The sequence below is a fragment of the Erpetoichthys calabaricus genome, chromosome 5, assembly GCF_900747795.2.
Source record: "Erpetoichthys calabaricus chromosome 5, fErpCal1.3, whole genome shotgun sequence".
NCBI lineage: Eukaryota > Metazoa > Chordata > Cladistia > Polypteriformes > Polypteridae > Erpetoichthys > Erpetoichthys calabaricus.
In genome coordinates this window covers 85663321-85786672 of record NC_041398.2, presented here as the reverse complement: position 1 = coordinate 85786672, position 123352 = coordinate 85663321, and the positions used below count along the sequence as shown (strand labels likewise).

Genomic DNA, 123352 nt, shown 5'->3' with positions numbered 1-123352 from the left:
TTATACAAACTTGATAGCATCACTCGTTTCCCGCAGATATGTCAGCCACATATTGCATTAACATTAAAAGCCTCCTGTTCTGTTAAGTTTTTTGATTGAGATCTGTATCATGCAGGCCATGTGTTTTTTGTTGTTATTGTATTATTGTCAAGTGTTCATGAGAAGACATGCAAGTAAGAATTTCATTATATTGAGTACATATGCTTTGTCACAAATGTGCGAGTAGGAGGCAGCTAAAGGGCCTGAGTAGTTGTAATACCACCACCAACCAGAGGGTGGCAGAGTGTACTGACTGTCTTTCTCAGTTAATTGCAGACCATTCCCACCAGGTTCTGACACCCTCAATGACATCACTTCCGGTCCCGATGACACCACTTCTGGGTCCGGCCCCAGAGATGACGTCACTTCTGGTTCTGGCCCTAAGGATGACGTCACTTCCTGAACAGGCCTTTAAATCTGCCATCTTTACTATATGTGATCAGTTCTGTTTTGGACTCAGTCTTTATACATTTGTAGCCAGGATACATTATACGGGTGGCTGCCCCAAACCTTCGTGATGTCTGGCGTGTTTATTTGTGACAGCCTATAAACTTGAACTTGTTTTTTACTGGTAGTCCTTTTTGTCCTTCTGCTTCAAGGTCTAATATGATTGACCGCCTGGAGGATTTTAATAAGCAAGTGTTCCTAATAAAGTGACCATGGTGATGCTTTTAATACATGAGATATGGATGACTATCTTCTTTCTTCTAAAGTCTCTCACATAACTTTCACTCTTCTTCCTTGTTTTTACTGCCTGTCTTTCTTCTTAGCACTGATTTATTCTTTCTTTTTTCTTATATAAGATACTAAATAATTGAAGAATCCAATCAGTAAAACACCAAGATCTACTCTATGTACTATTTTACACTCCTTTCTTTGAAATGGCTGGAACAAATTATTTTAGCTGGTTGATTTAACCTCCTATCTCTCCTTTCTTTTTACAAAGCCAACACTGTCACACTAGAAACACACACACACATACACACACACACACACACACACACACACACACAGAGTTCCAGGGTCACTGAGGACATGTTCAGGTTTACTTATCTGAGATCAACCGAGTTCTAATGCATGATGATGGAGCCCCATGAAGTGAACTGTTAAGTGTGTGCATATGTGAAAAGATTGCCTTCATAACAATACTGAAGCTTGTCAACAGAGACTGACATGAACAGAAACACTGAAGCAAATCAAGACTTGCAATCAGACAACCCAAAGGTTAACTAGCTCTGAATGAGATCTGCACCTTGAAAGACAGGCACACTTACCTGTCAGGGAATATTGGAAGTGACCCTTTAATAACACCTAAAATAAGCAAAGAAGCACAATGGAAAAAATGGCCTGCATGCCTCTGAGCTCTTTTTGTCTCATTCTTGCATTCTTTCTTTGGCTCCTTTGGGGGTCTGGCAGTATTGCAACAGGAAGCGTTCTTGAATTTCATTGACAGCATGCCATCCCTTCAGCATCCCAAAATGTAATCTAACTTGATCAAAAAATATCTGAATGTTTTAAAAGCTGGGTTATAAAGGACATAACAGCCACCTATAACATGTTTCAGAATCCGCAATAGTTTGCAATTAAATGTCATCAGTGGAATCAAACAGCAGTTCCTGAACTGAGAATGACTCCAAGGACTCAAAAGCAGGCCCAAACAAACATGTTTTATTAAATAATGGTAAATAAAATAGGGGACAAGACAAAGCATCAAAAAAAGAGGACAATAAGCCTACTTGCCTTCTTTGCCCTTTCTAGATAGATCTCTTTGCTTTCCTGTCAGATAGGATAACTGTTGCACTTACCCATCTCAAACACCTTAAAGCAGTGGTCCCCAACCTTTTTGACAGCAAGGACCACTTTATTAGATGCAAATTTTTCCACGGACCGGTCGGGGGGGGCAGTTTTATACACAATTTACATAACATTTCTATTATTATTAAAGTTATTAAGCAGTTCGCATACGTTTGCAATCTGAGATTTTTCTTCTTTTTTTGCATATAACAAAGACATATGCTTTACATTTGCCAATCCAACAGATTGCACATCACAAACATTAACACTGCAATCTTTTTTTCATGTCTGCCGTTTCTGTAGGAGGGTGACAATGAGTTAAATTCCAATGGATGTTTTTCAAATGTGGACAAGCAATAAGCAAAAGGAATCAATGAAAACCACAGACAACAAAAACAGCAAAAAAAAAAAAAAAAACAGTACGAGGAAAGTTCGAAGAAAGAGATTTTTTTACAATGTTTCTGTTTGGGGATCGTTGTGCAAACATGCACAACTGAGCTGCGACCGCAGATCTAACTGCTCTGTGGATGATTCGTTCAAGCATTTCAAGGTCACTTCGTTGTAGGCTAATGAAAGCATCTGTTGAATGTACTTCGTAGTAACGTGATTTCTATAGACTCATGTCATATGGGGAAACTGTCGGGACCATAAAAATACTTTGTTGTAATACTCTCTCACCTCGGTCTCTCTCCTTTCTCTGCACCGCTGCAAAGCCCCGCCTGCCAAGCGTTCTGAAAAGTCTGAGTGAGTCGCCGTTGCCGGCAGTTCTCTCGCGGCCCGGCTGTCAGACGGCTGCGGACCGGTAGTGGGCCGCGGACCGGGGGTTGGGGACCCCTGCCTTAAAGCACATTCCCTTTTCCCCTCCAACACCTTCTTTCCACTCTCTTTAGCCTCTCTTTCTCCTGACAATTGAACACTTGATGGTCTTTCATCTTAACTCCAAAGTTACCTGACTGAGGAGTTGGTGGATCCTTTAAGGGACCACTTCCATTGCCAGCCTAGCTTCTCCAAGGCATTTTTGGGTCAATTCGACAATTACAGTGATTCCTTTAAACTTTACATTTCCCAGGATTCTCTGCAGGAGACTTAACTCATGAGCAGAAAGTTAATGCCGGCATGTGGGTTGAGGAGACAAAGCAATCATCTCCGCCGTCACTTTGGTAAAGGTAGCAATCTATTTTATCATCACAAAATAATAATATAAAAAATAAGAGTTTAGTATGAACCCAAAGAATTAAGTACACACCCAGTGCTTTATTTATATATTACATTTAAAAATGCTGAGAGATACTTTCAATTTTAACGCATCAAATTTTGCATAATGCAGTTTGCAATTTGTTGTCCCACCACAAGCTTCAGAGAAGCAAAATGGTGCATGTACATTTTGAAGCAACATGTCAGTGCATCATATTGGTGTTCATTTTCCTACTTTGCCTATATCATATGGAGTATGACTTGATTATGTCATTTTGTAAAATTCTGTTAGATCCTGGAACATTACTAAGATATCAGTCACAGTTACAATGTCTATTAGGTGTTTCTTAAAGTTTGCACTCTATGTGTTTAGTTTAAAAGGGCAAGTATTTGAAGTTTTAAAATTAACAATATATTTGGAGAAGAAAGCAAGATGAGAGGAACAGCTGAGATTTGCTTCAATTTCAGATTGGCAAAACTCAAAAAAATATCTTTTGTGAAGTGTGGGGGTCAAAAAGAAACGGTGAAGAATTTACATATTATTAACACTAATATTTTTGTATTTATTGTTCTAAACCTGATGTTTTAATTTTTTTCCAAAAATAATGTATATTAATCATTTTCAATAATTTAGTTATTTTGTCCTGATGATTTACTGCATTGCAGCAGTACTGTATCATGAAGTCTGTACTGTAACATACTGTATATGGTTTGTGAATTAAGTGTACCATCTCATGTCTAGTAAGGATATATGATGGGGGAGAGTGCTCCTACCTTGTTTAGAACAGGAACAATGCAGAATGTTTTCCACAGCAGCTGTACCTTCTGGAGCCTTAGGGACAGACTGAACAGATGACAAAGGACACCACAAAGTTGATCAGCAAAGGTCTTAAGAACTTGAGGACTGACTCCATCTGGTCCCACATTTGTCCCTGTGTGTAACTTCCTCAGTTGTCTCCTAATTTGGTCTTCAGTTATGGATGGCTCATGCCGATGGTCAGAGTGGATTCATCACTGGCCATTCCAGTTGAAGTGATAGGAGCTGTTAATGTAATAGAAATGGTGTGGGGGCAGTGATCATTGGAAGAAGGTACTAGTGGAAGGGAAAAGTTGTTGAAAAAATGGTTCAAGGTGTTAGCTTTGTTCACATCCCTTCTAGAACCCTGGATTGCTTGAGATCAGTAATTATGCCCAATCTGTTCCTGACATCTTTTATGTTATGCTGAGTGAATTTGTCTTCTATTTTACCTTTGTAAGCACCCTTTCCTTCACTTAGTTTTTTCTTAGCACACACTGTGCATCCTTCAGAGTAACTTTGTCACCAGTTTTGAATGCTCTCTTTTTCCCATTCAGGAAATGTTTTAGCTCCTTAGTAATCTATAGCTTGTCTTTGAGGGCGGCACAGTGTCAATGCAAAGGTAAATATAGTCTATGATGCTGTGCCTGAGTCCCTCGATATTATCTCTATGTGACTTGCATATCATTTTCCAGTCTGTAATTTGAAAGCAGTCATTTAGAGCCATTTCAGCCTTCAGGCTCCACTTCCTTACTATCCTAGTGGTAACAGATGGCCAACTAATAATAGACTTGTAGCTGGGAATCAGATTAATCAGGTTTTGGTCAGATCTGCCCAAAGGTGGCAGTAGTTTACACTTAAAGGCATTGACTTTAAAATACTACTAATGGTTTACAAAGCCTTAAATAATTTTGTCCCATCCTGTATTTTGGAATGTCTGTCGCCTTACACTCCAAGTCATAACCTCAGATCTTCAAATGATTATAATTCCAAAAGCCAACCTGAAAAGAAGTGGTTGAGGCAGCCTTTTGCTGTTGTACACCTAAAATTTTGAATACTTTACCAACTGAAATTCGCCAGACCAATACTGTAGAATAATTTTAAAAACTGTGTCACACATGCGTGCATGGGAGGCGGCCAATGGGCTTGACTAAAAGTGATACGGCGCACTAAGGGTTGACTGGGTGCACTAACACCTCTTCTCTCTCTCACCAGGTCCTCTCAACAGAAGCCTACCTAAATTCAGTCTCTACTTACAGTTCCAGACCCCGTCCTATTCCAGACTTCACTTCCGGTTCCACTCCATGGACACATCCTTTCCTGTTGAGTGACTATAAAGCCGAGCCACCTCACCTTTGCAAGTTGGTTTCATTTTGGACACAGTCCTTAGTAACTACTCTGTTTTTCCAGCGTGCTAACCGTATTTAACTTATTTTCCCAGGAAATTTAATATACAGGGTGGAACCCCAAAACTTGTTTTTTGTCTCTTGTGTCCTTGTTACAGTGGCATAGTCAGCAGGATCAGCTCCTAAGATGTCTGAAGAGCAGGATCTGAATACTATCCTGACCAATCTAGCAACAGACTCCAGTGCCCGAAGGTGGAAGCAGTAGAGTCAGAAACACAGAGCATGACTCGTTTCACTGTTCAACAGGATCAAATGCAGGCTCCCTCCCAGGTACTAATGCCGCTTTTAGAAAATAATGAAAAGGTGACTTATTTTCTCATTTTTAAGTGAACAGCACCTAGTCAACCCATAGTCCACTGCATCACTTTTAGTCAAGTCCATTGACTTCCTCCCATGTGCTTGTGTGTGACAACTACTAAACACCCATTATTTTAAAATGGCTTTTTTTTGTAGCTGCATTTTCATTGTATCCTCTGGATTCTGCAATTCCACACTGATCTGTACAATTCCCTGCTGTCTTTTCTGGTTCTTCTTTGGTGAAATTCTTCCATGTGAACCCTGTAAACCAAGTGGACTGATTTAGACCAATTATGTTAGGTAGAATGCCCAGTCATGTGGTTTAAGTCACCACATACTGTATTATAACTGCAGGACTGGAATGAGTCATCATTAAAGTTTTGGTGATGACGTGAATGATTTCCTTTGCTTAGTTCCAATTTGTGGAGGGATGAAATAAATATTAATAAGGATGATGTTACTTTTCCTTCTTACATTTCCAGGTGTTGTAGACATAAGGTAGCCTCCTGGTCCTCTTTGTGACCACTCCCAGGTTTGTAGACTGAAGTGCAATTGAGATGAACCAACACCTGGTTTTACATTTAGTGCAGATCATTGTTAAATTTAAAATCCATCCAAAATCCATTTATCCGATTTCTAGTGACTATTATCAGTAACCTGCCACCAGGCCCGGTCTTAGGTATTATGGGGCCCTAGGCGAAAGGGGGGTCCAGGGGCAACCTGAGGGGGGTGGAGCCCCCCTGGAAGCACTGTGAAATGCGTGAAAATTAGACCAAGGAGTCGATCCGGGGCCCTAGGCGGTCGCCTACTTCGCCTATGCCTAAGGCCGGGCCTGTTTGGGACAAATAATGCTGTAGTATATTTAAGTATATATGACAATTGCTCACTCGAACAATTTGTTTTGGGGGCCCCCAAGAAGGCGGGGGCCCTAAGCTATAGCTTGTGTAGCTTATACGTAAATCCTGCACTGCCTGCCACCTGCCACTTTCACCCCGTTCCTCTTAAAAAGGTTCTGCCTGGCTCAAGAGAGACCTCTGTGATACGATCACATGTACACCCAAACTTGATATTCTTTGCAAACTGTGGTGTCTTAGTGCACTTACCCAATTCATTCTCCACTGAATAGGATTTTTCCGATTTGACAATTCAAGCCTTTTTGATTGTCATGTAATTTTCTAACCTGTTTAGTCCTGAACAGGGTTGTGAGGGGTGCTGGAGTCTATCCCAGCTAGCAGAGAGCACAAGGCAGGAACAAAACCTGGACAGGGTGCCAGTCCATTGCAGGGCAAACATGCACACACCCAACATATACCAACCACACACTAAGGCCAGTTCAGTATTGTTAATACACCTTACTTGCATGTCTTGGACTGTGGAAGGAAACTGGAGTACCTGGAGAAAACCAACACTAACACGGGGAGAACATTCAAACTCCAAGCTGGAAGGACCTGGGATGCGAACCCTAGTCTCCTTACTGTGAGGCAACTGCGCTACCACTGCACCATCATGCCACCACAAATCCTTTTGGAGTTTTTCTGTTTTTTCTTTTCTTTTTTTCTGTAAATACACAAACTTAAAATCCTTTGGTCCTCTTAATGATATACTCTTCTAACATATTGTAAGAACAGATTTACTAAAAACAAAATAAGATAGCTTTGGAAATGTTCTCTTCATTTATATAATTATATCATCTTTCTTGCGAGACTATTAAAGTTATAGTTAACAGCACTTGCTGGAAGAGTTACACAAATGCAAAAAAATAAAATTCCCTCTATCTCACTTTCTGCCACAAGATGGAGACGCAGACCTGCAAAGTCTTGCTTAATTTCTTGCTATTGGTCATATATTAGAATTTTTATCATTTGCCCACAAGCTTATGTTTTTTTGTACAAAAAATATAAACTGTTACTGATCCTTGTCTACTATGTTATTCTTATTGGTATCCCACTGCTAGATTGCCAAGTTGTTATCATACCCATGTGAAAAACATCAGAAATATTTGACAGCCTTAGAATCTAAGGACAAATGGTTTATCTCTTCTTACTAGACATCCTCTCACAAATTTATGTAATGCTATAGAATGGCCAACTGAGGATGGACAGCCAAGGCCTTCAGAGCTTAGAATGTGGCCAACTACGTATTTGACCTTGTCTGTTTTAACTGTCTGTGTTTATTTTCTGCACCGTTGCTGCAACTGGAGTTTTTGACTTCCTATTTTAATTATAATATGAATGGACATATACTGCTAGGATCCACTTATGTTAACCAGTTTGAAATTTCATTTTCTTACTATGTGTTTAACCAAATCTATATTTCTATTGTATACATCTCTCATTTTGTTAAATTTGCATTTTACCTTTAAACTCAACCTATTTCACCACTCAGTACTGTACTTAATGAAGAGCGCTACATAAAAATACCAAACTGAATTCAGGATTAGCTTTCTTTTTTTGTTTGTTTATAGCCAACAGATGAACAGTTTTTTCAGAGTTTGTCAACTTTTCATTAGTCAATGCTTACTTCTTTTCAGGTGCTGCCTTGAAAAACAATCAAATGATAATTTTCAAATGTATGACGTGTTTGGACATATTCAAATATAGAGGAAGAAGTCTTCAAATTAACAATCTAGATTTCTGATGCTTAGTATATATGCAAAAATTTTAAATAACGTAGTAAATCATGAAGTCTTTTGAATCGCTTCAGTCATGCAAATCAATGCTCTTCAGCCAGATGGTGTTTTCTCACTTTTTAAATACAAATACAGTATATATATATATATATATATATATATATATATATATATATATATATATATATATATATATATATTGTCACAAACTCAACTCAGAGACATAGAAAATTTTGGGGCAGCCACCCGTGTAACTGGTATCCTGGCTGCAAAGTCGCAAAATGTATACAGCACTGATGTACACAAAACCGAGTCCAAAACAGAACTGAGGGAATAGGGAAAAGGTGGAGGCTTTTAAAGGGGAAGACAGGAAGTGAGGTCAAAGGGGTCGGGATCTTGAAGGTCTTCAGCCATAGGTTCGAGCCCGGACGTGACATCACAGGGGCCAGAGACGGCAAGGACTCCTTCTATAGGCTCAGCCCCGGAAGTGACGTCAAGAGGGCCAGGTGGAATCTCCTGTGAATGGTCTGTAGGAAAGGGAGAAAAAGAGTCAGTGCACTCTGCCACATCCCGGTATGTCTCGGAACTGCCCTTGCTCAAGCCCTTTAGCTGCCTCCCATGCGCACGTGTGTGACTATATATATATATATATCGTTCGGATAATCAAAATAATTGTGGTGGTCGGAGACCTGTACATTGTCTAATTCGTGTTGCCATCAGGGAAAGTAGTGTTTCTTCCCAATGAAGAGGCGTATCCGTGAGAATTAAAAGATTTGTTGTTTGGTGAAAGTGAAATCCACATACACGAGCAGCGTAGCGCAGGCCATATATATGACAGACATGGCCAGGCGTCTCGACTGGGAGAGGACATGATTTATTTACCTGGCCAGGAGGCCAATGTAATTAAGGAACGGGGGAGATGTTTTCAGAGCAGTGGCTTCCCTGATGTGCTAGATGGCAGAAAACCCAGAATAGGATTCCTACACAAATACCTGCAGGACATAATGGGAGTTGTAGTCTCATGGGGCAGCCTGGTTGTGTTCCATGGGGGTCATCGGGGGAGCTGTTGGGATTAGTAATCCTTACTTTGTTAGACTTACGACTGACCTGGAAGTACTTCCATCAGGCTATGTCCTAGCACTGTACTCCCGGGTCCAAGATAAAAAGAACCGCCCTGACACATGCAGGCGAGTCCAGGCTGAAAGTGGAGTCAAGCAAAACTAGTCTGGGAGTTGTGGAGGAAAATGAAAGAAATTGAAGAGAGTGAGAATTACAGTTATGGTGGTGGGAAACCTTTCATTGTGCAAGAGTTTTCCACAATAAAACGATTTCTTCTGGGGAAAAATTGTGCCTGTGTGGTTGTGTCTGGAGTTTATATATTTGTGGCTAGAAATCCACAAGGGGAGAAAATGAATCATGTATCTTAAAATAGTTTTTTGTTCCTAAGCTTTAGACTCCTACCAGAAATCATTATCAGAATCCAGCCTGGCACACACTTCCTTATCATCAAGGGGTATCAAAAAATACAGCACGTCTCCTGTCCAGATCAGGCATTAAAATAGCACACAAGCCTACAAGGAATGTTAAAAGCAAGAAATCAGCAGCACAGGCACAGTCATTTCGATTGTCTGTGTTTTATATACTATGCCAATTTGAAAATTAACACAAGATTTGTTTGTTATTACTTTTATAGGTGCTTATAGTACTTTGGCCTTGCTTTCTTGTTGCCTTCTTTTCAACTTACCTTTTAAGAAGGCATTCAAATTCAAATTGTACTTGCTCAAGTAGTATTTTGTTAAAGGAACAGGGTTGAAGTAATTTTTAAATTTAAGCTATGCCATTAAATTTTTTTAAATCCCTTTGTGCTGATTCTTCATTATTTTTGGGATTCAGTGTGTATTTACGTCATGTGTGTAATTATTGGTGGCCTACTGGACAATAGCATGTCAGGAAGGAAAAGATGGCACAGGAAAACAAGACCCTAGGACAAATGTAGAAACATGCAGTAGCAGTAATGGAGCATGGCATCATGGCAGTAAAGTGCAGCAAATGACTTGTGAAGGGCTACAGACAGGAACACCTCAGGAAAAAGACAGGCTTATGTTCTGTTAGGAAGTATCTAATTGTCCTCCAAGATGTTAGAGTGTAAACAACAAAAGTAAGGTGTTGCTATTGGTGACTACATACTGTAGTTCAGAGTGCAGTACTAAGGAAACTGCAATATAAGGAAAAACACCACACTGACAGCGACAGTGCACCTTTACAGAACAGAATGGAAAGACAGTGTATCTCCATGACATGTGCCCCAGGAGTAAACTTTTAGGTGTCACTAAATAGAATATGAACAAAAAAGGCTAATAGGAAGCCAGACAGCACAACTATACACTGTGTTGGGGACCACTAAACTGCTGTACCAGTAGCATTCCCCAGCCCTGGGGTGTGTGAGATATGGCCGGCCATTCATCCCGGCCAACACCCCCAGGCCGCCAGATGGAGCCCACCTTGCAGCATGGGGATGCCCCGAATGCCAGCAGGGAATTATGGACAGTGGACTTTTAATGCACAGCCATGCTGGATACCATGGGGGCTGCCAGGAGTCGCTGCAGGGAGGCCCAGGGACTATTATGTGCCCTATAACCCGGAAGTGCGTCTTAGTCACAGCGACAGAGGGAATGACGTACTTTCAGGATGAAAAAGAAGAGTTTTGATCTGACCCGGAAGTGCTAGGAAGTCACATGGACTGAGGGTTCAGAAGCACTTCCGGGTCAAGGACTATAAAAGTACTGTGGGAGATCCCAGACGTTGAGCTGAGCTGGGTGGAAGGGTGGCAACGCGTCTGGGAAAGTGGAGGATTGTTTGATTATTGGTTTATTGTATTGTATGAGTATTGTGGATAGGAGGGTGCTTTGTGCATGTTATTGTTCGAATAAAGTCAATATTTGGACTTTTACCTGGTGTCTGGTGTTTGATCTGAGGGTTCAAGGGAGCGAGAGAGCCCCCTATCTGTCACAGGTGTTAAAAGTCTCAGGCCAGACAAATGTTAAGTCTATGGTTGGAAAAGATTTTGGGATGAAGGCTGTTGTGTGGAATAAATACAGGCTAGGGATGTGAGAGATATGGAGACAGAAGGAAAGAGAGGGAGGACATTATTATATAACAATATTTTAGAAAAATAGATATACCTGGGACATTGTGAGCATACGACTAGATACTTGACATTTATTCTAGTACAGCTAGGATTGTTGCCCTGGCTACATTTTTTTTCTTTGTCGTTTCAGTGTTTTTGTCCATCCATCCATCCATCCTCTTCCGCTTATCCGAGGTTGGGTTATGCCCAGACTTCTCTCTCCCCAGCCACTTCTTCTAGCTCTTCCGGGAGAATCCCAAGGCGTTCCCAGGCCAGCCGAGAGACATAGTCCCTCCAGCGTGTCCTGGGTCTTCCCCGGGGCCTCCTCCCGGTTAGACGTGCCTGGAACACCTCACCAGGGAGGCGTCCAGGAGGCATCCTGATCAGATGCCCAAGCCACCTCATCTGACTCCTCTCGATGCGGAGGAGCACCGGCTCTACTCTGAGCCCCTCCCGGATGACTGAGCTTCTCACCCTATCTTTAAGGGAGAGCCCAGACACCCTGCGGAGGAAACTCATTTCAGCCACTTGTATTCGCGATCTCGTTCTTTCGGTCACTACCCATAGCTCATGACCATAGGTGAGGGTAGGAACATAGATCGACTGGTAAATTGAGAGCTTCGCCTTGCGGCTCAGCTCCTTTTTCACCACGACAGACCGATGCAGAGTCCGCATTACTGCGGATGCCGCACCGATCCGCCTGTCGATCTCACGCTCCATTCTTCCCTCACTCGTGAACAAGACCCCGAGATACTTGAACTCCTCCACTTGGGGCAGGATCTCACTACCAACACTGAGAGGGCACTCCACCCTTTTCCGGCTGAGGACCATGGTCTCGGATTTGGAGGTGCTGATTCCCATCCCCGCCACTTCACACTCGGCTGCGAACCGATCCAGAGAGAGCTGAAGATCACGGTCTGATGAAGCAAACAGGACAACATCATCTGCAAAAAGCAGTGACCCAATCCTGAGTCCACCAAACCGGACCCCTTCAACACCCTGGCTGCGCCTAGAAATTCTGTCCATAAAAGTTATGAACAGAATCGGTGACAAAGGGCAGCCCTGGCGGAGTCCAACTCTCACTGGAAACGGGTTCGACTTACTGCCAGCAATGCGGACCAAGCTCTGGCACCAATCGTACAGGGACAGAACAGCCCTTATCAGGGGGTCCGGTACCCCATACTCTCGGAGTACCCCCCAAAGGATTCCCCAAGGGACACGGTCGAATGCTTTTTCCAAGTCCACAAAACACATGTAGACTGGTTGGGCAAACTCCCATGCACCCTCCAGGACCCTGCTAAGGGTGTAGAGCTGGTCCACTGTTCCGCGACCAGGACGAAAATCACAATGTTCCTCCTGAATCCGAGGCTCGACTATCCGACGGACCCTCCTCTCCAGGACCCCCGAACAGACTTTTCCAGGGAGGCTGAGGAGTGTGATCCCTCTGTAGTTGGAACACACCCTCCGGTCCCCTTTCTTAAAGAGGGGGACCACCACCCCGGTCTGCCAATACAGAGGCACTGTCCCTGATGTCCATTCAATGTTGCAGAGGCGTGTCAACCAAGACAGTCCTACAACATCCAGAGCCTTGAGGAACTCCGGGCGTATCTCATCCACCCCCGGGGCCCTGCCACCAAGGAGTTCTTTGACAACCTCGGTGACCTCAGTCCCAGAGATGCGGGAGCCCACCTCTGAGTCCCCAGGCTCTGCTTCCTCATTGGAAGGCATGTTAGTGGGATTGAAGAGGTCTTCGAAGTACTCCCCCCACCGACCCAGAACGTCCCGAGTCGAGGTCAGCAGCGCACCATCACCACCATATACAGTGTTGACACTGCACTGCTTCCCCCTCCTGAGACGCCGGACCAGAATCTCCTCGAAGCCGTCTGAAAGTCGTTCTCCATGGCCTCCCCAAACTCCTCCCACGCCCGAGTTTTTGCCTCAGCAACCACCAAAGCCGTATTCCGCTTGGCCTGCCGGTACCTATCAGCTGCCTCCAGAGTCCCACAGGACAAAAGGGTCCTGTAGGACTCCTTCTTCAGCTTGACGGCATCCCTCCCCGCCGGTGTCCACCAACGGGTTCGGGGATTGCCGCCACGACAGGCACTGACCACCTTACGGCCACAGCTCCGGTCAGCTGCCTCAACAATAGAGGCACGGAACATGACCCATTCAGACTCAATGTCCCCCACCTCCCTCGGGATGTGGTCGAAGATCTGCCGGAGGTGGGAGCTGAAGCTACTTCTGACAGGGGGCCAGAAGTTCCCAGTAGACTCTCACAATACGTTTGGGCCTACCAGTCCTGACTGGCATCCTCCCCCACCATCGAAGCCAACTCACCACCAAGTGGTGATCAGTTGAAAGCTCCGCCCCTCTCTTCACCCGAGTGTCCAAGACATGTGGCCGCAAGTCCGATGACACGACCACAAAGTCGATCATCGAACTGAGGCCCAGGGTGTCCTGGTGCCAAATGCACATATGAACACCCCTATGCTTGAACATGGTGTTCGTTATGGACAATCTGTGACGAGCACAGAAGTCCAATAACAAAACACCACTCGGGTTCAGATCGGGGGGGCCATTCCTCCCAATCACGCCCTTCCAGGTCTCACTGTCATTGCCCACGTGAGCACTGAAGTCTCCCGGCAGAACGAGTATTTTTGTTATTTATTTAAATATAAAATTTTCTTATTCTGTTATTAATTCTGTTTTTGGTTTTGTTTTTTGCTTGGTTTATCTCATATTATGACTTTTAATTATATGATACCTGTATTTGTTTCAGTTTTGTTTTGTTTTAAGAATACATGTATTAAAGTTATTTGTTTTCTTCCCTGTCCCCTTAAGATTAAGTTTCAAGGGATGGGGACCACCTGATGGGGATCTACTTCCAGAAGTATTTAAAAATAAGCAGCCATTACAATTGCAGCTTTGGTATTGTGTTTTTCTTCTGTGAATTTCCACATTTGTGTTTGGATTTCCTGTTTTTTAACTTTTATCTTTGCTTTAGATACTGTTTTTTGGGTTTTGGGTAGATTATGTTTACTGTCAGGTTTACCTTTTTAGGCAAACCTTTTGTTTCCACATTTTGGTTTGTTGTGTTTTTGCTTTCTTTTTTCTATTTTTTTGAAACCTCAATACATCTTATACAATTATTGTTATACAATTATGCTGCTGCTGGAGTATGTGAATTTCCCCTTGGGATTAATAAAGTATCTACCTACCTACCTACCTATCTTTAAATACCGTAAAAGAATTTTTGCTGTGTTTTGTGAGTTACAGGTTTTTATAGTTCTGTCTTTTCTCATTTTTGGTATTGTAATCTTTTAAATTTGAAATCGTTTGCCCAATTTTGGACCTGTGTAGTATGGAAGCCTGCAACTAGAGTTTGGGAATAAACTGCCTGAGGAGGCAAGGCCTGCTATTTTGGTCCAGACCTATGTGGCAGTGCAGGCCTGGGTTTTGCTATTTGAGGCCTGATGCCTTTTTAGAGTCATGGAATTGGCAGAAATATAACAAAAATTGGATTATGCAAAACAAGTAATTTGAGATTTTGTTTCATAGACATTTTGAAATTTGTTAATTCTTTTTCTAGCTGGATATCCATCCAAGCCCAATGTATTAGACATTTTCTCATCTCCATGCTCCATGACAACATGCAAATAAAACATTTCTCATCCATCACTACAATCAACATAGGATGACTAACAGATTTTTAAAAAATGATTATTTCTGAGATAAGTATTCCTTTACTACTTAAAGTCACAGAATTACACTATCCTGAATTTATCAACTTCTGCTAGCTGTGTGTGTGGTCGAACCATCAAAAAAACATGATGGTGGCATTGCCATAATACATGAAATAAACATACAACAAACACATTACTCAAGACTTATCTGTTTCCTCCTATTGGTCTTTGGTATCAATTTCCTCTGAGAATGCATTAGAACCTAGACTACATTAAAAGATGACATTAACAAGAGACTCAGTGCTCAAATCAATAAAAGAAACAAAAATTCCTTCAATATTAGAATCCTGAGTTTGAATATTGCTTTATCTTGGCCTTGACTTTGAACTATCCTTGCAACATGCTGATACTTTGTATAAATTGTCACTCACTATGAACAGCATTTGCCTTTAAAAGAAAGCAGTTTGAAATCGCTGCTTATTACAACATGTTTTTTTTCTCTAATGTACATCATCTCAGTCCATGGCTGTGATAGAGTTTTCAGATGCTTACATTCAATTTCCAAGATGGCTCAGAAGCCTTTATAAAGACCTGTTGGGTGAAGAAAGGTTAAGGTCACTGGATTTCATCTGGATTAGACTGCGGAGAAACAGACATGACATACTTTAAGTACCATCCCCATCCTTCTTATGCACCTTGTTCAAATCTATCTATTGTCAAGCATGTGTGCTTTGGGGTCATCTTCAGGGATTTAACCAGGTAAGCAATACCACTCTGAACCAAGAGGGGGTGCTGCTGCTAATCGGATCACATTTACCATCTACAGTTCAGAGGGACATCAGCCAGAAGATAAGTGCTCTCACTTACACAAAGGTCACCGGGAGTAGGCATTCAGTTCAATCCTTCATCATACTCAGAAGTGCTAATTCTTTTGGCACCTTTTTTCCTTTACGGCGGACACTGTCAGCTTGCACCCCTTGTTGTACTCAATACTTTCATTTTCCTACTGTCCACCATTATATAGGGTTTACCAAGTTGGTATCTCCATCTCTTCAGGATGACTTATTGTCAGTATGCCGACATCATATAAACTCAGAGGAAAGGCCACATTCATGACATGCTGCAATTTTATTTGTACTGTTTCTTATAGACTTCATATTATTCCAACCATACTGATTTTATTAACTTCACTAACAACTAGCAACACTGTTAGGGACTTTCAAAACTCGACTTGATGTTTTTTTGGAAGAAATAAGTGGATAGGACTGGTGAGCTTTGTTGGGCTGAATGGCCTGTTCTCGTCTTAGAGTGTTTAAATGTTCTAACTTTTTGATGATAATAAATTGCTGTAATTTTACCCAAAATATGATTTTTTATTGTGCAATTATGGATTCACTCTGGATTTTATCAGTTACACTGCCTCTAGTTTTTAGAACATTAGAACACTCTAGACGAGAACAGGCCATTTAACCCAACAAAGCTCACCAGTCTTATCCACTTGTTTCTTCCAAAAAAACATCAAGTTGAGTTTTGAAAGTCCCTAAAGTCTTACTGTCTACCACACTACTTGGTAGCTTATTCCAAGTGTCTATCGTTCTTTGTGTAAAGAAAAACTTCCTAATGTTTGTGCGAAATTTACTCTTAACAAGTTTCCAACTGTGTCCACGTGTTCTTGATGAACTCATTTTAAAATAACAGTCTCAATGCACTGTAATAATTCCTTTCATAATTTTAAACACTTCAATCATGTCACCTCTTAATCTTCTTTTGCTTAAACTGAAAAGGCTCAGCTGTTTTAATTGTTCGTCATAATTTGTCCCCTGTAGCCCTGGAATTAACCTAGTCGCTCTTCTCCGGACCCATTTCTAGCACTGCCATGTCCTTCTTGCTGCCTGGAGACCAAAACTGCACACAGTACTCCAGATGAGGCCTCACCAGTGCGTTATAAAGCTTGAGCAGAACCTCCTCGGACTTGTACACCACACATCGTACTATATAACCTAACCTTCTGTTTGCCTTCTTAACGGCTTCTGAACACTGTCTGGAAGTTGATAACTTAGAGTCCACTGACTCCTAAATCCTTCTCATAAGGTGTACTCTTGATTTTCAGACTGCCCATTGTGTATTCAAACCTAATATTTTTACTTCCTATATGTAATACTTTACTTTTAATGATATTACATTTCATCTGTCACAAATCTGCCCAAGCCTGTATGCTGTCCAAGTCCTTCTGTAATGATATAACGGATTCCAAATTATCTGCAGATCCACTTGTCTTAGTATCATCTGCAAACATAATAAGCATTTTAAATAGGCCTGACCATTTTATTATAATCTTAAATGTTTTCAGTTTCACTACTTATCTAGCCATCCATCTATCAAAGCATCCATTCATCTACTTTCTGAACATAAACTAGGGGGCTCCGCCCCCTGCTCGCTTCGCTCGCCAACCCCTGGTGTTGGGAATGACAAAGAGCGTGATGTATGAATGAGATATAGAATAGTGTGACGGTGTAGATGATGCAAATAGAAAGCAAACAATAAAGTGTGTGGCACAGTGTAAAGGTTTATTTGAAAATTTCTTTGTACACGCCGTTTAAGTGTAAAAGGTAATTCCAGCTCAGAACTTGTAAGGTCATTTAAGATGGTTATTGTTGTGATCAGAGTCAAGTTTGTCAGAGCTTAGAAAGAGTTGTGTCTCTCCAGGAAGTAATGGAATGACTTGGGTATTAATGTTTTCCATATTAATATTTTTTGGACATAATATAGTGCGTTGTGTTAAAAGGGGCATTTGGTCTAATGAGATTGCTGTTCGAAATGTCTCTGTAACTAAGTTGTCGCAGATAAAGGCTTGAGGAATTGTAATAATATGTGCCTGAAGTCCAGCTGTATTGGTGAGTGTACCATCTCTCAGTTGTAATAATCAATTGTTATGATCTGGTTCTGGACATCGTATCTTTTTTACTAACTGTATCTTTTGAAAGCAATGCCAATTGTCTGCGTATTTTAAGGTGCACTGAACAATAGCTGAGTGCATGGCATCTGGAAGAATAGCTAATCACTGTCTAAAATCTCCTCCTCATAAAAGTACCTTTCCTTCAAATCGAATATTATAATTCATAAACGTTTGTAGAAGTTTATGAATGGTGTTGAGTAAGTGACTTCATGCCATTGAACATTCATCAATAAACAACATTTTTTCAAGACGCATGTCACATGCAGTGCCACCGTTAATGTTCATAGTGGATACCGATTTGTAGGATCTAATGTAGTTGATAAAGATTTCACTTTCAGGTACATCGTCAGTTATAAGCCTCTGTAGATATTCAGTATATGAATGTAAAGAAGGCAGTTTAATTTGACCCTTTTGACAACAACGTGTAAATGTATAACTTGTATTTCCAGTTGTTTCTTCAGGGAAGTGAACTGAATGACAATGATTGCAAATGACATTCATTAATCCGAATGAATTTTACTGGTGTATGTTTTTCTTGTGCCGTTTGAGAGGCGCGTTGTTGCATGTGTAGTATTTGGGACGTGTTGTTTTGGAGCTGTAATCGATTTGCCTGTGCTGTGTGAGAAGCCCGTTGTAGCCTTCGCTGCCATTAACGTATGTCTGAGACGGGAGGTGTTTTGTTTTGAATCCGTGCCTGTTGCGATGCAGCACTTTGATAGTTTGCGTCATGTGGATCTAGGATGTAGATTTGTGCATATTTGCGTTGTTGATTTGTTTCAGGGTGCACTGTTCCAATGCGATGCAGTATTTGTGCACATATGCGAAAGTAGTATGGGCCATTGCCTTTTGGTGGCCTGATATTTACTCCGGTATATGCAAAAGCAAATGAACCATTGTAGGATCTAATGCAGTTCATAAAGTTTTTACTTTTAGGTACATCGTTAGTTAGAAGCTTTAGTTGAGCTTTGCGTTTTTGGAGTCGAGACATTTTTTCTTTTAGAAATATGGATAAGTAATAAGGAGAATTGCACTCACTGTTAATATGGAGCCTTTTCTGCGGTTGAACGGTTAATAGTGCTTTATTGTAATGAGGTCCACCTATGCTGCATAGCCGTCTATTTTGTTGTTTCTTTCATTTTCGTGTGTTTGTTCCTGTTATCCTTTCCTTTTCGTTTTGTACCCGTGACCGTGTATTCATGACTTGTTTCTTTCTCAGCATGCGAAATATGGATAAGTAATAAGAAGGATCGCAGTCACTGTTAATATGTTTCTTTTTCTGCAGTTGAACGGTTAATAGTGCTTTATTGTAAGGAGATCCACCAATGCTGACACCTATGCTGTCTAGTGTGAAGGTGTTGATGTTCACTTTAGAATATGTGGCTTTGGGTGTCACTTCTTATGGATGTGTGTGTGTGTGGGGGGGGGGTTGAGGATTGTTGTCGCGGCGAGCGTCTTCTTTCTTTTTGTGTTCCTGTGTCTTGTTGAATCCCCCTCTTTGTGTGTGTCCCGTCCCTTGCTTGTAGGGTCTGTGGGGTGGTTTTGTGTTCTTTTTTTTGTGTTCCATGGGCTTGTTGAATCCCCCTCTTGGTGTGTGTCCCGTCCGGTGCCTGTAGGGGGGGGGTGCCTTGCTGTTGTGCGCGAGCCTCTTTTTTTTTTTTTTTTTTTTTGGGTCTAGTTTCGTGTGCAATGTGTTTCGTGCTTTGCTTGCGTTTGAATACTTTTTTATGTGCCGTTTCCTTTTTTCGGTGCTCTTTGCGCCTCATTTCTCAATTTTTCCTGTGCTCACTCCTTTTTTCTGTGGTCTTGTCCGCCTCTCGCGGCCCCTCATCCGCCTCTCTCGCCCTCTTCTATCCGCCTTTCTCGGCTCCTCAGCCGACCCTCGCGGACTCTTTTTGCGCCTGCGCAGTACGTCTTTTTGCAGCTACGGCCCATTGCCGGATGTGCCTGCGTCCATCATCCGGTTTAGCATTCTCGGTTAGTAATATGGATAATTCAGGTTCTAAAGGATCAGTGCCTTTCCTCAAGTCTTTAGTTGAAAATCAGAGACTGTCATGGAAAGAATAACTAGTCAGAAAGCAAACTCACTCACACATACAAACATAGCTTACTGGGTCCAACCACACCGTACCCTAAACAAAACTACATCACTTTCTGAACCTTAACAGTCATAAAGTTTACCAGTAGAGTTTTGGCTTGCCTCCAATATCTTTCTTCTGAATTTCAGGTCTTGGGATGAGACTTGTGTTGCCAGAACCTTTAGACACCAAATCTGTGCCCTTTGGAGCAAAAAGTTAAGAGCAGCTGTCAACTACTACACCTTCAAAGAGCTAATAAAAGCTCTTTTGTCAACATAGAATTTAACATTTACATTGATGAATATACATTCTAATAAATTTATTAATTACTCATTTAGTTTTTATACTTTTTCTTTTTACCTCTTTTGTTTTCTTTGTAATTTGTCTCTGAATATCTTAAATACCACTTAAAAAAACAAATATAGTTTTTTAGTCTTATTGTAGATGTGAAAAACACATTCTGCACAGTTAAAAAGGTTGGGAAGAGGATATGAGATCAGAAAAATATCAAGCAAAAATTATTTTCTATAAGTAAAAATAGTGTGAGACACAGCAGAAGGCTAAAAGACAACCAGAGAGGAAGAAACACTGTAATTAGAGAAAGTGAGATCAACTGGCAGGATATTACTGACTGAGAATCCAAATTTAGAGGCTAGGCAAGATGGAAGTTTAACTCTTACCAGATGAGAAGGTTGTATTTACCTTGTGCAAAGGAAGATTAAAAGTTCAGGGAACTCCAAAATGAAAGACAAACCACACTGAGGTGTAGGTGGCTGCAGAATGTAATGACAGAAGAAAAAATCCTCAAGTATGGAATTTGGAAAGTAAAAGAGGATTTGAAGTAAAGAACATGAAGAACAGCAAAAGGCAAATAAAAGCTGCAAATAAAAACAAAGCCCGCAGCAGACATGTTTGCTATTAATGTTGTTGAAGAAGAGGGTATAATGGTCCATGTTACTGTTCAAGACAACTTTATGCTAAAATTATGAAAGCCATTAAAGTGAAATGGTTAATGCTGCCTCAGATATCATGAGTTTTGGAGTCAAATCCTAGCCTTGTTACTGATTCTAAACAGTTGCTTTTCACAAAAATGTATTTTCTCTAAAAAATATATATATATAGAATATTGGGAAAATGTAGATCCTCATTTGTCAAATTTCAGATCTACTTCTTAGTACCTGAGAGACATAAGTCTGTTTCTACAGATGTGCATTATTAGAAGAATCTGAGTAATCAGTTGTCAGAAAATCAGTCCAAGGAATCAGTCATCATTTGCAGGGGATGCCATGCCCTAAGGTGTGTGTGGAGCTAAAGGCCATCATGTCATTTAATTGGAAGATGACACATACAACCTACCCAGTAGCATCCAAGCTGTAAAAATGTGGCCTCAGCCTAAATTTAAAACATCTTCTCATACCCTAGCAGCCATCATTATGTAAACATGTCACTTTTTTTCCTCTTGGGACTGTGCATTGGGCTGATGGAAGAGCTCCAAGGGTTTTGCTAGAAAATTGAATATATAGTAATGGAAATAGAAATAAAATTTTATAATGGCACAAGTCAATGATGAATTCTTAGCACCCAAACCACCCCAACAATGTCACCTGTAAAAAAATAAGCACCAATGGAAATGGCCACACCTAAAAGACAGAAAGCATTTGGTTACTGGGAGGGGCTGGACTGATGGTGTGTTTGAGCTTTTGCAGTGAGATAACGTCATTTATGAGCTAAACTGGGTGGAGCATTTGAAGAAGCAGTGTTACTGAACTTTTTATTTTACGTTTTATTGAATTTTTAGATTACATTGCGATGAGTATGATACACATCAGTTTGGCATGAAATAATACATGTTTTATTCCAATCATATATTCTGTTCCTACATATATAGAAGTATTGATTATATGAAGTAATCAATATGTGATACCGAGGCAACAGGAAGGTTAGCAGTGGTTAAGTTGACTTAATTAAATAAAAACAGGCAACATTAGTAAAATTCTGTGAAACTCTCAAGAAGCTTTGGATAATTCCTCTTCAAGTGAATTCTTTCACTTGATGCAAGGGTTAGGATACTTCAGGATAAGGTGATGTTCTAGTGGTGTATCGTAAATTACTACAATAGGTTGGTTATTAAGTGGTAGTCTCAACAGGATATACTCAAATAATGCAATTAGGTGATTAGAAGTTAGTTTAAATCCAAGAGTGTCTTAAAATTAAATGAAAATGTAATTCCAATAAAATTTAACTAAAGAAACTTAATTCAGTATTTCTGTGACTCCTGGTGTAAAGAAAAACTGCAAAATATACACTTAATAAGTTTCCACCTATGTTCTTGAGTTCTTAATGAAGAATTCATCGAGTGCACTAATTACTTTCATATCTGTGACTGCTTCAATCATATTACCTCTAAGGCTGGGTTTATACTTCACATGACGTGTGCGCCTGTGGACGGTACAGCTACACAAGCGGTGTACTTGTTTATACTTGCGCTCATACTTCACGTAAATCTGGAAGATTCCACCAGGTGGTAGTGCGAGATATCATCATGGTGAGAAAACATTCAGCTTCACTGTGTTATGAAATTGCCTGAATTGTCTGAGGACACCTTGCCACAATATCTCTGAAAAGGATGGATGTTTAATGATTATATTCATCAATTCAGGGATGAGCACTTTCCAGCTAACACCGGGCACAAGGCAGAAACAATCCTTGGACGGGACAACAGCTCATGAAGTGAATACAAGCACACACATACACGAGCATCATTTTAGCATCACCAAATCCCTAAACCTGCATGTCTTTGGAAAGAAACCGGAGCACACTGTGGAAACCCATCAGGAAAACATGCAAACTCCAGGCAGGGAACATCAGGTACCGCTCTGCCACCGTGCCACCCCCACACATGTAACTATTAATGGTATTCATTATTTAAATGGAGTTAACAATTTACCTGTAAAATGTAATATACATACTAAAATGCATTTCATTATGAAAGTGATATCAAGTATAAATTTAAGGATTCTAAATGTGCAGAGAGGTGAAATATCATAAATGTAATGTTTTCTGTGTGGCGATTGCTGCTTGCCACTGCTTTCAGTTCAGGAGGAAACTCCAGAAGCACACAGCAATTAACAACTAGGTCGGTTTTAAGATGACATTTATGACAGTCTACTGTAATTATAAAATAAACTATGAGATTAAAGTGGAAATTTCAGGATTAAGAACAAAATTTTCATTTTAATCAAAAAATAGACCTATTCACTGTGTCCCTAATTTTTTTCCTCTGTGGCTCAAATACACTGCTGTACATTCTGATGCTGTTGTGAAGTTGCGAAAAAAAAAAGAGGGCACAGAATATGTATATGAGACTTTTAAAATGTATCATGTCATTACGTTGGGGAATATGCGACGCTTGAATATAAAAGCACCACGAATGCATTTTTATGTTGCATTATGCTTCACCACATCGAACCTTTCATCAAACATCAAAGCACGCATATTGAAGTCGCAAAGCGGCTTTCTGTCACATTTTGATGGTAAACAGAGACTTTAACGTCACGTTCTGATTTGATCACACTGTGCCCCCCAATATTTTGCTGGTACTGCAACTTGCACATGTGTTGTGTTAATTTCTGAGGATGTACTCAGAGGATGCACCCAACGAATGCTGGGAACACATGGCGGCTATGATGTGTGTATGTATGCATTCTCAGCATGAATTATAAACCAGCTCTAAAAGGTTTAGTTCCTTCGTTCAGTCTTTCCCCAAAGCTCATACTTGTCATTTCTGGAATCAGCTCTCATCTTGACTTTCACTAGTACATTTTTTGTAATATGGAAGTCAAGAATACGGTACACAGTACTCCAGGTGAGGTCTCACTAATGTGTTATATAATGTTAGCATAACCTCCCCCGTATTCTACAAATTATGATATATATAACCTAACATTTTATAAGCATTGGATTGTCAGATCTAAGTCAAATTAGACCATTCTTTACATAAGGTGTGTATTTTATAGGTAGATGATTTACATTATCATAAAGTTGAATGGTTGCGCAAACAATGCTGTTTCCAATTATTTAAATATTAGATAGTATTGTTTCTACATTGACGGTTAGGTTTGGAGAGAATAAGAGATCATGCACAACAAATATACAATATGGATTATTAGAGAGGGTCAGTGAAATATAAGATAGATAGATAGATAGATAGATAGATAGATAGATAGATAGATAGATAGATAGATAGATAGATAGATAGATAGATAGATAGATAGATAGATAGATAGATAGATAGATGCAGTGGATTCTCCATAATTGATAGGAGCCTGCTTAGCGCCCGTCGCTCTGCCACAGATGTCAAACTGTCCAGCTCCATGCCAACAATAGAGCCTGCCTTCCTCACCAGTTTGTCCAGGCGTGAGGCGTCCTTTTTCTTAATGCTGCCTCTCCAGCACACCACCGTGTAGAAGAGGGTGCTCGCCACAACCGTCTGATAGAACATCTGCAGCATCTTATTGCAGATGTTGAAGGACGCCAGCCTTCTAAGGAAGTATAACCGGCTCTGTCCTTTGTTACACAGAGCATCAGTATTGGCAGTCCAGTCTAATTTATCATCCAGCTGCACACCCAGGTATTTATAGGTCTGCACCATCTGCACACAGTCACCTCTGATGATCACGGGATCCATGAGGGGTCTGGGCCTCCTAAAATCCACCACCAGCTCCTTGGTTTTGCTGGTGTTCAGGTGTAGGTGGTTTTAGTCGCACCATTTAACAAAGTCATTGATTAAGTCCCTATACTCCTCCTCCTACCCACTCCTGATGCAGCCCACGATAGCAGTGTCGTCAGCGAACTTTTGCACGTGGCAGGACTCCTAGTTGTATTGGAAGTCCGATGTATATAGGCTGAACAGGACCGGAGAAAGTACAGTCCCCTGTGGCGCTCCTGTGTTGCTGACCACAATGTCAGATGTGCAGTTCCCAAGACGCACATACTGAGGTCTGTCTTTAAGATAGTCCACGATCCATGCCACCAGGTATGAATTTACTCCCATCTCTGTCAGCTTGTCCCTAAGGAGCAGAGGTTGGATTGTGTTGAAGGCGCTAGCGAAGTCTAGAAACATAATTCTTACAGCACCACTACCACTGTCCAAGTGTGAGGGGGATCGGTGTAGCATATAGATGATGGCATCCTCCGCTCCCACCTTTTCCTGATATGCAAACTGCAGAGGGTCGAGGGCGTGTTGAACCTGTGGCCTCAGGTGGTGAAGAAGCAGCCTCTCCATGATCTTCATCACATGTGATGACAGAGCAACAGGCCGGAAGTCATTCAGCTCAATAGGACGTGATACCTTTGGGACTGGGGTGATGCAAGATGTTTTCCAAAGCCTTGGGATTCTCCCCTGTTCCAGGCTCAGGTTGAAGATGCACTGTAGAGGACCCCCCAGCTCCGATGCACAGACCTTCAGCAGTCATGGCAATACTCCATCTGGACCCGCTGCCTTGCTGGCACGAAGTCTCCTCAGCTCTCTGCTCACCTGCGCTGTTGTAATTGTGGGTGGGGATGTCTCTCCTATGCTGGTATCAGCAGAAGGATGTGTGGAGAGTGCAGTACTCCGAGGTGAGAGTGAGAGTGGGTTAGGGTGGTCAAACCTGTTAAAGAAGTTGTTCATTTGGTTTGCTCTCTTCACGTCTCTCTCGATGGTGGCACCCCACTTCGAGCTGCAGCCAGTGATGATCTTCATCCCATCCCACACTTCCTTCATGCTGTTATTCTGCAACTTCTGCTCCAGCTTTCTCCTGTACTGCTCCTTCGCTGCCCTGAGCTGGACTCGGAGTTCCTTCTGCACGCGCTTGAGCTCATGCTGATCGCCGCCTTTAAAAGCCCTTTTCTTCTGGTTCAAAAGGCCCTTGATGTCACTTGTAATCCATGGCTTGTTGTTAGCATAGCAGCATACAGTTCTTACTGGAACTACAATGCCCATACAGAAGTTGATGTAGTCAGTAGTGCAGTCAACAACCTCCTCAATGTTCTCACTATGTGATCTCTGCAGGATATCTCAGTCTGTAGTTCCAAAGCATTCTCTCAGAGCCTTCTCTGCCTCCGGGGACCACTTCCTGAATGAGCGTGTGGTTGTAGGTAGGACCCTCACTCTTGGTTTGTAGTGAGGCTGAAGCAGAACCAGGTTATGATCTGCTTTCCCAATCGCAGGCAGCGGGGTGGCGCTGTATGCGTCTTTAACGTTTGCATACAGTAAATCAATAGTCTTATTTCCCCGGGTGTTACAGTCCACATACTGGGAGAAGGCAGGTAATGTTTTGTCCAGCGTCACATGATTAAAGTCTCCAGCGATTAACACAAGTGCCTCAGGGTGCTGCATTTGTAACTTAGCAACAGCAGAATCGATGATGTCACTCGCTATCTCCATGTCCGCCCGAGGAGGGATGTATACAATAACAACAATGACGTGTCCAAACTCTCTGGGCAAGTAATAGGGACGCAAACTTATGGCCAACATTTCGATGTCCCTGCAGCAAGTGGAGACTTTGATGTTAACATGTCCAGAGTTACACTACCGTGTATTAACATAGAGAGCGAGTCCTCCTCCTTTGTGCTTCCCGCAGGTACTTGCATCTCTGTCCACTCTAACTGTGCTAAACCCGGGTAGCTCCACGTTAGCATCTGGGATGGTGGTAGTTAGCCACGTTTCGCAAAAGCACAACAAACTGCATTGTCTGTAGGTTCTGACATTTTTCACCTGCGCAGCCAGTTCGTCGATCTTATTTGAGATTGAGTTCACATTTCCCAGAATCACAGAAGGCACCGAAGGCTTAAAACGCCACTTTCTCACAAGCCGCTTCATTTTTAGCTTAGTGCCGGCTCTGCTGCCACGATACCGCCTTCTTACCTCGTCGGGTAAATAGGGAACCACACCGGCACTGGCATTTGTTCTCAGCTCTCGAAGTTGAGTACTTGAATAGACGAGTCTCGGCGTGTAAAAATCCATGCCCATGTTGTAAAAGTAAGTGTGTCCAGGGAACGAATCCATATAAAATAAAGTGATAGGAGTGATCAATAAAAAAGAGAAAAATAAAAGTAGAAAAATAAAGTCGTACACTGAGCTGCTGAAAAGGCTGCCACTCTCGGCAGCGCCTGAGTCAACTATAACGCTGAGTACTTTCAATTAATGCATAATTCAGCTGAAGTGTGTCAAGAAACGCCACTGGGGCATCTTTATACCGAAGACAAAAGACCTCTATAAAGCCTCACTGTGACTGGGACTGCCAAGACAGACATTTCCTTTATTTTTACATGTTTCTACCATTTTAGTCATTCTGGTGTGTGTTCGGACCATAGTATCAGTATATACATTATATATATGTATATGTATATATTGTCACAAGAATGATGAAAACACATTATAAAGGTTTGGGGCAGCAACCCGTATAATATATCCTGTCAGCAAAAAGGTATTTTTCAAGAGATATTTACAAGACAGAGTCCAAAACAGAACTGATTATATGAAGTCAAGATGGAGGTTTAAAGGGAAGTAACGTTGTCAGATTCGGGACCGAAAGTGACGTCATCAGATGCGCCAGAACTCTGTGGGATTTCCAGAGAATGGTCTGCAAGAGATTGAAAGGGACAGTTAGTGCACCCCACCGCCCCCTGGCCAAATGTGGAATTGTCATTATTCAGGCCCTTTAGTTGACTCCTACTCGCACGTATGTGACAATATATATCAGGGGTCTCCAACTCCAGTCTGGAGAGCTACTGTGGCTGCAGGTCTTCATTCTAACCCTTTTCTTAATTAGTGACCATATTTTGCTGCTAATTAACTCTTTGCCTTAATTTTAATTGATGCACAACTTAAGACTCAGGCCCCTTATTTCTTTTTTCCTTAATTAGCAACCAAACAATATTAAGACACAAAATGTACCAACACATAAACAACAACCTGCATCCATCACACAATAATTGAAAATAAAGAAAGGTGAAGTCTCAGTAATGTTGATCTGCTCAGGTCCACAAAACATTTTGACAGGGCTCTTAAAAAAGAAAATCAACAGTTTTGGAAATGTCTGCCATAGCAGAATCAGCACCATGGAATTAAATAACTGGTTTAATTAACAATGAGAATTGGCTTCAAATTAAGAAACTGAATGAAGTTGGTTGGAGTTTGAGGCCCCAACTCAGTTGCTCATCTGTTGGCTCACTTCACATCAAATTTATGTTTAGGTGCCGTTTAAGGAAAAAGAATCAATTCAGCTGACAGAGTCTCAAGAAAAGTCAATTAAAATAAAGGGAAACAGTTAATTAGCAGAAAAATATGGTCACTAATTAAGAAAAGAGAAAGAAAACTTGCAGCCACAGTAGTTCTCCAGGGGTCTCATGTATAAACGGTGCATACGCACAAAAAATGTTGTGTAAGCCCATTTCCACGCTCAAATCGCGATGTATAAAACCTAAACTTGGTGTAAAGCCACGCACATTTTCACGGTAGCTCCAACCCTGGCCTATGCAAGTTCTCTGCTTGGTTTTACAAACTGGCGGCACCCAGCGTCAAAGCAGTGCTACTGCTCCAGTGTGGTTTCCCTTTCTTTTTTAGATCCACATCCCTGGCATGGCTTTATAAATACACTGAAATTAACCGCATATTGTTCATTAGTTTAAGACATCTGATTATAATTAACCTGTAACAATATAATGGTCCACAGAATGGCCAAACTATTCCAAATACCATAGCTGCTTTAGCGTTGTTACTTTCACTGCACCTTCTTCTTCTACTTTCAGCTGCTCCTGTTAGGGGTTGCCACAGCAGATCATCTTTTTCCATATTACTCTCACTGCACCACTCAGAGCAGCTGATCGGAAAGAGAATTATCGGTATACAGAATCATGCACATGCTTCCTCAGCCATTCGCTATTTGTACTGCTCTCATCCAACAAACACTTCAGAGCCTTTCCTGTACGGACCTCGCAGTTCAGAAACAGTTTCATCCCAAGAACTATAAACGCACTCAATCAATCCATCAAGTGCTCCTTATAGAACTGTTTGTACTTACAAGTACAATAAACTAACTGTAAACTTGCGATACAGTTATAATATTGCACAACCTGCACCACTTTATAAAGCGCATATTTACATATGATAACAATATCATTTTTAAGATGAAATGCAGCAAAATATGTTTATTACATTATACAGATAAAATGTTAATGCCATTTAAATAATCTATATTAATAATAATACATTTTATATATTTGTAGGCGCCTTTCTAAACACTCAAGGACACCAAACAATAGATAAAACACAGATTACAAACAAAACTAAAATACAAAAATTAAAATCAGACAGAGCAATTGTAATCAAAGAGAAAAAGCAGTCTTAAACAAATGAGTTTTAAGTTTAGATTTGAAAAGTGAATATGATTCAATATTTCTAAGCTCAGACGGTAGAGAGTTCCAGAGCTGGGGAGCAGAGCATTCAGTTGTAGTGATAAGACGGATAAAGGGGACAGTCAAGTGGATGGAGGAAGAGGATCTAAGGTAAATGTGAGGACACAAAGTCGCAGCGCTAGAGACGAGCTGGCACCCCGATTATTCCTGCCTCACACTGTATTTTTGCTGGGGCTGGTGCGACACTGGAAAGATAGATGGATAGAATAAGTAAACATGTACTACAGAGATATTTCAATGTTCCTTAAAAGTTTTGAAGAATCTGCATTCTAAGTTTACAGATGGCTTAACATCTATTACAGAGCTGATTGTGTGGAGATTGGCTACTTGGAGAAAGAAAAGGAAGGACAGGAATTGGGGGCTAGTACATTTGAAAGAGACAGTACTGCAAGCATCTTGCATGAGGCAGTCTCTGGACAGGGCACCAGCTCGTCACTATCACTGTGCCACCGTGTTCCCATGTTTAATAACATGCTTTAATTCCTATCATCTTGAAAATAATATCAAGTATACATCTCAGTATTTTAATTATTCAGAGAGCTGTAATATCATGAATGTAATGGATTCTGTGTCCTGTCAGAGGAAGAGAAAGCCCGTTTAAGAAGCATGTAGTGATTCACACATAGCATTTAACGTGCTACTTTAGTTACAATAGTATTTGAGAAACTAGTAAATTAAACGATTTAAAGATGAAGTTTATGATGTGCTACTTTAATGACAAAATAAACTACGTGATTGAAGTGGAAATTTCGAGATTAAAGTTTGCATTTCGAGCTTTTTTCTCACTGTGTCCCTATTTTTTTTTCTTTCCTCTGTACCCTAATAAGCTTTCATATGACACTCAGTCGGTGGGCTACGACTCGCCTTTTCATGGCGACTTTGATATCTGACCGCTTCTTTTTTATTTCAGGCACTGTGTGACTTTGTGAACTTGAACTTTCGAGTTTCTCCAACACTCTGTCACTCGATCAACTTCCTTTTGTTGATTGTATCACTGTTTAAACCAACAAATAGTAAGTTTTTCCTTGACTCCATTTGGTAATCGCTGAAATTCTTCTATTTTCCCCTGTGCTTTTGCCATTGTCTTAAGCTTAAGGACTATTTATATTGATTTGCATATTCAAAGAGGCATAATTCTGGGAGGAGTTGGGGTGGGACAGCAGGCTTGTGCATGTGCGTTACTTTTCACATGGACCGAGATTTATGTAGCGGAAGAACGTGGAAGTTGGTGTACGCACAGATTTATGCATCTGGATTTTTTTTACGTATGAACATTTCTACTTTTGTCCATATGCCATGTTATAGTGTGAATTCTACGTATGGTGTTATCCATGAGGCCCCAGGACTTGAGTTGGGAGACACCTGATATATATAATATAAATATCTATGAATGTGTGTGTGTGTATGTATATATATATATATATATATATATATATATATATATATATATATATATATATATATATATATATGTATATATATATGTATATATATATGTATGTATATGTATATATATATATGTATGTATATATATGTGTATGCATAAATATAAATATATATGTATATGTGTATATATACATTTATTTAAATAGCCTCTGTAAAAAGCCAAATTTCCATCTGGGAAAAAATAAACTTCTATCTATCTATCTATCTATCTATCTATCTATCTATCTATCTATCTATCTATCTATCTATCTATCTATCTATCTATCTATCTATCTATCTATCTATCTATCTATCTATCTATCTATCTATCTATCTATCTATCTATCTATCTAGACTTAAGACTACAGCTCCACATCACTAGTAATTGTTAATTGGAGACTAAACACTTAATATAATTTTGCATAGTGACAAAAAAGTCTGATACATGTCTGCTCATAAAGCGATTTTTTGCCAGCCATTCCAGTAAAGACAAGACATGATAAAATGCCTCCTTCATTAAACTCTTTACAATTCTTATTTAGATAAATACTGCATATAAACAGTACTTTATTTGTTCCAAAACAGAAATTTAGCTTTTTTGCAGAAGCTCAAGAATATTATAACAAACAAACAAACAAACAAACAACAACCTTCTCAAATGCACACAATGATTTACAAAAAAGAAGAAAACCTCGGTTGGAAAATCACTGACTGACTGAAGAAATCCGCTGACTTGGCTAATGTTGATAGGGCACTCACAGTGTGGGATTATAAAGGTATATTGCCGTACTTATAAAGAAGCCCAACTAGTGTTTCTTGACGCAATTCTGTTGAATAATTTGTTGGTTAAAATTGTTTTTAAATTTCTGTAAAATCTGCGTTAGTGTGTCAGATAGAGGATGTGCAGCATTGTTCATAATGGTTCTCAGTTTTGTTTTAATTCTCTCTTTCGCAAATACCTCCAGGGGTCCAGAGTTCTTCCAATAACTCAGCCTTCTCATTGATTTAGTGTCCTCTCTTAGAGTGATGTTATCAGCCCAGCACATCCCAGCACATACAAGCACACTGGCCATCATAGAGTTGTAAAAGATGTGACTCACATGGCAGGAACACAGTATCACAAGTAAACAGTATCCTGTCTTTTCTAATGAAGCTCCTCTGTGTTATGAGATCAGTGAAAATTATGAGATCCAGAGAACTGCATTTAAGTTGATTCCATGGCTGCAGGGGATGGGGAAAGAGTAAAAGAGCTGAGCCTTTTCAGTGTAAGCAAAAGACGATTAAGAGGAGACATGATTAAAGTGTTTAAAAGTATGAAGAGAACTAGTCCAGTTTATCCAGACTGTTATTTTAAAGTAAGTCCTTCAAGAATATGGGGACACAGTTAGAAACTTGTTAAGGGTAAATTTTGCAAAAACAATTGGACATTTTTCTTTACACAGACAACCATAGACACATGCAATAAGTTACCAAGTAGTGTGGTAGACAGTAAGACTTTAGGGCCCTTCAGAACTCGACTTGATATAATTTTGAAAACATTCAGTGGATAGGACTGGTGAGCTTTGTTGGGTTGAATGGCCTGTTCTAGTCTAGAGTGTTCTAATGTTATAATCAGTCAAGTCTACCATTGATGGGGACCCACAAGTACTTGTAGCAGCATGTATGTTGTTATGTTGGTTGTCTTAAGATTGTGATTAATGATGACCCTTATTAGGTTCAGTAAATGTGAGTTATTGCTTATGAAGCAATTTACCTTATGAATTACTCCAAGGATTGATGACCATTTCAAATGTTCTATATCGCCCTGTGACCTCAGGATGAAAACACTAAGAAATACTTAACGTAAAGTAATTGAGAAAGCAGGGAGTAATAACATCTACTCCAACAATAATCTGTATATGTTACTAAAGGTGATATTTTTGAAAATACAATCCTTTTAAAATAATACGCATTTTACACATATTAGTAAATATTTAATTTTCAGTCTCATGTAAACTACAAGGATACACCCTACTGAGTCCCATAGGATGACTGACGTTATCTGAGAGATAAGTGCCCTCAATATTTTGTCTGTCTTTTGAAAATCATAGAAGACCTTTAAGTCAAAGAAGATAGATAAACTTTGCAAAAAATAATGTCACCTGTGAAGAGAAATGCAGAATAGCCTGTTGTTCACAGTTGACAGGACACTTCTAGTTAACCATGCCAAAGATGAAATGATCTTAACAACAAGATTATGCAGAAACCTACATTAATGAATTAAAAAACAGCAACAAAAAACAGCTGTGTGTCATATAGTGTTTGTTGCACAAGGTGTGGTTCATACTGTTTGCTGGTGCACCTCTGGCAAAGGTTTTCTCCTGTCTGACCCCAAAGTATGAGCATTATCCCATCCATCCATCCATTGTCCAACCCGCTGAATCCGAACACAGGGTCACGGGGGTCTGCTGGAGCCAATCCCAGCCAACACAGGGCACAAGGCAGGAACCAATCCCGGGCAGGGTGCCAATCCACCGCAGGCATTATCCTATTCCTTAAATATTTAGAGAAACAAGATGCAAAGATTGATTCAGCAAATGTTCCTTCCATATTCACATTCTGGAGAAAATGTGTAGATGTTCCTTTGGATACCCTGGTTTTCTTTACACATTACAAAGACATGAATGGTAAGTTAAATGGTTACTCTAAGCTCCTCTTGACTAAACAATATTAGGTGCATTCATGAATGTGCCTTATGACAGAATTGGGTCCATATCCATGGCCAATTGCTGCTTTGCACCTAATGTTGGAGGGATGAGCTCCAGATCCCCACAACCCCATTACCGGATTAAACATGTTAGAAAATGCATGGATGGATGAACAGTTTCAGAACCAGTAAGAGGCAATGTTCTATGATAGCATGACTGAGTGTGAAATCACTTATACAAGTTTTAAACTTTTGTCTAATTGAATGCCACTGAATGTTTAAGGTTAAAATCCTCAGTAACTGGTGAATCCAAATTATTTTAATCATTCATTAAAATTCTGGCTTAGTAAAAATGGTATCATACTCTAAAGACCCCAACCTGTCTGTTTGTGTATGGTGTTTTATCCCTACTGTTGTTGGCAAATTAAGATGCATCCCACTAATTGAGGGTCCATACATTTCTACACATACTAAAAAGAAAACCAAGCCGTGTAAAAGTTGTGTTTTTACAGCTGCACTAGTGTTTCTGCAGTTTCCCTTAGGCACATTTCACATTTGTTCACCCTGCTGCACTCTGTAGGATTTCAGTTGTGTTTTATAGTGTAGTTAAAATGTGCCAAGTCTAGCTGTGTTCCTGTAAAGTAATTTAAATAAACAAACTGGCTCAGTAAAGTAACTGACCAAAGAGTCAGTGCCCCACCCTCTAGTGATCACTAATGTTTGGCCTTTGAATAGCCTAATAACCTTGCAGAGGTCAAAGTGAAAAATCATCACTGGATAAATAAGTAAAGTTACACACTTGCATTGACCCGTGTCCAAGACCTATTCTCTCTTTCAGGCATGAAACATTTTTTAAAATGTACTTAGTGGGAAAATAAGTGCGTGTAAAACAAAAAAATTTGCTCAGAGTTTGTTTCCAGTCTGTTTGCAGTTTCTGGCCAGGGCAAAAGAAGATTCACCATTGCTGGCAGTGACTGTCCAGGCCGCACTGCAGTTATCAGCATTAATAAACAAATATCCAGTTTCTGCAGCCATTGACTATATCAATACATTATATTTTTATGTTTCTTAAAATAAATGTGGTGCAATTACCTCGATATACTACAAGTCTAATGGCTTTATCTAAACAGGCAAGAAAATAAGTACAGCTACTGTATTATACACTTTACACCCACATTTGCAAGGCAATCATATGCTATGTAATGTGTTCTTTAATCAAAAAGTCATTAGCAAAACAATGTTGTGTAATCCTAACACACAAAGCACAACAAGAGGAGCAGGCCTCCAATAACTCCAAGCCAGGCTTGCCTTTAATAAAGGTCTTGGACCCACTAGATTGGCCTCATCCCATGCAGCCTGGCCCCAAGATCAAAAGGCCAGCTTTCCAGCCTGTACAACCTCAAAATGGGGCTAAGACTCTTAAATAATAAAAATCTCACAAAAAGGGAGAAAAGATAAACTGTGACATATCTAGTCTAACAAAAAACAAAGGAAGTTTTTATTTATATTAAAGTAGTTTATATTTAAAGATGTATTAAGGAGATTCTACCACATCACAAAAAACAGTAGGCAATCCAAGAAGGAGTAGAAATTCAATAAATGTAATAAAGACCGACCAGAAACAGCACCTTAAAGCAAATGAACCAATTGAACAAAAAGAAAGTGAAACAAAAACAAACCACAATAACCATTACTATGACGAAGGTACTGCTGGGGCCAGAGGCCGGGCTCCTATAGACTCTACATATAAGAGGTAGAGCAGAAAACAAACAACACTACACAGAAACAACAGAAAAAGAAAATCACCAAATTACAAAAATAGAAAGACAAAACAAAACCAAAAACAGAAGTAATAACATTATGTACAAAATCATGTGAACACAACAACAGAAAGACAACATAAACATAAAATAAATTTAAACCATAGCCACAAACCTCACTAAAACTTTAAAAACAATAACTGACAAGACAGCAGTTTCGAGGAAAAGTAAAATAAAGTAAGGTAAGGTACTTTAGTTATACACTTTATTAATATGTTGTATATTGATTAGCATTTGAAAGTAAGAATTTCAATTTCCTTGGCAATAATGACTTTATAAACATATAAATGAACCACCCAGCATCCCACTCAGGTGTACTACCTTAGATGAGAAAGGCAGCAATAGCTTTAAAAAAAAAGACCAGGAGATCAGACTGGATCGAGGGGCAGGAACGATTTGTAGCAAGGAAGTCAGTAACACAATCGTCAAAGCCAAAGACTGAACCCTAAAGTGAAGTCAAAAGTTGTTGCATTAGAAATGTTAACCAAGGAAACTTTAACAAAATACTCACTCACTAATTATGTTTTTGTTTTTTTCCATTTACTTGGATGAATAGGAAATGTTTGTCATGACTTTTATACTCACAACACCGTGATGTGATAGCCTGTCATTTTAGGTTATTTACCTGCCAACTGCTATACGAATCCTAGAATTGAGAGTAAACTAATAAAACTTTTTAACAGCACTTTTTGGATGGAAACTAATCAAATTCAAAATCCTTAGGTTAAAAAACCCTAACTACTTGCGTAATTTTTCAGAAAACACCACAGGAAAGGCACAAGAAATTAAAGAAAAGCACCATAATCATAACCTCAGGTAGTAGGAGATAATGTAACAGTTCACTTTTTACCTCTCATGCTGCATCTCTGCATAGCCTTTGACTTAGTAGTATGTCTCAGAGTCAAGGAGGACATGGTGGTGATGAACATTTAGCATTTCGACATTAAAAAGGATTGGCTCCATTGGTTATTGTCACATATTATTTATTTATTTATGCTGTACATTTATATCATTGTTTTTATTATTTTTTATTGTTTAACTTGTTTTGAACTGATATTTTATTTTGCACATTGGTGCCCATCTAAAATGCCAACTGCCTACACTGCCTCATCAGGCCTAGGCCAGCCCAATATTAGCGGTTTTGTATTGGTTGAAAGTGCAAAGCTAGCATTAAGTTTTTTAAAAAAAAGTTTTTAATGCTTTGATTTATTTCTGCATTTAGAGATTTGCATTACGTGATCCAGTCATTTGCAATTTCAAAAAACAAAGAGTTGCCTGGATTTGTGTTTAGATTCCTTTATCTCTTTAAGTACTGCAGAACACTAGACTAGACAATTAGTTAGTTTCATTCGGTCACACAATATTCACACATTGAGATCTTCTTCTATAGACTATAGCTTTGTCTTCAAGGTTAATGTACGGTATCTGAAACAACTTGTGTCCTGCTATGAATTGAACGCTAAAGGGAATTATAGCAGGGTGAATTGGCTAGCCATTGTTTGATATCTACAACATTGTGTGTGACTTCTATACTCTGTTTACTTTAGTGAGATTTTTTGCAGAATTAATAATACCATTGAAGGCTGTAGTAGACTTGGGTTTTCCACAGGATTCATCTCACATCAAAAACACGTTCTCAGTCACTTATAGTTTATCTTAATGTAATTTCAGATTGATGACACAAACGATTCATTGCAGTCACCTCACTCACAGCCTCTACACTGACTGTAATAATTTGAAAAATTCACCCATGCAATAACCGTATGTGAATGTGGCCCCGAATGTGCTAAATAAACACTGACTTAGCCAACAAAAATCAGAAATAGCTCAGAATGAAGTGTTGGTTCTCAGTGGCGCTACTGTTAATCTCCACTGGCACTGAAAGAGCTGGTGCTTTTGCAAACAATACTTTATTTGTTGCCTTTCCATAAATGATGTGCAAAGTCATTTATTTATGTTACACAAATTCAGAAGCGTGAAAAAAAGCTTAAGCTCATATAAGGGTCCTACTAAAATACTCTTATTGACAATACAATCTGATGCATTCAGTGATTGCTGTTATAAATGGAAAAATACATAAACCTTCACTTTTTAAATATTCTATATTTGTGAAAATAATCTTTGCAGAGCTAAATGAAAAGTTAACATTTTAATGATTAGACACCACTGAATATAATTAAATTATTTCATAAGGAAATAATGCTGTTAATCTATTAATTTGGATTTATTTTAAATGGCACCTTTCATACCAGTCTTTATTTAAAATATTTCTGTTTAAAAGCAAACAACTAACATTCTGAAACATATCCTCTGAAAAAAAATTAGTGTTAAAAGCACAATAACAGCATAGTGGCCAAGTATGTGTGGCTAAAATGTATAAAGGTAGAATATGATTTTTAAATGTAATACAGCAAATAAACATTGCATACAAACAAGGGAACAAAAGCATTCAGCGAGAGACAGAGAAAGAGAGAGGGAGAGAGAGTGAGAGAGAGAGAATCACAAAGGCTCAGGAGCAGGGGAATGAACAAAGCTTTTGAAAGAATCAGCAGTACAGGCTTGAAAGTGATTCTGAAATGGTGATGAGGTCAGTTTAGTAAAGCCTGGATTATGAATGTATTACACTCAGGCTTTTAGCAATAACATTGTGCAGAATATTTTTATTTGTGAAAAATATAACCTACTATCTAGAATAAATCACAGAAGTAAATCTTAGTCTTTATTGAACTATGAAATGTAATTCTAATACCATATTACTTTAAATGCAAATTTAGTCTATAGGTTAGGGCCACATCATTGTTATGTCTCTTTTAATGCTCAAATTCCATTTAGTGGCTTCAGATTATAAACTAAATAAACCTGTGCACATAATAAAATCATAATGTTTAACAGTACATGTGTGTAGATAATCATTACTGTAAGGTTTTCATTTATTTTTATTGCTCATAAAATTGTTTATGTGAATTCCAGATAGTCTCTGTTATAGAGATTATTGTGGCTTTATCAGTAACATGTTTAAAGTTATAACATAATAATATAAATAGGGACCATAATATAAGTAAAATATGTTTTCTTTTAAAGAAGATGAAATCTATAGAATTGTGAATTGTTTTCATACTTTTACTGTGATGCACAGCACACATTCCTTTAATACGTAAAGCATGAAGACAAAGCATACAAGTAGACTGAAATGATTTTAGGAAGATAAGTCAGTGAAAGGAAGTTTGCATCACAAGCATTAAAACCCAAGTAAGGACTGTTTACAGCTATTGTAATTCCACCTGATAAAAGAAAATGGAGAGAAGTATTTTATCGTTACCCTTTTGGAAACAGATTGAAAATATTTATTAATTTTGTTGACAACCATTTATTAATTTTATAATTCTATAGCTCTTTTTATTATTTTTTTGAAGTCAGAAAGATCTGTGATGAGCAACTGAACTTTCTCAGTTATAGCAGTTAGCAGTATTGTACGTGGTCCTGATACTACATGCTTTATTAAACACTCATATTCTCTCAACAGGTATAGACATGATCATTATGCACTGCTTTGAACAGCTGCCTGCTTCACAAACCCATCAAAAGATAGCACAATTTACACACTCATAGCATACTAGCCAGCTAGCAAGGAATACTTGTGTGAGAATGCTGTTCAAGACTTTAGTTTGGACTTCAACTCCATCAACAAGCTAGTCATGGGCCCTTGGCTTAAATACATGAAGCCTCCAAGCACAAACAGAAAATGAATACAAATAGAGCCTACCAAACGACTCTTTTTTTCTGCCAACTTTCATCAATTAATGTTTATGCATTTATTGGTGTTAAGAATTAAATATGATGGACGAATAAAAGCAAAAATAATTAATGAAACAACCCTGTAAAACTAAAAGGAGACCACAAATTTCTGTGTGTCAATCCCTAATAAAAAGGTTTACAGAAATGAGGTGAGTATGCAAAACATCTGGCTTGATTCACTAGCTAAGCTATCCCGAAATCTCGTCAAGTCATATTTTCAAAGACAGCAGGCTGTCTGCTTGGACAACATGAGTGGATTTATTGTTCCAGTCTCCCACTTCCCTCTATGTAAACTTACCGCTTGCCTTCTTGAGCACATTTCAATTTTCAACATCTGACTTTGGGTGTCTTTCTTACTTTTTAGATGAAGAATACATGAAAGTTTTAGAGAAAAAACTCTTAGCTTCTCCTGGCAAAAAATAACATTTTTTGTACTTTAAACAGAGCATTATGTTGTTAAGCTAAAAAATACCTGATTTTCTTAGATTTGTTGCCAAATTCGGACTTTGATCATTTGTGATTCTTACTATGTCTGTGGTATTGTTCAGTCTGTTGCATTTTTCTGAGATTACTCTGTACCTTTAATCTAGTCAATTAACATAGGACAGAGTAATACAGTAGATCAAAATAAAAAAGATGTTTTTATATCATATAATTAAGTTACAGATATAGTTTACAGTTTCAGCATTACAGGAAAAATGGTGGTAATGATAAAGAAATATTAAAAATACATTAAGGATCAAACAGAAAATTATACAGTGATTTTCTGTACCAGTATTATTAATATAATTACTATAACTGTCCAATTCAGCAAAGTTAATAATGGTTTCTTCTTTGACTTTTTTTTATTATTTAATTTTTCACTACTTCTTTAATTGTTTGTTGCATCATCCCATGCCGCCCTTTTGTAGGATGCTGTGATGAGACCTGATGTTAAGAAGCATAGTCCAAATGTGTGCCTGCATGTAATTTCACTGGGGGCATGTTAGTCTGGTCACAGTACCCATCTTGAAAATAGTAAGTTGGATGCTTAGATACATAGTATTCATACCATTTTTTTGTACAGTGAGGAAAATTACATTCTAGAGCGATTTGTTTTCAGGGTGTTGCTTCTGCCTTTTGACTCTTACTTTGTCTTTAACTACAAGTTAATTTTGCCTGTAACATTCTCAGAACACAAACCTTTCAACTCTAGACTACTCTGACTTTACCCTTTAAAAGTAATCCCTGCTACAATCACAGAACGAATAATTGACTTTTTTGATTTTGGAGCTAGATAGATAGATAGATAGATAGATAGATAGATAGATAGATAGATAGATAGATAGATAGATAGATAGATAGATAGATAGATAGATAGATAGATAGATAGATAGATAGATAGATAGATAGATAGATACTTTATTAATCCCAAGGGGAAATTCACTTACTCCAGCAGCAGCATACTTATACAAAAAAACAATATTAAATTAAAGAGTAATAAAAATGTTGGTAAAAACAGACAATAACTTTGAATAATGTTAACGTTTACCCCCCCCGGGTGGCATTGAAGAGTCGCATAGTTTGGGGGAGGAACGATCTTCTCAGATGGATGGATCCATGGCAACTGAGCAAGAAGACCTCACATGATGGAGAGACAATGCATTTCATAATGTATTAAGCTATCAGCACCTGTGGAAATAAATGTCAGCTAAATAATGTTGTAAACAATAAAAGAAAATGAAGATCTATGAGCATATTATTTTGTCATACAGTACAACTACCAAAGGATAGCATTAAAAGATATTTCAATTATGATAGATTCCCCTCCAAAATGAAGACACAAAAAGCAACGGTAAGCCAGGTTTTCCTCTTGAACCACTCCTCATTAAATGATCTTTTTAATTTCATTCTTAAATAATTACTAATTCTTCAGACCAATGTGGTCGTAAACATTAAATTTTTAGTCTTGTTTAATCAGCAAAGTGCTAAATCATATTGTATTTAAATAATCAAAGTGATGCATGATAATGCTGATAAATTATTTTAATGTGGCATAAAATTCTAAACAATGGCTGTTAGAAAGGGCTCTATAGTTCATTCCCCAAGGTGGAACTAAAAAGTCCAGACTGCATATGTATAAAAACACTGTCGGGTTGAAGGGCTTTCCCAAGCACAAGGCACAAAGAATATTTCAGAGAACTGAAACAGAAATATTTTCCGACAAAGGAAATCACATCGACCATATCAAGGAAATTGGAAAAAATTATTAAGATGACTAAGCTAAGTTTGCTAATAAACATTTTAACAATACATTAAATTACTGAAATGTGTTTACTACTTATTTAATTTTTACAAAACTGTGCCATATACTGGGAATGGGTGGCACTTGCCCCAAATGTAGAGAAGCCACTGTAAATTTCTCATTTTTTAGAAGGTCATGTCAATGGAAGGAATCAGAAAGTTACACACCTATATCTGTTTGGCTAACCATGGAAACTAAATTCTATTCAAACTCTTCACTATGTGCCTTTCTGTGCGTTCCTCCACTTACTACCTACTGCTGATTTACCAGTAATGCAGTGGTGCAACATTTTCTTTAAATATGCTACCAATGTGAGAATTATTTTAAAGCCAAGCTGCTATTGAAAATGGCTCTGGTGCATGATAATCTCTGTTCTAACCATCCTTAATGTATACAGTATTTAACTCATTGGCATTACTTGTGTTATAATCTGCTTGCATCATTTAAACAATTTTGCCTCAAATACAATCTTCCAGAAGCACACTACTTTTATTATGCACATGTTAAAAACGGATAAATGAAACTCACCCAACCTGTTGAATCATTCATGAATATCCATGTTGGAAACTATACTGTCTAACACTGATAAAGATATAGGAAGCACTTCCATACTCTACCAACTTGTCTTAAAGAGTTCATCCCTAGAAGACACTTACGAAATGATGGGAATGGGTGCTTTTAATTAGAAAATCAGATGATAAATGTAAATCAGCAATCAACAAGACACACACATCATCTGTTTTTACCAAGCATAGTGCAATTTGGTTAAAAATCATACATTGAAAATATCTAACTAGTCACAGATTATCCAAAATATTATCAAGCGTCTGCCTTGCTAGGACATATATTTTGAGAATGCCCAACATCCAGATGATACTGGGATGAAATGTTTTGTTATTTGACAGATAAGTTTTGATTTTCATTTATTACAAATCATTCAACAACATTATTTGGAGTAATACCAGATAAGACAACACTCTGTCAAGAAAAAAATGTATTAATACAGTATATATTACAATACACTGTTCACTAGCCATCTTATCTTACTCAGTGGAAAGAATCCTAATCTAACCTCCATTATTCAGTGGGAAAATCATGTCTTTTTAATTTAAAAGTAGAAAAGATTACATTTTCTTAGTGAGAAAGCATTCAAAGACTTTTCAGAATTTGGCAAGAATTCCTTAATGCTCTCTAAGATATATGAAGTAGGCCTTTGTTAAGCTTTTATGTCTAAGTACAATAATAATAATAATAACAATAATAATAATAATAATTATTATAATAACCGCCACCTTACCGTGGTGGAGGGGTTTGCGTGTCCCAATGATCCTAGGGGCTCTGTTGTCTGGGGCTTTATGCCCCTGGTAGGGCCACCCAAGGCAAACTGGTCCTAGGTGAGGGATGAGACAAAGAGCGGTTATACAAACCTCCTATGACGAATAAAAAATTTGGACGCCGTTTTCCCTCACCCGGACGCGGGTCACCGGGGCCCCCCTCTGGAGCCAGGCCTGGAGGTGGGGCTCGATGGCGAGCGCCTGGTGGCCGGGATTGCACCCATGGGTCTCGGCCGGGCACAGCCCGAAGAGGCAACATGGGTCCCCCTTCCCATGGGCTCACCACCTATGGGAGGGGCCAAGGAGGTCGGGTGCAGTGTGAGTTGGGTAGTGGCCGAAGGCGGGGACCTTGGCGGTCCGATCCTCGGCTACAGAAGCTGGCTCTTGGGACGTGGAATGTCACCTCTCTGAAGGGGAAGGAGCCTGAGCTTGTGCGTGAGGTTGAGAGGTTCCGGCTAGATATAGTCGGGCTCACCTCAACGCACAGCTTGGACTCTGGAACCAATCTCCTTGAGAGGGGCTGGACTCTCTACCACTCTGGAGTTGCCCCCGGTGAGAGGCGCTGAGCGGGTGTGGGTATACTTATTGCCCCCCGACTTGGAGCCTGTACATTGGGGTTTACCCCAGTAGACGAGAGGGTAGCCTCCCTCCGCCTTCGGGTGGGGGGACGGGTCCTAACTGTTGTTTGTGCGTATGCACCGAACAGCAGTTCGGAGTACCCACCCTTTTTGGAGTCCCTGGATGGGGTGCTAGAGGGCATACCTTCTGGGGACTCCCTTGTACTGCTGGGAGACTTCAATGCTCATGTGGGCAATGACAGTGAGACCTGGAAGGGCGTGATTGGGAGGAATGGCCCCCCCGATCTGAACCCAAGTGGTGTTTTGTTATTGGACTTCTGTGCTCGTCACGGATTGTCCATAACGAACACCATGTTCAAGCATAGGGGTGTTCATATGTGCACGTGGCACCAGGACACCCTAGGCCTCAGTTCGATGATCGACTTTGTGGTCGTGTCGTCGGACTTGCGGCCACATGTCTTGGACACTCGGGTGAAGAGAGGGGCGGAGCTATCAACTGATCACCACCTGGTGGTGAGTTGGCTTCGATGGTGGGGGAGGATGCCGGTCAGGCCTGGTAGGCCCAAACGTGTTGTAAGGGTCTGCTGGGAACGTCTGGCAGAGCCCCCTGTCAGAAGTAGCTTCAACTCCCACCTCCGGCAGAACTTTGACCATGTCCCGAGGGAGGTGGGGGACATTGAGTCCGAATGGGCCATGTTCCGTGCCTCTATTGTTGAGGCGGCTGACCAGAGCTGTGGCCGTAAGGTGGTCGGTGCCTGTCGTGGCGGCAATCCCCGAACCCGTTGGTGGACACCGGCGGTGAGGGATGCCGTCAAGCTGAAGAAGGAGTCCTACCAGTCCCTTTTGTCCTGTGGGACTCTGGAGGCAGCTAATAGGTACTGGCAGGCCAAGCGAAATGCGGCTTCGTTGGTTGCTGAGGCAAAAACTCGGGCATGGGAGGAGTTTGGGGAGGCCATGGAGAACGACTTTGGGACGGCTTCGAGGAGATTCTGGTCCACCGTCCGGCGTCTCAGGAGGGGGAAGCAGTGCAGTGTCAACACTGCATATGGTGGGGATGGTGTGCTGCTGACCTCGACTCGGGACGTTGTGGGTCGGTGGGGGGAGTACTTCGAAGACCTCCTCAATCCCAATAACATGCCTTCCAATGAGGAAGCGGAGCCTGGGGACTTGGAGGTGGGCTCCCCAATCTCTGGGACTGAGATCACCGAGGTGGTCAAAAAACTCCTTGGTGGCAGGGCCCCGGGGGTGGATGAGATACGCCCGGAGTTCCTAAAGGCTCTGGATGTTGTAGGGCTGTCTTGGTTGATACGTCTCTACAACATCGCATGGACATCAGGGACAGTGCCTCTGGATTGGCAGACCGGGGTGGTGGTCCCCCTATTTAAGAAGGGGGACTGGAGGGTGTGTTCCAACTACAGAGGGATCACACTCCTCAGCCTCCCTCGAAAAGTCTATTCGGGGGTTCTGGAGAAGAGGGTCCGTCGGATAGTCGAACCTCGGATTCAGGAGGAACAGTGTGGTTTTCATCCTGGTCGCGGAACAGTGGACCAGCTCTACACCCTTAGCAGGGTCCTGGAGGGTGCATGGGAGTTCGCCCAACCAGTCTACATGTGTTTTGTGGACTTGGAAAAGGCGTTCGACCGTGTCCCTCGGGGAATCCTGTGGGGGGTGCTCTGGGAGTATGGAGTACCGGACCCCCTGATAAGGGCGGTTCGGTCCCTGTACAACCGGTGTCAGAGCTTGGTCCGCATTGCCGGCAGTAAGTCGAACCCGTTTCCAGTGAGAGTTGGACTCCGCCAAGGCTGCCCATTGTCACCGATTCTGTTCATAACTTTTATGGACAGAATTTCTAGGCGCAGCCAGGGTGTTGAGGGGGTCCAGTTTGGTGGACTCAGGATTGGGTCACTGCTTTTTGCAGATGATGTTGTCCTGTTTGCTTCATCAGGCCGTGATCTTCAGCTCTCTCTGGATCAGTTCGCAGCTGAGTGTGAAGCGGCTGGGATGGGAATCAGCACCTCCAAATCCGAGACCATGGTCCTCAGCCGGAAAAGGGTGGAGTGCCCTCTCAGGGTTGGGAGCGAGATCCTGCCTCAAGTGGAGGAGTTCAAGTATGTTGGGGTCTTGTTCACGAGTGAGGGAAGAATGGAGCGTGAGATCGACAGGCGGATCGGTGCGGCGTCCGCAGTGATGCGGGCTCTGCATCGGTCTGTCGTGGTGAAAAAGGAGCTAAGCCATAAGGCAAAGCTCTCAATTTACCGGTCGATCTATGTTCCTACCCTCACCTATGGTCATGAGCTATGGGTAGTGACCGAAAGAACGAGATCGCGAATACAAGCGGCTGAAATGAGTTTCCTCCGCAGGGTGTCTGGGCTCTCCCTTAAAGATAGGGTGAGAAGCTCAGTCATCCAGGAGGGGCTCAGAGTAGAGCCGCTGCTCCTCCGCATCGAGAGGAGTCAGATGAGGTGGCTCGGGCATCTGATCAGGATGCCTCCTGGACGCCTCCCTGGTGAGGTGTTCCGGGCACGTCCAACCGGGAGGAGACCCCGGGGAAGACCCAGGACACGCTGGAGGGACTATGTCTCCCGGCTGGCCTGGGAACGCCTCGGGATTCTCCCGGAAGAGCTAGAAGAAGTGGCCGGGGAGAGGGAAGTCTGGGCATCTCTGCTCAAGCTGCTGTCCCCGCGACCCAACCTCGGATAAGCGGAAGAGGATGGATGGATGGATGGATAATAATGTTAAATATATGAAAGGAAAGTATGTTTTTTGGTAATTACTATAAAAAAAAAATCCCACACCCTACTCACCCTGCTGTTTTTGTCTCTAATTTAAATTGTTTTTTAAACAAAACTAAAAATAAAAAGTTTTGAAATATTAGTTTGGGCAGACGAAGTTCTACTCTTAAAAGAAAAAAGGATGTCCTTAGAGAAAGATCAAATGTATTTATTTACGTATCAATGCCAAGTCAATGACACAGCCTTACTTTGACTTTAATAAACACATTAGGTAACTGCTTCCAGATCTTTCTGTTAAGTTAAATAAAGCTAGAAATAACTTAAAACAAATTTTCAAATGTATGCACATGGCTCTGACAAAGTAAATAAACTACTTCTTTTTTTTACATCTTTACACAACTTTTAACACAACTCACTCCCTTACCAGAGAACATGAATTAAGCATGTATTTAAGAGAAAGTTTTCCTTGGTTATTTATTTAAGCACTGTATGTTTTATAAATAATCAATACAAAGTATGTGTTATAAACATACTTTAAAACACCAAATCAATAAAATTCCCTGCACACCTTTCAGTGTTCTTCACAAATTACTGTATGTAATATTTTTTACACTGATTACTACTATAAATAAATATCCAAAATATGTGAATCAAGTGTTTTTCTAAATATTACAAAAATAAATTCTAAGGCTCTGTGTAAGTATACTGCATATGTGAGTAGGCTTGTGATGGACTGGTACCTTGCCCAAGCTTGATTACTATCTTGAACCCAGTAACTGCAGGGCAAGTTAGAAAATGATTGGATGGATAAACATGGTTCAATAAATTTACTATTCGTTCAGAATAGGATACACCCCCTAAATTTGGGTTAAAAGGACTATGTAGATAAAACAATAGAGAATAACATACTCTAGATTGTTTTTTTTTTATTCTATTACCAATAGCCTCAAAGTAGTTAGACTATTTTAAGTAAAAATAAAAGTGCAGAGTTCTGCATTTTCTGTTCAGCTTAATATAATTTTAAATAATAAATGGAAAGTTTCATAAGAATAGAACTGCCATCTTGAATATCGCTCTGGCATTAAAAAAATGACCAAAAGTGAACTTCCATAATGAACTGTTTTGTAGTAATAAGCCAAGAATTAACACACAATGACTGCTTTCCTTTCATTGCCCTCTATACTGTGTTTCCCAGTTCAGAATGTACTGCCTTGTCGCCATAATCTGCTTTTCATGATAACTAAAACAAAAACAGTTAATGAGCTTGTCAAACACTTGCTTTGTACATATAGAACAGATAAAACACTCCAATGTTACGAATCTTAGTCTATGACTTATGACGAAAATCCATCCAACAATTCATTCTCTCTATATATTTTACAGTATTTTATTTTTCTACCAGTCAATAAATTAAATTATACTATGACCAGGGCCATGGTGGCACAGCATTGCTGACTTGCAGTAAGTTGGCCTGGGTTTGTGTCCTGGGTCCTACCTGACTGGAGTTTGCATGTTCTCCACATGTCTATGTGGGTTTCCTCTGGGTGCTGTGGTTTCATCCCACTGTCCAAAGACATGCAAAATAGTGAATAGTGATGCTAAATTGGCTTTGGTGTGAGTGTGTTTGTATTCGCCCTGTAATGGACTGACACCCTGTCCAGGAATTGTTCCTGCCTGGTGCCCTGTGCTACCTGGGATATGCTCCAAACCCCCAATACCAAGGTCTGAATTAACCAGGTAAGAAAATGACATGACATATTATGATCAACAACAAACCCCTCTCAGATACACACCAGAATTATTAAAAGGAACTTCTTGTCAGTCAGAGTTAAGACACTATACAGATGAATTAATGTTGGTATAGTACCTTCCCTCCCTGCTGTATGAATGAATATGCATTCAGATCTTGGTTTACACCTTGCTTCATCAGTTGTTGTTTCGACAGAGAATATTATACTTTAAAATTATTAGTGAATGATGTGCCTAATATTTTATCGTCATGCTAAGTGTCTGATTGAGTCAATTGCAAAGTTAGTGTTTATGTTTTGCTCTCTAATGATTCCTTATGCAATGGCTAATTTGGCACATACAGTGCCTAAGGCTTTGTCTGATGCTGGGTATGAATGAAACTGTGTTCTACTCTATGTGTAAGTGAACCAGTACATTTTACACATTGTGCACAACTACATATATATATATATACATATATTTATATATATTGCGGACACCAGGGGGTGTACAACTGTCCAAACCTGGACACAATAGACACAGAACCCAAAGTCCAGCACACAACACACCTTTATTAAGCATGGGAAACATTTTTCCCCTGCGGTGGGTTGGCACCCTGCCCGGGATTGGTTCCTGCCTTGTGCCCTGTGTTGGCTGGGAATGGCTCCAGCAGACCCCCGTGACCCTGTGTTCGGATTCAGCGGGTTGGAAAATGGATGGATGGATGAACATTTTTCCCTCATTTCCCACCTTATACAGCACAGTACAATAAGCACCAACACAAAGCCTCTTTCTTCTTCTTTTCTCTCTCTTCTGTCTCTTGTCCACCTCCACTCCTCCTCCCGCAAGCTTTGTCCACCACCTCCCAACTCTGGCTCCCTGAATGGAGTGAGGCGGCCCCCTTTATAGCGCACCATATATATGTATATGTATATATACAGTGCATCCGGAAAGTATTCACAGTGCATCACTTTTTCCACATTTTGTTATGTTACAGCCTTATTCCAAAATGGATTAAATTCATTTTTTTCCTCAGAATTCTACACACAACACCCCATAATGACAACGTGAAAAAAGTTTACTTGAGGTTTTTGCAAATTTATTAAAAATAAAAAAATTGAGAAAGCACATGTACATAAGTATTCACTGCCTTTGCCGTGAAGCTCGGAAGTGAGCTCAGGTGCATCCTGTTTCCCCTGATCATCCATGAGATGTTTCTGCAGCTTAATTGGAGTCCACCTATGGTAAATTCAGTTGACTGGACATGATTTGGAAAGGCACACACTTGTCTATATAAGGTCCCACAGTTGACAGTTCATGTCAGAGCACAAACCAAGCATGAAGTCAAAGGAATTGTCTGTAGACCTCCGAGACAGGAATGTCTCGAGGCACATATCTGGGGAAGGTTACAGAAAAATTTCTGCTGCTTTGAAGATCCCAATGAGCACAGTGGCCTCCATCATCCATAAGTGGAAGAAGTTTGAAACCACCAGGACTCTTCCTAGAGCTGGCCGGCCATCTAAACTGTGCGATCGGGGGAGAAGGGCCTTAGTCAGGGAGGTGACCAAGAACCCGATGGTCACTCTGTCAGAGCTCCAGAGGTCCTCTGTGGAGAGAGGAGAACCTTCCAGAAGGACAACCATTTCTGCAGCAATCCACCAATCAGGCCTGTATGGTAGAGTGGCCAGACAGAAGCCACTCCTTAGTAAAAGGCACATGGCAGCCCGCCTGGAGTTTGCCAAAAGGCACCTGAAGGACTCTCAGATCATGAGAAAGAAAATTCTCTGGTCTGATGAGACAAAGATTGAACTCTTTGGTGTGAATGCCAGGCGTCACGTTTGGAGGAAACCTGGCACCATCCCTACAGTGAATGAAGCATGGTGGTGGCAGCATCATGCTGTGGGGATGTTTTTCAGTGGCAAGAACTGGGAGACTAGTCAGGATAAAGGGAAAGATGACTGCAGCAATGTACAGAGACATCCTTGATGAAAACCTGCTGCAGAGCGCTCTTGACCTCAGACTGGGGCGACTGTTCATCTTTCAGCAGGAAAACGACCCTAAGCACACAGCCAAGATATCAAAGGAGTGGCTTCAGGACAACTCTGTGAATGTCCTTGAGTGGCCCAGCCAGAGCCCAGACTTCAATCCGATTGAACATCTCTGGAGAGATCTTAAAATGGCTGTGCACCGACGCTTCTCATCCAACCAGATGGAGCTTGAGAGGTGCTGCAAAGAGAAATGGGCGAAACTGACCAAGGATAGGTGTGCCAAGCTTGTGGCATCATATTCAACAAGACTTGAGGCTGTAATTGCTGCCAAAGGTGCATCGACAAAGTATTGAGCAAAGGCTGTGAATACTTATGTACATGTGATTTCTCAGTTTTTTTATTTTTAATAAATTTGCAAAAACCTCAAGTAAACTTTTTTCACATTGTCATTATGGGGTGTTGTGTGCAGAATTCTGAGGAAAAAAATGAATTTAATCCATTTTGGAATAAGGCTGTAACATAACAAAAGGTGGAAAAAGAGATGCGTTGTGAATACTTTCTGGATGCACTGTACAGTATATGTATATATCTCATTACTGAACCTGCTCAACTCAATTCAGGGTCATGGAGGGGCTAGAGCCTTAACCTGGCTGCATCTGGTGCAAGGCAGCAAACAACCATGAATGAACTTCCAGGATGAAAACCAAAATACACTGAGGGGAAAAAAATGCCTCATTGAAAACATACAAATATCATAAAAAGAGCAAATGAGATTGGATTTGAATTCAGTTTCATGGAGCTTTTGAGAAAGAACTGCTAATCATTACAACACCCATTGGGTACACAGATATAACCCACAACATTTTATTTTAAAGCTTACTAAGTAAATCCTTGAATTGCTTTATACAACTGAGGCATGAAGCTTTTAGAAGTTTGCACGTTCTCTAGATGCCTTTGTGTTGTTTTCTGGACTCTCGGGCTTTCTCCTACATCCTCAAAGACATGCTGTGAAAGTGAACTGAGATTCCATAGTGATCCCTGTGGTCTGTGCCTGAATCGGTCCTTCCATGGACCGGAACCCGCGACTCTAAACTAGATTAATTGGGTTTGAGAATGTTATATTATTACAAGGAGTAACACTGAAGTCAAATAACTGAATTCTACGGCTCACTTGGACTGTTGGCGGCTCCACGGGGAACCAAAAATCCACTTACGTCACCGGTATCGTGTTCGTCTCTGGCTCTTTTCTCCTCCTTCTTTCCACACGCGACTCTTCCTCATTACAAGGGGGAGAGAGAAACATGTAAAGCCGCATCTTCTTGTTGACCTCGAGAAGATGCTGCGAATTCTACAACAGAGGAATAAAGCTGTACAAATACCGTTATTCCCATAAATTTACGGAAGTTCTCATTTTGTGCCCGAAGCGTTCGTTTTCTTAACTTCCAAGTAAATGTTTATCTTTATTTCGAGGAAGTTCACTACCTCATGTGCCCACACAGACGTGTCTCAGCCTGGAATGAGCTTGTTTGCGTAAAGCCAGCTGAAGCGCAAAGCGGTATCCGCGGCCGACCGTTCTTTCCCAAATTCTGCTAACGGCTTACTGTGCACGTTAAGCTTTTTTAAAGCATAACGTACTACTTAAAGCGACGAATTTAAGTGGCTTTATCTGAAAAGCATACTTAAAGTGGTAACTTCTGCTCGGCGTCGAAATGCAGGTTTTAATCGTCGGGGCACTTCTGCTCTCCTTCCGTCAGTTAAGCCGAGCTGAACCGGCGCCCAAGTGTCCCGAGCGGTGCGACGTGAGCCGTTGCCCAAGTCCCAGCTGTCCCAGTGGCTACGTGCCCGACCGCTGCAACTGCTGTCTGGTATGTGCCCAGGGCGAAGGCGAACCCTGCGGGCGCAAAGACGATTTACCGTGCGGAGACGGCTTGGAGTGCAAACACCCCGGCGGCAAGCGCTTTGGAAAGGGCGTCTGCCAGTGCAAACACAGCCACAAAGTGTGTGGGAACGACGGCAAGACCTACGGGAACATCTGCCAGCTGAAAGCGGTGAGCAGGAAAGCTTTGCAGCAGGGACTGCCGGCGGTTATCCAGGTCCAGAAAGGAGCTTGCGAATCAGGTATGAGCAAAAATGGGGGCGTTCGTCCAGGGCCGGCATACAGTTCAAGGTTAATAAAAGTAGGGGGGATGTCGGGTACAACAAAGCGCTTGTTTGTACCTTGCTATTACCATTATTGGCTTTGGATCGGTTAATTTATTTTTGGGTATTTAAATGAATGCTTTGATACTCCTTTATATTAACAAGATAGACATAGATGTAGACACTATAAAAGGCACAATATGGCAGATGCACTGCCTCGCAGTAAGGAGCCCTGGGTTCGCTTCACGGGTCCTCCCTGCGTGGAGTTTGCATGCTCTCCCCGTGTCAGGGTGGGTTTCCTCCCACAGTCCAAAGACATGCAGGTTAGGTGGATTGGCGATTCTAAATTGGCCCAAGTGTGTGCTGGGTGTGTGTGTGTGTGTGTGTGTGTGTGTGCGTGCGCGTCCTGCGGTGGGTTGGCGACCTGACCGGGATTGGTTTCCTGCCTTGCGCCCAGTGTTGGCTGAGATTGGCACCAGCAGACCCCCGTAACCCTGCGTTCGGATTCAGGAGGTTGGAAAATAGATGGATGGATGGATGACAGATGTAAAAGGCGGTATATGCTAGAGATAGTTACATGTAGAGGGCATTATAGGATGAGTGGTACTATATGACAAAATATATAGGTGATGTAAAATGATCAATATGGCTGAAAGATGGATAGATGTAAAGGAACATGTTATAAGATACTGTAGATAGATAGTCACAACATGTATTCACTAAAAGTATCTATTATACAATACATAATTGTAAGTTTGTCACTAGTTCGTAAAAATATATTAGGTCCTTCCTTGGATCCTGGCAAAGATTGATTATGAAACTACTTTTGATGTCTACGTAAAACAACCACATCTACTTATTGCTAATAAAAATGCAGATTGAAATTGAGACTATTTGTGAAGTCTACGTAAAACAACCACATCTACTTATTGCTAATAAAAGTGCTTTCAGCCTTTAACAATGAGTGAAAATGTCCTTTGGCATTTGCAGTGAAACAAAAAGTCATAGGTTTGAAATATGAATTTTGAGTGAAAATGCTGGAACAGAAATAAGTTGGTGATGATTGAAGTGACTCCCCTCTATCAATGTAAAGTGCTTTGATTAACTAGAGAAGCTCTATATAAATGTAATTATTATTATTATTATTATCATCATTGTTTTCCACAATGAAGCAAAATAAGGAAGGTCTAATGAATGCTGACTGAGCTGATGTAGTCCTAGGCCAAAGTAGGATCAATAATATAAAGTGTGTTGTTGATTTATTAATAGGGTTTGTTAATATGTGAAGAGCATGTCATGTGTTTGGTATTACTTTGTTAGCAAAATCTAGACAAAGGAATCTGTGGTACATGGTTCACTGTTAACTAAACATTGCTCACCAAGCACATTCTGAAAACTAGCCTAACATTTATACTAAAAACAGTTGTTAATCCTCCACCCTCCGTATAGTCATTTTTGCATCTGTTCACAATGTTATAAATGCAAAGAAAAAGTGTTCTACTCGATAAAATAAATAACTTAACCAAGTCAAGTGCCAATCATAACTTGCCATCTCTCATGGCCCTGTGATTGAAAATGTTAAATAAATGAACTGTTAGATGTGTAATAGACATCATATACTTTGAACATACCATTACTTTTTCCTTGTACAGGGATCACCGTAATGTTATTTCCAAAATGATGTGTAAAACAGTGTTCTTTGAAACAAATGTACTGTTCCTTAGATGATATACTAAACTCTGAAAGGATGTGGATAAAAGGTCAAAGTAAACTATCACAGATTAAAGAATCCTGCAGCAACTAAAACATTAGGTCTAAAGGAGATTCACAGGTGTATCAGAAAGAGCATATTCAGTAATAAATTATGGTGGCAGTTTTGCAATATTATCAATAAAATAAATTTAAAAAAATAAAATGCAGTACATTCAGTTAATTACAGAAAGCTAATGTAACCCAGAAATACTACTGCCTCACAAGTCTACAGTCTCAGGCTAAGTTCCAGGCCTGTCTGGTGTTTCCACATTCTTCCTGTTTCTGAATTAGATTTTTCCTGCATACTCCTGTTTTCTTCCAACATCTCATAGCAGCTTTGAGCTGGCTGGTGTAAATGAGAGTGGAGTGTGTGTGTAGGCTGAACTTTATTGATTGATTTATTGATTGCCTGTATTATTTGTCCTGAGAATATGAACTGTATCCTTGTTTTTTATGTTTCTGCTGCTGTATGCATCTGAAGTTCACCTGAAATTAATGAAGTTTAATCTAAATGAACTGATGCTCTGGCTAATGTTGGTATCCACCTTACACCCAACGTTAGTGCTGGCTGCTTGTGATCTTGGACTGGGCAAGGAGGTTAGAAAATGGATGGATGAACAGATAAAGTAACATACTTTCAAAATTAAAGTGAATAATTTGAAAATAACATGTACTTGTCAAGCCTATGTATGTTATATTCTAGTTATATTTTCTCTTTGCACTCTTTGTGTACAGTAGCCTATTTTTTAATAAGAAAAAGGGCTATATGCCAGATTTTACAGCTTTTGGCCAGACATTGATAATGGTGCAGTGCATGATATGTTTATTGTTTATTCATATTTCTCTCGTGTACTGTGTTGAAGCCTTCATACAATTCACAATAAACTTTGCATTTTATGAGCTTTTACAGAGAGACATGACCAGTGCAGGATAAAATGTAATATTTGTTTTTTTCAGATGAAATAGTTCAAGAGTATTTAATACAGTTGAAGAAATATAATTCTGAAATGTAGTTCTCTTTTGAACCAATATTAAGTGAATGAATTTCAGTGATGCATAGTATAAACAAACTAACTTTAAAAAATCTGGCTAAGCCTCCCCCAACTGAAAAGAATAAAGACCTGCTGTTAGAATGCTGACTAAACACAGCTGAAAAGTATGTAATAGGAGGATACAGATGTCTGCCAAGTAGTTTTGCGTTGTGCATCAAGGGAGTCAATCTTAGTCACATGATGGAATGGACATCTAATGAATTATAGCGTGCATCAATGACAGATTTAAGAACTCTCCCCTGCCTCATTTTTTACTCAATCTTGAAGTCACAGTAGAAGCAACCTGTATTAACTGAAAGCATAGCACTTCTTTTAAATGCTCACAAGGCAGGCGCAAGGCAGGAAACAAACCCTGGGCAGGGCGCCAGCCCACCGCAGGGCACACACACACACCAAGCACGCACTAGGGACAATTTAGAATCACCAATGCACCTAACCTGCATGTCTTTGGACTGTGGGAGGAAACTGGAGTACCCGGAGGAAACCCACGCAGACACGGGGAGAACATGCATACTCCACGCAGGGAGGACCCGGGACGCGAACCCGGGTCTCTTAACTGCGAGGCAGCAGCGCTACCCACTACGCCCCCGTGCCGCCCTTATATGATCATGTGCTGTGAAATATTGTAAAGTTGTAGATCAGCAATGAATATCTTATTAAAATACCACTGACAAAAAGGGTTAAAGGAAAGTCCCTTATTTTCATGTTTTTTTTAATTTGCCTTCAGAAGGCCAGGGTCTTGCATATTTTTCACACAAGGACATACAGTGTAATCATTTATTGTATGATCTGTGGAGTGTGAGTAATGAAAATACAAGGCAAAAAAGAGAAACAAGAGTTAAATATGATTTGCTTCTAAGGACTAGCACAGTTTTTCAGATTAGAAATAATTACTGTAAAAGTTACAAAAGCTAATGTGCCACAATTTTGCTGCCTGTCCAATGGCTATAGTATAATGGTGAGCAGGATCATGTGTCAGTCCTGCTTTGGGCAGTTTTCAGAGAATCATATTGATGTTTGCATCAGTATTGTATAAAGTGAATGTGGAAGCAGCAGTAAATCTTCTTAAAACTCATTAAATTAACAGCCTGTACATTCACATAAATTAAACTGCTATTAAGTGCTTAGGTAGGTTGAAACAACCACCATCCTTCCATTTTAATGTAGTTATAAACCTCTAAATGGCATACTCTCACATAAGACATCATTTATAACAAAACACAAATGTGCTAACCCTGTGTCATTATGTATGTCTTCTGCAGGTTTCTGGTGTGCTAATAAGGGTAGGTCCTCCTTTGTGCCTGAACTGAGTTGAGTAGGTCTGAAAGTAAATTGATTGAAGAACATGTGTGCACTTTAATGTGGTTCTCAAATGAGAGAAATATAGCCTAATAGTACCTCCTTGAAATGTGCAACAAATCTCTAAGAATTGTTCATAGAAAGACATATGGTATGTTCAGACTACACAGAGTGGACATCCCACTCCACATTTATTCCCAAAACCCATCCACTCTGAAGAACAATACTGTGTACATTCCTACCCAGAGTAATCTTCATCATTGCAAAAATGGATTTTATGGTCCACGTGCAAGATACTGAAAAAGATGCAGTGCTTTGAAGATGCTTCAGTTCTTTCATTCCCATTTTAAACTATCACAGCCAGGGTATTTGAGGAATTAAACTGGGGAGTTTCATATTTGAGATGCATATTATTCACAAAGGTCTTCCAATTAAGAACATACTAAATAATTAATTAATATAAATACAATATCTGAAATGTTACCTTTGTTGAGTATTCGTATACTTGGGTCAATGCTTTATTGATTCACTTCCACCAACTATAACAGCCATTCATCATTTTGGATTTGTCTATTAATTCTGCACATCACAATGGAGCAACATTGTCAAATTACTCCTTGCAATATTTCTCAAGTTATGTTCAAAAAAGATAATGGGTCAACAATATTGCCAAACAGTTATGATGGAACTGCAATGTTATCTGCTAAACTGTTTTATGGATCTGCAGTTTTGCTGTGGAACTGTGCTTTGGAATGTTGCTCTGTAAAAATGCAGATTTCTTACTTAGTTATGTTTTTCACGCATTAAGGTGCAAGCATATTATTTTATTTCTTTATTTATTTAGTACATTGGACTGAATTCAAATTGCTCTGAAGTTTGAACAGTTTTGCTAGCCCTGCTGTTGTAAGGCATCCTCATCACATAAAACTATCATGTCCATACTTTACAGTGTGTTGTCATATTCCTGCTGGCGTGCTGTACCTAATTTTGTGTGGTATTCAGACAGAATATTTCACTTCAGTTTCATCTGACCACAAGAACTTTGCCCACATATCTACAGTATCCTCTAGGCACATTTTGCAGATACTTTGTGAACAAAGATATATATTTCTTTCAGCCAGGATATCTTCCTTTTCACTCTACCATAAAGGATGCATTTGTTGAAAGTCTTGAATTTGCAAACCCCAGGTAACAGCCAGCAACACTAAAATTGTACATGGGGCATTGGTGAAATGTAACAAACTGTAATTTCTTTTGGGAAGTGCACTGTTTTTTCTTTCACTCACTTGGAAAATCCTCCTTGAAATTTAATATTATAAAATTTCTGAGTATAGTCTGGCAAACCATGACCCTGTCTGGGATGAAATGGGTATGGAAAACAAAAACCCGAGGAATGACATTAGCATTTCTTTGGTGGATTAACAGATTTGGACCATAAATCCAGAGGAGACATACAGCATTCAGCGAATTACACATGAATCATTGTGTATAGTAGAGCAAAATAACGTATTAATGTCACTTAATAACAGGGTTTTCATTCAAAGGTGTCCTAGTGTGGCCTCTGCAAACTTCAATAAATGGATTAGGTAGTAGTAGCAATAGTAATAGTACTAGTAGAAGTAGTAGTATTGTCATGTGTGCAGAGTAGCTCATATAATAAGAAGCCCCAACCCTAATGAAAACAAAAAAAGAAAAAACATAAAAGATTAATTGAACAAGTGGAAAGGCACAATATCAACACATATGAGGAAAATAAAAAAAAAAGAAAAATGCTGACAGGAGAAGTCAAAAGCTAGTGACATACATAAATGCATAAAAAGAAGATTGTTTTAAATCCAGTTTAGGATCTCAGGCAGAGTTTGTCCCAGCAGCACTGGCTACACATTGAGAACTAACCACATGCAGTGCATTAGTACGTTAAGGAATGAGAACATTTTATAGATTAAAAGAAAACATTTAAGTTAACCTGTTTCAGCTTTTTTAATACTTTTTCAGATGTTTTTCACAACTTTTCTGGTTTACTGTAATTCTGGGTTAAGTGATTTTTTACATTAAAATTTGTAAAACATGTTCAAAGAGCAGCTTACTGAGTGCTGGTTTCAAACCAAAAGCCAAGGTCACTGAGCACACCAGTTGGCTCATCATTATTTCCTTCCCGTCAGATGCAGAATCATCTATAAAATTCTGTTATTAAATTAAAAAGTGGTCAACAGCAACATTCCTACAATATAGTATCTGTTTACACTGCCTAATCCACACAAATTCAACAAATAACTAAAGTCTTCTGTCCCCAAACTTTGCAACACACTCCTTTATTAAGGTTTTGTAGTTTCTGTTACATGGAAATATAAGTCTATTGCAAAGCTTTGATAGACATTTAAGTCAACTCTAAACACCCACCTGTACTTTGTTGAATTCCTTGAATCTTCATTTGGCACTTGTCCTCAGAAATGGAAATAAAATTCCTTTTAAAATGCAGGTTTTCTCATTTAATAAAATAAAAGGCAATTATAATATACTAATATGTTTGCACTGTTGCTTTTATAGGAGGTATTATTGTGGAAAAATAATTACAGAGGAGAATTTATTGAAGTGTGCATTTGTCACTGTGCTCTTTTTTCTGTTGTACATTTGTTGCCATGCCCTTTCATCATTGTGCTTATTGTCCTGCACAAGTATGTTGTACCACCATTTACACAAAATATAAATCTATTAAATAGACTTTGGTTACTTGTTCTCAAAAGAACTGTTACATATTTTTAAGCCGTTGTTGAACTAAGGTGTTGCTGAACTTGATTTCTTTGAAAAATGCCTGTTCCTAAATTGATCCAGGTTGCTACCAGTATTTCTGTTCTTGGATTTTCTCTGGACTGATTTTAAAGCAAATTGTTGGACTGTTATGTTATTAGTATTGGTTTAATTGAGTAATATGTAATTGTGATGTTCAGCATTCCAAAAATAAAACAAGAATTTATTTAACGTTTTCTTACTTCATGCTGTTTAACATCAAAGATTTTGCCCAACTCCATGTAGGTATGAGTGTCTCACATACGCATGGTTAATGAAAATTAGTTACTGATTTGTTCATTTTATTATAATCCTGACCATATTAAATTCCTGATAAAACCTTGTAGTAGCTCACAGTCCGTGAACAATTCCCTTTAAATTTTGTTATTATTCATTAAATGGAGTAGATCCAGTCGGTCAAACCCTTCTGAAAGTCTTTAGTTTGTCATTTTTAGACAAGTAATAGAAAGTAATAAAATAATGTCTGCTGTCTTTTAACTATTTAGACAGAAAGTGATTCACCTTATATACTAATATAGATTGTATTGTATCCATCCATCCATCCATTTTCCAACCCGCTGAATCCAAACACAGGGTCACGGGGGTCTGCTGGAGCCAATCCCAGCCAACACAGGGCACAAGGCAGGAACCAATCCCGGGCAGGGTGCCAACCCACCGCAGATTGTATTGTATATAGATTGTATATAGATTGGTGTCCATGTATGTTACTGGATGATTTCCTCTTTATTTTGTACATATAAATTTGAAAATGTGTTTACTAACATATATATTTTTTTCTGCTAGTATAGGTCCTCAACACCCAAACAGCCCAAGGTATAAGTTTAATTTCATTGCAGATGTGGTGGAGAAGATTGCTCCAGCAGTTGTGCATATTGAACTCTTTTTAAGGTAATTTACTCTTGAAAAAAATTTTGAGTATGTACAAGAGAGGAGAAACTACTTTGTTTCTTTTGTGTTTTCTAACTGTACTAAGGGGCTCCACCCCCTGCTCGCTTCGCTCACCAACCCCTGGTGTTGTGAAATTACAAAGAGCGTGATGTATGAATGAGATATAGCATAGTGTGAAGGTGTAGATGACGCATATAGGAAGCAAATAAAGTTGTCCATGTCCAAAAACAGGCTCAGAGAGGTAGATGCCAACTTTGTCCATGGTTTGTCCTTGTGATTTGTTGATGGTCATGGCAAAGGCAGGTTTAATGGGGAACTGTCGCCGTTTAAGTGTAAAAGGTAATTCCAGGTCAGAACCTGTAAGGTCAATTCTAGGAATTAGAACAGTATTGTGAGCATGTGATCCTGTAAGAAGTTTTACTTCAATAACATTGTGTGGCATGGTGTTGACGACTAAACGTGTACCATTGCATAAACCCTGTTTAGTGTTAAGGTTTCTTAATAGCATGATTATTGTTCCGTTTTTAAGGCTAAGATTGTGTTGTGGTAATCCGGCTGGGTTAATAGTGTTCAAATATTCTAAGGGGAAATTAAGATGGTCATTGTCGTCATCAGAGTCAACTTTGTCAGAGCTTAGAAAGAGCTGTGCCTCTCCAGGAAGTAATGAAATGACCTGGTTATAAATGTGATCAACATTAATATTTTTTGGACATAATATAGTTCGTTGTGTTAAAAGGGGTATTTGGTGTAATGAGATTGCTGTTCCAAATATCTCCGTAACTCTTTTGAAAGCAATGCCAATTGTCTGCGTATTTTAAGGTGGACTGAAGAATAGCCGAGCGCATGGCATGTGGAACAATAGCTAAGCACTGTGTAAAATCTCCTCCTAATAAAAGTACCTTTCCTCCAAAGGGAATATTATTATTCATCAACGTTTGTAGAAGTTTATCAATGGTGTTGAGTAAGTGACTGGATGCCATTAGATGCAAAAGCAAATTAACTATTGTAGGATCTAATGCAGTTCATAAAGTTTTTACTTTCAAATACTTCGTTAGTTAGAAGCTTCTGTAGATATGCAGGATATGAATGTAAAGGAGGCAGTCTAATTTGACCCTTTTGACAACAACGTGTAAATTCATTACTTGTATTGCCAGTTGTTTCTTCAGGGAAGTTAAGTGAATGACAATGATTGCAAATGACATTCATTAACCCCAATGAATTTTCATGAATAGTGGACTCATTATTGAACGCGTTGTCAGCTAACTGGCGCAATCGTTTAGCAGGTGTCTGTCGTTGATGTCCTTGACGTGTATCTTTTGTCTGTGCCGTTTGAGAGGCGCGTCGTTGTATGTGCAGGATTTGGGACGTGCTATTCTGGAGCTGTAATCGATTTGCCTGTGCTGTGTGAGAAGCCCGTTGCAGTTTACGGCGTTCATTGTTTGTATTGAGCCTTGCCCGTGTTTGTATGTCGGTTAGTCGAGCTTTCTCTTTTTGGAGCCTTGCCTGCTTGTTTTCCGGCATTTCAGATGTGCGTTGTAGACGTCTGCGTTTATTTATTTTGTCCCTTCGCTGCCGTTTTTGTATCTCTGAGACTCGAGGTGTTTCGTTTTGAACCCTTGCCTGTTTCGATGCAGTACTTTGAGACGCGCGCTGCATGTGTCTACGTTCATTGTGTCTGTCCATCTGCGCTCATTTCTGTAACTGTGTTAGTTGAGCTTTGCGTTTTTGGAGCCGAGACATTTTTTCTTCCGGGGTTTCAGAAGCGCGTTGTAGGCGCCGACGTGTATTGTTTTTTTTCATGCGGGTTCGTGTGTTTGGTCCCGTCACTCGAGCCGTATCGTTTTGTACCCGTGATCGTGAATTCATGACTTGTTTGTTCTTCAGCGTTAGAAATATGGATAAGTAATAAGGAGGATCGCACTCACTGTTAATATGGAGCCTTTTCTGTGGTTGAACGGTTAATAGTGCATCAGTGTAATGAGATCGACCTATGCTGCATAATTTGAATGTGTTCAGATGACGTATGTTTAATACGGACGGTTCGTTCAGTAATGGGGCTTTGTGTCTCATTTCTTATTTATGTTAGTGTGGTCGTGGGTCCGAATCCTCCTTTTTGTGTATGTTTCGTGTGCTATGTCCTTAGTCTGTCCCGTTTCGTGTCCAATGGGTTTGTGTGGCGCTTGTGTCTGACTTCTTTTTTTGTGTGCTAGGGGCGCGTTGCGTCACTTTTTTTTATCTCTGTTAGTGGAGGGGGTGTTTGTGTGTCGTGGGTCTGAATCCTCTTCGTTGTGTGCGTACCGTTTCGTGTGCTATGTGGCGCTTGCGTCTGACTCCTTTCTTTTTGGTGTTCTAAGGGCGCGTCGCCTCATTTCTTATTTCAGTTACTGGAGGGGGGCTTTGTGTGTCGTGGGTCTCAATACTCTTCTTTGTGTGTGTTCCGTTTCGTGTGCCATGGGCTTCGTGCGGCGCTGTGTGCGGCGCCGGCGTCTGACTCCTTTTTTCTGTGTGCTATGGGCGCCTCATTTCTTATTTTATGTTGCTTTCCATCCGGTTTCCGTTGCTTGGAAGGGGGGTTTTGTGGGGGCACCTGCGCAGTACGTCTTTTGTGTCCACGGCCCATGTCCGGATGTCCCTGCGTCCATCCGGTTTACCATTCTCGTTTAGTAATATGGATATGGATCTATCCATAGTCCAATACAGGGAGTCCTTAAAACCAGTGAAGAAAATTATACTGATAGATATACTGTATCTGTAATTGAATTCTGTTAATAATGTATAATAGGAAAACAAGAAAGTGAAGAGGAAACCTATTGTATCTTGATAGCAACATACACGAAAGAAATAAACCAGGACACTGTGCCAGTATAATACAAGGAGTGCTTAATAATAGGCACACAGACACACAAACTCACATTGGTGTGGTTTTAGTAAGGCAACTAACCAGACTATTTGTCTGTAACATTTTGGGACAAACCATGCACCTGAGAGATAATCTATATAAATAGAAGGAGATCATACGAACTACACACAGAAAGAACCTCTGCCCTATATACAACTGGAATCGAAGCTCTGTGAGATACTAGTGCTACCTCAACCTCTGCTGACCATTGATGAGGAATATTAAAATTCTTACAAATTCCTATGGGTTATGTATTTTAGCAGTATTTGCACAAAATGTTGTCATCATGTCCGTCTGTCTATCTGTCCATCTCTCCACATGCAATACCTCAGCACCCAGTTTACCGATTTGTTAAAAGATTTGTATACTTTTTCTTAAAGGAAAAGTTGTTGTGAAAATTCTGTTTTAATTGACATATCGTGAATAGAACATGCTGTATAAATAAAATCATTTTGATAAGTATTCACTGATTTTCAAAATTGTCTTAAAAGTGCCAGTAGAGGACAGGAGATAATGTGGAATACTGGATTATCACTATATGTGGGTTCATATTAAGTGAAAAACACACCTTGAGTGAATTTTCAAAATAAAATGTGTCAAAAATATTTTTGGATGGAGTATTGCTTTAACTTGTCTAGAAATGAATGGAAGAATATGCTCCTTAATTATGTCTTCATAAGTCATTATGTTACACTAAAAAAACATTAAGAACAGGAATACAGACTACTTTTCCACTACATTCAAAGCTCCCCGGATGCATCAGAATATTGCACCATATGTTCATTTTTAAACTTGTTTTTCCCTGTAACAGGCAAAATGTTCTGTGGTGAATTCTAGATTATATGTCTTAGTAGTGAGAAGCGGTAAAATAAGTATAATTTCTGCCTAATAGGTCTGCTGCATGCTCCATCTTCTAGCTAGGGTTTTCTTTTGCTGTTTGTGTTTATTCTGAGTTTTTTCTGAAGCCCCCTATTTTATTTTCAGTCTTTTTAACGTTTTGCCAGAGTTTCAATCCCAGCTTTAGTTTCTTTTATCCTTGTTTGTTTATTTTGTTATTTTTTGTGTATTATTTTGCTATTGTTTTGTTCATGAAAACTTTTTTGTTAACTTCTTTTTTTAAGTTGTGGTTTGCATTAAGTATTTATTTAGTTTTTTAATTTTTGTATTTTGTTTTTGTGTTTAGTTATGTCTGTTCATTAGTTATCTGTCTTGTCAATTCTATGTTGATCATAAGAGGGCAGGGCCTCCTGATTGCATAGATATGCAGTTGATTAGACTGCCTACATTTGGTTATTATTCTCCCATGTACAGAGCACAGTGAAATATTTACTTGCATATGCTAATCAACGTGCAACACATCACCGCTGTGCAGCATCATGACTAATCATTATAATTACTATATTTCAAAATGTCTGTTTTTCTTGCCTGAAAAATCTTAGATCATAAACAGACTACAATTAATATGCATTTCCTGAAAATTGATAAAATTTAAACCAATTGTCCCAAGTTAAACTATAAAGTCAGTATATACTTAATTCTTGCTCTCAGCCTTTACAAGAAAACTCAAATAAATTATACTTTTCCATAACTGGTTAAAGTGTATGTCTGTCATACCAATTTGTGAAGGTTGTGCTCGATATCAAATTCTCAAAATGTTCATATCAAAATTCAAATGAAGTCAATATCAAATATTAAAGTTCTAATATCAAAATTATTACATTTGATTTATCAACTTAAAATTTTGATATCTTCTTGTTGCGATCTATAACAAATTTATGATATCAGTAATATAAATTCTGATATAAAAAATTAAATTAGTTAATGAATGCAAAAAAGTCTTTCCTTACATAATGCTTAGCATGCCACAGGTGCGCTCTGAGACATTAGCTCCTCCTCATGTTGTTTTGCTCCCCTTTTGCCCTTGTAGTCTGGATAAGAGTTGCTGGTCTTTTGACCTTTTTTGACCTTTTTCTTTGATTTTCTGATATTGGGCTCTGTTCAGGATTTTGATTTCTATAATTTGTTTTTGGATTTACATCTACTTATTTGTAATCAGGATGACTTACTTGGTTACATTTCTTTAGGTTTTCCAATTGGAGCAGAGGCAGGTCAAGTGACTTGTTCATGGTCACACAGTGTCAGTAGCTGGATTTGAACCCACATCTTCAGGGTTTAAAGTCCAAAGCCTTAGCCGCTACACCACACTTCCTGCTTTAATTAATGATTCTTTTTTAGATTTATGCGTTTGGCTTCTTTTAAAAATATGCAATCAAACACAAAAAAACTAGCCCTATAGCTTGGGAACCAAGAGATTGTTATAGAACATGTTGTAAATTGTCACAGTGAGAAAAGGCTGAACTCGGTCACTTCACTCAGTACGAGTGGATGGATACGTGTTCAGATATAGATGTTTTCTTACCCTTGTTCAGAAAATGTCGGAGTGCAAGAGTGAACAACAAGTTAATGTCAATTTTCTTGTGAAACTGAAGAAATGTGCTACTGAAACTTTTTCAATTTATTGACTGAGAGGCTTACAGTGAAGAGCGCATGTCTCATGAATGCATTTCTGAATGGCACAAGTCAGTTCTCAAAGGAACCCATTTTTTGTCAGTAGGAGATGTGAAAGCAGAAACAACAGAGATCCTCAACTTCCTTTCAGAAAGTGATCTGTGGAATTGCTTTGAGCATTGGAGGCATCGTGGCAACTCAGAAGGGAACTATTTTGATGGTGATCATAGTTAATTTTCTTAATTTGTTAAATAAAATGAATTATAGGCACAGTCTCATTTTTTTTGTGTTGGATGTCGTATGTTTAGATTTCTGCGGTGGGCTGGCACCCTGCCCGGGGTTTGTTTCCTGCCTTGTGCCCTGTGTTGGCTGGGATTGGCTCCAGCAGACCCCAGTGACCCTGTTGTTAGGATATAGCAGGTTGGATAATGGATGGATGTTTAGATTTTGTGCTACTTTTTGAACTCTGGGACATTTTCTTTGGTTATTAGGAGACCAGATAACTTTTTTGACTTTGTATTTTGATCTTTGTTTATTTTAGGGTGAGTTGGGGTAGTTCCTGTCTGATGCCTTCTGCTGATGATATAGACTGTCTGATGAAAAATAATGGTTAAGAAATGGACAGAAGGAAGGGTTAGATTTATCCTTCCAAGTGTTTGCACATAATAGTCATTCTTTTGTCCAGCCACTAATACTAAGAGCCTATAAACTTGAATACTGTAAACTATAGTTAATGTTTTCATTCAAAATAAATTAATTGTGTTTATAGACCTATCCTAAGATGTTAATAAATGCCTATATGCCTTACCAGAAGAGCAAATAATTATACTTGACTGGTTGACTGAAAATATGTTTATTTGTATATTTATTTTTGTGGTTGTTTATGTTTGTTTCAGGCATCCCCTGTTTAATCGCAATGTCCCACTAACGAGTGGATCAGGATTTATTATGTCCGACACAGGTCTGATTGTAACAAATGCTCATGTTGTAACAAGCACGTCAGCTGTGTCAGGTCGCCAGCAGTTAAAAGTTCAGCTACACAATGGTGACACTTATGAAGCCTCTATCAAAGACATTGACAAGAAGTCAGATATAGCAACAATAAAAGTCAACCCTCAGGTGAGAAATATAAGGGAAGTTTGTCCTTTTATCTCAAAAAATGAAGACTTCAGTTCATTCATGTTGGCATAATGTTTCAGTGTATAGTGCAGGATTTTGCTGTAAAGATCTTAAAATTATAATAAGTAGTGGCTAAGCAGTGTCAGAGAAGCTTTGGAAACAAATAGCCTCATTGTATGTAATACATTTTAAAGTTTAAATTTAAAATTTGATCACATAAATAACAACTTATTCAGTAGCTCTTATTAGGGTATATTGGAGGTTATAAAGTTAAGCCCCTCTATGTTCCTGTTCTCCAGAAATGTTTTTGGACATCTTTAGGTTCCATCCATGTCTTTTTCATCTTCTTACTTAGTTTCCTCCTTTCTACCCCTAGCACAATCTACCTGCTTGCTGAGTTATTTTCTGCCTTCCACACAACTTACTTAAAACATCTCATCCTTTTTCTTGACCATACACCTGTGATTTGTTTCTAATGTGCACTTTGATCATTCAAACTCAATCTGATTGTAATTATTGTATTCTTTTTAAAGGCTGATTAATGTTCAGTTTTTGTTGGTTATATATCATGTTTATATATACCATACATCTCATTGTATATCATGTGGCTGGGAGTGGTAATTACAGGGTTTCCAGACAGCCAAGAAAAGTTTGGGGCACCAACCAGGTTGACCCTTTTATTATCCGTGAACAACGAAAATGAAACCAGAAACAAAAAAATAATGCTGTACGGCATTTGTCTTGTAAACGGGCTTCAACAAGCAAGTTATAAGGCAGTTGTTCCTAGCGATGCTCCAACCACCGGTTTGCTCTAGCTGGTCAAAGACACCTCCTGCCGAGATGCCCGGGGGTGTGATGGGACCGGAAGAGGCGGGGTCAAATGCCTTCGACAGGCAGGTTTCTTGTTGCTATAGGGGAAGAAGAAGACGAAGTTAGCAGCAGCAACTGGTCTCTTCTTGGTCGGTTACTACATACTGTACCTCGACTGAGTCTGTGAAGAGGTCCTCCAACTCACATGCATGACAACCTTCTATAAATTTATCTTAATTACTAAGGAGGTCTTTCAGGTTCTAGAAATTCTTCCAGAGATTTTTAACTTTTGCTACCACCACCATGTCTGCACAATCATCAGCATGCAGTAAACCAGGTATATAGTAGAATTTTTCAATTGTTCTTATTATGAACACCTTTCAAGCAGCTTTTGCAAGGACAAGTCACACAGTCTTTCACCCACCTCTCGTGGATCCAGTCTTTTGACCATTTGTACTTGAAAGCTTTGCATATTTATATATTCTTTTTCAAAGTTGTTTTGCTTTTCCCCTTTAGTACAATATATTTCCTTCAAGAGGCTCCTATGTACTTCTCTTGTCACTATCCTCTATATACCATTCTGATCACCTTTAATTGCCCATCATACATCAACATGTTAATGTACAATTATTAATTCTGTAGTTCTTGAAATGCCCTGTCAGATGCCTTATTTTGCACATTCCAACATGTAATGCGGCATCTTCCTCTTTCTCTGATAAATAATGTTATATGTGTATGTTGGTCCTTTTCAAACCACCCCACATTTCATTAACAGTCACCGGATGCTTGTTTTTTTTGACAAGTGTTCACTCAACCACCTGCCTTGTCTGATTTAGTGATATTTTGAAAATATTTGCACTTGGTTTGTCACACTTTCCTTTGTACATAGGAATTAACACATGTCTTTTTAATTTGATTGACTTCTTTATTCCTTTGTGTTTGTTAACCATTTATGCTTAGGAACTTTAGCTACCTCCAGCATTTATAATCTCCTCAATCAGGTTGCCCTGTTTTACTTCTCCTTATCTTCCTCAGTACCTGAATCCACATCTAGGTATGCATTCTCACCATTTGACCACTACAACTTCTGCTTCTTCTTAGTGAACTTAATTGCATTATTATCCAATGTTTCCATCTGCTTTCTTTCAAACAGTACATATCCCAGAGCTGCTTGTCATTTTTGCCATCTGTTTCCCACTTCTGTACACATTCCTCTTCCTTCAATATTTCTTGTCTCAGCTGGAAACTGATATATGTTAACTTGTTTCTGCATCTTTCTCTGTAGTTTATCTTGTCTCCATTTCTGCATTTTTAATTCTTTCTCTCTCTCATCTTTTAGTGGCCTTTGCTACAAGCGCATTCTTCCAATATTTTTCCTCATGTCTTGGTGATTATCTTGTCCAGCCCCCTTTACATCTTATACTCTCCTCATTCAGCTTTGTGATTTTCATGAGTACATCCTCTTAACTTTTCCACCTGTTTGTTTCTAACATAAAAATCATCAAGTGCCAACCACTATTAGAATGCACTGATTTGGTTGTCTGTATTTGCATCTACCTATTTGTTTATGTTGCCTCTTATTAAATCCAAACCCTAATGAGGTACCAGAGTCATCACCAAGAACAGTATTTCACAAAACACCATATGGTCAATATCTGGAACCTAAGATGAGACTAATTTCATTTCTTTTAAATCAACAATAATTTTTTTCCAAGTTTGGTATTTTTCAATTTTAAGCTATTAATTTACAATCTAGGCATACAATCATTTGGGAAATTTGGTTCTTAAAGGGGAAAACATTTTCTGTTTTTTAATAGCAAAAAATATTCCTTCATGTGGGAATTCAAATCCCAAGAATCGATGTAGTAGTTAGGTAGTTAGAAGACGAATTGGCCATGCTTGAATATCAATGGGATGACCATGCTTAGAATTATTATTTCACGCCGATTTTTGAGATTTAAGTTCCTCTGTGTGCTTAGTACTAGATCTGTTAAGAAATGAAATTTGAAAGTTTCCAAGCAAAGTCCCAAAAACATCCAAAAATGCCCACTATAGGGGATATCACTGTCAAACCCCAGCTAAAGGCAGGCAAAGGAACTTTGTAAAATAAAAGAGTTATTTTTCATAGAAATTGTTTGAAAAAAAATAACCTTCATGGAACACCAAAGTGAAAAAGGAGTTCCGTGAAACAAAAGGCAATCCAAGTAAACAAAGACCTAGAAAGTCTATAAAGTCAAAAACAGAGCAAACAGTCAAACATCCAATAATCACAATAAGCACAGAAAATTAAAAACCAAGAAACTTACAACTCCCAAGCACATCTGAATGAACCTCAAAGGACTGTGGTTTGATGCCCATCTTTATAGGGATAACAGTGGTGATGGGCAGCTAGCTACACCTCTTGGGGAACCACCCACAAAACACAAGTAATGTAATTGAGGCGTGCATATATAGATAAAATCAAATACCAAGAAAAATTCAAATAGAAACAGAATTAAAATTAATACAAACAAAAGATTAAAAAAAGGAATAAATAAGTTATAAAACAAGGATTTGAACCGCAGCCAAGTGACTAACCCTGGATGAATTATAACAAGACCAGTGATGTCACTGGTTTGCTCTTCTGCAATGATTTATGTGCAGATGACTGGATCTTTTCATGCCATGATTTTTTTGAAAGCTCCCAGATGAAAGAGTGCCATTAATAACTGACTGATGCCCTTTACAACCTTTTTTAAACTGCAAGAACAGACATGGTATTTTTAAAAATTCATAAAGACTTATTCACATATGAACAAACTTTCCTGTGGCAAATTATGTATACCATAATTGAAAAAAATAGCTTCTACTTAAAAAATACCAAACTTACCTTTTTAGATTCCAGCAAACTCAATAACCCTCTTCACTCTGTCTAGTTGCTTTTCTGCAACAAAGAACATCTCCATGATTTCTGTGCCACCAAAAACGTGTACTTTTCACAAGTACTTCTTTTATTCAGAACCTCTATCATTTCATTTGGGTTTATAGTTACACTCCTGATATTACAAGTAGTATATAGTCTGTCCTTTATCACCTTTCATCTACCACCTCACTGCACACACAACACCCCCCCCAAAAAACATCCAGCACAAAAGGTTAGGATTATCCTAAAGTAGGCCACGTTCTAACTGTAGTGAGATTAGATTATTTTGTCTACTGGTTGGTATAGGCAGGTATGTGCACAGAATTGTTATGGGCTGCAGTCTGTTAATGTCTTGTTTTAGTCACTTTATAGCTATTGGAGCAGAACCTTTTTAGGTTATATGACTTTCCTGCCGGCAACATCCTTTACTCAACTTTTATGACATGCGGAGTAACTGTGAACCTATTGAAAAACTGAGAGCACAGGGTAGGATTGTCAAAAATGTAAACTAGTTGGAATGCTGTATAAATGAAGTAAACAAAACAAAATGAATAAAAGCAGAATAGCATATATATCTGAGATCAGAAAATATTAAAAAATGTACAAACTCCTTTTGAGGGCGTTTGCAACACTGGTCTATTACAATCTCAAAAGCTATGTAAAATAACTTGTTTGTAATTTTTGGGATCTTAATTAAGTTCAGTAGTATTTAATACACTTCTCTTCTAACCTGGTATGTCTGTGTTTTTCAGAAAAAGCTACCTTTCTTGTTACTAGGCCACTCAGCTGACCTCAGGCCTGGAGAATTTGTTGTTGCTATAGGGAGCCCCTTTGCTTTGCAAAACACAGTTACAACTGGGATAGTCAGCACAGCACAGAGGGATGGAAAAGAGCTGGGCCTTAGGGACTCTGATATGGATTACATTCAGACTGATGCGATAATCAATGTAAGTGAAATAACATGCTTACACTGATTTTTATGTTCTTTAAATGACTCATGCATATCTTGCTAACAAAAATTATAAGTGTTTTCATAATGAAATGAGGAGTCATATTTTACAGATCTGGGTTGAAGTTATTTTTATGTAGCTCCTGCTCCAGTTCATTTAATGGGTAATGAAGGGCTGTCTGTTTGGCACAGGCAAACAACATAAAGGAGTGATGGGAAAGGGAAAGTATATCCTTTCACACAGGGTGGAGTGTAACAGCAACACTGACTGAAAATAATTAAGTCAATGCTATGGAAGATTATTATTTAATATGTGACTTTAATTGGAGAACCGGAAGCTGTCAGCAATACCCATGTGAAGTGTACTTTATGCATTGAAAGTTTCTTGCATGTAGTTTTCACAACCTGGGTGCCATATCCTTGTAAAACACACTCCTAATATGCAGTCACAAAAATGCATTATTATAGTTTTAACAAAATCATGCACATTTTTTCATCTTTAGCTGGTAAAGGTACAAGATGTATATAGAAAGTAAATTTATGGAGCATCAGGATCATTAGAAGTCCTTCCATATTTGATTAAAGCCAGAAATATAAATAAATGCATTACAGACTTCTGAAGTATGCAACAGTAATAGTATTTTCAACTATTTTAATTGTTTGTTATTCCTGTCTTCTTATTCATAAACAGTATGGAAACTCAGGCGGACCACTTGTAAATTTGGTAAGTGCACTATTATTATCTTAAATCTAAAAAACACTAGGTTGTGTAATTTGTGAGTGTAATGTTCCCTGTTTTTGTACTACTAGATTTTATGCATTCAGATTTTAGGAAAGTTGAATGCTCAGTGTGACTTGTACTGGCAGTGCAGCTAGGTTGACACACTTGTATATACAGGAAAAGCAGCATTATGATTATCCCATAAATATGATAATATTGGTGTTGTTAAATGGCATGCAAAACTAAGAAAAGAGACCTTCATGCACACAATGAAAAACGTTTATTTTGCATCTAGTTCTCATATAGATACTACAACAACTAGCTTTGAGCTAATTAAGTTTAAATATCATGAAAGCAGTACAGACATTTTAACCAAGTCACAAAAGTACTGTATATGATGTGCAGTATGGAGGCAGATAAAGCAATACAGTTATCCACAAAATTAGAGCAGGTTTGCTCGAGCATTATTTCTTCTCAGCACGCAGGCATTTTTCTTTAGATTCTCTGTTTACAATACATAAACTGTAATCTGCCTCAGTTGCCTGAGACCTGTCAGACTTACAGACAAATGTTTGTTTTCAAGATCAGCAAAATGTTAATTGTTTGTGGATGAATGCAAATCAATTATTAAATTTGTGTTGTTTTTTTTTTTTGGTTTTAACTTGTGTCCATATTTTCCACAGCATAATCAAACCTTCTAAGGTTTATATTATGCATCATTCCCAATAAAAATGATGTGGTACAACTCTTAAAAACTAGTTTTTCCATATACATGACAGACACTAATATAGTGTGTAGTTCTCCTCATGAGAAACCTGCACTATTTACAATATCACCAAACAGTGATGTTTCCAATAGTGCTGGGCAGTGATTACATTTTTCAATTGTGATTAATCACATGATTGTCTGCGATTAATCACAACAATCACATTTTTATGTGCAAAATTCAATAATGAACTCAAAAGCAGTGTATTGTGTGTATTTGGTTTGCAAACACTTTAAACAAATAAGGTGCTTTTTAACAGCAGTATTCCCTTTTTATAGTTGCAGTTAAAATCCATCCATCCATCTATTATCCAACCCGCTGAATCCGAACACAGGGTCACGGGGGTCTGCTGGAGCCAATCCCAGCCAACACAGGGCACAAGGCAGGAACCAATCCCGGGCAGGGTGCCAACCCACCGCAGTGCAGTTAAAATATTTCTTGTAAATCTCAACTTAAACATTAATGTAATCAAATAAAATATAAAACCAAAGCTATTTGCCTCTGCCAGGGCATTAACATTGTATCTAGTTTGTTATAGAAAAACAAGTTACCCTCAGAGTCCAGATCCACGATCACAACATTATAACAGGCACCTTCCAAGCAACAGCAAGTTAACATTTCTAAATATTTTCTTTTGTATCTGAACAGATACCAGCAGAAATATTTTCTTTTATCTGGGAACAGCATAAATAGTCTATGTTCAGTAGCAACTCTTTGAGGGCTAATATTTTTTCCAAAAAACTCAAGTTTCTGAAAAGCACACAAAGCAATGCTTTCACACATAAATCAACATAAAATGTCTGTTGGCACCTGTTTGCTGTTTGCGGCAACTTGACGGCCAGCAAGAATGCACAGTGGGCTGGCTGCCTGGCTGTGTTTGTGAGACAGATGTGTGGGGGTGGTAATTGCAGTGCAATCATCATGTCTGTCCTCCCAGGCGAATGTTGCCATAGGTGCATCAGCTACACAAATGTGTTCAGCACCACGATCAGCTGGGGACCAATCAGCTGATGCCGGTACCTCACTTTCGTTTTCGATCTACATCTCCAGATCAAGTGCATCAAAATTGGAGTCCGACAAATCAGAGTCCGCTTCAGCGATAATACGAAAAAAGTCATCCACAGATTATTTTGCTTCATTCACTTTGGTATCTCTCCACATGCCATTTTAGAAGCTGTTTGCTCTTCGCTACTCATTCACATGCAGGGAATCGAGGTCAAATCAACAAAGCTAACTGTCCTTCTAGCAAAAGCGTAACGAAAAGTACTGTAACAAGAAGATCACTGATCTCTATCGATCGCTAGCGAGACTGAGGCTTTCAAAATAATAATAATAACAAAAACAGCATTAACATTAAAATAATTGTCGGCGTTAATTAATTAATGCGTTAACTCCATAATAACGTGTTAATTTGCCCAGCCCTAGTCTCCAGTTTAGACTATGGGTGTTTGTAAGAACAATGTTCTTCCAAAATTCTTTAATTTAACATATTTATTTAAATTCCCTGGGAAGACACAAGAAGATAAGAGATGGGAGTTTGTGATTAACTTGACAAAAGAAGATTTTGAACATCCGGCACCGCCGTGAGTGGCAGCCTTTTCAGCAGCTCCGTGTATGACTGTATATGTATGTGTACTTTTCTACTTTTATTTTTCTATTTTTATTTATTGATCACTCCTATTACTTTAGTTTATGTGGATTCGTTCTCTGGCCACACTTACTTTTACAACGTGGGCATGGATTTTTACACGCCGAGACTCGCCTATTCAAGTACTCAACTTTGAGCGCTGAGAACAAATGCCAGTGCCGGAGTGGTACCCTATTTACCTGACGAGGTAAGAAGGCGGTATCGTGGCAGCAGAGCCGGCACTAAGCTAAAAATGAAGCGGCTTGCGAGAAAGTGGCGTTTCAAGCCTTCGATGCCTTCTGTGATTCTGGGGAATGTAAACTCAATCTCAAATAAGATCGACGAACTGGCTGCGCTGGTGAAAAATGTCTGGACCTACAGAGAATGCAGTTTGTTGTGTTTTTGCGAAACCTGGCTAAATAACACCATCCCAGATGCCAACGTGGAGCTACCCGGGTTTAGCACAGTTAGAGCGGACAGAGATGCAAGTACCTGTGGGAAGCACAAAGGAGGAGGACTCGCTCTCTATGTTAATACACGGTGGTGTAACTCTAGACATGTTAACGTCAAAATCTCCACTTGCTGCAGGGATATCGAACTGTTGGCCGTAAGTTTACGTCCCCACTACTTGCCCAGAGAGTTTGGACATGTCATTGTTGTCATCGTGTACATACCTCCTCGGGCGGACGAGGAGTCAGCGAGTGACATCATCCATTCTGCTGTTGCTAAGTTACAAACGCAGCACCCTGAGGCGCTTGTGCTAATCGCTGGAGACTTTAACCATGTGACGCTAGACAAAACATTACCTGCATTCTCCCAGTATGTGGACTGTAACACCCGGGGAAATAAGACTATTGATTTACTGTATGCAAACGTTAAAGACGCATACAGCGCCACCTCGCTGCCTGCGCTTGGGAAAGCAGATCATAACCTGGTTCTGCTTCAGCCTCACTATAAACCAAAAGTTAAGAGTCCTACCTGTAATCACACGATCATTCAGGAAGTGGACCCCGGAGGCTGAGAATACTCTGAGAGAATGTTTTGGAACTACAGACTGGGATATCCTGCAGGGATCTCATAGTGAGAACATTGAGGAAGTTGTTGACTGCACTACTGACTACATCAACTTCTGTATGGACATTGTAGTTCCAGTAAGAACAGTACGCTGCTATGCTAACAACAAGCCATGGATTACAAGTGACATCAAGGGCCTTTTGAACCAAAAGAAAAGGGCTTTTAAAGACGGTCATCAGCATGAGCTCAAGCGCGTGCAGAAGGAACTCCGAGTCCAGCTCAGGGCGGCGAAGGAGCAGTACAGGAGAAAGCTGGAGCAGAAGTTGCAGAATAACAGCATGAAGGAAGTGTGGGATGGGATGAAGATCATCACTGGCTGCAGCTCGAAGCGGGGTACCACCATCAAGAGAGACGTGAAGAGAGCAAACCAAATGAACAACTTCTTTAACAGGCTTGACCACCCTAACCCACTCTCACACTCACCTCGGAGTATTGCACCCTCCACACATCCTTCTGCTGATACCAGCATAGGAAAGACATCCCCACCCATAATTACAACAGCGCAAGTGAGCAGAGAGCTGAGGAGACTTCGTGCCAGCAAAGCAGCGGGTCCAGATGGAGTATCGCCACGACTGCTGAAGGTCTGTGCATCGGAGCTGGGGGGTCCTCTACTGCGCATCTTCAACCTGAGCCTGGAACAGGGGAGAGTCCCGAGGCTTTGGAAAACATCTTGCATCACCCCAGTCCCAAAGGTATCACGTCCTAGTGAGCTGAATGACTTTCGGCCTGTTGCTGTGACATCACATGTGATGAAGACCATGGAGAGGCTGCTGCTTCACCACCTTAGGCCACAGGTTCAACACGCCCTTGACCCTCTGCAGTTTGCATATCAGGAGAAGGTGGGAGCAGAGGATGCCATCATCTATATGCTACACTGATCCCTCTCTCACTTGGACAGAGGCAGTGGTGCTGTAAGAATTATGTTTCTAGACTGCTCTAGCGCCTTCAACACAATCCAACCTCTGCTCCTTAGGGACAAGCTGACAAAGATGGGATTAGATTCATACCTAGTGGCATGGATCGTGGACTATCTTAAAGACAGACCTCAGTATGTGCATCTTGGGAACTGCACGTCTGACATTGTGGTCAGCAACACAGGAGCGCCACAGGGGACTGTACTTTCTCCGGTCCTGTTCAGCCTATATACATCGGACTTCCAATACAACTCGGAGTCCTGCCACGTGCAAAAGTTCGCTGATGACACTGCTATCGTGGGCTGCATCAGGAATGGGCTGGAGGAGGAGTATAGGGACCTAATCAATGACTTTGTTAAATGGTGCGACTCAAACCACCTACACCTGAACACCAGCAAAACCAAAGAGCTGGTGGTGGATTTTAGGAGGCCCAGACCCCTCATAGACCCAGTGATCATCAAAGGTGACTGTGTGCAGATGGTGCAGACCTATAAATATCTGGGAGTGCAGCTGGATGATAAATTAGACTGGACTGCCAATACTGATGCGCTGTGCAAGAAAGGACAGAGCCGGTTATACTACCTTAGAAGGCTGGCATCCTTCAACATCTGCAATAAGATGCTGCAGATGTTCTATCAAACAGTTGTGGCGAGCGCCCTCTTCTACGCAGTGGTGTGCTGGGGAGGCAGCATTAAGAGGAAAGACGCCTCACGTCTGGACAAACTGGTGAGGAAGGCAAGCTCTATTGTTGGCATGGAGCTGGACAGTTTAACATCTGTGGCAGAGCGAAGGGCGCTCAGCAGGCTCCTATCAATTACGGAGAATCCACTGCATCCACTTAATAGTATCATCTCCAGACAGAAGAGCAGCTTCAGCGACAGACTGCTGTCACTGTCCTGCTCCACTGACAGATTGAGGAGATCGTTCCTCCCCCAAACTATGCAACTGTTTAATTCCACCCGGGGGGGGGTAAACGTTAACATTTCACATTATACATAGTTATTGTCTGTTTTTCACCTGCATTATTATCATTCTTTAATTTAATATTATTTATTGTATCAGTATGCTGCTGCTGAAGAATGTGAATTTCCCATTGGGATTAATAAAGTATCTATCTATCTATCTATCTATCTATCTATCTATCTATCTATCTATCTATCTATCTATCTATCTATCTATCTATCTATCTATCTATCTATCTAATGTGTTTGGAATCACAAAGCAGGTGACAAAAGAAACAGAAAATGTAGTATATGTGAATAGCTGGAAAAATGACAAAGAGAATACTGTGTTTTATAGTAAAGGAGTTAAGGCTAGGAGTAATGTACATGAAGAAGTTGCTGACTGAGTAGAACCAATGGAAGAATGATGTTTGTTGTGAGAAAGCTGAAAGACCAAGCTGTAAATTTTCAAAAGAAATTAAAATTGGTAAAACAGCAAGACCACCTGGAGTGTGGTCCAAAATGTTGAAGAAGTGGAGTTAAATTGTTGACAGATCATGACTGTGTTTGAAGAGAGGATTCCTGAAATCCAGAAAAGTAATGTGCTCATTCCACTATAAAAAATGAAAAGTTGACCCATTGGTGTGTGGATTATATTGAGTAATCAGGGTTTTGGGGAAAGGATTGAAAGTCGAGAGAGTGCTCAAGAAAAGTATCGGATTGGGTGAAAGTGAGTGAAATGCAGTTTGGTTTATTGCCTAGGAGGAGAACAACAGATGCAATATTTGTTCTCAGGCAAACAAAGGAAAAGTGTCAGTTGACGGGAAATAAGCTACAAATGTATGTAGATCTGGTGAAGACATTTGACAGGGTGCCATGAGAAGTGGTGATATGGGCAATGAGAACATTAGGTGTTAATGAATGGTTCAGCAGTAATATCAATATTAGGGTTAGAGTATTCACAGAGAAGATGGAGACAGAAATGGAAACATAGTTTGAAAAGCCTCAAGTTAAATGCAGGAAAGGGGCAGGAGGCAGTAAAGTAGCATGTGCATAGCCATATGGCATGCATGGTAAGTGTTGGTAGAAACTCAGTCCATAGCACAATTTGTCAGAAGTGGGTGCATAAAAGATGTAGTGTTGAGAAGGATGACCTGCAGACAGAAAGTGCAGCCTATGTGTAGAAAGTGTGTGAGAGGGACACAGAATGCTGTATTAAGTGTAAATTTAGATGTTGGCAAGGGAATTGTTTTGGAGAATGTAGGGATCTTCAGTTTCTTATATCACATGTTGCGTGCAGATGGAGATGCAAACACAGCAGTCACAGTGAAGGTGGGAAATGAATGAAGGACATTCTTGGATTTGTTCCGAATTCTGAATTTTAAATGAGACTCTCTCTGGCATTGAAGAGTAAAGTCTATGAAATCTTTGTGAGGAATAGAGTGATGTAAGGGAGTAATATGTAACTAATGAAAGTGAAACATGAGGCAAAGTTGGAAGAACAGAGATGAGAATTATCACATGGATGTACAGTGGGTCACAATGCGAGAGAAAGATGAATACAAAGTTAAGAGAACAACTTGGTATGGAGGAGATTAGTGTTGTGCTGAGGGGTTACAAACTAAGCTGGGCATATGGAGCAAATTGTATTAGGGAGATAAGGCTAGGCTCTGTTTTCAGGCCTCACTAGTGCATTATAAAGCTTTTGCATAACTTCTTTTGATTTGTACTCTACATATCATTCAGTTTAACCCAACATTTTGTTTGCTTTTTTAATAGCTTCTAAACACTGTCTGGAAGCTTATAGTGACAAGCCCACTCCTAACATCTCTTATAAGCAGTACTTTCAAATTTCAGATTTCTTGTTGTGTATTCAAATATAATATTTTTACTTCCTACAGGTAATGCCTTATATTTACTTCCATTAAATTGTATCTGCCACAAATTTGCCCAAGCCTGTCTGCTACCCAAGTCTCTTTGTAATGATTTTGACAGACTCTTGATTATCTGTCAATCCGCCTACCTTGGTATAACCTGCAAATCTAAACAATTTTATTGCTTATATTCCTATCTAAATCATTTATATATATATTAAAAACAACAGCATCCCTAGTACTGACCCCAGAGGGACACCACTAAATATATACTTTCTGTCCTACTACTAAGCTAAGCAATGCCTATAGCATGTACTGATAAGATGAACACAAACCCTTCACTTATAACATGCCCTTGCTCCCAGGCAGTTGAAACAATACAGCAAAAAATCCTTTGAAAGGAAAAAAATGCTGTAAAGTGTACTGTATGGCAGCTTAGTGTCAACTAAAGCAAATGCTGTATTTTAAACAAGTTTCACACACAAGCAGTACACAGTACACTCTTCTTAAAATCCAACAGCCAGTGTAATGTACATGCTCTGTATGGCAGCAAAGCTCCAATTAGTCATTTCTAGGTCTCAGGACTAAAATATGCCCTATTGTAATAGGCAAAGAAATTAGAACTCATTCATTATAAATAAAGAATGCTACAGGGAGATAAAATATGAACCTTCAAAAATTCATTGATGAAGTTGATCCAGCAGAAATCTTTCAAAAAATAGTTTTTTCAATGATTAGTTGAAATGTAGAAAAAGTGCATACAATATTCATGCAGTTGATGAAAATAACCTTTACGAAATGTCCACTGTATGATAATGGAATAGTTCATCTATCATTTAACTTAAGATCATTGATGGATTGAATGGTCTCCTTTCATTTATAACTTAAGTGCCTACTGTTCTAATGTTTTATACAGGATGGAGAAGTTATTGGTATCAATACATTAAAAGTTACTGCTGGAATTTCCTTTGCAATTCCCTCTGACCGGATTTCAAGATTTCTTAATGAGTCTCAAGACAAACACAACAAAGGTACATCTTAAAATCAAATGTAAATTCTTGGTGGTTGTGTCTTTTTTAATAAATGTCAGAATATTAAACTTGTGATTTATATCTTAGAAACTTTATTAACTTACAGGCGAACAACTGAGAACCCTATATTCCAAGTATAAGATTAATTAACTGAAAGTGTACATTTTTTGGCCATATAAACTAGTGAAGGTTAATACATTCAGATAGTCCTTGTATTGCTTGGTTGTGAGTTGAAAGTGCATATGCACAGACACTGAATTTGTTTGGAAGATCTGTTTTGTCTAAACTAGATAGCCCAGTTAGAGGTTAGAACTGCTAGAATCCTGCTTGTGTAATGTGGTAATAATGTTCAGTGTAAATTGTAAACTGTTTAAAGTTTATGATTGTGGGTTGTCATTTCCCTTGAACTGCCCTTTCTGATGTAACACTACACTGAAAAATCAGTTCAGTACAATGCACAACTATCTTGTTGCACATGACCGGGCACATTTTGTATTGAGACATATAAATTAATACAACTAATATAGTAAAAAGCCACTAATAGGTGGCCATCACCTTGAAATATATTAGATTAAAGGATATTGCCAGAGTAGTAAGAACTTTTTATCATACTGTGCTTAATTTAAACTTGAAATTTAAAAACTATACCTTTCTTCGAAGTAATACTCTGATGTTATGACATTCAGAGATTTACTTATTAAGTTAACCAAGAAGTTAACAGTAGATTCTCCTGGTAAAATCAGGTCTGGATGTCTATGTGATTGTGACCTGAAATGGGTAGTGGTCCCATCCATGTGACCCCTGCCTTTTGCATGATGCAGCCAAAATATCCTTTACACACCATACTAAACCTGTAATAGAATAAGAAATCAACCTGTAATGGGTTTTTAGAAACATTTTTTTTCAGAATTCACCCTATGTAAAAAAGAACCACTGTGTTACACAGAAAAATGCCTTTTGGTCTACTGCACCTTTTAAAGAAAAGATGTGTTTTACTCAGTTTGCCTGTTAAATAATTTAATAAACACACTTTTATAAGGCTTCAGATCACTCACCCCACATTTATAGCATTATTATTAGCTTTTAAAGAGAGCAGAATATATTTTCTTGGAACTCTGCCTTAATAAAAAGAGTGTTTTGACTAGTACTTTTAATTATTTGCATAGAATTTGCTGCAGAGAGGCCTTTAGAATAGGATATGCTTCAGGATGTGTTTTAAAAGCACAGTCATTGAAGTCCAAGCAACAGCAGTGAAAGAAAAACAGTGGCTGTAGTTAACATTGGAGGTGTCAGGAAAAAGTCTTTCAAGGTGTCAGAATATTTAGGGTAGGATTTTAGCAACAATATTGTGAAAGATTTTCTGGCTGCATTGTAAGTTTGGGTTCAACATGTTTGGCTAGCAACATGTATTTTCTGTATAATAGCTAATACATGTCTAAGGATATACGCATCTTAAAGATGTGAATATGAAATGACATTAAGAACATGAATATTTTTAAATCATTGTTAACCATTTGTACAGCAGGTGGAAGATATTAAAATATATTATTCCCTGTAGAATAAAGTACATTCCACATTTTCATTTGCTGTATGACTCACCATTTGAAATGATGTTGTGTTCCCTATATTATGTTATATTGTATGATGTCATTTTTCCAAGCAATGGCTAGTTTGACTCAAGGAGGATTTAATTTGGAGTGCCTTAAGCTTGGAGGGAGTGGTGAACACATTTAATATTTTGTGAAAAATTGTGTAAACTATAATCATCTTCATTTCTGCTTTAATTTGCCCTAAAATATGGTTTTGTAAGATATGTATATGTAATCTCTAAAAATAGATAAAACTAATCTAATTAAAATAAATAACCAAAGAAATATAATTGTTCATATTCAACATGCTGTTCTAACATAACTCCTTCTTTGTTGGAAATGAGCATTTAGATTTAATAAATGGTGACCAAGTTGTTGATTAAATCCACATCTTGGCTTGGGGCATCTCTTGTGAAATTCCTTTTTTCAGGAATGCTTCAGCGCTTTGTCATTTATAAGCAGTTATCATGTGCTGTGACCCATATTAATGTACACTTAATGTACTTCAACGCTACCAAGTTAAATTCCTGTACAATAAAAGTGATTCTGATTCTAACTTCAGCTCATAGATGAACTAGTCAAGTCTCTAGCATGCATAAAATGTGCTGATTCTAAAGTCATATATTGCAGAGGCGGCAGCTAATTCCAAAGAATTACACAGGGCAGGAGACATGGACCTGAAATAGCGGAGGTATTTTTTTTTTTTATGGAGAAACTATTGGTTCTACCATAATTTATTGTTGTGGTGTGATAACTGCTGACTACTGACTGACTGCTGTGAGCTGTGCTCATTGCTGGCACCAGCCATCTAATTACCAAGTTAATGCAAATGTATTTTTCCGCACTGATTTTCACTTTATTACATAAACACATGTATAATGCATTTGCTTTTACAGAGCTTGTCCCACTTTCGTTGAGGCAAGATGCAACATGCGACAGTGAGTAAGCTAGAACATATGCACTATATGCAGTATCTTATTTAAATGGAGTAGGTATTTGACATATATACTTACCCAAACAGTAAAACTCGCACAATAAGGAATACATATTTCTTTTTACTTATTTTTGCCTCACAGACAATATTTGAGTATGACTCAATAGCGACAACTGGAGACCACAACCGATGTATGTAGTGTTTGATTGATATGTAGTATGCTGGACATACAGTACATACTTATCTACCTAGTAAAACACATAAAGGAAGCGATACACTTCCATTCTAAAGTAGAAGCTGCTGATGCAGTGATTGTATGCTGTCATTCTGCAATATTTCATTGTTAGGTAGCTGCTTTTCTGAAATACATTATTTCATTTTCACAAGAAAAAAGTTGTTTGTTCATAATAAAATGTTCCACTTTCATCTTACCTGTCCAGAGAATTGTCTTTTGAATCATTAAGGAGATGTATGGAAGTCCCATAGCCATAACTCTTGTCCAGCATTTACATTATGGTGGACTAATGATAGCTAGTGCAGAAGAGGCCTGCATATCCTTACCCATTACTTTAGTGTAATGTGGTCTCATAAATAGGTTTGTGACTCGATTTTATATGTCTTGTGAGACAGAACAGAAATGGTGTTAAATTTCCTCTATCTATGTGAATCAGTGGAGGACAAAGACATTTTCAGTCTTAAAATCATTGACAGCTCTTATTCTGAATGTTCCTCCAATCATATCATTATTGTCTTTCTAAAATCTGCATCATGAAAAGTTGTTTTGCAATCAAAAGGTAAATTTAAAAAGATTCCAAGTTTTGCCTGATCATTGTCTCACTGATAAGTAGCATTGGTTTTAAGACATGTTTTTCACAAATATTCAGTAGTGTTTAGTCACAAAGTGAGCTGTAATTAAAGTAATATAATGAATTGTAATGCAGGGTGACACAATGGTAAGCACTTCTTCCTCACACTCGCAGGAGACTGGGTTTAAATCTTAGACCTGGTCAATGTATGTTTTTCCTTATCTATAGCCCAAAGATATGCAGGTCAAGTTAACTGGCAACTGTAAACTGGTCTGGTTTAAATGTTTATGCCCTTTGCAATAGATGGGCACCATTTCTGTGGCTGGTTCTTACATTATAGTCAATGTTGTTAAGGTCGGCTCCAGCCTTTATATGAATTTAACAATGCAGGTATAGATAATGAATAAACAAGTTCTCAAGTAGTATATTTCAGAGTAGTCCTTTGGCATCTTTAGATTTTAAAAATAATGTTTTTGGTATGTTAGATGAATAGGAAATTGTGGTGTGATAATGGACTATTCTAGTCAAAACATTTTTTTTATCAACTTCTTATCTGACTAAATATGCCATTAATAGAGCTGACAAACCTAGGGGTTTACATACTTTTCAAATAAATATGAATATTGCAAAGTATAAAAAAGTTCAATTTTTGTGTTATTTCTTAATTCAGATTTTCTGTATCTGTTATTGGGATTTTATTTTTGAATAATTTAATGCAAAAAATGTTGATATTACAATCTTTTTCACAGCACTGTGTCGACTAAACTTGAATCATTCCTTCTTGGTATGTGCTTTTAAACAGCATTACTTGAAAGATGAAACTGAAATACAATTTATTTTGCTTTAGGTTTTTTTTGGCACAGAAAGCGCAAGAATTTCCTGCATGTTAATGACACGTGAAATGTTTATATTTGAAGCTTACACATCTGTGTTTTATCTAGATTTTAGTACAGCAAACTCATTTCAATAGATATTATCATAATCCCAACTTTAAAGCTTTGGTCTCTCATACAGGTGAGACTTCTAAAAATATAGCAACTTTAGGTATTAATTTCAAATTGAAATATTATCTTATGAAAGTACCCCCAGTAAAAAGTACTGTACACATTTATGCTGAACTGTTGTAATGAAATATGTTAAATTTTAAAACTTTATAAATTAGTTACATTATCACTTAAAAAATCTGTAGATATTATTTATATAATTTGCTTTTATTCATTTAGTCATTTTAAAGTTTAGGGGATACATATTTCTCATACAATTTCAAAAGATTGCTATTTGTTTGACTGGCACTACAGTGTCTCAGTATGAGCGGACTGATGTCCTGTCCAGGTCTGTTTTCTAAAATGACCTCCCATAACCCTGTACTGGATTAAGGAAATAGATGAGTAGATGATTTTCATTTGGGATGCACCATGTAGATCAAGGTATGTATTAATGCAATTATAATATATGAATGACTTTGTAATGTAATAAGATTGTAAACCATCCTTATGTGAATCAAGTCCCATCCATCATTAATTCCTACCTCATGGCAGAACCTGTTGGGATAGTCTGTTGCTGCTTGTGGATTAAGTAGGCATGGGAATGTTATTTGACATGCTTGTAATGTATCATCTTTGTAGGTTGTCGTGACAAGAGAAATGTACATAATGATGCTATTTAGAAGTTTGTTTGAATTTGAAATTGTAGAGGTATAAATATTGAAATATAAACTATGGATTAATGTGTCCAAACTCTGGCATTTTCTGCTCAGGCTTTTGTATTCTACTGCTGTGTCAAGATCTCTGTGTGGTCTAAGTTTGAATAATTTATAAGAAAAATACTTGGAAATGTTATTTACAGAAATTGGAAAGAAACTGACACAGATAGGAAAAAGGTTTATAAATCTCCTGAAATTATTCATGTGATTTTTCATTTTATTTTTCAAGATTGTGACAAGCAGTTTTCTTAAATGATTGCCATTAAAGTGCGGTAATGCACTTTAAGAAGGGTTTTGAATATTTATCATGTCATGGAGCTTAAAACAATTTATTATACACTGTTACATATGCCACAATAAATTTGAAATGCAGTTTTTTTTTTAAAGAGCAGCCCTGATACTTAGTTTAATATGTGTCAACGGCACTGACGTACAATTTCAAGGTCAGTACAATGACAACAGATGTTCAGAAAAAAAAATTTTTTTATCCATCTATCGAGTCATTTCCTGAAATCATTGCTTTCAATTCAGTGTTGTGTGGGAGCCCAGAGTGTATATCAGCAATATTGTTCAGAACCCAGAAACCACTGCAGTGCCGTTTCTCAAATGAATGTAGTTTACACAATATTAATAGTAGTGTTACATTTTTTGTTACTTTTATTTAATTTAAACAATTTTGTTAATAAAGTTAAATACAACTCTTACAAATTACTGCTGCAGTTCCATCAACCCAAGTCTGGGAAGAAGAAAAAAGGCATATTACACACACTACTCCCCACACATACAGTATATTGATACAGTATATTGCCTCCCCTTTGCACAGGTTATGATTAGCAGCTAGACATTCTGGGAAGCCCCATCTGTAAGTTTGTACAGCTCCTTGCATAGGAGTCCACCAAGTGGAGCAATTTAAATTGGTTAGCAGTGCTACTGAGTGTGGAGCTGTCATGTGCTAGAAATAAACACTTGAATTTTCTTCACTTTGCTGACTTTCGTTCCTGTTTTCTTTTATTTTTTTGGAGACAAGTTTCATTGATGCGATTTTTAAATTAAGAGTTAACAACAGAGCAGGTAAATTGTTTACACTGTAAATGAACTGCGAAAGTAGTGTTTAAAATATCCTTTCCAGTGAGTCAGTGAGTATATATGCATGTCCAAATCATGAAACAGTACTGATGCTTCCCAACTTTGTATTAGAATTTATTTTGTTGATGAGAAATTGACAAAAGAGGATTTGTTTTTTTATTTTAAAGTCTTTTGATATAATGCATGTGTTACAAATCAGTAAGATGTATACTACCTTTTTAGGTGGATATGAAGTAATCACTCAAACTTACTTTGATTTCTAAAAGGTTAGCAATAGTGCAGCATTTTCATGTAATTGAGAACAAAATCAATAAATAACTGTAAAAGAATGTGTCCTTCTTCCTTGTAATGTAAATTCATTTCTTTGTAACTTTAAGTAAAGTAGGACTTCTTTTCCCATTTTATGGTAGGTAGTTTAAAACTCACTTCACATTGCGTAAGATAAAGCACAGTCCAAGTTGTGAAGTGTAATTTACACAATAGATAGTTGATAGTTCATTAAGCAGTAATACCTATCGGGTGTTACTCGAAATAGAGCCATTATAGGATTAGGGATTGTTGTTGTTTTAATAATCTCATTTTTTAAGATACCTGTGTCCCATTTTTGCATTTTCTGTTAATCTTTAGTTTTTTTTTTTTTACATTCCTGAAAATTTTTTATAATTGTAAATTGACGTCACCTCAGCATTCTCTTATTTTTTTTATCTTGTGGGCGCCACCATCTTCTGTTGTTTTTTATGGTCATGACTATCATTGCCCATCCATCCACCCTCTTCCGTTTATCTGAGATCGGGTCGTGGGGGCAACAGCTTGAGCAGAGATGCGCAGACTTCCCTCTCCCTGGCCACTTCTACTAGCTCTTCCGGGAGAATCCCGAGGCGTTCCCAGGCCAGCCGAGAGACATAGTCCCTCCAGCGTGTCTTGGGTCTTCCCCGGGCCCTCCTCCCGGTTAGACGTTCCTGGAACACCTCACCAGGAGGCGTCCAGGAGGTATCCTGATCACATGCCCAAGCCACCTCATCCGACTCCTCTTCATGTGGAGGAGCAGTGGCTCTACTCTTAGCTTCTCCCGGATGACTGAGCTTCTCACCCTATCTTTAAGGGAAAGCCCAGACACCCTGCGGAGGAAACTCATTTCAGCCGCTTGTATTCGCGATCTCGTTCTTTCGGTCACTACCCACAGCTCATGGCCATAGGTGAGGGTAGGAACGTAGATCAGCCGGTAAATTGAGAGCTTTGCCTTATGGTTCAGCTCCTTTTTCACCACGACAGACCGATGCAGAGCCTGCATCACTGCGGACGCCGCACCGATCCACCTGTCAGTCTCCCTCTCCATTCTTCCCTCACTCGTGAACAAGACCCCGAGATACTTGAAGTCCTCCACTTGGGGCAGGATCTTGCTCCCAACCCTTAGAGGGCACTCCACCCTTTTCTGTCTGAGGACTATGGTCTCGGATTTGGAGGTGCTGATTTCCATCCCAGTCGGTTCACACTCAGCTGCGAACTGATCCAGAGAGAGCTGAAGATCACGACCTGATGAAGCAAACAGGACAACATCATCTGCAAAAAGCAGTGACCCAATCCTGAGCCCACCAAACCGGACACCCTCAACACCCTGGCTGCACCTAGAAATTCTATCCATAAAAGTTATGAACAGAATCAGTAACAAAGGGCAGCCCTGGAGGAGTCCAACTCTCACCGGAAATAGGTTCGACTTACTGCCGGCAATGCGGACCAAGCTCTGACACTGGTTGTACAGGGATCGAACAGCCCTTATCAGGGGGTTCAGTACCCCATACTCCCCGAGCACCCCCCACAGGATTCCCCGATGAACACAGTCGAATGCCTTTTCCAAGTCCACAAAACACATGTAGACTGGTTGAGTAAACTGCCATGCGCCCTCCAGGATCCTGCCAAGGGTGTAGAGCTGGTCCACTGTTCCGCGACTAGGACGAAAACCACACTGTCCCTCCTGAATCTGAGGTTTGACTATCTGACGGACCCTCGTCTCCAGGACACCCGAATAGACTTTTCCAGGGAGACTGAGGAGTGTGATCCCTCTGTAGTTGGAACACACCCTCCGGTCCCCTTTCTTAAAGGGGGGGACGACCACCCAGTCTGCCAATCCAGAAGCACTGTCCCTGATGTCCATGCGATGTTGTAGAGGTGTGTCAACCAAGACAGTCCTACAACATCCAGGGCCTTGAGGAACTCAGCAGCGCACCATCCCCACTATATACAGTGTTGACACTGCACTGCTTCCCCCTCCTGAGACGCCGGATGGTGGACCAGAATCTCCTTGAAGCCATCTGGAAGTCGTTCTCATTGCCTCCCCAAACTCCTCCCACGCCCAAGTTTTTGCCTCGGCAACCACCGAAGCCACATTCCGCTTGGCCTGCAAGTACCTATTAGCTGCCTCCGGAGTCCCACAGGACAAAAAGGTCCTGTAGGACTTCTTCTTCAGCTTGACGGCATCCCTCACCGCCGGTGTCCACCAATGGGTTCGGGGATTGCTGCCACGACAGGCACCAACCACCTTATGGCCACAGCTCCAGTCAGCCGCCTCAACAATAGAGGCACAGAATATGACCCATTCGGACTCAATGTCCCCCACCTCCCTCGGGACGTGATCAAAGTTCTGCCAGAGGTGGGAGTTGAAGCTACTTCTGACAGGGGACTCTGCCAGACATTCCCAGCACACCCTCACAATATGTTTGGGCCTGTCAGGCCTGACCTCGCCCACCATCGAAGCCAACTCAACACCAGGTGGTGATCAGTTGACAGATCCGCCCCTCTCTTCATCTGAGTGTCCAAGACATGTGGCCGCAAGTCCGACGACATGACCACAAAGTCGATCTCCAAACTGAGGCCTAGGGTGTTCTGGTGCCAGGCGCACATATGGACACCCCTATACTTGAACATGGTGTTCGTTATGGACAATCAGTGACGAGCACAGAAGTCCAATAACAAAACACCACTTGGGTTCAAATCGTGGAGGGCCATTCCTCCCAATCATGCCCTTCCAGGTCTCACTGCCATTGCCCACATGAGCATTGAAGTCTCCCAGCAGAACGAGGGAGTCCCCAGAAGGTGTGCCCTCTAGCACCCCCTCCAGGGACTCCAAAAAGGGTGGGGACTCCAGACTGCTGTTCGGCGCTGTGAGGGATTGCCAGCCATATATTCCGGCCAACACCTCCAAGCCGCCGGATGGAGCCCTACCTGCAACATAGGGATGCCCCGAGTTCCAGCAGGGCATCATGGACTATGGAGTTTTAATACACAGCCCTGCTGGATAACGTCGGGGCCGCCAGGAGTCGCTGCAGGGAGGCTCACAGAGTGCTACGTGCCCTATAACCCGGAAATGCGTCATAAACACATGACCGGAAGGAACAACGTGCTTCCGGGGTGAAGAAGTGGAGTTTGTATATGACCTGGAAGTGTTCCTAGTCACGTGGACAGAGAGGGCGAAACACTTCCAGGTCAAGGACTATGGGAAATCCCAGACGTCGAGCTGAGCAGGGTGGAAGGGTGGCAACGCGTCTGGGAGAGGAGGATTGGTTATATAGTGTATTGATTATTGATTGTATGAGTAGTGTGGAGTGGAGGGTGTTTTGTGCACATTGTTATAAAATAAATAATAATTGCATTTTTACCCAGTGTTTGGAGTGGTACCTGAGGGTTCAAGAGGTCGATAGGGGCCTCAACTGCGACAGCGCATACACGCAAACAACAGTTAGGCTCCAATGAACAGGCTCCAAGTCGGGGGGCAATAAGTATGCCCACACCTGCTCACCGCCTCTCACCGGGGGCAACTCTAGAGTGGTAGAGAGTCCAGCCCCTCTCAAGGAGATTGGTTCCAGAGTCCACACTGTGCGTTATAGGTGAGCCCAACTATATCTAGCCGGAACTTCTCGACCTCGCACACTAGCTCAGGCTCCTTCCCCTTCAGAGAGTTGACATTCCATGTCCCAAGAGCCAGCTTCTATAGCCGAGGATCAGACTGCCAAGGTCCCCCCACCTTCGGCCACCACCCAACTCACACTGCACCCAACCTCCTTGGCCCCTCCTATAGGTGGTGAGCCCATGGGAAGGGGGACCCACGTTGCCTCTTCGAGCTGTGCCCGGCCGAGCCCCATTGGTGCAGGCCTGGCCGCCAAGCGCTCGCCATCGAGGCCCACCTCCAGGCCTGGCTCCAGAGGGGGGCCTCAGTGACCCGTGTCCAGGTGAGGGAAAACACTGTCCAAAGTTTTTATTTGTCATAGTAGGTTTTCTGAACCGCTCTTTGTCTTGTCCCCCACCTAGAACCAGTTTGCCCTGGGTGACCCTACCAGGGGCATAAAGCCCCCGACAACAGAGCTCCTGGGATCATTGGGACACGCAAACCCCTCCACCACGATAAGGTGGAGGCTTGAAGAGGAGACTATCAAAAATATCATTCCTCGTCAATTGACTGGATGTTGCCATGGCGAATTATGTCATTGCTTTTTCACTACTAGAGTAGAGTTTCAGAAAATGAAAAACATTTTTCTAATAACTTACTTAATATGTATGCAATTTTAAGACATAAATCAATATTAAGTAATATGCTCTGCTCAATGTGGACACTTTTGCTCCATTTACTGTGTGGATGTCTGATTGAATAACAGCTTGTGACCCGGCTGTTCCCATTTACTTCAGTTTAAGAACAAAAAACAAACGCACAAGAGTGGGAAGCAATGAAAATCCTGCCTCTCTTTGACTCTTTACAATGAATAAAATCTGGTCATGAAGAAGTTATGTCTCATTGGCTGCTCGGTCAAGGAGTATTGCCTCCTTCCAGCTGGTCACACTTTTATGGACCTGAGATCAGAAGGAGCAGATTCACTGTGAAAGAAAAGGAACACAACAGAGTTAGTGGTAGCACCCCCTCTCGGCCTGTGGTGGTATTAGATAACTGGAAAGAACCTCTGACGTGCATGTGTGACAACTGCAGTTATAAGCTGCTAAGAGAAATGTTTTGCTACATAATTACTAAATAAAGCTTTAACAAAGTAAGTGTCTGAGAGAAACAAAAGCATGCCAAAACTGTGAAAAAATAACCTTAACTTCACGAAAAAATCCTTTCATGCGAACAGTTCCCATTGGTAGCAAATATGCTGGCTTTGTAGAGTTAATCCTCCAGAGACATCTCTTGCATTTTTTTTTCTTTCACATTAATTCTAGTCTTGCCTTTTGTCACACTAGTCATTTGTTCTGCCTACAACCCCAATGCTAGTGTGTCACTTATAAGGCCAGAATTATATACTAGAGTATAAGCTGACCCGAATATAAGTCAAGGCACCTAATTTTACCTACAAAAACTGGAAAAACTTATTGACTCGATTATAAGCCTAGGGTGGGAAATGCAGCAGCTACTGGTAAGTTTCAATAATCAAAATAAATACCAATTAAATTACCGTACATTAATTGAGGCATCAGTAGGTTAAATGTTTTTGAGTATTTATTTCAAAGAAAAACAGTAAACTAGCTCTTTAAGTGGAGAAGAGGGTCAACAAAAACAATATTGTATCTCTCTTGCGCGCATGTGTCTCTCTCTCGCTCGCTGCACAGGGAATGCACAGGGAGAGACTGAACATGTGCGGAAATCATTGACGCGCACAAACCGAAAGGGAAACTGGCTTGTTCGTATACCGAGTGTGTGGTCGTGAACAGATGCAAAAGTTTGGTGAACTTATTGGTCGTAACCCGATTTGTACGTGTTCAGAGACGTTCGTGAACCATACACTCCAGCTTTCTGTCGGGTTGGCGGGGGCAGCGGGACCTGACTCGAATATAAGCCGAGGGTGACATTTTTCAGCACATTTTGGGTGCTGAAAAACTCGGCTTATATTCGAGTATATTCGAGTACTTCAAAATGGAACAACAGAGTATAACTTTAATTGGTGGAAATTGTTAGTATTATTCCCCAACAACAGCTTCCTACTATTTGTCGAAAGAGGATTTTATAAAGGTATGTAGATCTATTGTCAATGTGGTCAGTAATACATCTTGACTCCTCAAACTTTTACTCAGAGTATTAGTCTAAGGAAACTTATGTACAGTAAGTAGTTTTTCATATGTGGTAACAATGTATATCCTAGGAAGGCACCATTCTTCATCCATGATCATTCATTGATTTGCTTTTGCAGCACAGGCTCAAAAATAATTGCTTCTACTGCATAGTCATTCATAAATGTAGACTCCTAAAATCTTTAGTCACGGTACAAAAAAGGGGTGAGCCAATACTGCATCTGAGTAAAACTTTTTGGATGTATTTGAACATTTTTCTCAACTATGACATGATTTCCAGCTGAATTAGAATGTTTTTGTAAATCGTAGTATATAATTTTTTCGTTTTATGCTTAGTGTGAACTGTGAGGCACCTTTCACATATAGTACCCTGAATAAGAAGCTCAACAGTAAACAAAAAGGGAGGGGTCAACATAAGCAAAATGCAAAAGTCTAAAAAGACAAAATACTATTTTGTGTACAGTAATCCCTCCTCCATCGCGGGGGTTGCGTTCCAGAGCCACCCGCGAAATAACAAAATCCGCGAAGTAGAAACCATATGTTTATATGGTTATTTTTATATTGTCATGCTTGGGTCACAGATTTGCGCAGAAACACAGGAGGTTGTAGAGAGACAGGAACATTATTCAAACACTGCAAACAAACATTTGTCTCTTTTTCAAAAGTTTAAACTGTGCTCCATGACAAGACAGAGATGACAGTTCTGTCTCACAATTAAAAGAATGCAAACATATCTTCCTCTTCAAAGGAGTGCATGTCAGGAGCACAGAATGTCACATAGATAGAGAAAACAATCTCTAGCAAACAAATCAATAGGGCTGTTTGGCTTTTAAGTATGCGAAGCACCGCAGCACAAAGCTGTTGAAGGCGGCAGCTCACACCCCCTCCGTCAGGAGCAGGGAGAGAGAGAGAGAGAGAGATAGAGAGAGACAGAGAAAAACAAACATGCAAAAATCAATACGTGCCCTTCGAGCTTTTAAGTATGCGAAGCACCGTGCAGCATGTCGCTTCACTAAGCAGCTGCACAGAAGGTAGCAACGTGAAGATAATCTTTCAGCATTTTTAGACGAGCGTCCGTATCGTCTAGGTGTGCGAACAGCCCCCCTGCTCACACCCCCTATGTCAGGATCAGAGAAAGCGCAAGAGAGAGAAAGAGAAAAGTAAGCTGGGTAGCTTCTCAGCCATCTGCCAATAGCGTCCCTTGTATGAAATCAACTGGGCAAACCAACTGAGGAAGCATGTACCAGAAATTAAAAGACCCATTGTCCCCAGAAATTCGCGAACCAGCAAAAAATCCGCGATATATATTTAAATATGCTTACATATAAAATCCGCGATAGAGTGAAGCCACGAAAGGCGAAGCGCGATATAGCAAGGGATCACTGTACACCTACACTATATGGATATTAATCCTGGTATGTTTTGTGGATCATCACTTTGCCCATCTCCTAAGAACCATATCAAAACCACTTCCTTCTCATCTCCTATTTATCTGGAGGGGTTCCAGGCCACAAGACTGCTCAGCCCCCTCTAGGCATTCTACCTAACATAAATTATCTCAATCAGTCCTCATGGATGGACTAATGAATACAACGCCAAACAGAGTGTACTAATCAAATTGAACTGATTTAATTTTTGTCTAAATTAAAGAGTATACATTGGTGAAATATCAGTTTATTAGTTAATTCAAATGGTACACACTTGGCACCAAGTAGACAACTTAATTTGACATAATAACCTTAAATTACTGTAAACTCTAATTACTTCCTTGGGCATTACTAAGTTTTATGACACATATGTTTTACTCTATTAAATTCCAGTGTTCAAACCAGATATTTAAAAGTGAGTAAGCTTCAGTTACTACAAACTGCTAAATAAGACAACTGTCAAGATAACTTTTCAAACAGCCTAAATAGCTAACAACATGCATTTTAAATTAAATCAAATTAAGGCAGCTATTTAATGACTAAAATATTCCAGGAATCATTTCATGAGTAATACAGTATATAAAGTTTGAAAATATTTTAATTTTTTTTTTAATAAACCAGAAATGTTGCATAGGGATTTTTTTATGCTGACTCAATAGCATCACCCCCACTTTTGACTAAAAAAAATCAATTCTGTGAATGTAATGTTGCATCTCATGCCAAGACTTGCTCAATTGGATTGAGATGTGTGGACTGGTCTGGCTGTTGAGGTAAAATGAAGTCACTGTCATGTTTAAGGAGTAAGCTTGAGACAATACGTACATTGTATGGAGCATTTTCCTGCAGGAAGTATCTATTTGAAAAAGCATAGACTGTGACCATAAAGAGATGCATATGGTCAGGAAAGTGTTTAGTTACTCTGTGGCATTCAAATAATGCTTATTTGGCATTAAGAGGCATAACAGACAGTAAACCAAGATTACATTACAACCCTCAACCTATATGAGTTGACACAAGGCAGAATGAATTCATAGATTAATGCTTTTACAGTAGACCCCTGCGAAGTTGCGGTTCAGAGTTCGCAGCCTCAGTCATTCGCGGATTTTTCGTTAGAACCTATCTAATAATTGTTAGCGGAAACCGCAAATATCCTCTGCAATTTTTATGGCTTTTTTCATGGCAATACTGTACTGTAGAGAGAACAGGAAGCAACTGCAGAGGAAACGCGCTTGGGATGGTGAAAGTAGCCAATAGAATTTGAAACTGCCACTCCCAGCAGTCCCTGTAGTAGCTCTGATTGGTCTTTTGCTGAGGGTGCTGGGGCTGTTGGGGTCAAAGGATGTCAGCGTGGCTTTTAAAAAGGGGGCCGGTGACCAAAAGCAAAAAAAAAATGTTTTTGTAATTTGTGTTCCTGTCTCTCTGCCTGCCTTCTGTTGGGTTACCTGTACTTATTCGTTTTGTCCTGGATTGTTTTGTGTTTGCCGTCTGCATTGTCTGCCGTCTGCCTGTGTACACGAGGACTGTAAGTGGATTCATGGCCATCCTGCAAAGAAAGAAGCACTCCTGAACCCGTCTTCACCATTTCAGGAACTAGCGGTAGGACTATTTTTACATTCCCATTCAACATGCGGATCTCTGGACTATCTATTTTCATCATTACATTTCATCTGTTGCCGTTTTTCATGAACGTTTTTCATGATTTACTGTGTGTGTTTTGTTGGTGCTTTGTTGTATTTAATGTGTAATCGCTGAAAGGGGAACAGGGGTGGTATCGTTGTTTTCATTTATTTCATTTGTTTTCATTACATTCTTTATTTGCCGTTTGATTACTGGTTTGCTTTGTTTTTGTCTTTGTTTGTGAGTGCATGCGGGTCGGGCCAAGGCTGGGTGCGTCCCTGGAATCTCCACCATAAAAATAAATAAATCACCGTCTTCTCGACAGTGTGAATCTTAGCGGCACCAGACTGCTACAGCGTTATTCATTTCTCCTTGCTGCTGATTTGGCTGTGATGCATCCCCAGCTGAGTTTTCTTGTGTTTTCCTCTTAACCCTTAAACCGCCACAACTGGCTATAGTCATTTCCCAGTGCCATTTGTGAGCACGCAGGAGCTGATCAGTCAGGGCCATACATTTGTTGAGCTGCCAGCTCATGACCACTGCCAGCCCCTTGTGAGCAAGGGGCTGAACGCACCCCTAGAAGAAACGGACGCTCCTCAAAAAAACCCTTTTAAAAAACGCTGATAGACTACTTTCACATTGCTCCCTTACTTGCTGGGCTTACTTGTGGCTTCTCTGTCGCATGATATGCTTCACGCACGGCGCAATGCTACGCATACTTAAAAGCACAAACAGCACCTGTCCTTTTTGGCTGATTGCTTTGTTTCTCTCTCCTTCCCCAGACATTCTCTGCTGTTGTTGGGGGTCCCGCTCCCGTTGTGCTCCCCTATGATGTTTGTCTATTCTTTAATTGAGAAGTAACTGCATACTGAGCTTGTTTTACTTCTGAAAGAGACATGTTTGATTGAAGTGTTTGAATTAAGTTCCTCTCTACAGTCTCCTGTGTTTCTGTGCAATTCTGTAACCCAAGCGTGACACCCTGCAGCTTTACTATCTCTGGGATTGAGCCGCTGCACTAGACTAGCCTGCCAGCATCAGTGTTTACCTCTGTGTGCTTGCGTGCTGCCAGTTCAAGCGCAGTTGGCTCGGTAATTTACTTAATTTCATCCATGGCATCAGTTGCACCTTGTACATATTGTTCCAGTAGTTTTTTAAATAGTTTTTACAGTTCATTAGCAGTGTGTAAAATAATCAGTGTTGCAGTAATTGTGATGCTCTTTGCATGAAAAAAAATGTGTTCTGTTAAAATTTAACTTTTTCTTTGTGAATTGTGATGTCTACTTAAAGTGCAGCAAAAAAGTATTTGGCGTCCAGGGATGCATTAACCCCCAAGTATGTGTCAATTTAAGCCCCAAGATGCTGCTGAAATGCCCTGCACCTTCTAAGGTTTCTGGCAATTATTTTGGTTTAGGAAAAACGGTGATTAATGCTTGATGAAACCTTTGAGGTAGAATTTGATTGTCTCTAGCTTCTGTAAATGTTGCCAATAAGAGGGGAGCTAGCTGAGTGGAGAATTTCTTATAAAATTCTATAGGGTAGCCATCAGGGCCTGCTGATTTCCCGCCTTGAAGTGACTTTATAACATCTAGTAATTCTGATAGGGTCAGAGGTTTATCCAGTTCCTCAGCACTAAAAGTTTCTATTTGTGGTATCTGTAATGTATCCAGAAATGCATTAGATTGTGTGTTGTCTTCTTTAAACTCAGTAGAATATAAGGATTTATAGTAGTCTCTAAATGTGTGCATTATATTTTTATGGTCAATGATTTCATCTCCATTAGTGTTGGTGATTACTGGGATTGCATTGCGAACTTCTTGCTTGTGGATTTGTTGAGCTATAAGCTTATTAGCTTTCTGTCCGTGTTCGTAGTAATGATGTCTTGATTTATAAATAAGTTGTTCAGTTTCTTTAGTTGTCAAGATGTTGAGTTCTGTATGCAGAGCCTGCCATTTCCTATGAAGAGCCTCACTTGGACGCCTGGCTTGTTCTTTATCTATTCTAGTAATTTAACTTCTTAGCTCTGACACTTTCTTGGTTTCTAATTTATTTCTGTGGGAAAGATATGAAGAAATCTGTCCTCTTAAGAAGGCCTTTAGAGTTTCTGAGGGTGTGTTTGTCTCTAGGAAGAAGCCAATTTGTTTGGATATACAGTAAATTCTGTACAGTTCTCGTTTGTTAATAGAAGTGGGTTAAGGCGCCATCTGTGAGGTGAGTGTGGGGGGCATAATGATTTTAGCTCCAAAACTAGAGGTGCATGATCGGAGATAACAATTGTGTCGTATTTACAAGATTTAATTGCAGGCAAGAAATTATTATCTATAAAGAAATAATCAATTCTTGAGTAGCTATGATGCACTGGTGAGTAGAACAAATATGTTCTTGAGTTTGGGTTTAGAAACCTCCAGGGGTCTGATAAGTTGTGGTTGGTTACAAACTGTGTAATTGTCTTTGCAGTGTTAGATGTCGTCCCAACTGTGGCAGGAGTCCTATCTAAGAGTGGATTTAAAACACAATTAAAGTCCCCATCCATTATAAGTTTATGAGTGTTCACATTGGGAATGGATGCAAATAGATTTTGCATGAATTCCTTATCATTGACATTGGGTGCATAAACATTTATCAAAATCATTTTTAATGGTTGTGGCCATATTGTTGTTAACAATGGCAGTCCATTTTCCTACCTCATTACAACCAGAAGTGTAACATGTGATGTCACAGTGCGAACTGTAATTAAGATGGTAGCATGCTTTTCCTGGCATTTAAGCTTCAGGATTTTGCACAAGATTTTGCAATGCATTCAGTTTTCTAAAAATCAGATTAGGGAGTTAGGACATTTTTCTTGACTTTAATTTTTGGCTTTAGACCTCAGCCATTCCAGACCTCCCTACTCTCTCTTGTCATGGTCTTCTTGTTACTGTAGCAGAACAGATGCCCTTCTGCAAACCATTGTTGTAAAAAAAAAGTTACTTGAGTATTTTTGGCTGCTCTGTTAGTTTGGATGAGTCTGTTAATATATTCTTTTCTCATTAACAATGTGTATTCTCACAGGGACTACAATATAAGTTGATTTTTCCCCATATTTGTAAAATGACAATGTGCATGAAAGAAAGACAACTTCATTTGTGTAGCTAAAACCATCATGTCTGCTAGTAACAATCACATAATGTTCAAAAATGCTTAAATCAAGTGCCTTGCCTTTCCTGATGTTTGGTTGAACAATATTTAAACCTCTTGATCTTGTCTTCATGGTTTATATATGGAGTCTCAGTCTTGTTCTTAACTGTTTAAATTTGCTTTAATAAGCACATGCACTTAATAAAGTGATCACTAAGCATAAATTACATTTTAAATCAACATTCAAGACATTTATGTCAAATGAATTATAAAATGGATATTTCTGCCTTAAACTGTTTATTTACAGTGAAATCTGCCTAATGTAGTTGTATAATTGCAATATATCCCTTTTTTATTGTAAGCTGAGCCCAGAGAAGTGAAGAGTGTTGTGGTACTGAAGGTCAGCAGGCACAATACAATTGTACAAAAGCTAGTGGACCAGTCACCTCAATGGGTAGACAGGAGCTACTAGACTTTATGTAGGCTCTGAAATTAAAGGTGCTTGATTTTTTAGACCTTGTTTCTGTTGTGCTCAAAGGATAAGAAGAGAAGGAATAGATAGCCCAAATGGGCTGGTAATTAAAGACACAAAATCTTTCGGCAAAGCCAAAACAACAGCTGAAAGATACATTTGAAGTGGAATGCTAAAATTTTCAATAACCAGAATTCAATAAGAAACACCCACAAAGCTCTTTCATTTGATCTTTAATAACAGATGCTAAACTAACTGTCATGCCAGTATTTAAAGCATTGCATCTGTAACATCAGACAGTGTTCAAAACCACACTCCAGACAAATGGCAATGGTGTTCTGACAATGGGACACATACAATGGCAACACTAATAAACAAAACAAAGTGTCACAGTACTGTGAAAATAAAAATGAAATAAAAAATACTTTACACAGCTAGAAATATTTCTTGAGATCAAAATCCACTGAATGAATATATATATATATATATATATATATATATAATATGCATTTCAAGGAAAATTTATTACATCTATAAAAAAATGTTAATAGTGGAAGACTCATAACAGTTTCTGTTAATGTGGCCAGTTGTATTCATTAGGTCAGTTAAGGGATGACTTCTGAGCACCTCCTACAGTGCACAACTGATAACCTCTCTTTGTTGAAGTGATGAGAATTAGGTACAACATGCATTACTGCTTTTGAAATTTATGTGATTAGCTCTTCCATATTTACAGCACTCCACTGGCAAGTTGGGGGGCACTGCAACCTCTCCTCTGTGCATGAGTTCATAAGCACAAGGCAAATAGCATTTATTCATTTTTCTTTCCCTACCTGTGCTGTTCCTAAACATACTTCAAAATACTTATTTTGCAAGATATCGTGCATTTTTACTGAACAGGGGGTTGTTTGTTTTTTTATTATTTATATTTTATTATTCATATATTACCAGTAACAGCGTACTACATAATAATGTGCAGTGAATACAGTTGACTTGACCATACTCACCACCTGTACACATCCGCCGCATAGCCACCCTGCTGCCTGCTGCCGAGAGTTGATTCTACAATAAAATAAAATAAAAATAAGAGTAATAAATCCTAAACTTTATATAAAACTGTAGTGCAGAGTTTCAGCGTAGTATACAGTATGTCTACTAAATTTCAGGCTACAGGCCATTTGATTTTTGACCTTGACCTTGACCCTTGACCTTACTGTGTTGACCTTTGACCTCGGAGGTCAATCATCACCCTGAAAACGGACAGTAGAGGTCACGTAGTATATGTGTACCAAATTTCATGTCATTAGGTGAAATGGTTTGCGAGCTACAGGTGATGTAAAATCCTGGACAGACAAACGAACAGCCACGGTAGCATATTATATATAAAGATTATATCTAGGTCTGTTAAAGTTGAAATCAATATGTCACTATGCTTGAAATGATTGAAATGGAAGTAAATAATGAAAGAACTTTTGAATTCAACTTCTTGCTCTTGTAGTTCTTTTTATTTCTCTGTGTGTTCAGTACACAGTTTTCTGTTATATTTTACAAGGCTCAGCTTGTAATTCTTTTATAATGAGTAAATGTTTGAACATGAAATTAGTTACAGAAACTAATCAATATCAAGAAAATTATTTCTCAATATATTACTTGCCTTGGGGCATTTTGTGTGCACTACACGTTAAAGCGTCAGCACAGGTATTAAACTTTAACCTATGACACTGCGAGTTCATCCTGCAACTCACTGTTTGATTTTTAGTAAGTAATTTAGTTTGCAAAAGGCTTCTTCTACATACTGTTACTGTAATAACAATAACATTTTCCAATAAACCAAGGTATTTTATAATATTTCTGCTTTAATTCACCAGCCATTGATATTTTATAAAACATTAAAATGTTCATTTGTTAGAGATGTACACACTGTCACGTATTTTGATCCTGGGTTTCTGCAATTATGCAAATTACCAGCTTGTAAAGTTGACTTGATGGTGGAATTTCTTCCATTGAATAAAGAATACGGTTATTATCATCAAATCACTCTACAATTCTCATCTCTCTTCCTTCTGGTGTAAATAATTAAATTGGCCATTATGTGCTTAAGAAATCACATGTTTAAGTGGATGATCAAATGTGTGGTGCTCCATGAGGAAACGTTCTGAAATGCAGATTGACACTGCTGAACCTGCAGATTACAAAAATATAGTTCTCTCAACAAGAAAATATTCCTCAAATCTGCATAAATATATAGTAAATCACATTTTGTGCTGACATTATGAACTAGTTACATTTGTGGGATGGATTCCGCCATGCAAAAGAAAAGCACAGTAGTTTTTAAAAACTATTAATATTCATTTTTTTCTGAGCATTAATCAACAAAGCTAATTCTTAATATAATTATTTTAGTCAGATGTGGATGTTTAGAGAATAGTTATTGTGATATTTCTCTTTTATGTGATCACATTACCCTTAGATCACTCACTAACTTCACATCTGGTGAGCAGCACAAAGCCAATTCCGCAAACTCTCCTGGGACAGATTGGGATTTGAGCCCCATGACTCACTAGTGGCTGTTGTCTGTTGACTCGCTTGTGACCCTGTACTTTAGTTTGAATGTTGTTGTTCTTTGCTGATTTTAATTACATTTTTAAGCCCGTGCCCAAAAGATCAACATGACAAAAGGCTGACATAGTTTTCTGCTGTGCCAGTAAATTCATGAAGCATACGTGTAACTCCAGTCAATCAGAAAAACAAGTCCATGGTATCTCCTTTCAGGATCTTGGTCCTTTTGATATTAACCCTTTGTCCCTTTCTTGTTGTTATAAAAATCTTTCCAGAAATCCAAACTTCATTTGGTGTGTAATTGATCACTTTTGTTGATATTCTAATCTTTGTGCTAAAAATAAAAACTTATAAAGAAATATAGCAACACACTCACCATTCCTGCTGACAACTCCATTGTCTCTTTTCAATGCACACCTTAATATTGCAGTAAATGCTTCCTTTAATAAGCATTTTGCATTTTCAGAAAACCTAAAAATAGATATCATGAGTCATTATAATCTCAGATGATCTTTAACTTGTAATAAATGGATGTCAAGTTTTGAGTATTGAAATGGTAATTTTATGAAATATGTGAATGGAAATTGAGTATTAAGAAAACACAAGTTAGTGTGTCATCTACAGTATATGTGAGTCTGAAGCTGGAAATGATTTCTGAATCATCAATATTAATCCCAGGGTACATATAAATGGTACTATTTTTATGTATTTAATCATCAATTTTAGCTATGTGGCAGCACTTCATTACATTTGTTGGTAAGCTAAAAGAGCTGAAAAGATCATATGCATTGTTTGCTTCCTAATTATTGCTTATTAATGCTCTGCTGTGTGCTTTTTAGTATTTTGGCAATAAGTTTAATAACATTACGGCAATAATTAGATTAGGAGTATTATTGTGATTTAGAAATAAGTTTAACTGTTTAAAGTTTTTACAGTAAAAAAATAACTGAGTTTATGTGCAAGAAGCTTAATCCACACTAACTGCATGAAACATTTGTTGCTTATTTTTAGACATTTAGGGATTTAGGTTGAAGTATCTACACATATTGTAACAACAATAAACATATTACTGTATATATATGTACATTTGCAGACGTTAAAGCTGTGAAGAAACGTTTCATCGGCATACGAATGATTACTATGACCCCTGTGTAAGTAGCCATCTCTTTTGCAAAATATTATTATTCTCTTTAAGACTTAAGTGGTTTCTCATCAGTATGTAAACGTTTATTAGATTTAATTATCCCTGTACAGTATTTACTCTGTCAAGATTTATAAATTCCTGTCCTTGATCACTGACATTTACTTTATACATACTATAAAAACAAGCCTGGTTTGTTGATTCCTACTATTATGTTACAGTTGGATTTTGAAGCCCCTAGTGAGTTGTACATGTGTGTCAAAACATTCCAAATCAAAAACTGAATCTATTCTATTTTGCAGTTGGATAGCCTCAAAGCAAGATCCCTCCCCAAGATATCCTTGTTTATCTTAGAAATGGGTTTCCCATTCTGTTCAGCTCAGACTAACTTGTTTGGAGTTCTATAGTAGGCCAGTATTTGAATTCTCAACAGTAGCGTTCCAAAGATGGCTTCTGTGGAAATTGGCACTAATTTTAAGGAAATGGAGATATAGTCAAAAATAATTTAGTGTTGTTTAATTGACTTTTACCAGATCTGTACAGCATGGTTTGTTCTTCCAAATCAAACTATGGTTGTGTTAAAAGGGTAGAACACAGTATATATACAGTACTGTACCACATCCACTATATAGGCCAATAGACGTGTTTAGAGAATTTCACATTAAATTAACTGTATTTGATTAAATATTCTAAAAACTGAAAATATTTTCATTCTTAGTCAGAAGAGAGTATGGCACCATCTAGTAAATGGAAGATGATTTGGAGTAAATTGTATATTATGTTTAAAGATGCCTTTTTACTCAGTAAATAGCTTTATATAAAACCAGGTGCAGAAAAGTATACCATATAATATTTTATTGGATATTTTTAAAAAAGCTACAGAAATGTATGAATCAAGCTCTCCTGAGTAGCCTTTTCCTTTTGAAACATGTTGTTAGATTCACATGTATATTTATAATGAGTAGTGGCACCTAATTCAAAAGAATAATATTGCTTCAATCATATAAATATTCTATTGCACTCAATGACAGTCAACTCATATTTGATGGAATACTTTAAGAAAGAAGTATCCCATCATGTAAAGCTGTTGAATTTACAGTTATTAGTGAATTTTTTCTTTCTTTACTCATATTATTCTCTTTTTACAGATAAATTAACCATTGATGGTTGTAATTGTAAGATGTAATAGCTGCAAAGATTATGCACACATATACATGAATGTACAGTATATGTTAGTTCTTGTTTCTGATTAGGAGATGTTTAGCTTTCTTACTTGATCTTTCCATTTTAACTTTCTAAACTTAACTTCTTCTTTACACATTGTCCATATTTGTATTATATAGGGTGGCCCAGATCTAACTATGCAACGTTTAATGCAATGCAATAATTGCATAATTAGATCTGGACCACCCTGTATATACAGGTGCTGGTCATAAAATTAGAATATCATGACAAAGTTGATTTATTTCAGTAATTCCATTCAAAAAGTGAAACTTGTATATTAGATTCATTCATTACACACAGACTGATGTATTTCAAATGTTTATTTCTTTTAATGTTGATGATTATAACTGACAACTAATGAAAGTCCCAAATTCAGTATCTCGGAAAATTAGAATATTGTGAAAAGGTTCAATATTGAAGACACCTGGTGCCACACTCTAATCAGCTAATTAACTCAAAACACCTGCAAAAGCCTTTAAATGGTCTCTCAGTCGAGTTCTGTAGGCTACACAGTCATGGGGAAGACTGCTGACTTGACAGTTGTCCAAAAGACGACCATTGACACCTTGCACAAGGAGGGCAAGACACAAAAGGTCATTGCTAAAGAGGCTGGCTGTTCACAGAGCTCTGTGTCCAAGCACATTAATAGAGAGGCGAAGGGAAGGACAAGATGTGGTAGAAAAAAGTGTACAAGCAATAGGGATAACCGCACCCTGGAGAGGATTGTGAAACAAAACCCATTCAATAATGTGGGGGAGATTCACAAAGAGTGGACTGCAGCTGGAGTCAGTGCTTCAAGAACCACCACGCACAGACGTATGCAAGACATGGGTTTCAGCTGTCGCATTCCTTGTGTCAAGCCACTCTTGAACAAGAGACAGCGTCAGAAGCGTCTCGCCTTTGGACTGCTGCTGAGTGGTCCAAAGTTATGTTCTCTGATGAAAGTATATTTTGCATTTCATTTGGAAATCAAGGTCCCAGAGTCTAGAGGAAGAGAGGAGAGGCACAGAATCCACGTTGCGTGAGGTCCAGTGTAAAGTTTCCACAGTCAGTGATGGTTTGGGGTGCCATGTCATCTGCTGGTGTTGGTCCATTGTGTTTTCTGAGGTCCAAGGTCAACGCAGCCGTCTACCAGGAAGTTTTAGAGCACTTCATGCTTCCTGCTGCTGACGAACTTTATGGAGATGCAGATTTCATTTTCCAACAGGACCTGGCACCTGCACACAGTGCCAAAGCTACCAGTACCTGGTTTAAGGACCATGGTATCCCTGTTCTTGATTGGCCAGCAAACTCGCCTGACCTTAACCCCATAGAAAATCTATGGGGTATTGTGAAGAGGAAGGTGCAATATGCCAGACCCAACAATTCAGAAGAGCTGAAGGCCACTATCAGAGCAACATGGGCTCTCATAACACCTGACCAGTGCCACAGACTGATCGACTCCATGCCACGCCACATTGCTGCAGTAATCCAGGCCAAAGGAGCCCCAACTAAATATTGAGTGCTGTACATGCTCATACTTTTCATGTTCATACCTTTCAGTTGGCCAACATTTCTAAAAATCCTTTTTTTGCATTGGTCTTAATTGATATTCTAATTTTCCGAGATACTGAATTTGGGACTTTCATTAGTTGTCAGTTATAATCATCAACATTAAAAGAAATAAACATTTGAAATACATCAGTCTGTGTGTAATGAATGAATCTCATATACAAGTTTCACTTTTTGAATGGAATTACTGAAATAAATCAACTTTGTTATGATATTCTAATTTTATGACCAGCACCTGTAGAGCTAAGCACTGCACAGTTACTCTTGACATTCTCATCCCCTGTCAGCAATTAATTTTTGATTTAGCATTATTTTAGCATGGATTTTGAATTCTGCATTTAGTATTTCAGTGACACAATTGACCTTCTGTGGACATTGCACCTAAGTATTTGAAGCTTGTTTCAACCTCTGACTTTCCTATATTATATTAAGATAAGAATCAATTCTTTTGAGACATTAATTATGTTAGTCTTTTTCACGTTCGCCTTTAATTATTCACACATTCTAAACTGTAGTATTCTCTTATTTAATCAACTTACAAAAAGCATGTTGATAGATAGATAGATAGATAGATAGATAGATAGATAGATAGATAGATAGATAGATAGATAGATAGATAGATAGATAGATAGATAGATAGATAGATATGCCTTTTAAAAAAAAAATCTCAATACTTCTAGTCCATGTACGTTAAAAATCCATCCTCCATAGTGAAAACAGTGTCAGTCCAATACATTATGGAGGTAGCATATTCATAATAAGAACCATTTGGTTTAGTGATAAATTTGAACAGAAACACAAATTAAATAGTGAATCAACTGAACATGTATACAGAATACAAAGCATCTAAGCATGGTGAGACTCCTTTAGCATGGAAGCCTTGTCTTAGTACCCAAACTTACAAAGTTAGCCCAGTTTCTGTCTTACTCTTGCCAATAAAGTGTTCAAAAACGTATTTGATAAAAACCACGGGTAGCTTACAAAGTGACCCTGATAAAACTTAAGTGCTTTGGAATGTAAAAGACTCTGTATAAAATTATTATTATTATTATTATTATTATTATTATTATTATTATTATTAAGCATTTACTTGTTATTATTAGCACAAATGATGCTAGATGTGCAGAGTCTGTATTTAAGCTTAATTAATAAGCTTTTTAACTGCTAAACTAAAAACATTTTTTATCAGTTATTAACTGTTCTTAAATCCTGGAAATTCCTGGATGCAATATAGAAACTGATGTAGTTTAATGGAATGTTAGTCACTGGGAGTCTACAATATGTTAAATTATCGAAAGTTGCTTAGTTATTTAATATACTTTTTATTACATAGAATTTATAACATTGGATGTTTTACAGAAGGAAACTTGCCATACAAACTGAGGTCATTTTATCAAAGGGAGTGCTAGTTAAGCTATGTCCTATTTACAGGCACTTGGATTGACATGTGTTTGTGCTATGAGGTCTTTAAGCACTGGTGTGACATTTAATCCTCCTCCAAATGATACAATAAATGCCTTAATATAGTGTTTATCCAAGAGCCTTCTATTCTATTCGGACGATTTCCCAAGTATTATTTTCTTCCAATAAACATCTTAGTTCTTTGCAATTGCAAGATATTTTACATCTTGCCTGAAGAAGGGGCCCGAGTTGCCTCGAAAGCTTGCATATTGTAATCTTTTTAGTTAACCAATAAAAGTTGTCATTTTGCTTGACTTCTGATAACATCCATAATGGCTAACATGGTACAAACACCCTAGTACTAAAGATATTTTATCAAAATTATTTTTCACCAACCCACTTTAGTCACCAACCATCATTCCTATTTTCAACAGTTTTTCCAGACCAACTAATATATTTTTGGCTGCTCTTAGGGTATTTTCAAATACCCACTAGGTGTTTCACCTTTGCTGTACTTCTTTCTGCCTTGCCATCAATAATCTGCTTCCATACTTTAAACTGACTCAGGGCCTGTATTTTCAGGATTGCCTAGGCATGTGGTACTCTTATAAAGAGACACTTTGTTTGTTAGCTATATGACCACTGTTTTTGCATATTAAACAAATTTAACAAAACCATACTCGACCACAAGATTTCCAAACAAATTTTTTTTTTCTTTAAACACAGGCATACTTAACCCATGAGGAGAAAAAAACACATAAATAACGTTTTATGTCATGTCTGGATGTGTAACTAGCATGGGGCGGTTTGTCTGCATCTCCATTTTCATTATGCCCTTGTTTTTCCATTGTCTCTCCGTTTTCTTGGATGCTCCTCTTTCATCCATGGAACTATTACTTCTTACACCAATCCTGCTCTTTTATATAACATTTTATATGCTCATAGGGTCATTTCTGGAAACTCCAAAATGATGGTAGCTATGTAGTGCTGCCTTCCTGTGTGTCTAGTCCAGCTTGCTTTCCTGAGCTTCAGCTACGTTAGCTTAATGGCAACTAAAGACTTGCTGTATGCCACTAAACATATCTAAAAGGCCTGAGATATTTGCTCTCTGGCAGTCAAATAAAAATAGACAGGAACATGTAGTATGTGCCATAAATAAGGAGATCCTTGTGTGGAAGGATACTCTACAGCCCACATAACAATGAAATAAACCATCTGTTGGCTTTCAACACATTTAGGCAGTTTCTAAGGATACACATTCATTGGCATTGAATCACCTCTCTTCTGTGCTCTTCCCTTGCTTTTCTTCTAAGTGGATTAAAACCTGCCCTGTGAATAGCAGCTTAGCTTGCTGGGTAGGGTACATTACCACATTCCGATCCTTTTCTAAACAATCTGCCACTCTCTTTCACTCTCCCCATGTAAACCATTTATGTCATGTCGCAACTGTTCTACTAATCTATTTGTAATTGTATTATTACTTATTTTACACACCTTAACATGTTAGATAAATATTAGTAGACTAAAATAGTTCTCTACAATTCACCAGTGTAAATTCAACAGCTTATGTAATTGGCAGAGACGTTTGCCTAACCAGAGGATTTGAAAATAACAAAGTGGAGCATTGAAAGAAGTGAATGAAGAAAGGAGAAAAATCAGTTAGCAATTAAAACACAAGGAAACCAGAATGGAAACATCATGCAAGGAGGATTTCAAATGCACACTTCTCAGGGATAAATTGACCACTGGCTCATACTATTGCACAGACATGCCAGCATTCAGAATGATGGCCACTGCAGAAAAGTTAAAGTTAACGCTTGTTTTTACTCTGTTGAAAGCCTTGTGTTATCTATGATATCTTCCTCAAATATCATATCTGTTTTTTTAGTCTACTGGAAGAACTAAAGCAACAGAATGCTGATTTTCCAGATGTTAGCAGTGGGATCTACGTGCATGAAGTTGTTCCAAACTCTCCAGCTCAAAAGTATGTGTTGAGAATGATCAAATATTTACATTAATTAATATTGATTTCTCTCTGGATATTCTTTATTAGATTCCAAATAAGTGCAGAGACTTGTTCAGCTTTAACACCACACACCTTGAAAAATATGCATTGATGCTAGCTTGTCATACAGCGTTTATGCATGAATGGTGCAGTGGGCCTCTAGCAGCTGTGCTTGAACTCCACAGCAAGAATAAAAATCTCATCCATCCATCCTTTTTCGTGAACCTGCTTTTTTCATTACTGCATTGTGAGAAGCTAGGGTCTATCTTAACTGGTATGTCAGGGAAAAGACTTAAATTAGAGGTCAGCTCATTTCAGGGCACACTCGTGCACCTACCCACACTCATTCAGAATTTGCCAATTTTAAATTGCCAGTTAACCTAACATGAACAATTGCAGTATCCACGTGGACACTGGGAGACCAAGCAGACTCACAGTGTCAGACAGTGGCCAGGCCAAGAATAGAGTGGAATGCTGTGCTATCAGCTATAACCATGGTGTCTGTTAGTTAATTGTCTCATCCAAATCAAAATAAGTCATCATTATTTTGGAAAGTTTACAGATGAATGCATGCAGACAAAGTATCTGTCTCTGGGACGCTTGGGTGATCACGATGGAATTTCAAGTTACAGCCTAGTGGTTTCAGAATTGCCTCTTTAAGTCATTGGGTTATACTCCCTGTCATTTAGAAACAGCCCCAAGATTAAAATAAGCTGCTGCTGACAAAAAGAAATAAATCCCAAAAAAGGAAAAAAAAAATCATTCATTTAACAGGCACAGCTATAGCTCTTGTTTAGAGGTACACTATTAATATATAACATTTTTTCCCAAAAAATGCCTAATTTAGTTCAGGATTATGGGGGACCAAAGCTTAACCCAAGAGCATGTATTGAATCATAGATATTGGACACCTTTGGGATTAAGTGTGCATGTATTTGTTTCTCATTATAGTATAGTTACAGATGTGGATTTCATACTTAAGATATTGTAGAATACCTAAGTCGGGCAGGGCAGCCAGTTGGCCTAAATCTTAAGAATGATAGCTTTGCCTAATAAGAACTGTGCCAGAACACCCAAGAGGTTTTTTCCCTAAGAATACTGATTGGTTTTGCTTTATTCTTTTCCACAGTCAACTGGCCATATTTAAATAATAATGCTTCTCAGGAATTTTTATTGTTATTGCTGTTTATATCAATCATTGAGATTTAATTTGTTTTACTGTATAATTATTTGTAAATGTTGTATTAATTTGTAACTGTTATCATATTATTTTGTAGCATTATCATATTATAGTTGTAAATCACAGTAAGCGCTCTGTGTCTGTAGTCAGTAAAGAGCCATAAATAAGAACAGATTGAATTGACCTGAAGTGGCAGTTAATTAAATGCACACAATCTTTGGAATATGGAGGAAAACAAGAGTAACCAGAGAAACATTGAAGCAAACACAAGGAGAACTTGCATAGTCCTTACAGACCACACATAGGTCCAAGATTTTGAGTATTGAGAAAAGCGCTATATAAATGTAATGAATTATTATTATTATTATTAAGATTCTTACCCATGATGTTGGATCTATGAGATAGCAGTGCTATGTATCACACCCTCCCCAATAACAATCAGACCAACGTTTAAGTAAAAAAATCTGTATTTTGTGGAATGACTTCATTTAATGAGCCCTATCCCAAGGCGTTCTGCAGTGCAGGAGCCTAGTATAGTTGTTCACAAATGGAGCACGGGCAGTGCTTCCAGCTGTACATTTCAGGGTTTCAATCCGCACCACTCATTAACTTTTGATCGAAAGCCTTTTTTGCTGCGCCACATGGAAAGCAGAAATCAGTCCTGATGTTATACTCATAAATACTGCAAATAGTAAATGATAGCACAATATGCACTACTCAGTTAGCTCAGGAATCTACAGAAAAAGACAATGTTATATCTTTACATTTTACATAGTAAATACCTTTTAATCAGGAATGGATCCCAAGTCTGTGTCCCCCTCAGCTCACCCTCCCCAACCCCAGCTACAGGCACTTCAGATGAAAGTGTGCCATTCAACTAAACGCAGATTTTTATTTGTTTTTGTCTTTATTTGTATTTATATGACATCAAACATAATCTTATAACTTCATTTTACTAGCTGAGTTGATAGCATATGCTAGATAAATCAAACAGCAATAATTTACAAAAACACAAAGGCCTGTACACACAGTGAATTCAATAATAAAATACAAATACAGTAAATCCTGAGTTAATGGACGCTACAATAAAATGAGAAAAATAAGTCACTAGTTTACTCCAACTGAGACTGTCCTCCCTAAAGTGAAATGAACAGTGTGGGGCTAGATTTTGTTGATGCTTACAAGTTACGTGGTTAACTTTCTTGAGGGCCCTAGAGCCGTAGGCCCATATGGGTTTGCATGTACTGTGTGCTTTCGATTACCCATCGCGGCAAATGATTCTTGTTTGAAATTATCTGTATTATTTTCCAGTTTGTGTTAACTGGGAAAGTTTGCTGTTTGGGTGAGTGTGCTCTTTCATTATATTGTTTGTCCGTTACCCGAACCAAGATGTGTCTATAGCAATTCCTGTATGCAGTGTGGATTAAGTCCTGTCATCTTAAGTGCTGTGCAAACATATTTTTGCAGTTTATTTTGTAATTTATTTGAAATTAAAACCATTACATAGGAAGCAAAAATACTTTTAATAATTGTCCAATAAAACAAAATCACCACTAATTGGGATGCATTAAACATTTTGTGCTGACTAAAGAAAAAACATTTGACTGAATGAATGGTTTTCATACTAAGTGAAATGATGTTTGCCTGCTGGTGCAGAATGGGAAAATGTTTGGTTCTCTAGAATTTAAATGATGCCATCCTAATGTGCCAGTAGGGACATCTCCCGATATCTACATTCGTTGTAGGCTTTATTTTTTTTAATTGAGTTCAGCGCCAGACTCCAGTAATCATAATTTTAAAGCTTTTATAAGAACTGAGGTTAACAGCTAATGATTCAATTATGCACAGCATGCTCCTTCTTCCTGTGCTTATGGTAGACACTACTAGAATGGAATTCTCAGGATAAATGTTGTTTTCCAGATTGTCACAATACCATATTAAAATCTGTGTAACATGTCAAACACTTTAATGTAGTTCGAATGTAATAGTATAATCCAATCCCTTGGAGGATGCAAGCGTTAATGAAAAAAGCATAATTTTGAAAGTCATTTTAAAAGAATATTTGCTGTTTGTACAAGTTCATAGTAATAGTCTGTTGTTCTGAATTGCAAATATGTAAAGGTCTGACTTTTTTTGTTTTTCAAAAAATTTGTTATATGTTACCTAATGAAACATTACTGTTTGAAGATTTCATATGCTAATGAATATAATGGAAAGTGCAACACATTTAATTCATTTTGGAAATTGTTCCTCAATAAACATATTAATTCTCTGCAATCTTCAGTCAGAAATAAAGTAGAAGACAATGGTTTTCTCATCAAAGTCAGTACTTTAGAAAGAAAGACAGAATAAGACAAATTTTTGTTAGACTTCCAAAAAGACTTTAAAATAATTCAGCAGGAAGAATTCACAAGGACCTAAACAGTCTTCCAACTTGGGCAAACACATGAAATCGTAGTTTGTAGTTAAGAAAATCGAAAAGAAGCTGGATATCTTCTGAGATTTTTCAGGTAAGAGAGACAAATATTTTGAAGTATAGTAATTATAAACATTAATCATCATGAAGCAGATTGGTGACATGTTGCATACTGATTAACATATGCAAATAAGAATTTCACTATACTCTAAACTTATGACAATAAGTACCCGATAAAACTTGTCATAAGTTATATTGCAATAATTAGGTTTGTGTGATTTTATTTTGTAAATTCTAACATCTTGACCGCTATTCAGTTCCATACAGTATATTGCTACCAATTTACGAACCACCGTTAGTGCTGCATCCTGCATTTCTAGGGGCATGACCCGCAGGTAATCGTTGTGATGATATAAAAAGTCAGCTGGGGGTTCCTTTCAGTATCAGATATGCAGATACAACCTACTAAAAAATTTTTGGTTTTTGTGCTTCTTGTGAGTCTCATTTGGTTTTACCTCTTTGTGTCCTAGACTTCAATTCTTGTTTATTGTTAGGGTTTCGTAGTTAGGTTTATTATTATTTGTTTTGGTTTCATTTTTTACGAACTTGTCCTGGTTAACTCAGTAAAAAAATAACCTGTCTGTTCCTGAGGACAGGTACACTTTGTTGAAGGGCTGATGCTGTAAGGTTCTTCAACAAGTTTGCCAGTGTTTGTTTTTTTTTTTTTTATAAAAGTAGCTTTGGATCAACAATGAGATTGTGTGTTCGTCCAATTAATTTGGACTTGTCGTGTATGGTAGTTGTTTGGTTTTTTTCCCTTTATCTGCAATACTTTTGCTGGCCTTTTTCATTCCTTTGATATGTTCATTATGTATGCCTATTCCTTTTGCTCATTTAATTTCAGCACTGTAGTAGTTTTACTGATTAGGGATTAGTTAAACTAGGGACGTGCATATGCCGGCTGCACACATCAGGTGAAAGAAATAAGGTCTTGTGAGCATGACAAAAATACCTTTTAAATGATTATCTTTTCTGTTTTTCATGTGGTTGTGTCTTTAAAACTGTTACTAAATTTTAAACTACAAGGAGACCAATCACCATTATAGTCACCCAAAGATGGTAAGGTGATAGAATCAATTAAAAATTAATCTTATTTAAATACAAGAACAAAGAAAGACTAAAAAATAAAAGCCTAGAAAAAAATGAAACGGGTACCTAAAACTTCGTGATACAAAAGAATGACACTTGAACAAACCAAAAGTAAAAGGAAACAAGTCTGAACACATCTAAATAATACTACAGGGCAAAATACAGACTAAGATTAAAATACAGTGAAAAGAACATACAAAAGAAAGTTATATATTCAGAATCCAAAATGGTAAGTAGAAGATGTGACAGTGTGGTCCTGTTCCATGCTCCCACTTCAGCTTTGGAAGCCTCTTCAACCTAAAACGTTGATAGTCATGACTGGATGAGCCAGCAGATGAGGACAAACACACAAAAAGCAAGGGGATGTTGAAAAGGTGCTCTAGTGCTTTTATTTAATTTTTATTTTAAACATTCCAACAAAAAAAAGTACTCAATAAGTGCAGTGCCAAAAAGTTCAACAAATAATCCAATAAAATAGAGATGATAATGTAGATTAAAATCAGTCAGACAATCCATTAAAACGAAGTTAAAAACAATTGCAGGCAACATGAACCCTGTTGCCATCTGTTAACTGGCATCTCCTCAGCTTATCCAAAATGGACCTTGCAGCTAAGGAGATGTCTACCCAACAAACACAGCCTTCAATCATCCTGCAGTCAACAGGTCACGGTCCCTACTGTTTTCAAGGCTCAATAGCAGGGCTCCCAATCCAGACCCAGGCTTGTGTCCTTCCTGTCCATGGATACAGAAAGAGTCCCCATCCAAACTTCTGTCACCCACTCCCACTGCTTTCCCTGACTTATGCTGTGAGCAACATATCTCCAGGTCACTCCAGCTCTCTGAATCACTCAGCTGGACGATCTAACACAGCAACTCAGAGTGCCGGCCACACGCTTTCTCCATGGCTCTCCACCTTATGGCTGTCTGTCTCCTCTCACACTTGAGCTCACTCACTCTCTCTCTTTTGCTTGCTCCTGCATCGGCTCTTGCTTGCCTCCTGCTTGTTTCACACTCCTTCCTTTAACCTCCAATCTCCCTTTCATTCTTCTCCTTGTTTTTTATTTTTTTTTTTTCTTATCCTGTGCTCCCCTTTTATATGATAGGGAGTGGTTGCAGGTGCGATCACTTAATTGCAGCCCCAGGCTGATAATGAGATAATCGGACCACTTCCACATGTCAGCAAGGCAGCTAATGGATGGCTGACCGCCTCACACCAACCCAATCTTCTCAACAGATTGCTCACACCAGCTGCACCCCCCAGCGCAAGCATGTTCTTTATTTATTTATTTAAAATTGGTGCAGCGCCATGGATTACATGCCACAGAAAACTAAGTGAAATACCAAAACTCTAAAAATGGAGCAAACTAAACTAGAATTGCTTAAGAGTAAGTCAGCTGGGAATTTGTGCCAAAATTATTGTGAATAATGTGACCAGGAGTTTAAAAGAGTTAAAAAGAAGAAAAAAATCACTAACCAAGTGAAGTCCAGAGAACACAGCAAAGATTTGTTTTGAAAGACCAAAAACTAGGATTATCAGGGGCTATGCTGTCATCTTTACATATGCTGGCAATGATGATGTCACATGTCATAAAGTCAGGGTCACATGATCAAAAATGGTGAATAAAGCCACAACAAAGATGGGTGCTGAAATTAAATATCACCTCCTCAAAATGGGGGCAGCATGACAGCTCTGTTGCTAAAATAAAAATAAGCAAACATAAAATAAACAATCTTAAACTCAAAATAACAAAATTAACAAGTTTCACACCTTGGAAACTTGGGGCTGGTCTCTCGCGTCCAAGTTTGTCCAGCTTCATTTCAACAAAATCATAACAACAAAATGTTGACGTAGACCACAAACTGTAGAAAGCTGTAGTATTATACTGTTTATTGGCACTTCTGCCTACTTGCATCTCATTAACACTAGAATTACCAGAGCCTACGAAAAAACTCGTAAATCCGTCCCACCTTAAATCGCATCTTAAATCCGTTTGCACCTCTCCGCCAGAGTCCTTTGTCATCTAAATGTGCTGATAAACAAAAGCTACTAGCAGCCAGCTATTCCATCCCCCCACCGACTTAGAACGAATTTCTCCTAGCTCATGCCTTGCCTTGATTTGATTATCTGGGATTGAAGTGGAGTTTTAGAGTGGAAATAATATAGTGTTATTTGGAATACACGCATTTCATGTGTGTTCCGTTCCGTTCAGTAGTCTGTGCAAACACATTTTTAAAACAGAAACGTTTTTCATATTCTAATAGTAAATGACAAAATGTAGGCATAAACTATATAACGTATGAAGCCTGAAGTCCATATATCAAAGAAACACTTTCACAAAAGGTACAAATAAGAGAACACGTGCGCTTTTATTCAAAAATATAACTGCACAAAAAAAAAAAGCCGCGTTAGCATGCCACATTGATACTTTTACTACAACCGCCGCGGTGGCGTAATGGTATCAGCTCCTGACTGGGAATCAGAGGGTGGCGAGTTCGATCCCGCACGGCTCCACTTTGAGAAGTGAACTGCTCTTATTCTTACAATTTTAGAATAACAACATAAATTTGATTTCAGTCTGTAACAGCCGGTGTAACTTATGATACTGGTAAAGGTTAGCTTTTTTTTTTTTTTTTTTAATTCACTTTTCATTCTCACAGTCGCACTTTTTGTGAAAGTGTTTCTTTGATATATGGACTTCAGGCTTCATACGTTATATAGTTTATGCCTACATTTTGTCATTTACTATTAGAATATGAAAAACGTTTCTGTTTTAAAAATGTGTTTGCACAGACTACTGAACGGAACGGAACACACATGAAATGCGTGTATTCCAAATAACACTATATTATTTCCACTCTAAAACTCCACTTCAATCCCAGATAATCAAATCAAGGCAAGCCATGAGCTAGGAGAAATTCGTTATAAGTCGGTGGGGGAATGGAATAGCTGGCTGCTAGTAGCTTTTGTTTATCAGCACATTTAGATGACAAAGGACTCTGGCGGAGAGGTGCAAATGGATTTAAGACGCGATTTAAGGTGGGACGGATTTACGAGTTTTTTCGTAGGCTCTGGTAATTCTAGTGTTAAATCAGTCATACACACAGTGCTCTCCAACCTCAATGTGTGGAAATGTTGCTACAATGTTTGGATACGCCAAGTACCGCTTAATGCCTTCTTATCAATGGCTATTTATTTCAATGGAGCAATCATAACAAAGGATTTCCTGAACACATCCATATTGGCTTTCCGCACATTTTAGTGCAGTCAACTCGGGTGTAACGTCATTCCCAGCTCCTCCGAGATAAATAGAACACAGCATTAGAAACCTGAAAGGATGAACAAAATGAAGTATGGGGCCTAGCTCAAACTAAATTCCGACAGCATTAGAGCTTGGCATGGCTTTTAACATTGTGTGCTCATTTCTTTCTCTACCTCACAATGCTGATCGTTATGACAAGTCAGATTTGTACTGGTCAGTTTTTATTTTTATTTTTACTTGCATTCTGGTAAGCTTTTGCAAAAATATTGCTTCTTTGTTCAATTTTATTGTGATTAAGATATAGCTAAAATTTGAATTGATATGTGTCATTTGGTGCACACTTAGATTGTAATCATTATAAAATTGGATTAAAAGACAGTAAAGCTGCAAGTGTGATCAAACAGCATGTCAACAAATTCCCAGCCCTGGGTGGAACAGTGGAAGATTATTTTAATCTTGTTTACTGACACGTCTTCTTCCTAATTAGAAGGAATGAGATATAATTTGTGGCCTTTGAAATGCTAGAAATACCTAAAATAGAGCTGTCAGTGGAAAAATATTTTTTCATGTTTCCTTTGAGCTGCCTGGGGAAGGCAGATGTTTTTATTTAGAAAAATGAATGAAAGGTTTATAGGCGTGAGCGCCTGTGTTTCCTCGTGTCCTAGCTGGCCTCCACCCTGCAATGAGAGCCCATTACATGGAAAAATTCAAATGTTCTTTTTTGTACCAATGGTGTGCATTTTTTCCTTAATGATGAATATTCCTTGACTCAAATTGACATTAATGAATTGTTTATTCTGAGATGTTGACACCTATAAAACAAATCTGTCAGGTCTCCTAATCTGCCTGTTTCCTTTTAGGATTTTTATGGAATAAAATAGATTCTCATTTTGGGGCACACACAGAGAAATAAAAACAGCTAAGCAATGCCACTACATATAACAACATATGCTGTATTTGCTCTTCTGGTTAGATGCAAAACTGCATTTTGTCATCATGGTATTTGTACTGTGGTCAATAACAATAAAGTTAAATCTGATCTAACCTGATCTAATATTTGTGTGATTTGTTTGTGCAACTATTAAGACAAATTGAAAACAAATGAAAATAAATAAATAAAACCCAATATTCTGTGCATTGTTGTGTGTGAAGTTCCACATACTGTACATCATTTTGATTAAAGTTACTGAGGTAAATTGTTAAGTGCAGTGCAGTTTCACATATAGAGCATCTGAAGTTAAATATTTAATTTAACAGCATATTTCCAAAACCTAGTGCACACGGCTGATTTACAAATCAATAAATACATGTTTGTCCTGTGTTTGTATCCTGTGCATGGTCTCTGTGTGGAGCTTTAATGTTCTTTCTGGGAGTTATGTGAGTTTTTCCTCATACATCCACGACGATGTACATATTAAACTAACTGATGACACTAAAGTGGTCTTGTTGTGAGTGTAAGAGTGATGAACCCTGCAATGGACTACCACTCCATCCAGCACTGGTCCTTGTCTTGGATACGCTTTGACCTGTGACCTTGAATTCGATTAAGTGGACCTGAGAGTGTTATTTTGTTATTACATATGGACAAAAGACATAAAGATTTTTTGTCTAATTTAAATTAATACAAAGAACAGATTATTTAGTATTTCAAAAATAACTAAACAGAGACTGAGTAAAATACTAATCGGTAAATAATCATCACCCATTTTGAAATGATCGTGCATCCCAGAGGTTTTCAAGATAAGAAACCACATTGTTTATGGTGCCCAGTACTGTTTGGCTTTAAATGGTTTACACCAACAATGTTTCATACTTTAAAACCACATGCTACAAAAATCTTTTATTTAAATATTTATATTCTACTTTGTTATCTTGCGTTGCCTTGTGCTGTATGCTTCATAAACAAGACATGCAATGCAATAATGCTATGAAAAGCACTGCATTCAATGTGCTCATTTAAAACTAATTTCAAAGGTAGAAAATAAATATTAGAATACTGACAGATCATGATTAAATGCATGGGGTCTTTCTAGAGCTTGTCAGTTTATGATCATGATGACCAGCACCTCAATGCAGTAGATATATGTATGGTTACATTCCTGGTAGTAACTGGCCGATATACAGTGCAACACCAGCCCACAGTCAGTATCATTTAGCAGACATGGATGGTGATGGAGTGAACACTGCATAAGTCTGGTAAGATTTAAACAAAACGGTGCAATGAGCTTTTCAGGCAGGATGAATTCTGCAGGTAATTTTAGTGTACATAATGTAAGTCAAAAAGAACAGAAACTACCAGCTAGTCCAGAAGCAAGTCCTTTGTGGGTTTTCAAGGCTTACACAGGAGTTGGCTTCTTTTTTCCAAATGCGTCTTAGTGGTGTCGGTATTAATATTGTCATGTTATAGAATTCAGTGAGTCTTATTTACTTACATACTTACATGCCGTGGTGTTGAAGAATCCATTTGCGCTGCCTTTTAACCACCAACCCTAGAATTTGGGATTTATCCTTACTAGGCTTTACACCATACTCTTAGGTGTTGCTTGCTATACATGCTTCATGATACAGTGAAAGATTCTATGGAAAAAAAAGATTTACTTTGGGAGAAAATATACAAAAATAAAAGATAAACTTTAAAACAATAAAATGGAAATAAAAACAATTCAAATGTTTAATATGAAACTTGTCCAGCATGCTTGTCTAAACCTCATTCTTCATTTGAAACTCCTTCCTGAGATCTAAAAGGGGTGAAGCAAACTTGCAAGAATTTTAACAGGCATCGGTTGTAACTTACACCTTAAACAGATGCCAGAAATTAACAAAATTTTACAAAATGGTAGAATATAAACAATGTGATATGACTGTACATTAACCTATCATGTGCATTTGGGGAGGAGGGAAAAACTGTAGGCTACAACAGGCAGATAATATTCCAGCAACGATAATCAAAGTAATAATCCACAGACTGGTGTAGAATAGGAGACACGGACACGGCAAAGTCAAATTAAACAGGACTGCAACTGTAGACTTTAAATTGACTGCTAAAGATGGATTTCATTCAAAGTACTGTATAAGCATCACTCAGATGGGCTTACATTAAAACTTTGAAAATCCTGTCCTCTGTTTTTCAGCACCATCAATGACTTGATGATTGTACCTTCACATTTGCTCCTTCTTCTGCCATGCGAAAAAAGTTGTCAATAGTTACAAAAACTGACATTGTGCGTTCATTGGATAATAACATTGCATTATTTACATACAATTAGCAACAACGGGTTTAAGAGGAATCAAGGGTAAATGTAAAAAATAATAAATTATACTTCAATGATATTAGACTAGTCAGTGTAGTTCAGGGGACTAAGTATAATTTACATGGTGACCATTTATGGGTCTGCAAAGTAAAAAAGAAATACAGTGGAACCTCGATTTGTGAGTAACTTGGTTTACGAGTGTTTTGCAAGACGAGCAAAAATTTTTAATAAATTTTGACTTGATAAACGAGCGAGGTCTTGCAGTACGAGTAGTATGTATACGCTTTGTCTGCTGAGCGTCATGTGATCACAACTGAGCTGATGGTTCTCTCTCTCTCGCTGCGGGATTGTGGGTAATCATCTCCTATTCTCCGTCTGAGTCTGCATACCTCACTCATATTGTCAACATCCGTACGAGCGTATACTGTTTACTGCAGCATTAGCATTGTGACTGTGTGTGCGTGCACGCGTGTGTGTGTGTATATATGTGTGCACACGCACTCGTGTGTGTGTGTGTGTGTGTGTTCTCGCGCGCACGTGTGTGCTGTGACGTGCGAGTCCCCGTCTTGCACCCTAAAACACGAAGCTGAGTCTCAGTACTTTAGCAACACCAGCTTTATTCAGTTTGAAACAGCAACAGCACGGTTATTTATACAAAGACACAGCAGTCAGGCAGGGCCATGCACATTTATAATGTTCCTTGTTCCTTGTATCACCCATCGACGGCAGGAGCATGTCCGCGATCTTTTCGGATTCGCTTTTACGGCGAACTGCTACAGTGCTGGGAGACTGCGATTGCTTTGGGACGCTCTTCCGTGTGTCGTCCCGTTGGGTGCAATCCCACAAGAGTTTAGAAACTCACTCACACCAGCCATGATTCTTTGCAAAGGTAAAGTGCAAGTTAATTTGTTTTATGTATTTTTACTTTATATTTTGTATTAATCATTTTTATATGAATAGTTTTGGGTTGTGGAACAAATCATGTGAGTTTCCATTATTTCTTATGGGGAAATTCACTATGATATACGAGTGTTTTGGACTACGAGCACGTTTCCGGAACGAATTATGCTCGCAAACCGAGGTTCCACTGTATATATATAATTCTACTATAGTTATTATTGTTAGCCACCTTGAAAGCTGGTGGAATAAATACTGAGCTACCCTTCAAAACTATTATGTGTATTACCTTATTAGTCTGATATGGTTTGTTTTTACTTCTGACACAGATTCGATACTTTTTTACAGAACTGTGAAACAGAAAAAACATTTACTACATACATGTCTTCCAAAATGTCACACCACAAACAATTAATTTTCTTAGAGCCATGATAATTCCATTGAAAGCATCTCTGGGCATTGTCCATCCATCGTGTGCTGACCAGTTTACAGATATCCTGGGCTGTTAAAAAAAAAAAAAAGCCTGTATGTAACTACTATTTATATTTATAAGGTCGCCTTTGTATCATACAGTATTTTTTATTAATGTTGCAGATGTAGCTGAAAAATGACCACCATTACCTTGGGTTGGCATGCACTTTCTGATATTCTCAGATGCTTGTAATGTGCTGCGGTGCTGCATACTGCATTACATCAAATCTGAAACTTTTAAAATTGTAATATTTCTCACCATTTTTAAAGGGAGTATATAAATAAGGCACTGAATATGTGTGTAATTCTTAAGGTTCATACCTAATTTTTTGTACTGTATTGCTATTTCCTACCATTAAAAAAGAGGTTACAGGATAAAACTGCCCTGACTAAAATGCTGCCTGAGGCGACTGCCTTGTCACCTCACCCCATGCACTGGCGCTGCTTATGTTTTGGACTAACTAGTAACACGTCACCTCTCCAGCCTCATAACAAACATGAACTTGGCAAAGCAGCAAAACTAAAACAATGACAATTTACATGTTTAATATTCCAGCAAGAACAGTAGAAATTTAGAATAGCGGACTTCATTTTTACCTAGAAAAAGCGGTAGAATGTCATATAAGATAGATCAACTAAAATTAAGGAAACTGTTACCATTGTGACCTTATTGACTCAGCTGTGTTGATGGCCGTCATTTAGTGAACCGCTCACTGCTAAGCTTCAGTCAGGTTTCTCCCTGTTCTTAATCCTTTATTGTTTTCTTTTTTACTGCTAAGTTATTGTAATAATTAGTATTTTATATTACGTGCCTTTTATCTGCTGTGTTTTTAATGACTACCCTTTTATTTTTTTTTTTGGATACACCCCTACAGAGGTGGAATTCAAAGTGGAGATATTGTTGTGAAACTGAATGGCCGGTCAATATCAACAACCACAGAGCTACAGGACGCTGTGATGAATGAATCACCATTGCTACTTGAAATTCGAAGAGGCAATGACGATTTGCTTTTCAACATTGAACCAGACATCATCATGCAGTGAACGTGAATCATGGCTGCACTGAACTCTGGGACTGATGGATGCAGCAAATAGTTGAGGCCTATGGAGTGAATTTCATGGATTTTTTCAGCCATCCATACTTATACTTGATGTACTGCTCCCCAGTTACTGCAACAGTGGCGATCCAAATATCGCAGTGCCTATAATGAACTGATAGTAGTGAACTTAGATAGCAGTATACTGTATGTTACTTACACACAATTTGTTTTGTTTTCTTTTTCAATTTAATCATTTAGTAATTTCATGAATACTTTTTTTGCAACACTATATCCAGCATTTGCAACTGAAGTGGCGGCATAGTTGGACACTTTACAGAAGATGCCCAAAATGTATAAATCCACAATGACACATTAAGGTAACCGCATATTGAAAAATATAAACAACGTTGGTTCAGAAAACCTGAATTTTATATAATGTATGAACACAGAGTCATGTCTACAATTTATGATAAGGCTGCAGGCCAGATGTATGTCACTGAAATGATAATTCCAGAATAATTCTTATAGAATTGACATCGAAGTAGCGCAAAAAGGAGATCAGTATACACCATTCTGGAGTGGTTACAGTTTCTTCAGCTGTTTTCATAACACAGCTGGCATAGCAAGCTTTTGTTTACAGCATCATTAAAGCACTAATAACCCCTTCACTGTGGGTTTGTTTGTTTATTCCTTTCAAATAAAGGTTTACATCTTCAGAAACACTGTTTGTTTTTCCTTACAAAGCTACAGTATCATTATAAACCCCAAAATAATGTCTGGTAGGGTAACTGGGAATTTCAAATTGGTCCAGCGAGAATAAGTTTGCGTATAGGTGTAGCCAGAGATGAACGTGTCAGGCTAACATATTTGCAAGGATGGTTTTTGAGGTGAAGCTAGGAGAAAAGAGCTCAGTCAAAGCCAAAAAAGCGATCATAACTGAATGATCTATCACACCATGACCGACATCGAAATGAAGAGACAAAATTGTAGTAAAACACAGGCGCAAGTCAAAGAAGATTCTTCGAAAAAGGTTTGTTTTAGTAAAAGACCAATCATCAAAAAGGTATTTGCAAACTTGGATGAATGTGTGTGGGACCATGTGTCCCAAATGGTG

The 123352-nt window shown here is 38.9% G+C and overlaps 1 protein-coding gene across 3 annotated transcripts; it reads left to right on the top strand.

Moving 5' to 3' along the window:
- The first annotated feature begins 50924 nt into the window (after positions 1-50924).
- htra3a (HtrA serine peptidase 3a) lies at positions 50925-122958 on the top strand. 3 transcript variants are annotated; one of them, XM_051928667.1, is made up of 9 exons: positions 50929-51943; positions 59664-59763; positions 66067-66289; positions 70754-70948; positions 71642-71674; positions 79784-79898; positions 102346-102403; positions 108458-108553; positions 122074-122958. In XM_051928667.1, the coding sequence occupies exons 1-9, from the start codon at positions 51535-51537 to the stop codon at positions 122240-122242; spliced, it is 1398 nt and encodes a 465-aa protein (XP_051784627.1). In that variant the 5' UTR covers positions 50929-51534; the 3' UTR covers positions 122243-122958. The 3 variants fall into 3 exon arrangements, with proteins under 3 accessions (XP_051784629.1, XP_051784627.1, XP_051784628.1); XM_051928668.1 differs by having other exon boundaries at positions 51547-51943; positions 59659-59763; XM_051928669.1 differs by lacking the exons at positions 102346-102403; positions 108458-108553 and having other exon boundaries at positions 50925-51943; positions 122074-122253.
- The last annotated feature ends 394 nt before the right edge of the window (positions 122959-123352 follow it).

Bases quoted from the DNA above. Each gene is read 5' to 3' on its own strand.
- htra3a (XM_051928667.1), top strand. From the start codon at position 51,535: ATGCAGGTTTTAATCGTCGGGGCACTTCTGCTCTCCTTCCGTCAGTTA. The intron at 70,949-71,641 runs GTAAGTGAAATA...ATTCATAAACAG, and splicing joins AGACTGATGCGATAATCAAT to TATGGAAACTCAGGCGGACC. The intron at 79,899-102,345 runs GTACATCTTAAA...GTACATTTGCAG, and splicing joins TCAAGACAAACACAACAAAG to ACGTTAAAGCTGTGAAGAAA.